This window comes from Pteropus medius, unplaced genomic scaffold, assembly GCF_902729225.1.
Source record: "Pteropus medius unplaced genomic scaffold, Ma_sr-lr_union100, whole genome shotgun sequence".
NCBI lineage: Eukaryota > Metazoa > Chordata > Mammalia > Chiroptera > Pteropodidae > Pteropus > Pteropus medius.
Genome location: NW_024349800.1, coordinates 54,438,841 through 54,583,019, shown reverse-complemented (window position 1 = coordinate 54,583,019; position 144,179 = coordinate 54,438,841). Strand labels below are relative to the sequence as shown.

The 144,179-nt window shown below is 40.8% G+C and overlaps 2 protein-coding genes and 2 pseudogenes across 18 annotated transcripts; 2 read left to right on the top strand and 2 right to left on the bottom strand.

The window, feature by feature from the left end:
• Nucleotides 1-5,517: 5,517 nt before the first annotated feature.
• SDC1 (syndecan 1) lies at nucleotides 5,518-27,480 on the bottom strand. The gene is made up of 5 exons (XM_039887784.1): nucleotides 27,135-27,480; nucleotides 9,911-9,992; nucleotides 8,555-9,030; nucleotides 7,813-7,948; nucleotides 5,518-7,627 (listed from the first exon to the last, which is right to left on the bottom strand). Exons 1-5 carry the CDS (start codon nucleotides 27,198-27,200, stop codon nucleotides 7,458-7,460), a joined length of 930 nt encoding a protein of 309 aa, XP_039743718.1. The 5' UTR covers nucleotides 27,201-27,480; the 3' UTR covers nucleotides 5,518-7,457.
• Nucleotides 27,481-39,258: 11,778 nt separating this feature from the next.
• PUM2 (pumilio RNA binding family member 2) lies at nucleotides 39,259-118,036 on the bottom strand. 17 transcript variants are annotated; one of them, XM_039887780.1, is made up of 21 exons: nucleotides 117,649-117,895; nucleotides 99,519-99,587; nucleotides 98,485-98,609; nucleotides 92,624-92,732; nucleotides 89,191-89,378; nucleotides 88,473-88,642; nucleotides 85,379-85,649; nucleotides 85,049-85,142; nucleotides 81,156-81,281; nucleotides 79,460-79,602; nucleotides 77,775-77,904; nucleotides 71,547-71,690; nucleotides 71,143-71,433; nucleotides 50,956-51,223; nucleotides 49,682-49,811; nucleotides 47,959-48,087; nucleotides 45,659-45,796; nucleotides 44,668-44,793; nucleotides 44,290-44,411; nucleotides 43,561-43,753; nucleotides 39,259-42,240 (listed from the first exon to the last, which is right to left on the bottom strand). In XM_039887780.1, exons 5-21 carry the CDS (start codon nucleotides 89,368-89,370, stop codon nucleotides 42,109-42,111), a joined length of 2,787 nt encoding a protein of 928 aa, XP_039743714.1. In that variant the 5' UTR covers nucleotides 89,371-89,378; nucleotides 92,624-92,732; nucleotides 98,485-98,609; nucleotides 99,519-99,587; nucleotides 117,649-117,895; the 3' UTR covers nucleotides 39,259-42,108. The 17 variants fall into 17 exon arrangements, with proteins under 17 accessions (XP_039743714.1, XP_039743717.1, XP_039743709.1 ...); XM_039887770.1 differs by lacking the exons at nucleotides 98,485-98,609; nucleotides 117,649-117,895 and adding exons at nucleotides 66,750-66,986; nucleotides 117,961-118,035 and having other exon boundaries at nucleotides 39,304-42,240; XM_039887769.1 differs by lacking the exon at nucleotides 98,485-98,609 and adding an exon at nucleotides 66,750-66,986 and having other exon boundaries at nucleotides 39,304-42,240.
• LOC120622426 (uncharacterized) lies at nucleotides 73,295-73,410 on the top strand (annotated as a pseudogene).
• On the top strand, nucleotides 81,878-81,993 carry LOC120622540 (uncharacterized; annotated as a pseudogene).
• Nucleotides 118,037-144,179: the final 26,143 nt, after the last annotated feature.

Genomic DNA, 144,179 nt, shown 5'->3' with positions numbered 1-144,179 from the left:
ACGTTTCCTCCGTTCACTGACAAATTAATAAATATCAAAGCAACCGTGTCATCTCCAACCCCCACCACGGGGGGAAAAAGAAAATGAAACTGTTTAGTGATACCTGAGGTGGCCTTTGCGGCTTCCACACGCAGTCTGAGTGTAGGGACTAGTGTGGCAAATTGGTGAAACTTCTGGAGGGTGATCATGAGGAACGCCCCCCTCTGATCCAGAACCCATTGCTGGAAAGGTGTCCCGGTGTAGACTTGGAAAAGTTTCCCGCGTCTGATTCAGACGATGCTGTGCAATGGCCCTGTGGGAACTTTATTCCAGCAACGCTTAAAATAGCAAAAGCCTGAAAGTGAGATGCCCACCCAGAGGGAAGAGCCGAGTCAGTATCCTTCATCCGCACAACTAAATGCTCTGAAGATATTGAGAAGAACGGGGCGGGACCGACTTCTCGTGTTGAAATGAAACCGGAAAGGAACGGCATATAGAACCGTCCTTTCGGCGAAACGCTTTAAAAGCGTGGGCTTATTCTCCCAAGAATACGCATGGAAAAAATGTCTGCACCCACACGACGAAGGCCTGTGAAGTGGAATGGCCTTTGGCGGGAGAGACAGGTGGGGAGAAGGAGGCCTTTTTTCACTTTCCATCGAGACTTTTCTGTTCCGCTGGGATTTCTCATCGTGTGCCCAGAGTATGGTAATTTTTAAAATGTTATCGGGAAATATCTGGGTGATGGGAATCGACGTCAATTTTGTTTTCTTCTTTATACTTTCCAGTCTCAAAAAGAATCAAAATCAATGTGTTTAAATGTTGCGAAACAAACAAAAACTTTTGCTGCCCGGGGGATGAAGTTCCGGTTCCTGAGCTTGTGCCGAGAGGCTCCATGGGGCAAGGTGCGGGGTGCCCTGCCTCCTGGGTCTCCATCACAGCCGGCCCCACCCACTTTCCACCCCCAGAGCCCGGATCTCTCCTGCCTCAGGGCCTTTGCTCTCCATGTACCTGGAATCCTCTGCCTGCCGCCTCCCACTGCCCCTTAACTCTGCCTCGCTCATCCTTCAGCCCGACGCCAGGTGCCGGCCCAGTCCTGTCCCCAGTGGCCATCCTGCCCAGCCTGGCTGGCTCCCCGGCCCCCTGGCCAGGGCTCCTGGACTCTGTTAACGGCCTTTCCACTGGTCAGCCTCCCTCACAACAGCCTCGAAGGTGAGGCCAGGGCCCTGATTCGCCAGCAGCGTCCAGGGCCCAGCCCTGTGCCTGGCACAGAGTCAGCTCCGTAAATGCTTGCCGACCGAACCGACAGCCGAGTCCCGAACCAAAGGGCAGAAGAGCTGGCCGCAAGCAGGCAGGGTGTGGGGCGGGATTCCCAGGCCGGCCGCAGACAAGGGCGCTCCGCAGGCGCAGACAAAGCAACGCCCGCTCGGCTCCAAGGTGGCGTTTATTTCCTCTTCTGCGGTGCCAAGTCCCTGAACAAATATTTTCCTGGAGTGGAGGAGCGGCTCAGCTCCTCGCCTTAAGTGCTGGAAACACCGCCGAGCTGTGTCGGGCAGGTTCCAGGAAGCAGAGGAGGAGCGGGGTCTGGCGGCGGCTGGGGGAGGGGGTGTCACAGGGGCTGCCCCCTGGGCAGTGCCCACCCACGGGCCCGCGGAGGAGGCGGCCTGCTCCTCCGGCCACTCAGGCCGGGCATAGCCCGCAGCGTGCCAGGCTCTTGCCCTGGGCCTCTCCGCCCATCAGTGAGAAAGAACCCTCTTGGATCCTGAAGAAAACATAGGCCATGTGGACCTCCATCATTTTTCCTAAAAGAGCTACAGTGAGGTTTAAAGGAACTAATTAGAATCTCAGAAGCCCTTTTATAAGCTTCTCCCCCCAACCCCCATGCTCTTTACCTTTCTTATTGCAGAATTACATACACGGAGTACACTCGTCTTAAGTGTATAACTTAACGATTTATTTAGATATACAGACACCCTGCAATCACCACCTACATCAAGCCAGAGGACCTTTGTGTCCTTTCTAGCCCATGCCACACCCCAGCAGAGGTGCCCTGGCTTCTAGGACCATCGGTTAGTTTTGCCTGTTCCTGAACTCTATGTTTGAAGTATGGGTTCTTTCGTGCCTGGCTTCTTGCACTTAATATATATATTGCCTGTGATCTTCATGTGTGTGGTATGTTTAGCAATCATTTATTCTTTTTTATCACCAAGTAATATTCCATGATGCGAATGCACCACAATTTATTTATCCATTCATTCTCCGGCTGATGGACATTTGGGTCATTTCCACATGTGAGCTGTGACGAATGGAGCGGCTGTGAGCATTCTTCCAGCAGATGCGTGCTCTCGTTCCGCTTGGATCAAAGAGTAGGCAGATGCTTAGCTTTCGAAGATAATGCCACATGGGTATCCAAAGTGCTCATGTTGATTGGCATGCTTTCTAAGCACACAGGGGACTTCCCGTTGAGCCACACACCCTCCAACAACTGTCCTTCCCTGATGTCAGCCTTTCTGGTGGGCGTGCGGTGCTGTCCGGTACCGTTAATAAGCTCCTAAAGATCGCTGGACATTCGGAGCAGGACAGCAGCCCCAGGTGGCCACGGTGAGCTCCCCAAAGGCAGAGATTGGATCGTAATACAGCATCTGCCCTCAGAAAGCCCCCAGGGTCTCAGGAAGCCAGTGTGGAACCAAACACCTGCGATGACATGGAGAGAGGTCACGGGGAGTGCCCCAGAAGTTGTGGGGGCACAGAGGACTCAGTGCCTCTCCCTAGAGAAGTTTTGAGCCCAGACTTGAAGCTGAGCAGGTGTGGGGCACAGCACTGCCGGGGGCCTGACTTGGAGGCACAGTCACAATCACTCACACCCATGCACACACCCTGAGTAGGTGCAAAGGTGGTGTACCCCAAAGATAGGCACTGGGTGGGGGTGGGGGTGCAGTGGTGCTGGGGAATAGGAGTTGGGGACAAAGCCAGGCGAGGCCTGTGCCCATGGCTGGGCAGAACCTGCAGAATTCCAAGCGCCTCCGGGCTCCTGGCCAGGGCACTCCCCCAGCTCCCACTCGGGCAGCTCCAGGAACCCAGAACTCACCTGTACCTGCCACTCGCTCCTGCCAGGCTTTGGAGTTGGGGGCGGGACAGGGTTGGCTGGAGAGGTGGATAGGGTGCATCCTCAGCGGGAGCATGGCCCTGGCATTCCTCTCGGTGGGCTAGGCCCCTGCAGACCCATTTAACAGAAGACTTCTCTCCCAACGCTGCTGTGGGTTCCACCTACCTCCAGAGCCCAACGTGGGAGGGAGGCATGAGACATCCCCCTCAAGGGCCAGCTCTGGGACTACTGTCCTTCTGGCCCCATCCTTGACCGCCAGCCCAGAAAATAGCCTCATCGCAGGCACCTCTTCCCTCAGTGAGGCAGGGACATGCCTCACAGGTCCTGCCGGTTTTGCCTCTTCACAAGTTCTCAAACCCAGCCCCTCCCCGCTCCTCACACTGCCAGCCTCTACTGTCACTGGGACTCCTTACTGTCACCGGGCCTCCTTCTCCCATCCTTCTATAATTTCTAATCTCTCCGGCTTGCACCCTGAGGCTCCAGGCCCTCCCTGGGGTCCACTGAGAGGTTACAGGTAGAGTGCCTGTCCACTTTCTCACCATACTCCAGCTTCGTTTCTTCCGACACCTGCCTTCAGTTCCCACCCACTGTGAGGCCTCTTGCGTTCCGATTTTTGCCAAAACTGTACCTTCTGCCAGGAATTCCTTCTCCTCGTTTGAGAGGCAGATTCGAGTTTGTCCTTCAAGACCCAGTTCAAACACCATCTCTGGATATTTCTTTGACACACCAGATGCCAAGCTGGGTGAGATGCCCCCGACCCCCAACAGCCTACACCAAGCACTGCCACTGAAAACCGCTGCCACCTGTCTGTCTCCCCTGGACCACAAATTCCGACAGTGGGACCCCGAATCTTTGTTGTGGTTGTGAAAACGCGGTGCTGCTACCCAGAGCAAAGCCCCAGAGACAAGGCAGAACGTGCAACGTACGGCAGAAGCTGGCTGCGAATTCAGGCAACACGATCACAGAGAAGATGGCTCATGCATGTAGAAAATCACTTGAATGAACTCAGTGGAAAATCCAGTGAGCCCCCCCCATTCCCATACAATGTAGGACACACGCATGCATGCACACACGTGTGTCTTAACCACAAACACACACTGCGCTTTTACACACACCTGCAGCACACCATGATCCAAAGAGGACAATGAAATCCCACTCAACTGCTCCATTCCAGGGTGGGAAGAGTCTTGGAAAGCAAAAAAGAGGGGCGGCAGGCCGAGGCGGGGAGACCTGCGCAGACATTTCCTGAGGCCAGGGTGCCAAAGGGACTTGAAGACCGCGTTTGAACTCCTTCATTCTGCTTCTTCGGTTAGTCTCACTCAGGAAAGCCCCTTTCATGCCGCCACCTGTCTTGGCAGTTCCTGGGGCAAGAGGGAGAATTCGGCAGAGCAAGAAAGTGGTGGGACAGGGGTGCAGTTTAACCTACAGGGATACGACCGGAGCAGGTGGACCAGGAGACTGGGGGCTCGGAAGCTGGCAGGTGGAGGGGCCGCCCTCCTGGTCCTAGCGCCACCCTCAGTGTGTGGACGGCCTGTCGGGGCTCAGGGGCCAGGTTGCCCACGTCCAGTTCCCAGCTCCACTGCTCACTGCCGTGAGATCCCGGGCAAGACCCTTCTGTCCCGCAGCTGTTGTCTGTCAGGCAGGGTCATTAACAGCAGGGCCGTCTCGGCCGATTAGCTCTTGGTGGTGAATGAAATAATCCAGGTGTCAAGTCCAGCAGTGTCTGGCCCTCAATGTGCTCAGTAAAAGCTTTAAATTCCAAGGAATCTCTTCTACAACTGTCCTCACTGTCCAGCCAAGGGACTGGCAGAAAACAGATACCGTGGTTTTCAGTGTTTGTTGAACAAATGATTGAGCTGAGGATTTTGTCTCAGCCTCCAAACCCTTCAAACACAGTGTGTCAGGGAGAGTAACGTTCTCCACTTCCCAAAGCCACCCAGGGCCTGCATTCCCTGCCCCACCAGGAAAGAATGGTCCCTCCTGCTCTGGCGGCCCGCACCCAGGGACAGACTGTGGGTCAGGTGCTAAGGAACCCAGGCAGGGCGACCTGCCATGGAGCAGCTGAGGGGCTGGGTTGGGGGGTCCGCAGGAGGTGGGAGACTAAGGGGAGGACAGCTAGGTGCTGAGAACGCTGGGCTCCTGCAGTGCACCGAGCCTTTCACCCTCCCCCCCAATTTCCACTGTTTTCCCCTAATGTGCAATTTGTGCAGACCTTTGGCACTTGAGACCATTTGCTAGTGAGTTTCTAGGAGTTGCATGAGCAATGGAAGAGCTAGAAACCTGGTCAGTAGGGAGCCTCTGTCCTTGAGCAGGGGATGATCGAGGACAGCGAGGAGGGGCTGGGAAGGAGGGGATGACGAGGGCTCCATCAGCTCTTCTTCATCAAGCCACAGCCCAGCCCAGCCCCAGGTCAAGAAGACTCAACCACCACCATAGCCCGGAACGACAAGTACCATTTATTAAAATTACATGAATGGGATCAGCCAGCCACAGGCTCAGTGCCATCCCGGGGACCAGCAGAGATGAGCATGGTCACAGACCCCTTTTTCCCCACCCGCCGTCACGTCCAGTCATACACTCCAGGCAGAAAGTCCCAGTATTGAACACAGGGCACAGGTTCCCTTTGTTGGGCGATGCGTCTGAGTCACAGATGTCCCCACCTCTCGAGGCAGCCAACAGAGCAGCTGGAACATTGTCAAATTAAATAAGCAAGTATAAGAGTTCCCAGAAGCCCCAGGCTGGCGGCCTCTGATCCTAGCTAAGGTGTGAGAGGAGGCCTGTCCAAGGTGTCTGAGAGGCAGGCCTTGGCTCCAGGCCTCGGTGGGGCCAGTGGCCTCAGGTCAAGCTGTGCTGGGGCTGTCACAGCTTCTTTAACCATTTAGGGGATGGGTGCTTTGAGCTTGGCAACACACAAATTTACATCAGGCCTTATGTAACCTTGGCTGAACCTACTGACCTCCAGAATTTTAGCAAAGACAAAAAACAAACCGACCAGAGGGACTCTGGCCCCAGAATCCCTCCCCACGAGAAAGATGAAGGCACAGAGCTTTTAGTCTCCCAATATCGTTGCTGTTTAGAGAAAAGTCTGGTCACATCCACAGGACCAGCGCAGAGTGAAGCACAGGCGGCAGAGTCCACGTGACTACTTTATATTAAAGTTTATTACATTTGGAAAATCTACTGTACAGGGAAAAACCCATTGGATTAAGTAGAGTTTTGCCAAAAGCAAAAGACTATCACTCTTTGGAACATTCCTGATTCCAGCCCAGGGCAGGGCCACAGGAGCTAAGCAAAGGTGAACCCGGTCCTTCGTGGAGCAGCTCAGTGCCAGGTGTGCCCAGGACCCCTCTCATTATCTTCCAGAAGAAAATGTCCCTGGAGATGGCATCAAAGGAAGGGTGTGATCTGCAGGACATTCTTTGGGCCCATTGCCACCTCTCCCACCCCATAGTTCTCTCTCGTCCCCAGCCTGAGGTGCCAGGATTCAATGCTCACATCGGCGCCTCGACATCACAGCAGCCCGGGCCATGGCCGCGGCCCCAAGTTCATGGACACAGGCGTGACTGCTCAAAAGAAGTGACTGCCCACGGCAGCTGGGATCGGCCGGCCACCGACGGGGCCGCTCAGCACATTCCATACCCTGTTGCACACGTGAGTGTCAAACTCAAGAGACAACACATAAACTAAGGCTTCCAGATTTGGTTCTCATAGTAAAAAAAAAAAAAAAAAAAAAAGTCTCCTTAACCCTGATGCTGTCTCCTGATGGTAGATTAGCAAGATGGGGGATAACCAAATCAACTTAACTTACGTCAAAAGTAATCAAGTCTACTGGGCTATGGAACAAAGGAACTAGAAGAAATATGTGCAAAAACGAGTTGATACCTAAATGAGACCTCCCCACAAAACAAAGTGAATTTGGATGGAGCCCCGGACTCCTCTCCCGGCCACTCGGTGAGTGGTAAACGCCCCCGAGACTGCTGGTCTCTCCCAGTAAGTGCTACAGCTGTGTCAGCCCCATAGCCACAGCATCTTCCAGCTGCAGTGGGCTATCCAAGTCCAAAGCGGTGGGGTCCCTTTTCTCTCCAGACCTGGGCTTGGGGAGGGGCTATTCCAGTTTGGAGAAACTGAGTCAGAACGGTGTGATGCCAGGTGCCGAGGTGGAAAGGTCGGGTGCAGAAAGCCCTTGCGCCCTGGTCTCCAGGCAGAAGTCAGAGAAGCAGAGAACGTCCGTGCCCCAGACCTCCGTGGGGAGTGGGCTGCAGGGTCAGGGAGCACTGGGGAGGTGGCATGGTGGCAGGGGAGGGCCTGCAGTTCTTCACGGAAGAGGCAAGTGGGGGCCTAGCGAGTGGCAGGGGGAGGGGGAGGACTGCTCCCGTCAGGCGTAGAACTCTTCCTGCTTGCTGGGCTTCTGGTAGGCCCCGCCGTTGGCTTGTTTTGGCTCCTCCAAGGAGTAGCTGCCCTCGTCCTTCTTCTTCATCCGGTACAGCATGAAGCCCACCAGGCACACAGCAAAGATGAGCCCCACGAGGCCTCCGGCAATGACCCCTGGATGGGTGGACAGAAGCTGGCTCAGCCTGGCTACTCCTGGGGGTGAGCTGCAGCCCCTGCCCCACTGGGCAGCCCCAGAAGTGGCCTTGGCTATGGTCAGCCCCGCACCGAGGCTAAAGGCAGCCCCCCCACTCCGGAGTAGCAGTTTGCCCCCCTCCTCATCCACCTGAGAAAAAACTCACCTCCCAGCACTTCCTTCCTTTCCAGGAGGCCCTGGGAGGCGCCAGTGGCCCCATGACCATCTCGGGGCTCGTTCTGCTGGTCAAATTCCATAGCAGCCCCAACTGTGCTCTCTCCGGACACATCAAAGGTGAAGTCCTACGGGAAGACAGGGACAGATCAGGCTGGGGCGGGACCTTGCCAGCAGTGGCATCCAGGTCTATTTCCAAACCCCGAAGCAGCTTGGGCCTCCCCAGTGACAGCAGCCACCAGCTCGGATAGAGCCAAACCGGGGCCTCTGGACCCCAAAGCCAGGCCCCTCTCGCTACGTCAGGCTGAGCCCTGGCTGGACTGACTGTGGCAGAGATATGTCAAGTGATATAAAGCACACATTTTTATGTGCAAATTAAAAGGCCCATTCTAGTAGAAAGTGTGAAATTACCAAGTCCCTATAAGATAAACAAAGGACTTAGGAGAACTCTCAGCAGGGGCCTTGCCCAAGTTTGGGAAGCTCTCATCTTGGTGATCTGGAAGGACTCTTGCTCTCTCTCCGGGTCCCACCCTGGGCTCAGTCCTGGGGGCAGGGAAGGTGGGGCCTTGTGATGCTGTCTTTCACAGTGGGGAGTACAACATGCTCACAGGGCACAGGGTGTTGAGTGGGCCAGATGACCAACCTGTGCCCCCACGCCAAGGCACTGTGCTCAACCAGGCATTAAGGGGCCACCCAACGTGCTAGGCACAGAGGACTATACAGTAGGCACTCACCTGCTCCCCAGAGCCCTCTCCTGCTGGGAACTCAGTGACAACTCCATCCTCGGCAGCCCTCTCAGTGGCAGAAGGACCTCTGTCCTCCATGTTGGGAGTGTGAGGGTCGGGATGGCCGGGTCCTACCGGAGGTGAGGTCTCATGGAGGTCAGGCTGAACGGCCCTGTGGGAATGGGAGGTGACAGGTGCCTGGGAGGCGGTGGCTCTTGCTGTTGATGCTCGGTGGGTGGCTGGGTGCAGCGTGGTCTCACTGGGTGGGTGGGTGGTCTCCTTCTCCAGGGTGGTAAAGCCAGGCTCCACCTCTGCCAGTAACACCCCCTCTCCCTCCTCAGGCACCTCTCTAGCCGGCAAGATGGAGGTGGAGGCAGCGATGCCATCAGTGTTGGTGGGCTCTGCAGCTGTGGGCATGACCGTCAGGAGCCCTGTGTCCTTCCAGGTGGAGGTCTGATGTGATAAGGTGATATCTTGCAGACCACCTGGAAGGCCAGAAGCAGAGCTTGTTTGGGTGGGAGAACCTAAGAGCATTGAGACCAGCCAAGCTCAGGCTGCAAGGACGGCCTAGGGGAGGACCCGCGTCTCTGGGCCCCAGGCCAGCGTAACAAACTCTCTTTCCGTCAGAAGCTCTGTCCCCCAAGGTAGATTAGCTGAGGCTAAACTTGACTTTGGAAAGTGGACAGGAGAGATGCTTTTGTCTGCTTCCTGTGCCTGGGAACAGCCTGGTCTCTGGAATCATGGGACACCAAGGCCATCTGGGAAGAAACCTTTCCTGTAGTAGCTGAAGCCCCTTCCCTGGGTGGGGGAGCCTTCAGGAGCCTGAGTGTCTCATCCCCACTGCACATACCGCCCTGGGCCACTCGCTCCCAAGGACAGAGGTCCGAGTCCCACCTCCCAGTTCCTGGGCCCCTGCCTAGGCCACTCGCCCCATAGATAATCTCAGCCCTCTTCCAAGGTTCAGCTCAAAAGCACCTCCCTGACCACCTCTAGCTCAGGGATGTCACTCCCCCCGGGAAGTGGGGACAGGGACATTTATAAAGATACACACCAGGCTCAGTGCTGCCGTACATACAGCTCCCAACAACCTTATGAAGTCAAGATATTATCCCCGTTGATGGAGGAAACAGAAGCTTGAAAGGGTTGCCCAGGAGCAAAGAGAACGGGGCGCCATGTCTGCGGCAGGCAGCCTCTGGGGCCTGCTAGCACGCACTGTGGCCACTCCCTGCCAATTCACGTTTCCTCCTCTGGACGAGGACGCCATCCTATTCCCCAGCATCACCCTTTGGGCCCAGCTAAGAAGCTGCCTGACCACCGTCCCCAGTCCACGGCCTGCGGCCTCATGGGGCCCTCCCGCCAGCTTACCTGCGCCTGAGCCAGAGAAGATGTCGGAGTCATCCCCAGAGCCATCCTGATCTTCAGGGGGCATGTTCGTGGCCACAATTTGCTGGAAAAGGATCAGAGAAGGGTATGAGTGGAGGTTTGGCCAGGGCCCTGCTATCCCAGGGTCCCTGTCCTAGACAGCTCAGTAAATGCCACAAACGCCCTCCCACACACAGACAGCACAAGGAGGAAGCCCTGGTGGGTGGCTCAGGACCCTCAGCTCTGAGTAGCCCTTTGGTCCCCTGCACATCCCCTAATGCTATGACGACATAGCCCTGTGTCAGGTGCTAGGCATGTAGAAACACACGAGAAGGGCCACGGCCTTCGCCCCCTCAGAAAAGTAGACAGAAGATGCCATTACCAGGAACACAAGCCATGGCTCCTATGGGACCCCATTAGCCCACCCTACAGAGAATCAGGTCTTGGGGCCGCTGGCCAGGGAACTTAGGGGTCCAAGATTGGGGCTTTTCCAAGCTCCCAGGAACAATGCCACAACACTCTGGCTCCAGAAAGGCAGCCTCCAGGAACACTGGGCCCCAGGGTGTGGACAACAAGGGCCCCGGGGTGAGGGGCAGGGACAGGCGCAGGCTGAACCGTCCGTACTGAGGCAGGTCCGGCCATGAAGCTCCTTCCCACAGCCGGCCCATTTTCTCATCCATGAGAAAGACGGGTGGGGAAGGAAGGACAGGGATGCCCATTAGGCTGGGGACACATAAGGGTCACCTAGAAGGAGCCCTGCACTAAGGAGGCATCGACAAATGGGCTGTGGGCCTGGGGTGGGCCCTGTGTGCCGACAGCCACCCTGGAAGTGCTACTTGCCTGGCCCAGAGGCTTCAGGCGCCAGAGTCCCCAAGGCAGGGGCTACATAGGCAGCACCAGGGAGTGGTGCCAGCAGGAGGCAGGATACACCACGCAGCCTGTGCAGAAACACGGGCTCTAGGACAGCAGGTGGAGAAGGGAGGACCCAGCATCCAGGTGGCGGGAAGGGTAGCTATGAGTATCCTGTTCAGCAACAAGAATTTGACCCGCCCTGTAATACAGTCCAATTAGAAGGGGCCCCAAGGTTGGGGGTGGGGAACAAAAAACGAAGAGAAGCAGATCAGCATAGTCCAGAGCACACAGGCTCTAGCGATCCCCGATCTCTGCCACTTGCTGCTGAGTGGCCCCGAGACATCATTAACCCTCTCATGGCCTCGGTCTCCCCATCTGTGAAATGGGGCAATAGTGCTATCTATATTCCAAGATTACTGTAAAAATCCAATGAGTTTATGCACATTTAGAACCTAACAGAGCCTGGCCCGCAGTAAGCACCCCACCAGCCGTGGCGGCTGCCAGAACTTGGGGAGCAAGAGCTGCTCAGCATGGGGAGGATTCTGGGGCCTGTTTGGGAGGACGTGGGATAGAGGTGGGTAGGGTTTCATAAGAGAAGCAGGAGGGAGCGGGTTCACAGGAGGCTCTGTTCGGACTTGCTGGAAGGCAGGCCCCGCCCGGAGTCAGGGACCAGGCCTTCTCGGCCCAAAAGGCCTTGCCAAATCCTGGCCACAGGCCACAGGGCCTTACTCTTGAGTGGAGCAAAGCAGGGAAAGACAAGCCCTGGGGCCTCCTGAGGCCTCCTGGGGCAGAGCCAGACCAGGTGGGGGCTTCACGTCCGGGGCCTAGATGAAAAGGAAGCTTCAGACATGTGTAGAAACTGAGAGGCTAGAAATACCACCGAACTTCCTTTGAAAGCGCAAGACCCAAGCCGTACACTCCCCAGTACCGCCCAAGAAAAGGGTTTTGGCCCCAGAAGAGCCCGTGTGAGCTGGCATGGCCCACCTGCAACACACGGTCAAGCCCCCGACCTCCACTTGCACCCCAGGCCACACCCTGTCTCTGCCATCCCCAGTGGCGTTTCAAACACCTGTCCTATGTCCACAGAGCTTCCAGATACCCCAGCCTCCCCAAGTCCGTCACCTTCGGTAACAAAGACTGCTGCCCATCAGGCAGGTGTAGAGTAGGCTCCGCACCCCCAACATCCTCCCATCTGGGCCCACGACAGACTGCTCCCAGGGCAAGCATTCAGGTGCCCCCGCTCACCCACACTCACCAAGACCCTGCTTCACCCTTGTCTAACACCTCTGCCTACCCTCACTGTCCCCAAGAGGCCCTGGGGCTGAGTACTGGTCCTGACACACCGGCCCCCTCCCTTGGAGACAAAGCTGGGCATGCGGCAGGGGTCAGGGCTCCAGCCAGACCAGCCTCCACCGCACTGGAAAGTGTGATGAACCTTCCCGCAGAAGCCAGAGCCGTGGGTCCAGGCTGGGGACCTTGGAGGCACCGTGTACCACCCAAGACCCAAGCAAAGCCCAGGGAGGCCCAGCCTCTCACCCACACAACAGGTTAGCAGTTTCCTAAGAGCAGGGCCTCTCTCCTGAACAGGCAAGACTTCAGATCTGCCAAGTCACTAAAAACAATTTGTTTCCTCAACTCTGCTCAGCTTATCCCTCTTGTGGATCTTGTTTACACAACAAGCTCTTAAGCAAACACTTTCTCCAGTGAAACCAGCTCCCTGGCCTCAGGGCGGCCTCTCCCCTCTCAGGTCTCCACTGACTGGGTGGGCTACGGTGACCTCCTCAAATCCCCTCCACCGGAACCTCCTGGCCTCCGCTCCCTGGGGAGGAAATTAGCAGAAACTGCTGAGTTTGAACTAGGACTGCCAGGTGCCAGCTGACCCTGGAGTTTGGGGTGACATTTCCGGTTTCACTTAGTCCTGCGAGAGTCTGTGGCCAGCTGCCTCTGAGGCCTCGTGTGGGGCTCTCCTCAGGATCGCCTCTGACCCTGGTCCTTCCGAAAGACCACTTGGCCATGGCTCGGGGCTCCTCGGGGACAGGTTGGCCCAGCTCGGAACTCACCTCATGCCTGGGGCGGGTGAGGCAAGACAAACTATACCTTTAACGGGGCCCCTTTAACCTCTCCTAGTCTCAGGAAAATCGGCTTTTCATACAACCAAAACCCTTGTGGTGGACAAAGTCTAAACTTCTACACGTTCAGTCTGTTCAAAGCCAAGGCCAATTTGCGCCTTCCCTCCCCCACAACACGGACCCTGGAAGCCCACCGCCTAAAAGGGCCAGGCCAGGTGTGACTCTGGTGGGGGCCGGGGGTTGTGGGACAGGTGCATGAAGCCTCGGGGACAGGGAGGACAAGAGGAAGACTCAGCCCATCTCTGTCTCAGCCCCCTGGTCTCCTGGCCACACCTGGGCGGCTGCGAGGGAAGAGCCCAGACCTGGGGCCAGGGCTCCAGCCAAGCAGGACGGAGGACATGGAAGGAGTGAGGGCTTCCTTTCCCTCTTCATCCCCTGCCCTTGCAGGTGAGGCGAGCTGGGCTGAGACTGGGTCTCGGACGGGTGCCGGACTTGCCCCAGGCCACCAGGCAGCAGCAGTGTCTGCAGACTCTCCCTCCCCCAGGATGCACTTCCACTTCCTCTCCTCCCCAGCCCCAAGGGGACCACCTTCCCCGGCTGGCCCATCGAGAGCATCACCAAGTAAGAATTCCCCACCCTATCCCAGAGGCAGAGTGGAGGAAGGTGCCAGCTCATACTCCAGAGGCGGAGAGGGGACAGCACAGCCAAGCACAGCATCAGGGCTACCACGGGCTGACTTCATCATGCTGCTGCAGCCATTCCCAAGAGCAGGTCAGGGTCTGTGGGTAGGTAGGTGGCAGAGAAGCTTCAAGAAGGCAGCCTCAAGCCAAGTCTTGCCAGCTTTCACCCTGCACTGGCCACAAGGAAGGCCACCCTCCTTAGGAACCTCCATCTGAGCTGAGCCCTTGCCCCGGCCAGCCGCGGGGACTGGGCTGTGTTTCAGAGTCCCTCCAAACCACCTTGGGCGTGAAAGCTCCTTGGCAGGGTCACAAAGCAGGACACCAAGTGGGCATCTCAGGGACGTTCGAGTAAGGAGCTTCTAACTCCAGGCTGACCACTCCCCTAACTCCACCACCTTACCAGCCACAGCCACTGCAGTCCTGTGGGTTCTGGGCCCGCAGCCCGAGTCCCTAACGTGTCCCTTGCTGCTTGACTGGAGTGATGGATAAAACACAGATCCTTTAAAAACACACTAACTTAACAGAATCGTGTTGCTTTCTCGATACCGTGTAAAAAGGTCACGGACTTTGATATTTAACAGGGTCCTCAACTTTAAAACTTAGGGGACTATCATCCAGGGTCTTTGGGGAGAAGAACAGGTAAAAAGTGGTCTGGTCCGGGCTTCCAGAAGGAGGGGAGCAGCTGTGGAGGCTGGGGCACAGAGAGTCACCCTACGGGGACACTAGGACTAAGCCTTGAAACCCTCAGGCAGGCTGGAGAGGATTAGACCCCACTGAGCCCGGAGTCACTAACATTAGCAATGGTGTGGCAGCCTCTGCAGCATCTGGTGAGAAAGAGGGTTTAGGTGTCTGTTGGTCATGAACGTCCTCACCTTGAAGCTGGAAAGTTCCTGAACTTCCAGAGGCTTTGACCCCTATTCCCAGCAATGGGAGTAGCAGGAAACAAAGGAAAGCAGTATCAGACCTGAGGCCGGGCTGGGCCTGCCCCGCCTGCCTGGGGGCTGAGCACCCCCACCCTTACCTCTTCCTCCCCCTCCTAGGTGTTCCGGGCAGCTGTCTTCCCCTCAGCTGGCCTGATGCAGTGACCTGGCTAAAACCAACAGGAGAGCTAGAAACTGCCAACACTCTTTTCTGGGGTGGGCCCTGTCTGGAGGCAGAGGCAGAGCTGGGATGGGCCAGGGAGGGGAGCTGCGTTTACGGAGTCTCAGGGTGACTTAAAGGCTACCTGCTTGTCCAGGGGTGTTCGGGAAGAGAATGCTGCGAAACATGAACCCCATTCCTGCAGCCCACTGAACACCCTGGAGCCCTGTGGCACTGGGGTTTGTGACTCTGCCTTCCCTCATCTGGGGGGATCACCTGTACTCCCAACTTTAGCCCTGGCCACCACGGCCTAAAGATGGACCCAAGAGGCCAGGAAGGTCAAATCCAAAGCATCTTGAAAAGCAAGGGTCTCAGGGAACGGACCAGAGCCAGATCCAGCTCTTTGCTCCCTTGCTGGGTGACCTGGGAAAACTCTCTGCCTCTCTCTGGACCTGTTTTTCACCTTGGCTGCAGAACCCTAAACTCCCTCAGGACTTTGATGGGCTAGGCTGGGATGTGGGAGCAGTGGCCCCAATTCCTCATCCGTGGGAATGTTGTATGGGATGCTAAGCTAGCAATGGACAGGTACGCCTGCTGGGGTAGGTGAGAAGGACAGAGCCACAGCTCAGGGCCTAGGAAGACACTGGCCTCCCTCTTGCCCCAGATATCATGGTGGTGGCTGATAAATCGCTTCCTCTCCCAAGGCTTTTGTCCTAACTCAGGAGCTGCCAGGGAAGCAAGCTTAGGCCACCGAGGAGGCACAGAAGTCCAACCTTGGCCTCCAGACCCTGAAATCGCCCGCGGGCCTGGCGGGAGGCGGGGTCCCGCCAAGCTGCAGGGCAACATCGGCACCGCCCGGCCTGACAGCACAGTGCTGTCACTACACTGAGAACCGAGTCAAGCTGGGACCTGCAGAGGGGGTAATGGGACTGACCCCGGGTAGGAGGGGCGTGGGGAACAGGGGGAGAGGTAGACAAGAGGGGGCTTCTTCCACTTTCAGTCCGAGAAAGTACACCCGTCAGGGAACCAAAAAGGCCCCCAAGCCCCACCAGCAATTCCACTGGGAGGAGTGCTTTTCCGAGACCTCCTGGGTACCCACCCCACACACACAACCCCACTTCAGCTGTCACCACACTGCCACCAGGAGACAAACCTCACCACTCTGGGGGGATTCCAGGGCAGGGCCAGGGTGCAGGGCGTCACCCGTACTTGGCCTTGGAGACCCCTCCACGGTAGTTACCTCTCATAGCCCCGTATGCCGGGGCTTCACAGATGGGAAACCCAAGGTCAAGGTCACAGAGTCCTTTCCCCTGCCCCATGTTGACTACTTGGGGTACCCCCAGGAGGCCAGGGCTGTGTTGAGAGGGAATCCTGGTAGCCAGTGCCAGCCCCGATGCCCAAACCAGGTCAGAGCCGCCACCAGCACCCCCATACCCACCCCTCCAGAGCGGGCGCCACCTCCCGCTACATGCTGGGACTAGCCTCAGAACAGACCCAGCTGAGGGCTGGGTGTGGGGCCAGGAGCTGGAAGACCAGTTCCTCTGCTTTTCCCCGCCTGCCAGAACCTGGGCCAGGCTGGACAGGACTCCGCTCAGTGTTGAGCAAGGCCTGCGAGCCAGACAAGGAGTGGCCGGGGGACAGGAAAGTGACCAGACCGAGCACTAGGAAAACCCATTTATAGCCTGGGCTCTGTTCCCAGCGGAGTTGGTGATCTTGAAAAAGACCTCGCCTCAGGTTGCCCCTCTGTACAACAGGGGCTTGGTTAATTGGTGGCGAGGGGGCTCCTAGTTGCAAGGCTGTGGCTGGGGAGCCAAGGCTCGCCCTCGAGGGCAGCCAGATGCAGCAGCCACAGCAGGCTGCCACCTGAGGGAGGGCTCACCGTAAACCAGGTACTCGACAGTGGCAAGTTGTGGGGCGGAAAGAGACTTGATCACAGTGACTCGGCGTCATCGCTTTCAGCTTCCCAAAGGGGATTATGGCCTAAGCAAGATGCTGGAGGTGTCCCAAATCAAGGATGGCAACTGGCAACCCACAGGGACAAAGGGAGCAGCCAAGGCCTGCAGAGCCTTGTCTCTCCCCAGTCCTAACAAGACAGGCAAGGCCAGAAGCTCTGTGCAGGATCTCCCAGTCAGCCTCCCACGAGGGCCCCTGGAACTGCTCTCTAGCTGATTAATCCCCAACTCCACCAGGCTTCGGGGCCTGACACCTCTGGCACATGGGCTTGTAGAGGCATCCTCCCCCTGCTCTGGCTAAATAAAGTGTTCTTAAGTTTCAACAGAGGCAGAAACTTGCAGCTTTTGACACACCTGCCACCAGCCGGGGCTCCAGCTGTGCATATGGAGTGGGGAGGGGCACTTTATCTTTCAATCTCTCTCATCAATGTCCCTCTAGTCGGCAGAGTATGCCTTTCTAAGTGTGAAGGCCTCCGAGAAGGTTAAGAGGTGCTAATCATTCACAGTAGATTATAAATCCGCTCTACATGGGGGAGGCACTAATTTTGGAACTGGGGTACTAGGGGTGAATAGGAGCTATGGAAGATGGGCAAGGATTGCAAGAGGGGTGCTGGAGGATGCAAAAGCAGACGTTTCCACCTATGTCAGAATGTGGTTGCCAGCCAACCCCCACACACAAGAAAGAAAGACGAAATTCCCTTTGCTCTAGCTTTGAGCCACAGATAAGCTCAGACAAAGACCCGGGAAGAGCAGAGCGCCCTTCAAGGAGTCCGGGAGGGGCCCCATGGCAGGATGGAGCTGGTACTTTCTGGCCTGAGTAACGGAAGGCAGGATTTTTTGTGCAGGCTGGGTCTGAATAAACTGGGCTTGCTCCCTAGATGACTGGTGGGACCCCAGCCTAAACAGAAGCAAAGGAGCACGGGCCCCCCCCGTTCACCGTCAGCTTGCTCTCCCCTCCAGGGGCCCTCCTGATGGCTGGAAGGTTTGCACAGGCTGAAACGCCCAGCTGAGCTCCCAGACCCTAGCAGCACCTGCACATAGTAGGTGTTAAGTTAAGGTGGTTGAAAGAGGGACTACAGATGCAGCCCCAGTCTTAGAAGCTGAGTTACCCCAGAAAAAGAAGTGGCCCTTAGGCCTTCCCCAGGGCTCAGGGACAGTCATGAGGTGGCAGGAAGAACCTAAGGATCTAACCTGGGCTGAGTTTACCTGAAAAATAGAAATACCTGAATTAGACCTTGGAAAAAATAGCAGTCACAACTAATATTTATTAAGTACCGTGTGCCAGGTACTAGTCTAAGCACTTAACTTGAATTAATTCATTTAATCTTCACGATAACCTTAGCTTCTAGCACCATACCCATCTTACAAATGGGAAAACTGAGGCGAAGGGGACAAGCCATTTATCCCAGGGCACACAGCTACTGAAGTGCTAGAGAGAGGCTTGAGACCAAGCAGCCTTGTTCTGGCAGGCATGCTGTTAGCCACCCCATCACAGCAACACAGGGAAGACCCCAGGGCTGGCTCTCTTATCCCTGGGAAGAAAACTGCCATCATTTCCACTGGAGGTGGCAGGGAAACGTGTAAAAAGGAGGACCCTAGGGGAGGGGCCCCCCTCAGCCTGCAGTTCTGGACACAGGCTCCCTTCCCCCACAGCCAGGGGCTCTGCTCAGTTGGGCTGAGCCCCCTCCCATGGCCTGCCGGCCCAGCCCACACCTCCGTGGGTCAGGAGCCAGCCCTTGGCAGAGGCCAGGCGGAGGTGAGCAAGGTCTGCCTGCCAGGGGAGGCTCATATTTCTGAGAAGGGGCAAAAGCCACGTTTGCAGACCCTGTTACGTCAATACTCTGGGGTAAGCCCAGCCAGCCAGCCACACGCAGTGGCTACATGGCCAGGCCCGATCAGACTGTACCTTCTCCCAGTCCCAGCCATCACGGGCTCTTCTCAGGGACCCCCCAAGCACAGTCAGCCCCAAAGTTCCCCCAGACTTGCTCTTCTGAGCCCAGAGAAAGAAGGGACTCAAAATCATGCCACATGGTATTTCACTGGGTCTTTTCAAAAGCTCTGGGAGGCAGGACATGAAAAATCCCAATTTACAGATAACAAAACTGAGGTTTACAGGCAGATGAAGAAACATGCCCAAGGGTACACAGGGAGGAAGTGATGGAGCCTGCTAATGAGCTGGGTCGGACAGACTCCATGTCCCAGGCTCTTCCCCGGCCCCAGCACCTCACTGTTCCATCCAGTCCTAGGTGGGACTGACCAAGGCAGACTAGCCAGCCAGTCCTGGGGCCTTCCTCATCTGCCCGACAACAAGGCTTCAGGACCCCAGACTGAGCCCCAGTACCTACTCCAAAGGTAAGCAGACCTGACATGGGGGCGTCTAGCAGAATGATCCTGTTCCCCAGAGGGGCAGAACAGGGAGGGGGGATCGAGAGGTCGTGGGTTCTCGGCTCCTCACACAATTCCCAAAGCCCAGGAGGCCTCAGCCACTGCTCCAGACTCACCATGGAGACTTCGGGGCCAGGACTTTGTAACAACCAAGCCTGACCCAAGAAAACTGCCCCTATGCTCAACCCCACCCCCAGGCCCTGTCCCGTCCAGAGTGCCTAGAGTGTGGGAAGGGGAGGCAGGGGTGGAACCTGAAGATCTCACTCAGCCCAGTGGGTCCATTCTCCTAGCCTGGACCACAGCTCAGCAGGTCTCGCTGCCCAGACCCTCCCCACGCCCTGTTCTGGAGATGCGGTCACCAATGACAGCAGCGCCACACCCAGCGCTTCCTTCTGGGAGAAGGTGGAGTGACGTCAGAGGCTCCTGAAACACCCTGCAGCCTGGGGCTCTGCAAGCCCAAACCTGACCTTGTGTCCATCTGGGACACTCCCCAGAGATGGGACACCAGGGCCCGGGATAGTTCCCTGGGCAGCAGGAATGCTGAGAAGCTACTGGAGAGAAAAGCCAATGCTGTCCCTGTGCCCCTGCCATGGGGCTGAAACAGTCAAGTCCCCAACCAGGCCAGGCCAGGCCCTGGGTATCAGAGGCCACCGCAGTGGCATGGAAACAACAGTGCGAGTCCTCCTGAGGACTCCTTGTGCCCAGCACATGCCAGGGGTGGACGAGCTCACCTCCACCTCCCCATGTCCCATCCACCCAAAAGGCATCCAGTGAGAGCCAATGTGGCCACAGGAAGTGCAGGGTAGCCCCAAGTGGGAAAGATGGTGAATTCAACATCATTGTGATGCGACAGTTCCCAACACTTTTAAGAGATCGATGATGGCCGAGAGTGATCCCAGAGCGGGACTGGCAGCCTCTGCTGTTCCTGCTGCTCCCATCACGTGGTACTCCAACCCCCATCTTCCCTAATGCTTCCCATGTCCAGAAAATGCCCTGCCTTACAGCCTGAGCTCTTGATTTGAAACTGTTATATTGTGGAACTCTGGGACAAAGAGCTGAGATGACCTTCAGCTCTTGCTACCCCTCTGGTCTGTCTGCACAGACTGTCCCTTCTGTCTGGTCCCACAAATGGTCACCTGCTCTTACATGCACTCCTGGACCAGGCATGGACCCCTCCCCATCTGCACAGGCTGTGCACAGAGCAGGTGCCCAGGCTCTGGGCTTCAGATCTGATCAAGCCAGGTAGTGCTCACGACCCCCGTGCTTGACGCAGAACTCTCCGGGGCAGCAGGAGCAGAGACAGGCCATGCCCACGAGTCCTGCGTCACAGCCGTAAGACTTCACAAACACCCTAATGCATGACTTTGTCTTGGCTTCTCAGACCCTCCCCGCTTTCAAAGATGAACTCACTGAGGCCAAGAGAGGCCCATACACAAAGTCTCTTCACAGCAAAGAGGGTCAGGGCTGGAAGCCAGGTCCCGAAGCCCTAACCTACCTGGCTGTACTCCCCCTAACCCCATGGCTGGCACACAGTGGGCTCACTGTCAAGGCTGGCTGGGTGAGTCTCAGGGGAGGACCCGTGGGCCTGGCACCATGACTCAGCTGATGAGTGGAGTGATAAATACATCCGCCTTCCCCACTGCCCCAACCTGCCCGACGTGGCTTCCATTCCTGCTGATGAGCAGACTGGGGCAGGCGGCCAGCAGGCCTGGGTGTGTGCAGACAACATCGCCTGGCCCCTACTCCCGGCCTGACCTTGCCCAAGGACCAACATCCACCTCTGGTTCCTACACTGAGCTCCAAGTTCACCTCCTCCAAGCAGCCTGCCCTGACTCTACTCCCACAGACGACCCCTCAGCCAGCTACTGCTCCCTCGAGCTCCTAGAGGAATAATGAAGGACCAGCCTGAGCTTCCCCCAGGACCACCTTTACCTTTCCCGGGACAAGATCCTTCTGCAACCACACGACTGTCAGAGCTAAAGAAGGGAAAGAAGGTCACTTGAACAGGTGGAGAAACTGAAGTGCAGAGGGAGCGAGGACCTGCCACAAAGTCAGAGGCCAAACTGGGACTGGGAAGGCCAGGTGTCTGGCTGCCCTTCTCTGTAGAAATAACTTCCTCTTCCTCAGACTTCTAAAGCCAGGGACCGAGAGAGGAAGACAGCTTCCGGGCTTCTGAGGAGGAAGTTGTAAGGCAGGTGGTGACCACGTTTCCCAAAAAAAAACTCAGACTGCAGCCTAACTAACCAGCAGGAAGCCCAAAGGGACTGTCCAGGCAAAGCTCAGCCTTAGCTGCAACACAAGCTTCGAGGCCCCGTCCCCCATCTACGTGTGCACGCCACCCCCATACACACACGTACGGCCTCCCCATGGGGCTGTAACCCCCAGGTGAGTCACTAGGAAGAGTTTTTCCCAGGGTTGAAGGCCAGAGGAGGAGCAGCCTCTACATATAATTAGGCAGCCCACGGAGCCATAGCTGCCAGGAGATCCTCAAGAGCCTCCAGAGGTAAGAGGGGACACATCTGGAAGCCTGAGTTCGAGTCAACAGGAAAGATGACTGGGCAGACGACAGAGCCCAGGAGTAGGTCCAGCCACCAGCCTCCCCTCTCCCGACTGCATGGTGCCAAAGCACCGAGACTGCCTCCTGTACCCGCTTTCCTATAAGCCTGCCTCCGAAGGCTTTTGGTCCCTAACAGACCCACAGGTTCTCCAAACCTGCACAGCTTGACAGGCAGCAGAACACCTTCCAGAGAAGCTTAAGCCACCCTGCACTGTGGACCCCACGGCACCAAGACAGGGGAACTGATTTAGTGGCCCTGCTTGGGGCTTGGGAATGCAGCTTCTTGGGGACCCGCAGAACTGATAACATCACACAGATAAAGCTAGCTCTTCCTGGGGCTGTGGAAGGGCTTCCCCTGACCACCGGAGCTGGACAGGGCAGCTACTGAAGTGACCCTGAGAGCACAGGGTCTTGCCTCTGTAGTCTACAGCCTGGACCCCAAACAAGACAGATGCATGCCTGCCCTCCCCAGGCACTGTCAGGGTGCTCGTGACCCACCCAGAGAGAGGTTCCAGAACACACACTCCCATCCAAAGCCCAGCCTCTGCTGGAACAGCTGAAGGGGAAATGACACCGTGCTGACTTTGTTCCAGGGTGCTGGATCCTGGCGCCAAAAGCCCTCTTTCCACAGACTCTCTTAATCCCATTCCTCCTCTCTAGACACACTCAGGCAGGCCCTGGGGGTGGGGGGACTTTCAATCTAAGACTCCAAAACTGGTTGTTGAAAAGGAGAAAATCAGGAAATAGTCTGTCCTGTAAAACTCTCATGGTTGAGCTAGAAATCACTTAACGACCAATTTCTCCCGTCGTTGCTCCCGCAGCAGGACCTGGCACTGGACGGGGTCGGGTAGGTGAACCCCGCACGGGAGCCAGATCGTGCCATGGTGCCCGCCTCTCAGGCTTCAAAAAGCATCCACTAATTCTGCAAATGTTGCCCAGTGCCCAAGATGAAAAACAGCACAGGCTGGCTGCTGCCCTCAGGGCAAAACTGCGGGTACCATCCAAACATGGGACAGTATGGCCCCCATCAGGCCTCTCCACACCAGCCCTGATGCACATCCACACCCTGCTGCCTGAACTAGGCTCCTGGGAGGAGCTCTTGCCTGTCCCTAAGTGACCATCAGGTGAACCAAAACCAAGTCCAGGATGCTGCCTAAATCCTGGGTTTGCCTAAATCTGCTGTTTAGGCGAGCTCAGCCCATCCCAACATCCCTCCCACCTCCATCCAAAGCACGCATGTCCATGGTTCTTTAGGATGGAACAGCAAATACCCACCAGGGCCTTGCCAGATCCAGGCAGCCCCGTAAATTGGGCTTCATGGGGGAGACTTGACAGTCCATCAATTTATTCATACCATGCATATCCACACACACACACACACACACACACACACACACACACACACACACACACACATCCTGGTTCTGCCCCTTGGTGGGGCTCAGCTCTACAGGTTTTATCCACAAAGAAGGCAATGACATAGATTGTAAAGATCTGGGGTAAAGATTAAGTAAAGCATGGAGCACTCAATGAAAGGCAACTCTAATCGTTATCAACAGCTAACTTTCCTCTGGCAATTTCATTACCAAACACTTTCACGCATTCATTATGAAATGGATATGCAAATGATAGCATGAGGACAGGGAGAACAGGTATGTTATCTGCTTTATATGGGATATCAAGACTTGGATGTGAAGTGACTCACCCGAGATTACACGGTGAATTAGTGGCAGAGGTGAGACTGGGTCCTGGGGCTCTTCTTAACCTGCAGCTGTTTCGGACCTGCCAAATAGTATGGGTGCACCGAAACAGGTGCGCTACGATCCAAATAAACGCGGTCAACAGATGGGGATGGGACCTGAGCTAGGTTCGAGGCCCTTGCCCATCATGATTTATAGAGTTGGCCTTGCTGGGTCCAGGCTGCCTGTGACTGGCAAGTCACTTACAACTCAAGCCAGGTAGAGGAACATGGAGTCATCAGGAGCTTCCACCCAGAGGTCATTCACATCTGGTCATCATGGAAGGAGCTGTAAGCACCTCCCTTGACAGCCTTTGTTATTCTAGTTATTAGCAGGGGACACTGCAGAAGTCCCAGCTCAGATCCACATGTCACAGATCATGAACATTACTTGCAGGCAGGATCCTTACTCGAGCTGAAAACTCTCTGTCTTAGAAATAATTCTAACATATCTGATTCGTTTCTTAATACTGCTGGAGAAAAGTGCCCATTAGAACTAAACTGAAAAGCCGCTACCCACACTTTGGCATACTCATGTCATTTTTGGCTGCTATCGGACAGGGGTGGAAGAAGGAAAAGAACAAACCAGAATTCAAAATGTAGTCACCTGGGGGCACCGGGCACAGGGGCAAAGTGCTCTTCGGAGCTCAGCAAACCCAGGAGACATACCGTAACCTAATACAGTGACAACAGTGAGGACCCTGGCATCCAGAGTCAATCAATTATGCTTAGTGTTCTTCTGTTAATAAAGGGAAAGAGAAATAAGTATTTCAGAGAGCCCTGCCCAAAGTAAGAATGCTTTTGAGGGTAATATGGATTCTTAGCTCCCTGAAGAAACCTGTATATTTCATTCTAAAGGGATTTCAGAATCTCACATTCTGCAATCGAAAAGACTCCTCTATAAAAATATTCCAAAATCCAAGCTTTTCACTAATTCTTTCCAGGCCCCTTCTCCTTTCTCATCTCTCTCCCCACCAATCTGGGTTAATGAGGTTTTACTGGAACCCACCATGAGCCACAGGTAGAGACTTAAACCAGCTCCACCCTCCCTGTAGAGCTGAAGCCAGGAGTGACATCACTGTTGGAAGGCTCTCTCAGCCCGGGCAGAGGCAGTTAGCGCTTCTCGCTTCTCCCACCCCCACCCCCACCCCGCCGGGCCGTAGGGAAATGTCTCTACTGGCCCCCCTAATTAAGGCAAAAAGAGATTTTATGCCTTTCAAGAAAGAGAAGAGAAACAGAGGAAAATAGCAAATAACAATTCCAGAGCAAGACATTTTTCTTGCATGGCAGAAACAAAAGACCACAGGAAACCACACACGCACACGCACACGCACTTTTAGACAAACCTGTTCTCTTGGGAGTGGTTTTGAGCAGCCTCCAGCCTTACCAGACCTCCCTTATCCATTCAAAGTCAGGCGCCCAGGGATTACACCCTACCTCCTCAGGCCCCAGGGGGATTCTGACCTGCTTCCCACTGGGTCCAAAGCGAACCTTCAGAGAGAGCCAGATCTCTGCAACCCGTGGATACCTTCTCTCACTTTAAGCAAACATCACTGTCTCGTTTCTTTTAGGCAGTGAGTAGAGGAGAGCTCTGGGAAGATATTTTATGCCACTTTATGCCCTCACTTCTAACCAAACCTGGACATTCATTGTAACAGAAAGAGGGCAGGGCAGAAAAAAAAAAAAACACTAAACCTTATATATGAAAAGAGAAAACCTACTCTCCAAGCCTGAGTCTTACTCTTACCCCAAAGCTTAGTGCTTTCAGGCTCAGTGCAACCACCCCCTCCAAGAAGCTCTCCCAGTACCTAAGTTCTAAGGAGCCTTTCCTGCTCCAGACTCAGTATAGGCCCCGGGTCTGGGTCTTCATAATGTGTCAGAGTTTCTAGGCAAGAAATAAAAGCCTCATACTATAGCATCTGCCCCTTACCAGAGCACAGGAGACTCCACAGACAATCTCAAATCTCATCTGCCTTCCCATGTTAACGGTCATATGGGCACTTCAGCCTCACCCAAGGCAGGCAAAGAAAAAACCACCACCACCACCACGGCCGCCCCTCCGGATTCTGGCTGAAAATAGGTAAACTCCACCTCGGCATCGCTGCTGAAGCCCTATCTTGGGCCTGAAGATAGTGGGGCAGCCAGGTAAGGCCAGGTGGGCAACGGAAGTAAGTAGGCCAAGCAGCTCCATTCTTTTCTCCAGAGTATTAACTATGATTCAAGCTACAAGCTGAGTACTACTGAAGCCACAACCCTAAAGGGCAAAGCAGAAGACAGACGCCAACTTCTTAGACCTGAAAGCCTGGATTGCACTGGAGACCCAGCTCAGAAATCCTGTCCCCATGCCTCCTCAGATAGGCACCCCCCACACACTCCAACTCATCAGCAGTTCAAGAGGCATCAGAGACCTTCTCAAGAACAGTCACCTGGAAAGGAGGGAGGGCACTCACAGATCTGCCTGGAAAATACCTCGCCGGTGCCAGACCCTTTAAAATATCCGAAGTTCTCAATAACTGGGAGTTACTATTATTCTAGAGGGGCAGGCTTACAGAGGGTCGGCGTGGCTAAGAGTCTTGTCCCGATGCCACTTTACAAGTGGAGGACCCACCCCCAGCTGGCGCTCCTTCCCTGCCCACGTGCCTCCCAGTGCCAGAGCCCGGGAAGTCGAGCCGTCCAGATGTGGTGGCGAGACCGCCACTTCCGGAAGGGGAAGCGCCCCTCGTTCCGCACCTCCCCTCTCCATCCCAGCGGATGGCCGACCTGGCCCGCGGAGAGGCCCGCGGGATTCTAGAACCCGGTGTGGGGGCTGCGGGGTGGCCGTGGGCACTGCGCGGCCAGCGCTGACACCTGGCGGCGGCCCGGGTCCCAGCCCACGTCAGGGCCGGCGCTGAGGGGCGGCTGCCAGAAATGGGTTACAGGGGCCGAGAACAAAGCGCCCCCATTGGGGAAAGCGGGCTAGCGGCGGCGGCCGGGAAGGGAGAGCACTTTCGGGGGACCCTCGGGATGCTCTTTGTCGGCTAAGTCCTTCTTTAGGGGGAACCCACCCCTCGTCAAAGGTGGATGCTGGAGTCCTAACCAAACCCTCCCCCGGCCTCGGGCTCCACGTTTGTCCCGCTTTCCCCCAGGCTCCACTGGGCGGGCCAAGGGACCCGCCTTCCCTCCGCGCGGCTCCAGCACAAAGCCGGGCCGGGGGAGGGGAAGGGCCCCTCCGGGTCCGCTCGCCCACCCGGGCGTCCCCAGCACGGACACGCGACCCTCCGCAGGCAGCACAACTCCAGCCCAGAAGTTGGGTTCCTGCTGCTCTCTAGTGTTCTGGGGCCAACTTCCCGGAACCTCCCGCTGCCAGCTAGGCCGGCTCCGCTCCGACAGCCAAGGAAAGCACGAGGGCCCCGCCTCCGCCCGCCGCCCGCGCCCCGCGCAGCCCCGGCCCCAGCTTCCTGGCGAACGCGCCCGCTGCACCGCGCCCCACCTTGCAGGCGCCCGCGCTCGGCGGGTCTGCGGGCGGGCGCTGTGGCCGCGGTCACTGCCTCCTCCCAGGTCACCGGCCGGGCTCCCGACCGTCGCGGTGCCCGGGGTGACGGGGTGGGAGCCGCGACCCCGGGCGCTGGCGCTGCCTGGCGGGCTCCGGCGCAAGTGGAGCCGTTTTACATAATTGAGCGCCAGGCCCGGGCGCAGGCTCCGCTCCGCGGGGCGCCCCAGGCCCCCGCCCGGAGCGGCGCGAGCCGCGCGGCCCCCACCGACGGCGGAGGAAACTGGGAAGAGAGCCCGGGTTTCGGGATTCACCGTCCCCGGGGCTAGCGCGGGAAGAAGCGAAGTCCGCGGTTCCCCTCCCCCTCCACGTGCCGCCGCGGGCATCCGCGGGTCTGCAAGCCCCGGCTTCCCGCCGCCTCCCGCCCGGCCACGGCCGCACTCACCGGGAGGGCCGGCTGCAGGCGCAGCGCCAGCGCGCAGAGCCAGAGCCAGAGCGCCGCGCGCCTCATGCTGTCCGGACCGGCGGCGGGGGCGCGGCGGGCTGCGCAGGTCGGGGTTGCGCCGACTGAGCGGGGCTCGGGACCGGCTCCGCCGGGTGCTCTGCGCTCGGCTTCCTCGGGCGATGCCCAGCGCGCGGCTGTCGCGGGCGAGGGCTGTGGGGTCCGCCGGCTGCAGTCCGCTTTCTACCAATGGATTCCTCGCAGCTCAGCTCCCGTCCGCACCTCTCCCGCCGAGCTCCGCCTTATAATAAACCCCACAGGCCCTTAGCCGTTGCAAAAACTAGCCCCCCACCCCCAGCTCGCCAGGTCTCCTGGCCAGCCCCAGTCCCCACCCCCAGGACCCCGCCCCCTGAGCCACCCAGCCCAGCCCCTTGGATCGCCCCACCCCCCAGCGCCCAGCCCCGCCCCCTCCCGCAAAGCCCCGGCAGAGCCTCGCCGGTCTCCGAGCTCTGCGCCCGCAGGCAGTGGCTCCCAGCGTTTCATATCCGCTGCTCCCGGGTGGTGGGGGCCCGGACCTTGAGGCGCTGTCCGCGAGAGGGGCGGGAGGGGAGGTAGCTGGTCCTCGACTGCGGGCGCCAGTCTGCAGCGCCCTCTGGGCGTGGGCACCAAGCGCCTTTCAGGTGCGTTGGACTCCCAGATCCCGGCGGGAACAGTTTCAGCGGCTGGGCGGCACCCCGAGGCGGTGGGGCGCTCGCGTTTTGCCGGCACTCCACAAAGTGCTGGAAACTCTGGGCCTTACTTTAAACAGCTGGACACGCTCTAATAAAAGTTTCTGGAGTCTTTCTATGGAACACAATTCTCTCTTCATCCGCTGAGTTTAAAGGAGAAATAAACGGCTTTGTTTCCAGGTGACCTCTGTCCTGCAGATCTAAGAAGGTCTCCCTTGAGTTCCTGGTCCTTCCTGATTCCATGAGAGGCCCTGGACCTGTGTCTACATCACCGACCAGGCACCATGCAAAAGGCTATGGAAGGACCGCTGGCCTTGGGCAACAGGCCCTAAGGAAGAGGGGGGAAACTACTTGGCCCCGCCTGCAATCTGGTAGGCGGGAGAAATGACCTTCGGACCTAGGCCTGGACACCAAAGATGGCGTTCTCCCCACCCAGCCTCCCCAGGAAGAGGACTGGCCGGCTTCAGTTCGCCTGAACTGGGAACCAAGGTCCCCTAAGGCTTCTTGGCCTCAAACAATCTCCAGTGTTTCTCTTTAAACAGATTAAACATTCCTGGGTCCGGGGTTATGCGGGCAGGGACAATTGGCTGCGGGCTCCTGGATTCAACCCCAGAGCTCAGGAAGGCCAGGCAGGTTAAGCTCTGCTGGTAGAAGGCCGTGAGTGTATGTCCCAGGGGCCCGCCCACTGCCTGAAGTTGGCTCTCTTGTCCTTTCAACCCAACGTGGAGGAAAACTAGGTCAGTTTGGAATCTTGTCTTTCTCTAATGCCCCAAATAATGCCCAATAAAGAAAATAAAGTCAGGGAGGTTTTGATGGAGTCTTTTCATATTATAAAAAGCACCAGTGTACAATTTCTTTCAAACTGAGTCAGTTTGTCCCAGATTGATGTGTGTTTCTTTGCGCAGTTTAGGAAGAGGAGGAGCCCCAAGGGGGACAGTACACAGAGAAGGGAAAGAGAGGATCAGGGCTTGCCTTGACCCAGGTGACCCCTGGCCTACTTGCTACTCTTCCCAGCTGTAATGAAAGTCTCTTGTATGAAAGTCTCTTCCTCCTAGAAGCTTCCTCAGGGTCCCACTCCTCAGATCCCTACAGCCTTTTAGAATGCCACTGTGACATCAACCCATATGCATTAGTATGTCCAGCCCCGTCTGCATTCATCAGCCCCTTCCTTGGGACACCGCGCCCCCCACCCCCCAGATCCTTGTAGATCTAATGAGTTCATGTCTGGCTGAGCAGGGGGCCTCTAGCCTCCCACCTGGGGCACTCAGGCAGGGCCTGCGTTCTGTATTCCTAACACAGGTTATTAAATATTATCAGTATTATCCCTGGTGAATCACTAACTGCCTCGAATGTTGCTTCCTCTTCCGGGAAGGCAGGGCCAGCGTCTCCTCCCCTCATTTCTCTCATTCTTCCCATGGACACACAGCGCTTCACTTGGGGAGAAATGCACACACACCATTGCCACTGGGGCGGGACCTGGAGGAGAGCAGGTAGGAAGGGGCCAGCAGCTGTGTGAGAGGGGGCCTTGGGCAGAGGTTGCCTCTTTGATGCTTTAGGCACCTAAACTCTACAGGCATTCTCTGGGCAAGTCGACATCTATCAAAACTTAAAATGCTCTTATCCTTTAACTCAGAAATTCTGCTTCTGTGAATGTACTCTTCAGAAGTATTTTCACGTGTGTCCAAAGAGGCATGTTTAAATGATCATCAAGAAAGGAAAGGTGAAATAAATGTGAGTTTTCCCACACTGTGGAATACTGTAAAACACTTTTTAAAATAAAGTGGTGGTTAAGTCCTAACATGAAAGGATTTCAAAACCTATTTTTAAGTTTAAAAAAAAAAGAGCAAGTTAAAGACTGATCTATATATAGTATGGCTAAATTTTTCTTAAAACTGTGTGTAATGTACATAGACTCTATATGTATGTAATAAAAAAAGATCTAGGGAAGTTTACCTCTGTATTCTTAGGTGTTTATAATTTTGTTTAATTTTTTAAATTGGAAGTTATTTTCTGAATTGATGAGGACACTTTCAACCTCAACTGATAATTTCACTTCAAAAAGCTTGACTAATAGGACAATTATTGCAGATACCTGTACCTGCATTACCCACTGTACAACCAAAACCTCCACAACTCTGGAACTGAAGCCCTGCTCACTCTCCAGCTCTGCCATCCCTTGTGTGGCTCCATCTTTGGAATGGTGGCAAGATGGTGGCATTGTTTCCCAGCCATCACAGCTACCACAGCCATTCCAGAAACAAGGCCTCCTTCTCCCAGTGTCTTCCTTAGGAGCAAGGAAATAGTTCCCTGAAGACCCCCTTACACACACACACACACACACACACACACACACACACTCACACACACTTTTCCCATCTCACAAGCCCGAAGTGGGTCCTATGCCTTCATAAAGCCATCACTGGCAAGGGGATCTTGAGCACCAGTACGAGCTGTAGATTAAACTTCTAGGTGCCTGGATGTGAGAGAGCCAATGCCACGTCCGCTAAATATTTTGATTTCTTATCAACTATCAGATGCATGTAAGGACATTCTACTTCAAGGTGATACAAAACACACCTTTTTTCATCCAACTTCTTACCATCACAAAACGTTTTAAAAGATAATTAATTCTTTTTACTGTAAACCATTTCGAACATGTAATAAAGAATAATGTTCCTCAAAAAATTAAAAATAGAATTACCATATGATCTAGCAATTCTGCTCCTGTGTATACACCCAAGAGAATTAAAAGCGGGAATTCAACAGGTATTTGTACACCCACGTTCATAGCAGTATTATTCACAATAGCCAAAAGGTGGAAGCAACCCATGTGTCCATTGACAGATCAATCTTATTTCAAATGTGGTACATACACACAATGGGATATTATTCAAACCTAAAAAGGTTGGAACACTACAACACTGATAAACCTTAAAGACGTTATGCTAAGTGAAATAAGCCAGTCACAAAAGAACAAATACTTTATGATTCCACTTATATGAGATCGATACAGTACTCTAACTCGTAGAGGCAGAAAATGGATGGTGGTTGCCCAGGACTGGAAGCCGGTGTGTGTCTGGGGGAGTGATAGGGGGTTAGGAGGTGGAAATGAGGCAATATCATTTAATGGATATGAAATTTTAGTTTGAGAAGATGAAAAAAGTTCTGGACATGGATGGTGGTGATGGTTGCACAACAATGTGAATGTACTTAATGCCACTGAACTGTACACTTAAATGGTTAAAATGGTAAATTTTATGCATATTTTACCCCCTAAAATGCAAAAAAACCCAATTGCAATTCTAAAAAATAATAATATAATGAACACCTGCAGAGTTTATCAAAACTTAGCATGATGTCTTTTTTCTTTACTTTTTAATCTTTTTTTTAGGAAATGAAATATTACAGATATATTGAATCTTCTCAATTTATGTTTTGAGATTTGTCCATGTTGATACATGTGCCTCTGGATCATTTATATTAATTGCTGTATTATAATTCAATGCATGCATATACCACAGTTTATTAATCCTTGGACATTTGGTGGTTTCCAGTTTTTCAATGCTACAGTTAATCCTTGAACCTTTCTCTGCATGTGAGATTTTCTCCAGAAGTGGCTTTAGCTCCTGGGTTACAGGTACAATTAGCTTCAGCTTTCTTAGGCGTAGCTCTACGCAATTTCTCTAAACAAATTGCTATCTAAAGGGCTTACAGCAATTTACGCTCCAAGCAGCAGTTGTGAGAGTTCCCATTTTTCTACATCCTCTATGTGACTTGGCATGTATTGGACTTTTATACTTTGCCAATCTGATGCAGGTAAAATGATATTTAATCATCATTTGATTTTGAGTGGCCCTCTCATTATAAAGCATTTTGCCAAAAGCTTTGTTGCTGACTGCCTGGACAGGTACTACCCGTTGCTTCCCACAGCGGTTTTCCTCCCCCTTTTCAGTAAGAGGATTCCTAAAATTCAGCTGGGCTCATGGCCACTCAAAATAGACTACCTTTTCCAGTATCCCTTACAGCTACATGTAGCCACGTGTTCAGGGTTTTGCCAATGGGACATGAGGAGGAGAAGTGGCGTATGTACCTTCAGGAAAGTGACAAAGGGAGGAGGCATGCCCTTCTCTTTCTCTCTTTCCTCCTGGCTGGAATGCAGATTCAATAGCTGCAGCCGGAGCAGCCATTTTGGACCATGAAATGAACTTGGGAACAGAGGCCATGCATGGCAGGTTAGAAGGAACAGGTTAGAAGGAGCGTGGGTCCCTGGCCCATGAAGCACCATGCTGGCCCTGGACTGCGCACCCAGACATGTACATGGTGGAGAAATAGACTTCTTTTCTTCAGACACCGTCATCCCGGATTTTCTACCGCTTGCCAGCGAAACTAATCCTAACAATACACTGATCAATTCAGTCTTCTGCATGACCAAGAGAGTGCTTGGAGGATGATTTTGCCTGGGGAGGAGAGAAAGAGGAATGTCTCTTAAGATGCCATCAATAAGTGCTTGTAGGAGGTGACCCGGCCAGTTTCCCAGTCCTGAACCGTGTGTTGAATTCTGGATTTGACTCAAGGCACCCAACAACCTCTGTCCCCAAAAGAAGTACAGGCAGACAAGAAGGATCTTATTTGAGAGAGGAGGTGTTTTCAGAGTCTGAAGCCCATACGGGTCCTCTGTTCCTCTCATGCTCTTTGGGTCCACCCTCATGGGGTGCAGGTAGCACGGCTGTCATGCGAGGCTCTGTAGGAAGCTCCTCTCCCAGGCCTGCTACGGGGCTGTGCTTGTGTTCACTGCGAGACGTGAAGAACTAAGGGCCGTGGGAAGTTCTTTCGTTTCTTTTAAGCACCTGATATGTTTTTTCTCATAGATGTTGAAAACTTCATGTGTGTCCTGTTTTCACTTTTGTGCTCAGGTAGCTCTGAAACCACAGGTGATGGGGTTACTGCAAGTGTACTGGCCTTGACATCCTGTTCTCAGTTCCCATCCTCACACCCTGCCTCACCCCTGCACTCTGTCCATTTCTCATGTATGCCTTCTCAGTTGCCTCTAATATTTGCTAGAATGTCAGCAGAGGAGAGAGAATAAATATGGGTTTTTTGTAAATGTCATTGGAATTTACACATCCAAATCAGAGGGTTTTCCTGCCCAAAGAGATCCCCTGGGGAGACTGCGCTTATCACCTGATACTGCCCATCTGATTGCCTTAAGATGCCGTTTATTTTTTTTGGGTGGTCTGTAGTTCATTCTTTTGATAAATGTGTCCAGAGCTGCAGTGTTGCCCAGCTCCAGGAAGCAACACTCCCGTGCCTTCCAGGTCAACTGCGACGCTTGGGACTGTGCTCTGAGAATTGACATCCAGCAGCACCCAGCCTGAACAGTGCCCCTGGAATTGGGCAATGCAGCAGTGTGACAGCTGCGGGAGGATCTTCCGGGACCAGCGCCCCAGCTGGATGCTGGTTCTCAGTTTTGAAGTTTTGAGGAAGTCACACTCTTTGGGGAGAGACAGTTATAAATAATCATTATAAAACGAAGTGTGTGTCACATCGGCCAATTTACCGGCAACTGGAGGGAACAATTGATTTGGAAAGCAAAGAAAAGATTTCGAAAGGTTTCCAGGATGAGGGAGGAGCTGGGGTGGCAGGGGGTGAGGTGAAGTGGGGTGGGGGGGGTGGGGGGTGGGAGCCATTGAACCTGACCCTAGATAAAGAAAGAGGCTTTGGGCAGTGTTTTCCCTTCCTGTTGCTGCTGTAACAAATTATTACAAGTTTGGTGGTTTAAAATAATACAGATTTATTCTTACCGTTATGGAAGTCATTAGTCCTGAATCAGTTTCAGAAATCAAGGTATCAGCAGGGCTACACTCCCTCCAGGGGCTTTAAAGAAGAATCTGTCCCTTACCTCTTCCAACTTCTGGTGGCCGCCAGCATTTCTGGGCTTGTGGCCACATCCCACCAATCTTCAGAGCCGGCATCTTCAAATCTCTGCTCCATCCTCTTGTCACCTTCTCTTCCGTGTAATAAAATCCCCCTCTGCCTCCCTCTTAGAAAGATACGTAGTATAACTGGAGCATTGGGGGCCCACCTGGATAATTATAATTCAGGATAATCTCTCCATCTAAAAACGCTCGACTGGGCTTCCGGTGGCGGGACCTGGGGAAGGGGTGGCAAGAGCCATGTCTGGCCACGAAGGTGGCAAGAAGAAGCCCCTGAAACAGTTCAAGAAGCAGGCCATGGAGATGGAAGAAATGCAGCGTTCAAACAGAGACGAAAAGAGGAGCAGAAGAAACTCGAGGAGTTAAAAGTGAAGGCCATGGGGAAGGGCCCCCGGCCACAAATGGGATTAAGAAATCTGGCAAGAAGTGAGCTGTGTCCTTGTGCCTGGGGCAATAGTGATACTTCATCCCATTCCTGTTTTAACATCTGGATTGGCTGCCAGAACATCTGTTGCCACCTATAGCTAGAATTAAGTGTTATTTTGGAGATTGTTGTACATTTAACTTCTGTAAAAAATAGTAATAATAATAATTGTGCAATGGCTCGTGTCTTTAACTTTTCTTACTCAGCCATTTCAACCTTAGCGGTGAGGTCAGAGAAAACCCAACTCAGAATCCTGCCAAAGTGTGTTCTTTAGTCTTCATTCTATCCCGAATTCTGTACCGCCTGGAATTAAACCAAACTCATTTGAAATGGCAAAAATACGATAAAATACAATAGAATAAAATAAAATGCTTAACTGAATCACATCTGCAAATCTGCAAAGCCCCCTATCCCTCGATATTTTTCTCCAGGGATGGTAACATTCACAAGTTACAGGGGTGTGGGCTTGGCTGTTTTGGGGACCATTCTTCAGCCAACCAAAGGCAGATAGAGAGGCCTTTCCAGGTGGGGAACCCAGCAAAGAACAGGCAGGGAAGCAAAGAAAGAGCTTCAGAAAGTTGAGAAACTGGAAAGAGTCTGCAATGGCCTGGATGGGCCAGAGCACTGGACCTCTGGCGAGAGCTGGGACTCATGGAGACAGCCTGTGTGGTTTTGTGCCACTGACAAGCAAGCCTACGCAAAAGGAGCCACTGGCCTTTCAGAGCAGAGGAGGGACACAATCCGTTGTTTTTTTTTTTGTTAGAAATATCCTCTGGCCCCTTGGGGAGGGAGATTGCAGGTGGGGGACATAGGGAAAGCCCGCAGGGAGAGAGGACCAGGGTTAGCAGTCAAAATGGGGGCGAGGAGCAAGACTGAAAAATACGGAGGAGGTAGAATGCAAAAAGGCTTGAGGGAGAGGAAGGGTGCGATTCTGAAAATCAGTGGTCATATCTTTCCATCTGGTTTACGTTAATAGCTAGCATCAGACGGGGCCAAATCCACGGTGGAGTGGCTGCGGGCAGCGCCGGGCGCTGAAGTCATGCGATGATTCCCCCTGTGGTACCTGACTCAATTCTGGGCCACCTCTGGAGCAGCCTTTGTTTGAGGCTTGGACAGGACGCTCCCCCGCAGGCAGGTGTGACAATGCCAGCCACACCCTACCACGTGTAATCGGGTTGATTCATCCTGAGCTACTTCCTAGGGTGGGGCAGCTAGCGCCAGGCCCACACTAGCGGATCCCTACACTGCGGAGGCCAAAGACCTGGAGTCTGAGAAGCCCCAGGCGCTCTGACTCAGCCCCCTGCTGGGAAGGGGTGCTGATAGGACTAAGGAGAGCTACGGCCAGGTCTCTCACCCACGCCACCCTCTCAGCTAGCAATTGTATGCAATTTCCTCCTGCAAATTCCTAGCTACCGTGACCTCAAGCAAGTAACTTAACCTCTTTGTGCTTTAATTTGTTCCTCTTTGAATTTGGGGAATACTGGTACTTACCTCAGAGAGCTGTCGTGAGGATCATGTGAGATAAGCACTGTGAAGGGCTAACACTGTGCCTGGCATACAGGTAAATGCTACCTGCACGCTAGCGATCCTGAAGGTGTGACAGTGCGGTGCCCTAGCGTGCACACGTATTCCTCACCTCCAGCCCCAGGGTACACATGCAAATTCACTCCACAGCTAGAAGGTGACCCTGCATTCCATTACAGAAACTATTAGGAAGACGTGGCAAATTGATAGTCTCCAGGGCTGCATTTGGTCAGGGGAAATTTGCCATCATGGTGCTTAAAAAAGATTTCCAGAAGGGAATTGATCAGAAAAACCCAGATTTCTGCTTTTCTAGCAGGATCAGAAGAACTAGGAATGCTGGACCCACATCCCTTCATGGCAAGGACTGGCTGAAGCCACAAGTTATGAAGTGCGTGCATTTCTAGCTCATCCACCACCTTCTGGCTGTGTGTGTGTGTGGGGTGGGGGGGTGGGGAGTCTGAGTTCCTAAGCCCCTGTCTAGCCATTAAGTGTGTTGACTCTGGCATCAGACTGGATTTAAATTCTGGTCTTGCCTTCCTGGATAAGTCATACGTCCTAAGCCTGTTTCTTCATCTGTAAAGTGGGCATAAGAACAGTACCTTCCTCATACAGTTGTTAGGGGGGTGAAATGAGATACGTAAGTAAAGCACTTAGCGCCTGGCGCCTAGTAGGCATTTTGTACTTTCCAGCTATTGGTTTATTGCTTCTGGTACCAGCCCATGACTTCGGGATCAAAGCCGACCTCTAGGAGACTGGAAAGAACTGTCCTTAATTTGGACAGTTTTCTCCCCTCAGGTCTCACCCCTGCCAGCTGAAAATGCCTGGACCTGACGTTTCCGCGTGTGTATGTCATGACCAATCTCTTGGTGTACATACTTTTTAGGTCTAATCAGGAAACACACTTACTGTTGACCCAGAACCCCCACGAGGTCTCATGGGTACCGTCACGCCTGGTTATTTTCTCATTCTCCTTTTGGAATGGTGGCACGGAGTGTTGGTGAAGCTGAAAAGGAATTCCTCTAACCAGGACTGAGGGACAAAGCAAACTTCCCCGAGTGGGGGTGGACACCAAGCCCTACAGAGAGAAGAGGGTTCTTGGCAGAGAGGGTAGAAAAAATTCGACGCACACGCCTAAGTTAGAGTCAAAGGAAAAGTTTGTTGAAGAAGGGGTAACACTCCATCGACAGCATGGTCTCCTCTCAGAGAGCGAGGGAGCCTGAGAGACTCAGAGGGACAGAGACAAGAGACTAGGACAGTTGAGAGACAGAGTAGACGCTGAAGGACCCCGACTGTTTGGGGAATTCAGTTAATATACCATTCTTTAGTTCCTGTGAGTTATAGTTTAAAGACTTTGTTTACTCATTTCCTTTGATAGGGACACAGTGAGGAAGGGAAAGCTTATGTAGAGTGAAAAGGTAATATGCAGTGTGAAAGGCCTGCTGGCCGTTCCCAGCCTTTAATCAAGCACTCAGCAATTGATCCGTTGGTCGACCTCTCAGAGCTTTTACAGAAAAAAAGGCTCTCAAACTGCTCAGTGGAAACGATACAAGCACTGGGTGTGAGGAGCGGCAGAAATCACCTTATGGTCCTGAACCAGAGTCTGACTTTCACAAAGCTTCAGCAGCCTCTCATATGCTTTTCTAGTGGTGTGTGTGTCTCCAACCACATGGTCCTCGGTTTCCTTGCCCTGTCTCCATTCTGGCAGCCATACATCTCAAGGCAAAGGTATTGTTATTAGTAGCAAGAAAAAAAAAGTAAAATGCTGTAAAGTTAATTATGTCAATAGTTTTACTGATTTAGTGATTTATCTGCAACTTAAAAGCTCATTTATGGAAACATAAATGAGCTCCATGTGTTCTGAGGCTATTCTTTATGTAGGCAAAGAATTTTTTTGTCAACTATGGCAGAAATCACTGACTATTCACTGCCCCTGCATGTCACATATACTCATTCTTATAATTTTAGGAGGTGGGTGTCATTTCCCTCACCTACACTATGAGGAAACTAAGGCTTAAAGAATAAAATCGTTTGCCTAACAATGTAAAATGAAAGGGTTTGGAACCTGGGCGGTCTAATTCGAGTCCAAGCGATCCATTATACTCCGATGCCCAAGAAAACCTGAGTTAATGGTAATTTGGCCAATTTCTTTTTTAAACTACCAGACAGAATACAGGGCAATTTCATTTGGCTTAAGTTCCTGGCAAATACTTAGAAAAAAAAAAAGTTTTTTTTTTTTTTTTTTTTACTGGAACATGAAAGAAACTGTCTACAGAATTTGGAGGTAATTAAGCTCAATAAAAATTTTATGTAATTTTAAGCTTCCTCACGAGCTTGTAGTTAGGTTCTTAACACCAAGCATCTACTCCTCAGATCTGATGTTAAGTGGGCAGGCAGGGTATTACTCCTACCCTACAGATAGATAACTTGGAGGCCTAGGTTTGCCCAAGATCACACAGCCCACTTCCCCAGGGCCCAATGTAGGCCCCACTCCCTCCCTCCACCCGCTGCTGCAAGGCACACCGAGGCCTCAGACCTCCTACAAGTGAGCACCCAGGCCACAGCACTCCATGCACTTGCCTGTGTTCATGGATGAATTTACTCGAAGTCTGGGGCATCCAAACCCTCTCAAAAATGTCAAGTCCAGTCCCATTAAGTTAGGTAGGTAAGGTAGACAGTGAATATTGCTCCTCAGGGGTTTCTGAGGATATCACTATATTGAGGGCAAACAAAACAACCACTAACCAGGTGACTTTAGGAAGCTGTCCTTAGGCTGGTAAGCGAGTGGAGGAATGAATTATTTCCTTTGGAGGACCTTTTAATGTCATCATGACCAAGTAGCATAGGTCAACAATTCCACAAGGGCTCCTTCAGAGAACCAAATCAAGACAAAATTATAACTGAGCAAAAACAACATATATGATGAAAATTCCTTTCTCCATTTAGTTTTATGTAATTTCCATTTTGGATTCTATCAAATCACATGGCTTTTATTTTAAATAGCTATAAAAGGGACAGGAAGATGGAAACAGTATTAACAATGGTTGTGAATTAGGTTCCAGGTGTCTTTTAACATGTTCTCAATTCTTAAAACCAGTAAGGATTTTAAAACAGTACTATCCTATGGTAAAGCTGAAGTCGGTGCCTTCAGCTTTGCCGTGGATGAACTTAGATGAATTAACACACCGAAGTTCACAAGGTGGTAAACTTGAAATCCATGCCTGAACTCAATCTGTACTTTCCTTTAGCCAACACTGTCTCCTTAGTGCATGTGGAAAGGAAACAAACACCTATGGGTAAAGATAAATGCTTTAATTTAATCCTCAAAACCACCTTGAAGAAATCACTTTATCGATAACAGGCTAAGTTTCATTCTATGAAGTCACTCTATGTAATCAGACAGAGATCCAGAAGTTAAAAGACAGGATTAATACCATCAGTGATCAGTGGCCCCAGACTAGTGTCCATGTGATAAAAAAAATTGTTTTCTTTTAAGTCAGAGTAAACTTGAATGGGCAACCTGAGGTGCAAAGGGGTATTTATCTAGAGAAAAACACAAGACCAGGTTTATTTCATACAATGTTATTCACACATTTTTCATTTTCTAATTTATACATAATATACAAAGTGAAGATAACATTATTTCTTATGAACCAATAAGAGCCAGGACTTAGACAAACTGGTCCAGAAACAATCCATGTCAAAAGGAGACACTCAAGAGTAAAGCCTAAGTGGTTCTGCCCAATTTTTATTCTGAAACACTGTTTTCTGATTTTATCAAAACTCCATGCCAACTTATTAAATGGTGGATTCAGAGGTGGGCACCAAAAATGGTAGGCCATAAAATTTCTACAACATCATCTTTTTTGAGAACAGGTCCTAAAGTACTGGGAAGATTGGGTTGTCAACATCAGGACACACGGGACCTTCAGGACCCAAGAAGATTGTTTCCCAATGTGCTGTTCTCTAGGACTTCCTACATCTGCAGATAATTGCCTATGCCAACAGAGGTAAGGACAAAGGAAGACCAGGAATGCAATTGTGCAAACCCAGGAGAGTCACTACCAATCTCCAACGAGGACAACTTTGATCCTAAAACCATGAGCTGGTAATAGGAAAAAAATTTCCACACGGGGCCAAGACACACTGAGGCTGGCAAAATAAGGTAGGGACGGGTCGGAGAGAGCACTGCATGGGGGAAAAGCACTGCCAACTGTGACTGGGACATGCTGATGAACCAGTGTGACCATGAGAAGCGACAGTGACAAGTGGTTAGATTTAATGGCCTCAACATGGAATGTTGGGTTAGAAAACTAGAATAACTCAATGTCAAATATGAAAACGTATGCCTGGCACCCCAAACTTTATGCCATTATTTTTAGGTTCATGATATGAACGGCTAAGTGATAAAGCCTTTATATTCAATATTGTGCTCAGAAGATCGCTTTTCTTCTGCAGACTTCTAATAAAAAATCCCTTACATGTTCAATCTATAGATAGCATGGTTCGTTAGTTTTCAGCACTAAACATAAGTGGGTCAACATAAATGTTTTATACAAAATACTGACTTCAACAAAATACAAAGCACTTTCTTTATCTTTCAGAAACTGAATATACAAAGCAAGTTTTTTTCCAAAATATTTTCATAGGCAAAGGATTAAAAACGATTTTAATTATACACATATGGTCACAATTTTGCCTTAAAAAGATCGTTGGGAAATGTACATAAGGCCGCTTGTAAATGTACATCATGTCACTGTTATGTCTTATGTCCAGAGGAAAAAAATGTTATCATACAGATTTGCTCTTACTTGGGAGTAGGCTATCCAAAAATACAGTACTCTTCTGTACAAAGAAAAAAGTCACATCACATTTAATAAGATGGAAAAAGCATTGGCCTCCATGGTAACCAAATATCTCAGTCCAATACTTTCTTATTATGCACAATACCCTGACTTCTTGAAAGTGATCCAAATCCTAGCATGTCCATATTGACAGAGTCTACTATGTTATAAAACAAAATGTTTCTCACAATAAAAAGAAAGCTGGTTCATACTTCTGAAACCATATAAAGATAAAAAATTTTTAAAAAATCACTCTCGATTTGGAGAAATAAATTTACATTATACAACACTATATGCCAGGTCAAAGAGGGCAGGGACATAAATGTACACTAAAATGCAAATGTTTCTCAAAGAGATAAAACAAATTCCATTTACAGCATGAAGGTTTACAAATGTACACCTGTACAACCAAGGAAAGCATCACTAAGTTAGCAAGGCTTTTATAATAAACATTGAAACAAGATTTGCTTTCAAAGTGTAAACTTACATCTATAACTACACACACAATGCATATATTTATAGGAAGCAAAAAAAGCTATCTGAATATGTAATCATGCTTAAATGTTGAGCTATCAAATTCACTTTTCAGTGGCCCCTTTTTCACCTCTATCTGGTTCCTACTTTCTGAATCTACTATGAAAAAGCAAAATAAAGCTCAACACTTCCTCAACATGTCCTTGTAATTCTATAAGCAAAACAATATACAAATTTCCACTTTCTCATTGCAAACCAAACTGAAAAGTTAAAGTGGGACTTAACTTTCCGTTCAGTGCACTTAACGGGATGGAAGTGTCACCATGATTGTTTTTTTCTACTTCTTATAACAATTACATATGTAAGTATATACAATACTTCTGTACATTGCCAGAGATGTTTTAGGGCAGTATTTGTCATTAAAACCACAGCCATCGTAAATAATGTAGGTTCTTTACATCTCAAATCATTTAATTCTTGTCTTACTTGCGAAGTTTTATTTGCATGATAGTTTGTGAATTACCAAAATACAACTTAACTTTCTTTTTAAAATATTAATATTTATGTAGTTGATTGGCAATCTGTTATAAAAGGCTTCACACAAAGGACAAAGAAAAATGACTATATTTCTATATACATCTCTATAAACCTGTTGTGCTATGGGGTCCGTAGACCTACCAGACTGCAAGCCAGTTTATTAAAAGAATACTGTACTTTTTCCTTTAAAAACTATTTTTGTGACTTTACAGGTAAAAATTTACAAAATATGTGACAGTATTTTTTTGATACAGTTACATCATATACAGGCATTCTGTGCTTTGCCAGCAATCCAATCTGATAGGTCTCCACTCAGGGTGGAATATAATTTATAATTCACCACCCCCACCCCCCAAATATACACAAGAACCTTAAAAAATTTACAAATGGATGAATAAAGTCAATAAATAGTTTTGCTTTAAAAAAAATTTTGAAGATTCATAGTTGAGTTGTGTTTTGATAATTCACAAAAGAAACATTCTTTTCACATGGTCACATCATCTTTCTCTTTTTCCTTTACAGCATTCCATTTGGTGGTCCTCCAATAGGCCCTAGATCTGGGCTATTTTTCAAATAGTATTTTTCCAACTTGGCCAGTATATGCTTCCCGTATGTGTATTTGCGCAAAGTAGTAATGTGAGGTCGAATCTGAAAAACAAACAATCTGCTTAGAAAATCCTGTTACTTTAAGTTTCTGATTTCTTTAAAAAGCACCCCCGAATCTGAGTGATTTAGAAGAATAGTGAGCTATTAAATTCCTGTAAAGTTTATGAAGGCAAAATTTTATGACTTGAGACAGCTGGACAAAAATTCAATAAAAAATGAAGCAAAAAACATGAACAATCAATCGGATGTGTGATGGTGAATTACATTTATGTTCAATATCTCCTCAATAACTTTAAAAATATAAATGAAAAGAATCACACCATTACCTTCCCATCCAGGCTGGCAAAGATTTTATAAATAATAACTGCTAGTCATGAGATAATGGTAAAACAGGCAATTTTCATATACTAAAGAGATGTACGAACTTGTACAAGGTTTTATAGGAATTTGGCAGTATCTATTAAAATGTACAATATTTATATATTTTGCTCCAGCAATTCCACATTAAATTGTTAATCTACAAAAATAATTATGTAGAGACATTCATATAAAGCACTGTTGGTAAGAGCTAAAAAATTAGAAATAACCCCAATATCATAAATGTGACACTGGCTGAAATAAATAATGTAGTTGTTAAAGACTGAAAATTCTTTATAAGTATATATTTTTAAGCAGAAATATTAAATTCTGAAAAAGGAAAAAGGCAGAAAAGAAATTGAGTTGAAGAATTTAAAAAATCAGAAGGCCAAAAATACTTTAATGATCTTAGATCACTTTCTCTCTATCTAAAGAGAGGTCCAAAAAGGCAATCCAAATGCACTTTTGTCCTGTTTCTTAATAAATTTAGAAAAAGATTGAGTATTTAAATATATTTCCTCCAGTGTTCTTTTTAACAGTAAGTTTTCCACTGGAAACTAATATTTCTTAAAGAATCATTAGATTCTATGAAGAGGAGGAGAGAGAAAAACAGCTTAACGGATTTAAAAAAAAGCCAATCAAATCAACATAAATTCTCTCTTTGGAAAATGTATTAGGTTGGTGAGAAAATCTAATTAGATTTTAAAATCAGTGTTCAATCTATGTAATATATCAAACCAAGTGCATCTAACTAAAATAGGGATGGGAAGAGCATGCTGAAGATAAATGAGAAATGAATGTGACTTTATTGAGCAGATTACCCTTAAGAATTTAATAATAGGGTACACTATACCTACATCTGCCAAAGGTTATTCACTGATTTTAGATCCCCCGCTGCCACGTTATAACATATACAAGGAAATTAAAGCCTAGGGAATTTAAATGTGTAGCCTAAAGTCACACAATTTGAATCACCTATTTAAGTGCTACAAAATGTATCATTACCTTGTGCATGATTATCTTTCTCTGAGCAGGTTCGGCCATATCGATCATCTTCTGAACCACATAATTGGCATACTGGTCCTTCATCATGGTGTATAAGGCACTGTGAGGACCATCATTCTGGCAGCAAACTTCATCAATCAGTAAAGCTCTCTCAGCACGGGATGCATGAGTAACACACTTTTCTACTACATTGCTAAAAATTAAAGTACATATGCAAAAAACACTGTTATTTTTTTTTTCTTTATAGCAAATTTCCTTGGCTTTTTAAAGAACTTACTCAACACACTGGAACACAAAGAATCAAGATGGGATTCTCTTATAATTCTCTTACAATTACTTTTAGGAGAAATTTGTATTATAGGAGAATCCATATTGGACATTTTATAAGTTTAATTACAAACCTTTAAAAATTATAGTTAAAATGATAATTTAAAAAAGGGGAAATAAGGTCATTAATAAGGCCTGAGACTTTCACAAACATGCACTAAATAAGTTAAATTTGCATTTACTTACAGGTCTTGGGGACAAATAATTTTCTAAATACAGATTTCAAAAATAATTTATGGGCAAATCAGTTTGCAATGCAGATTCTTTAAGAATAAAAGCAACGTTCTGTATGTGTTTTTTGAACTCTACCAAAGAAAACATTACATTCCAATGTTATATTCTATATGTATTTTACTAATAAGAGTGAAAAAATTGTCCTTGAATTAGAAAATATTGCAATACCTGGCAAATTTGTGCTGACTCAGGGCTAAGACCTTTCCTCTGATTTCGGAAACAATTTTGCTCTTGTCTTCAGGTCGACCGTGTTCCAGTACATGTTGAATAACGTAATTGCCATACTGGTCCTAAGTACAGATATTTAAAAATTACTTTCCTTAAGTCACTCCTTAAGAATAATGATTTTTCTTTAAAAAGATGTTAATCGTTTTTTTAAAAATCCTGAAGTATACTCAGGAGAATATGTTAGTCTTTTGTTTTACTGTGTGTCTCCGCAATGTGTTAATTTCAGAAAAAAAAATTATTTTCTAAAAAATGGAACAACTCCCCCCCCAGAACCATTTAAAAATATATAAACATTTCAAATTATTAGGGAGTTTATACCTGTACCAACTGCTCTGTATGTTGGTGAAGTTCTTCTAAGATAGGTAAGGTCTGCTCTGCAGTGCAATGCTCTAGGATGCGCTGGATTACTCTGCAGCCGTAAGGATGAGTTGAGAGCACAAACACCTTAAAACAATGGGAAAAATTAAATTTCTGTTCTCTGACATTTCTGGAAAGTTCTATGGGGCAGACAGATTTCTGATGACATGCTACACTAATTTCAAACAGAAGGAGTAGAGATTCACATTTATGATCACCACGTTAGCAAAGACTAAGAAGTGGGGGTGCTCAATTTAGGAGCCAACAGATATTTGATTAAAAGGAATCTATGAGAAGATGGAGGGCATGCAATAATGAGAAGAAATGGACTGTGTGTGGGGTGGTATTTGTACTTACTGTCATTAAGAACTATTAATTACTATGTATTAGTTAATAATTACTGTTTAACTTATTATAGTCTTAAGTCTTCCTCCCTACTCTCCCTGGAAATTTGGAAAATGTTAGGTTCACAATTCTTTTTATTTATTTTTTAAATAACTTTATTACTTCTATTTATTTATTTTTTATTATGGTGACATTGGTTAACGAAATCCAGTAAGTTTCGGGTGTACAATTCAGCAGTCAGGCATAAATATATATATTGCATTGTCTGCTCACCGCCCATAGTTAAATTTCTTCGTCACCACATATTTGACCCCTTTTACCCCATCTATTTCCTCCCTCCCCCAGAATTTACAATTCTAATAGAAGTTATCTTTACTTCTTAAAGTAACATAATTAAACTCATATTTCTACAATTTTCAGGTTGAAAAAAAATGAAGCTATCTATTGATTCACTCTATAAAAAGGCAGAAATTAATGCACATTCGCTATTTTGCCTATTTTCGTATGAATATACTGGGTATTATTTTGGGACATTAAAAAATGTATTAACAATCAAATTCTACTAAAATGCTCTGCTAACTGATTAGAAGTCAAAAAACAATCTTACTTGTGCTTTGAAAGCATCAATGATGAACTGTAGAGACTGTGGTTGAACACATTCAATACACTTTTGTACAACATGGTTCCCATTCTGATCTTTGACACATTTGAGTACATGACCATCCAGCTCCTTTACCATTTCACTCTGCAAAAGAGAAGATGACATTTAAATAATTGTCTCATTAATGTAACATGATTAAAAATACTGAGCTAGGAACAAAAGTATAATCAAAATTTTGTTTGCAATTTTTTATATATCAGTTTCAAATCTGCCCCCAAAGTACAATTAACTAAGAAGCCACTGAAGATGAGAATTACTAGAACATTTTGCAATCTAATATAAATTATATTTGCTGGAATATAATCTAGTGATAAATTTGCCATATTTAAACTACTATTTTCACTGTGTATATCTTCTGCTCATCTTTCTCAGCTGACAACTAATATAACTCATTCAGAACTTTTTCTCTACTTAGCACCCACTCCCCTCAAATAATTATTTTTAATGACTGATGAGTCTATCAAGTGCATGAAAAAGGGTAAAGAGTTGTGCAATTACAGGATATGATATTTTCACATATTTTCTCAATTATAGGAAGAAATTATTGAACATTTTTCTTCTTTTTAAATGATCTTATAATAAATAATTTGTTTCATATAGCTTTTATTTATCATCTGATACCTTTCAGGAACAGATTTTCAGGAGATTTTAGATTTGTTTATTTAATAGGCAAAAACGACCCCTCTCCATTTATATTTCTTTGATTACTAATAAGGCTAAACCTATTTAAAGTTTATTTACAAATTAATTTTTTTTACTAATGCTCTTAATATTTTTTTCTCACAAATTTCTAAGAATTTGTTAAAGCCTTAATCCTTTGGGATAAATATAGGTCGTCACACAATAATCTGTGTGCCTTGCCTTATCAGTGCGACAGGAAATAGTATTATGAAGAAAGGAGTATACAATGCTGTAAAGGTATTCACATTTAAAATCTCTACCCAAAGAACTCTCAACTATATTCTGACATAATTGTGGAAAAATCCTGTTAAGTCAAGATATAATAGATGTTTATAATTATCAACCAAATTAGAAAATAAAAATGTACTCAAGAATCCATACAAAGAGTATAATATCATTATTCATTAACTGGTTCATCTAAGTCTCACTCCCAGTGCTTTATATTTTCAATTAAAGACATTAAAAATATCTTTAAAGTATCTATGTAAATTTGAGGCTTACAGCAGAGAAGTTCTAAGATTCTACATTATCTATTTTGTTATTTCTCGATTGTAATATATTTTCAATTACTCTAAAACTCAGGATTTCCTCTATAGAAATGCTATTTTCTCAGATTTTCAATGCTTTGATTAATGCATACATGCACACATCCATCCATCTATATATTACTGTTTTTAACTTTGCAATTTACTTTATTGTATGTATGTGGTTTGGAGTCAAAGCTCATTGCTTTCCAAACTTATTAAGACTACCTTTTAAGAAGTAATTACTTCCTTATTATTTTCATTATAATACTTAAACCAATTATATAGAAAACTGTATCTTGGGTTATAAATTTCTTTTTAAGAGTTTAATTTCACATGAGTGCTACTTCAATTTATTTAAAAAATTCAGATCAGCATTTATCCTCATCCCAGGACTACTCGCCTTAATATTCTTGTCTACCTCAAATAATTTTTAAAATTATTTTGACCAATTACAGGAAAAATTCCCATGAGTATGTGATTTGAATTGCATTAATTCTGTTTTAACTTAAAATATTTAGACTTTTCTCTCTCTCTCAAACTGTAAATCTCATTAAGAGGATTCTTAGGTTACTTTTCCTGTTGAGTGAGATTTTTAAAAACTTTATATATATATATATATTTTTAACTGGCATACAGAAATGTAACTGATCTTTAAAATTTCATTCTTATAATAAAAGTATAAGTATAATCCAAATAAACACTGCTAATAGTAAAATGTATTCCTGATACGATAGAAAATGAAATAAGCAAGAGCAAAAACATTGTCTAGCATTCTGCTTGCCACATAGTCGGTACTCAAATATCTTCATTCAGAGATGAAAAGATGTTACAGAGAATGAACAGAGGATGAAGATCTGTTGCATAACTTTTAATTAATAATTTACCTTTTGAGACTGATTAAAAAAAAATCTTTTAGATTTTTTAAAAATCTAACTGTGGAAACATTTAATATTTACTTCAAGCTTATTATAAGATATAAGAATAAAGTAATTTAAAAATTAAATAAAATACAAAAATTTTGTCTTAACTTACAATTACCTGCTGGTCAGATGAAATAGACTCTAATGCTTTCTGAATAACACGGCAGCCATACATCTGCAAGGCTAATGGTAGAACATGACCACGAATACGGGTAGCCAGGGCTAATTTTTGATCCAAACTCCCGAACTGACAGAGAAGAAAAATAATATTAATAGAAAGTGACCATAATGTTATTTTGCTAAATTGAATAACCCACTGTTTGCAGCCTATTGAATACATTTTTAAAATATCACATTAGGTATTTATGCAGGGAGAAGGCATTTAGGTAAAAGCTAATTAAGATAAAGCCAGAGATGCTTAAAATGTTAACTGTTATTACTTTATTGGGAATTAAGTCATACTACCAAAAATTTCGTTGTGACTAACATATTAACTATTATTCTTTTAACAGAAACATCCTTACTCTTCAATTCAAAGAAGCAAAAAAAACCTCTCATCTTTAATATAATAAACTTCTTAGCCATTCCTTCAGACTAGATAATTCTCAACTATATTTTGACATAACAAGGTACAATACAGATGTTTAATTACAAACTAAAAATCAGGTAAATTATAAAATTAATGACACCTAACTAATCTAAATAGAGACTATAATATTATTCATTGCTTCACCTAAAACTTAACTCAATGCTTTATATTTTCAGACATTAATCATGGTTAATATTAAGCTTCCTATTTAAAGTAGGTCCACATATTTTAAAAATATTTTTGTGACTCATAAGCTATATAAACATCAAATCACTGCTGTATGTCTGAAACTAACATTGTATGTCAACTACATTTTAAAAACATTTTGTGATAATATACCATAAAATATGTCATTTCGACCATTTCTAAATGTATAAAACTCAGTGGCATTAATTATATTCACATTACTGTGCAACCATCAAACAAAATCTGCTTCTGAATCTTTTCCATTGCCCTAAAGGACCATTAAGCAGTAACTCCTCAGTCCCTGGTAAACCCTAACCTACTTTGTCTCCATGAATTTGCCTATTCTGGTATTTCGTGTAAGTGGAGACTGATATTTGTCCTTTTGTATCAGGCTTAGTTCACTTAAGCTTCATGCATGTTGCAGCATGTATGAGAACTTCTTTCTTTTTTGTGGCTGAATAATATTCTACTGAATGTACAGACCACATTTTGTTTATTCATTCATCTACTGGACATCTAGGTTGTTTTCTTCTGGCTATTCTGCATAAGGCTGAAATAAACTCTTGTTGTTTGAGTCCTTGTTTTCAATTCTTTTGGGTATATACCTAGGAGCGGAATTACTGGATTATATGGCAATTTTACATTTAGTTTTTTGAGAAACTGCTAAACTATTCTCCACAGTGGCTGCACCATTTTATACTCCCACCAACAATGTATGAGTGTTCCAATTTCTTCACATTTCTACCAACATTTGTAATTTTCCATTTTTGATTAAAGTCATCCTAGTAGATGTAAAGTGGAACCTCATTGTGGTTTTGATTTGCGTTTCCCTAAAAACTAAGGATGTTGAGCTTCTTTTCATGTGCTTATTGGCCATTCGTATGTCTTCTATGGAAAAATGTCTATTCAAGCCCTTTGTCTACTTTTGTTGTCTTCTGTCGAGTTTCAATTGATCTTTAAATATTGTGGATATGAAATCTTTATCAGATAAATGATTTGCAAATATTTTCTCTCGAGCTCACATATTTTCATGTGGTTGGATAAACAAACATGTATGGGTGCTTACCTCAAAAAACTTCTGTATAACATAGTTGCCAAAAACATCTGTCATTAATTGATATGCTGCTTGTAGAATTTCATTAAATACCATCTGTCGCTCAGCTGGAGTAGCTCTCTCTAGCTTTTGTTGTATGAATCTACGTGGAAAAATGTTTAAATGCCACAAACAGTACATTGGAAAGCAGCTCCTGCAAAATCTGTATCTGATTTGAGTCCTGCACACCTCCAATTCCATATATACACACATGAATAAAACTATTTCCAGAAACAGTACTAACACATTTTATACTATGGACAGCCAATGTAAAACAAAAAGAACAAAAGGCATGAAGCATTTCTTTTTTTTAACATCTTAACTTAAAATAACTCCTAGTTAGACTGAGAACAAAAAGATGTTTAATCCTCTTAAATCAGTTCTGGTTGAATTATCATCAATGAAAAAAATTAAAAACAGTTTACTGATTATTCATGTATCTTTCATAATATACATACAATATTACTAAATCTTCTTAGAACATAATAAAAGAAATATTAATAAATAAAATTCATCAAGTACAACTGAATACCTAATAAGCTAGCCCCTGTGATGCGAGGTTCATTGCTAGGAGATAAAATTTGTATGCAACTATCTAATCGAAAACTATTTTTTAAAATTTCAGGTTTACCGTTAAACTATAAAAAGAAGAAACATCTCAAATTTGATAAATGTGTAAGAATTTTACTACTACTTTCCTTTCTGTGCTGTATCTTGAGAATACGAATTAACGTGCCTCAAGCATTACAGTACATGTTCAGTATTAAATGTACAGAGGCATCAAAATTTTCTACAACAAAAGTGAATGTTTTAATTTAAGCTAAGTTATATTGAATATAAATCTATAAAGCAACACAAAAGCATTTAAACTTTTATTTTTTTTTTTAAAAAGACAAGTAGGGATGCTTAAAGTCCACAAATGTAATCTGGAGTATTTTCAAAGGAAAAATTAAAGTTAAATGTATTCTGAGCCAGTGTAAAAAACATAATCCAATAAAAAAGCACTGCTATATTTTCATTATAAAAATTCTCATCACAGAAAACTAGAAAATCTTAAATTTAAATCTGTATTTTAATAATTTATCCTAATATGAAAGAAAAAAAACACAAGCCGGATTGGGTGTTTATTTTTTAACTTCCAACTTTTATGCAGATCAAATGATTAAAAAAAAAATTTAGGGTCTTACAAGGCAGCAATTTTCAAAACAAAAAGGCAGCAGAAAGTATCAAAAATCATAATCACTTACCTAGAACCATGCTGGTCTTGAGAGAACTCAACTATGTGTCCAATCAAGTCTCTAAGTTGCAGGTTTGGAAAGCGGTTGTTTCTGAAATCTTCCAATAATCTACTTCGGCCAGAAGGCATAATATCAGACCTATTATACCGAAGCCGAGAAGGAGGAAAGAGCTGGCTGCTGGAGCTAAATAGACTGGAAGTGCTTGAAGCACTTCGATATTTTGCTTCTGCTCCAGGTGCTGCAGAGATATATCGACCACTACCATTTGTCAGTCCTCCTACAACAAAGCAGTTGTGGTCAGCAAATATTTTTGACTAAGTCATTGCTAAAATAAAAGTTACTTAAGCTAAAAATTCAATCAACAAAGAAATAAATATTCACCCATTACTTCCTATAAGTTATGACAAGAAATTAAAATTGGAGGGAAAAATCTCACACATTTACTTAATGTGTGTGGCTACAGGATATGGGAGAAAAAAGAGACTAGAAAAAAATGAGAAAAATAAAACTGTATTTGTTCTCAGCAGTTTAATTTACAACATAATTATAATATCTAATATCATACACAAAACCTGTATTTAGTGTTGGAAGCTTAGTTTACAACATAATTATAACTAATGCCAAGCATAGTAGTATCAATACCAGAATACTGAAATCACCAACAAAACTTTCAGTTACATTAACAAGCAAGTTACAAATAGGTAGCAAACTCATATTTTAAGCCACTGAAATACAGTTTGACTAATATTTACTCGCAGTGTTAATGGAACACTGGGGCTAAATCTGTACTTTTTTTGGAATATATAAAAAATTCATTAAGTTGTATACATGTCTATGTATAAAAGAATCATTTCTTAGTTAACACACTGATTATTTTTTGAAGTTAAAAAACCCACAATATTAGATAATACAAACTACTTTTAAAATGTTTTATTTAAAAAATACTCTCCATGAAATACTATTATTTTACAGATAAAAAATAGTAACAAATAGCATTTATTAGTCCTAGAGCTTTAATACTGATCATCTAAGACAAATTAATAAAAATCCTCTTTAACTTATATCCCATTCCAAACAAAAATAACTACAAGTGGAAATTGTTCTCACTATAAATAACTACTTTAAAATACTTGACAGTGTCCTTTTAAAAAAGAAATTGTATAGAAAATTGCAAAATGAAGATTGAGTAGTTCAGATAAACAAAATCCACTATCATCTTTATGCTACTGTACACCATCTCTATACAGAGCAGTGCGATATATACAAGCCAGGCCACAGTATACATGATGTCAAGGACACACTGTCAGTGCGAAGTTATACAGAAGTGTTAAAGGCCAAAAAGAATTATAAGGACTCAGAGCAGTAAAAGTATTATAATCCTGGAGAGTGAACTGGTTAGAACGTTCCTATGTTACTTTCAGTCCCCACTGCCCTAATTTTTCTTCACTGAATTTCCAATCATCCACCATTTATCATACATATTATTTGAATTCTCAGCCCCCTTTCCAATATAAGTGACATAAAATTACATTCACCTACATAGTAGGAACTTTGTACCTAACACAATGTCTGACTGTAAGTATACAATAAATACTCGTGAATATTTTATGCAACTGCCTAAGGGCTAGTCCTGTAATAATTGTTCCTTCAGTGTAATTCAGCAAGCCATTTTATATACCAAAATCACTAAAACATCCAATTCTCATGTTTGGTCCAGTTTTAGATAACCAAGTCCTCATGTATGAAATATCTAAAAAGTGAAAAAATTCCGTGTTTCAATATTGTCTCGATTTTCTCACTATTAACCCTTTAATCTCGTTTTTTATTTATGTAGCTCTACTAACTATTTACAACAACTGAGCACTAGCTGATTTGAGTCTAATTTTTCAACCTTTTTATAGGATACAGGTGCTTTGCTTATCACTGCAATGTTTTTTTTTAAAAGATATTTTATGATTAGTTTCAAGAATACAGTATATTGGTTAGACATTTATATAGTTTATGAAATAATCCCCCTGGTTGCTTTCTCTCCTCTGGCTCTCCACCCAGCCATTACATTAATGCTGACTGCATTCCCTGTGCCGCGCCCCATTCCAGTGATCATCTATCAACTAGTGATTTGTACTTCTTTAATCCTTCACCCCTTTCTCTCAACCACCCCCCCGCCCCCCCGCTCTGGCCATCACCAGACTGTCCTCTATATTTGCGAGTCTGCTTTTGATTAGTTTGTTCTTTTTGTTCCTTAGATTCTGCATGTAAGTGAAATCATATGGTATTTATCTTTCTCTGACTTGTTTCACTCAGCATAATAATTTCTAGGTCCATCCATGTCATTGCGAATGGTAGGATTTCATTTTTTCTTAATGGTTTTCACCGCCATTTTTTATGTGAATCTGTTTTTACACATTTTCTCAATGTGTAATCTGTTTTTAAACATTTTCTCAAAAGCCACTTTGATGGTGTCACTTTACACTAAAATCCTGCTGGAATACATTCTCTAAATTCTTCTGCCGAGTTTTCGTGTCACTATTCCAAATCTCCTTCTGCTAACAGTACCCTAACTAGTAGTCCTAGTAGTCCCCTAATTGTTCACTTTCCCCCCTCTTACTCATTACTAGCTCTGTACTGTTGCTTACAGAACCTCAAACATTAAGGCCTAATTCTACCTCTTTACCCTTAAGGCACTAAAGATTTTCAACACCAAATTCAAAATACATACTTACCCCAGGAAATGACCATGGCAATTTTATTTGGTACCTTCTAAGTCGTCCTATCATTACCCAACAGAAATTTCTCCCATGTCTAGATATTCTTTAATTATATCCTATTAGCTCCTAACACCAAACTCCTGATGTACTCTGACAACTTAAAATGTCTAATAATGTTCAACTGCCTTGAGTTTTAAAAAATCATGAAATTTCAGTTCTTGAAGACTAATTAGTATTTTTATTTATAAAATTAAATAAATTACACTCAGGACAGGATAACTTCTTTTTCATACAAATTAAGCAGCATTCAAACCCCAATTTATAATATACACATTATGCATTTTAAATTTCATTGTCTAAACACTGGAAACATGTCATCCGAAACCTGTTTGGGGATTGAGGGACATTGTACAAAACAAATGGCCTATAATCTTCAAAAATGTTGAGGTCATTTAATAACAGTATTATAATATTATCGTTAATTTCCTGACTTTGATAAACAGTGGTTATACAAAAGAATGTCTTCATTTTCAGGAAACATACACTGATGTATTTATGACTAAGGGGCATTATGTCTGCAACTTCCTTTCAAAAGTATCAGGAAAAAATATGTGAGGGGAGAAGGAAAGAGAAGGGGTGGGGAAGATGGTAAAGCAAATGTGGCAAAATAACATTTGGGGTATCTGGGTGAAAAGGACGCTGGAATTTTTTTGTTATTAGTGTTACAACTTTCCCATAAGTCTGAAATTATTCCACAATGTGTTAAAAACTAACATACAAATGGTAATCTATATTCATACCACTGCTACGGATTGATAGTCTAAAAGCAGATGTGTTCTGAACCAAATGTGCTAAAGGGATAACAGTCCTTTCTGTACATCAGTGATATCCCCCTATCATTCTTAATCACTATCTGAGTAAGAGTGTATGGAACATGAAGATCTATACGACAGTTTCACAGTGAAGTCACTATGGTCCAAAAGTGATGTGACATGCAGCTAGCTAGTCAGTCAGGAATCTTAGGCCAGAGATGATCACACTATAATAGACTGCTGTTATTTATATGCTTTTTACATAGGTTCATTCACAAAACTGAAGGAAGGCAGACAGGTTACAATTATCCTAGTAGAAATAATATGATTTTATAAGTTTTCATTAATTTTCTTGAGAAGGCTATTGTTTTAGAATCTTTCTTTACTAAATATCAGAAATCAAAAAGACTTAAAAATACTGGGAAAAACACGGGGTAGAAAAACATTGTAACAACTGAAACAACCACAAAATAAAGAAACCTGGCTAGTTTTTATTTTCATTATTCTCCACCACCCTAGGATATAGAATGGTAGCTCATCAACATGTCTATCAGATCTGTGTATTCCTTTAAAAATACAAGATTACTGGATCTTATTCAAGACCTACTGACTTAACTTCAATGTGTTTTTATTAAAAAGTAAAATCTGAAGGGTTTTTTTTGTGAGTGTGTGCACTAATTTGGTTTAGAGGCTTATGAATTAAAATCGAGATAATTTAAGGTTTCATTTTATAGCAGGCTGTCAACTACTAAATTCAAATAAATATCGTAATCCAAGTAGATCTGGGGTCTTGAAAAGAGCACAACTACATATAGGCTACTAGGCAGAGTCCACTCCAGAAGGCAAGGCTCTGGAAAGGTCAAGAAATGTAATATGATAATGGAAGATGACTAGTTAGTTGGAGTAGGCAAAGAATGATACAGAATGGAAGAGAGTCAAAAAAGTCTAAAACAAGGAAAGTTTTTTATGGCATTAACTTTAGTTACTTCTAGCCCATAAACAGATCCATGTGGTACTTTTTAGTATTTTTTTCTCTGATCAGTTTTCAAAAGAAGTATATGGAACATTCAGGACAGACACTTAACAGCTTTGAATAATCTGACTTCTCACTGTGCCCATGAATCGCTTTGGGATATTGATTTCGCATTTCTTATATTAAAAGCTATAATTTTTCAAAGGACAATGCTGGTCAGATCACTGTCTTGAGTTCTTTCACTTCATTTTAAATAGATTTTATGTCTTCAACATAACCAGTTTATCTACTTTACAAAGTCCATTTAATGACCCAATACTCAGAGCTGATACTAAAAGATAGACCCTGAAGATCCATAAAATGTATTCTTCTGTTAAGAAACAAAAAAGCAACTATCTGAAAGCCTGAGTCAACCTAATACCTGCACATTAATATGGTGTTGGTGCCCTCCTGCACACAATAAGCGTTTTTAAAAGGCAACTACCATTTATTGAGCATTCTTTGGACAATGAAAAGCAAACTCTGCATAAAATGCTATACTGTGCTGAACTGTCTCCCCCTGAAAGTCTGGCTTTTGTTTTAAACCATCCAGCTGTGGTAATATGCCACAGCAGTCCTAGGAAACTAATACAAATTTTGCTGCTGAGAGGGGAGAGTTAATATAACAAACACCTAAAAATGTGGAAGTGACTTGAAACTAGGTAAAATGGGTAGAGGTTAGAAGAATTCTGAGATGCATAATAGAAAACTCCTAGATTGCCTTGAAAGAGATATTTGGTAGAAACATAGATAGTAAAAGTAGTTCTGGTGAGGGCTGAGAGAGATATGAGAAGCATGATAAAGAAAGCTTCTATGGTCTTAGAGAATACATAGACCGTCATGAACAACATTGATAGAAATATGGATGCTAAAGATACCCCAAGTGAGGTCTCAGAAGGAAATAAGAAACATGTTATTGCAAACTGGAGGAAAGGCAATCCTTGCTATGAAGTGATGAACACTTGGCTGCAATGTGTTATGCTGGGTGGAAAGCAGAACTTGTACGGGATAAATTTGGATATTCGGCCGAGGAAATTTCAAGCAAAGTGTTCAAAGTATGGCCCGGTTTCTCCTAGTTGCTTATGGTAAAATAAGAGAGAAAAGAATTTGGAGAGAGAACTGTTTAGCAAAAGGAAACCAGCACTTGAAGATTTGAAAAAGTCTGGGCTTTATCCAGAGAGTGCTGAGAAAACAGAGCCAGTGAAAGTGGCTGGACACCCCTGACATTAATGGAAGGCCAACGATGTTTTTGACAATTTCATATCAACAGAAACACTGCCAGCCTAGACTGAAAGGGACGGAGATGGGACAAAATGAAAAGGTATGACTCCGAGGGTAGAGCCACACATGCAGAGGCCAGAGGGTGGGGCTGCTGCCCCAGCAGATCCAGAGGACAGAGTATCTATCTAGGCACAGATGATTACTCTCAGGCTTGAAACCAAACAAAACTTCCCCGCTGGGTTTCAGATTTGCTTGGGACTGTTAATTCCTTGATTCTTTCCAATTTCTCCCTTTTGGAATGAGAATGTCTATCTTACGGCTGTCCTACAACTGCACATGGAGAAAAATTTTGACCCAGGACAAACCATATACAGAGTCTCGAATGAGACTAATTTCAAAAGAGATGTGAGGCTTTGAGTTGATGCCAGAATGGGTTAAGACTGTTGGGGGGATGCTGGGATGGGGTGAATGTATTTTGCATGTGGGCCAAACATGAATTTTGGGAGACCAGAGGGAAGAGTATACTGGGTTGAACTGTGTTTCCACAAAAGATATGTACAAGTTTTAACTCTTGGTCCCTGTAAATTTGGATATAGGGTCTTTGCAGATGTAATCAAGTTAAATCGAGGTCGCACTGGATCAGGCTGGGCTCTTATCCAATGGGTATCCTTTAAGAGGAGAAAAATCAGGACAGAGACACATAGGAAGGATGCCATGTAATAGTGGAGGCGGCGCCTGGAGCACAATGCGTCTACCAGCTGACAAAGGCCAGGACTGCCCTCTACAGCCTTCAAAGGGAGCATGGCCCTGGCTGACACCTAGTTTTGACTTCTAGCCTTCAGAACTGTGAGCCAATAAATTTGTTTTAAACCATCTACTTGTAATAATTTATTACAGCAGCCGCAGAAAACTAATACATATGTTATCCTCTTAACTCTATGAGACAAAGATATTATTTTCATTTTACTTATGCCACTATAGGCTTAGAGAAGCTAAAAACCTTATTTGAGAATGCATAGCTAATAATTAGACAGAGATTTTACTATTATGTCTGAATAATTCACTTAAAGCTTTCAGTTATACTGTTATACTTCATGAAGAGCATTTAATGCCATATGTATTCTTAATTCTAGGATACATGGGGTTACATGGGGGAGTAAATCACATAAAAATTACCTGTTGTTAACTACATATTTGCCTTATAAAGACACAAAAATTTTATTGGGGAAAATGAGTTCAAAAACCAACATGATTCTAATTAAAAGTATAATCTTGCACGTGATTTTAATATTCTAATATAAAAAGCAAAAACATGTCAAGTGTGCTGTGCTACCTTGAATTTGTCCATTTTATGACAATATGTAAACAAATATTAGATGCAAACTATAAACCAGAATAAAAATCTGTTGTTTCCATTTCTATTGCTTTAATTTTTTTCTAAAAGCAATTAGTAATCTTACCTTTTAGCCCTTTTTAAAACTATAAAGGGAAGGAGACCATCTGCAAAGATATTTAATGATCTTCCCTTATTCATCAAAGAGCATTTAAACAGATGAACTACAGTCCTCAACTATTACTATGAATCATTTCTATAACTGACTGCACTTTGCCAATTTCCATTAATTCTATCTAAAAGGCTAGTTTATGCTTTGTTTCAAAAACTGCCAGAATCTTTTTATCTTTAGTGAAAACTAACTTCTTACTCTGAACAGGAGGACACTTTAAAACTACCACTCCCACCCCCTTCCAGAGGAGTAAGTAGTGGGCTGAACTTTACTGGCTGCCTTACATGGGCAAAGGTATTTTCCTGCATATATCAAATCATCTCAGTTGACCTAAATCCCCTTCTTTGGTTAATACTTTTGGTGACAGTCAATAAATCAGGCTATATCTGCATTTCCTTGTGAATATTTCTTCTGAGATTTCATGTCCAGCTGCCTTTCCTGATTGAAGTGAAAGAAAACTGTAGGAGCTAGGATTTCTCTCTTAAATCATGTCTACTAAGGATCTGTACTATCTTAAGGATTGCTTCATAAATTATGACTATTGAGCATAATTCTGATCCTAGACAAACGTTATAAGCACATGTATCTTCTCTCTTGATGGGGTTATGATGGTGGAAAGTGGGCTGACCTGGGAAAGTACTGTGAAAGCAGCATTTAATCCAGAAAAACCCCCTCCCAAAGAAAAGAAGACCCCACAAAGCACACACATGCAAAAACAAAAACTCCACAACTGACTGTCACGGAACTTTTCAAAGTGAAATAAGCTAAAGAGTATGATTCTAACACACTGATCAAGAACACACTAATTGGGAACAGTCAAATAAGCTTTAATGTAGAAATCTATGTAGGATATAAAATAATTTTTTAAAATAAGTAGTCAGTGTCCAAAAACAGATTCATCAACAAAACATAAAGCAACAAAGCCACTCAAATTCATTTACAAAAACATCTGTTGAGAGCTGAACACTCTTAAAGTTGTAGAGAAAGGTCTGAGCTTTCTTGCTTTAATCTAGTGGGGACAATAAACTCAGAAGCAACTCTTAGGAAATCTAGTCTGTGGACAATTTCATACAAAAAAAAATAAGGAAAGATGACAATTCTAAAGGAAAGAATCACTATGTTTTTAGAAAATGGAATTATTAAATAAAGTGCAATAAGGCAATAGCATTACAATCAATGTACTGTAACTGCTGGTTTACTTGTCTGTATTCACCACAAAACTACAAACTTGAAGGTGGGTAAGGAAGGCGGTTTTTTCCCCACACTGTATCTCCTGTCAAGCAGCAGACAGCCTGGCATGTAGGTATTTAGTATTTGCTGAATGAATATATAAGCAAAAATTCTATTCAGACACAAAAATTCTAAAACGGAGGCCAATAAAACTACACAGAAAGGATAAACCTAAAATAGGGACTGGTCTAAATATATAGTAACGTTATCACTATTCTATTTAAAATATTTTAAAATAACACTTAAAGAAGATCCTTATCTTATGTTTTAATTTAAAAATTAATAATAAAATATTTAAAAAGACCCTTGAGGTAAAAAGTATTTAATTTGGAGTAAAGGTCAATTGTTAGCAAGTGAAAAGCCATGAAGAGGCCAATATATTGCCATTCGAATTAACTTTTCTCACCAACTCACAATAGGCTAAATTATATTTTACCACAATTTTATTAAAAGTTCACAAAAAATCTAGATGTAGGGAACAGGAAAAGATTCTTTATATATATTCACTGATAGATTATTAGACAGAAATAAAAACATCCCTTGAAAAGTGGCATGGTATCTTAGAATTTACTAACTTTATGACTATAACTAAAGTTACTTAATTTCTTTAAGAATGAAAATTGTGTGTGCGTGTGGGGTCTAGGAGTCAAAGTTCATTTCTCCCATTTGGATATTCGATTGGTCTAGTCCAGCTTACTAAAAAGACCATCCTTTCCAAACATACCAGAGTGGTACCTTGGCCACTTATCAAATAACTAAAAGAGTAGGTCTACTTCTGGATGCTCTATTCTATTCCACTAGTCCATTTATCTATCCTTGTGCCCATACCACAATTTTAATTACTGTAGCTTTATAATAAGTTTTGATATGTGGCAAAGTTGTTAAGCTCTCTAAGTTCTTCAAGAGTACTTTGACTATTACTTGCCTCTATTTTCCTACTTACATTGTTCGGCTTGTCAATTTTTAAAAAGAATCTAAAAAAATTCTCATTGAGATTGTGCTAAATTTATACATCAACTAGAAGAAAGTTGGTATCTTTATAATACCTAGTCTTTCAACCCACAAACGAGATATGTCCTCCTGTTTGTCTTCTTTAACTTCTGTCAGTTTTATAGTTCACAGTACAAAAGATCTTGCCCTTCCTCCACTGGACTTATTCCTGGGTACACTACAAAACCACAGCCTCATATGTTGAAAATATTCTCAACAAGATACAGGTCAATTTTGAACACTGTTCCATGAGACACGTGCTGCTTTCATTTTTAATGGTTATTTGGCTAAAGCTGCAGATCTCTCATGAAGCACATTTGCTTATATTTTAAAAGCTATTTTTTTTTGATTCTGTGTTTATTTAATGTACACTACTCAGTGCATAAACACAGTGCAATGATGTAAATTCTAGGTGAGTTCTTGGTAGATTAAAATAATTTTTAAGGCATATAAGACATCTGATATCTCAGTAAGAAGAAAAAGGTAGAAAAACAACTAAGTGAAGAGTTGAAATGTATGTGAAGGAAAAGTAGATACAATGAATAAAAGAGAAAATGACAGTAAATAATAATACAAAATTACCGTCAGAAAAATTAAAGAAAAAACTTCCATTTACAAAATATGTTATCAAGGGGGAAAAAAGTGCTTTGAAACATATACAAAAAGAGATCAGACTTTTCTATTTTCTATCTCTCATCCTGTAAGTTTTCCTCAAAAATTTAAAATATTTGATGGCAAGCAGAGTTCATGTTAATGGAAGGAAAGTAGGTAAGAAGAAAAAAATGCATCAGGGAAATGATAAGGGAGACAAGGTCAAAGGCTCCTCTGAACACACAAGTGATCCAAGAATTTATGAGTTAAAAGGGAAGGGTGAACTAAAGTTGTATGCAAATTATGAATTATTTCTACTCCTGAGATTATTTTAACTAAATCAATGGTGAAAACTTTCTCAGATATTAGAACCACTAAATCACAGATAGTATTAAAAGATAATGAGTAAAACATAAGGGCAAAATTAATCACTATGGCCCCAAATTAGAATTAAGATCAATAAATCTGTGCAGAGAAATGAAACATAAAATAAATTTCTCCATACAAGTAATAATTTAGAATTTCTTAACATTTCATGTTTATCAACACATCGATGACTTTTAGACACACAAAGGCTTGAAGCAATGCTTAAATCTACACCACCATGAGACCTGGAAATCACATTCTGCTGAGGGCTGGATATGCTATACTGTAGCCAGTCCCTGAGACGCCTGCCTTTTGATTAATACATTCTTATTTCATGGAGTAGACAATATATTTGGACCTTAAAAATGTCTAGACAAGAACTTTTCTATAAATCTCAAGAATAACTAAATTGAGAACGGGATTTGGAAGTCTAGTAATTTTATATACAACTTTAAAAAAACATAACCTACGCCACTGAGAGATAAACAGTTTCTGAAAGGTTGATTGGAATATTATTTTACACTTTGTAAAACTGTTCAGTTCATTATAGAATAGCATAACAGAAAAAGCAAGGATAGTACCAAGAATTAGAACTGTGTCTATCTAGCCTCAGTTCTGTCACTTACTGGTCTGGGCAAGTCTCTTGGGTTCATATGACCTAAAACTTTCTCATCTTTAATGGGCCTATCACTCAGCTAGTCTATGTTAACAATTAGGATGAAATGAAATAATGAACATGAAGGTGCTTTAGAAAACTATCAAATGCTAGTTGGTTATATGGAGCTTACTACTTAAAGAATAGTACTTTCAACGAAAGTTTCAAAAAATTATGTTTTCTGCTTTAAAGGCCATATATGAAACTCAGAAAAACTGGACATAGCCTTACAATCAATTTGATCATACTTGTTTTAATTCTTAAACATTTCTAAGAGAAGCAAGTGACTCAATCTGCCAAAAGCTAGCAATTTTAACAGATGTAATTACTACTTAACAGGAAAAATAATCCTAAAAATTAATATTATTCTGCCTATACTTAATATAAAATTTGCTGTGATTAGAAGACAGGTTATAAAATTTTCCAATTTGTAGCAAACTAAAGTATCATTTGATTACAGAATACATGACATTAATGACTCTTCAGAACCGATAGCCACTTTTCAATAAACTAATTTCACTAACTTCAAAGCTTGCATTACTTTCTAGTACCCTTTTCTTAGGAAAAAAAAAAGCTGGTTCAAAAATGAAAAGGTACAAGAGAAAAATCTGTTGGTTTGTCATGGTCTAAGTTAAATGAAAATACAGAATACTGCTTTATACACAAGAAGTTTCATATCAATCTAATTACTACGAGCATAAAGATCAGAATAAATCAGAAATCAACAACATTTTAAAAGTTTACTAAAAGAAGAAAAAGGAAAGGAACAGGAAGGAAAGAACTAGTTAGTTCCCTCCAGGTAGAAGAATAAAATAATATTGGAACTATTTAATGTTCTTTCATGGGGAGTAAAGTATCTCAAAACAAGATACTGACTTCTATCAGACAGAATGATTCAAGAAACAACTACAGGCAGAAGATTTTTCTTCCATCTCTACAGATCAATATAACATGAGAAAATAATTCACTTACTATTCAGTGCTGAACCTGAGGCCCAGAATATGACACTGCTCTTTGCATTTCAAGATAAAAAACCATTAGTTGTAAAGTTTCTTCTCTTTCCCTGTTCTTTTCACACCTCGGTTCTCCAACCCTGAGTAATTTAAGCGCTGCTTTTAAAGAGTTGGAAGTCAATATGGGAGCCAATCCTCTGAAAGGGCTCCAAATGTCCAAAGATGGTAAAATTTTAAGACCAAAGAAAGGTATCAAATTGATGTCTCTCAGACTGCAACAGATTGAAACAGAGCAAGTGTCCTAAAAATCCATCAATTTACAGGTAACAATGATGATTTTATAAATATGAGTCACCTTTAGAAGTTGCTAGGGTATCAACTCATTCTCAAAGTTAGAAAATAAAGGAAAGAAATCAAGCATTACCTTGACTCCTATATGAATATTTCAGGGTAACCTCACAACTGATGAGGAAAAGTTCTTTTTTATAAAAAAGGTAATAAATGCAGAAAGAATGATAGAATTAAAAGCATCACCATTTTGCAATCTCTGAATATGAGACTGATATTCAGGCAATGATCAGTCTGACCACCTTACAATGGATACAAGCAGACATGTGCCTCCTAATATGGTGCAACGGAAAATACAGAACCACATCTTGCTGAAAATAACAAACCAAACACAAGCCTCTAGATTTAATTCCATTTTACAGAAAATAGAGAATAGAGGAACATGTTAAGTACTACCATGTGGAAACAATAACTAAAGTCAAAAATGGGAGATTCAAGAAGACAAAGTTTCAACAAATACATGAAAATAAAAGAAAAATAAAAAAAATGGGGGGAGGAGTTCCCTATTAAAAGACATATCAAACAAATGCAATGTACAGACCTTATTTGGACCCTGATTCAAACAACACAACTATAAAATGACATTTAAGTAAAATAGGGTCATGAGAATGAGAAATTATTTTAACAGGTATGACAATCATATTGTGATTATAACTGTTTTTAAAAAAGAAATCTCTATCTTTGAGAAAATTCATACAAGAAAATTATTTTTTCAGGTTTCTGACTTATTAAAAAAGAAGATTGCAAATCCTAACAAAAAATTTTAGTTTACAAAAAATGAACAATCAGAACTTGTCAATTGAAATGCTTAATTAAAAAGTGACTACTAGTCATTCTGCTAAAAATACTTATGTTAATCAAATAACAATTTTTAAAAAGGGACATCTTTTTTGGAAAGCCAGAAGCACACAGTGTTGCTATTTTTCTGTGACTCAAATAACTAGCAAGAGCAATGGGAGAACCGGTTTAAAAAAAAAAAAAAAGTTAATGTTTTATCCAATACAGATATCAAGACGTACTAATAACTATAATGATCACGTCTTAAAATCTTACAAGAAAATAACCTGGAACGAATTCCAACCAATTCTAATGAAACTGACAACTTATCTCTATCTAATGATACTAATGTGTGAGCTTAGTAAAATTATTTTTTAAATGGATATGCAAATTCATTTCCACAAGTATTTTATGTCATAAACCTTAATAACTTGATTCATAAAGAAATCCACTTCAAGTATATACAATTTAAAGAATTGTTTTTTTTAGAGATAATATGTAAGTCTTCCATCATGTCTGAATCACAGGAAAGCAAAAAGATCAATTATCTCCACGAACACTGTGCAAAGAGCAAACTGATGAAATTTACTAAATTATTTTCAACCGGGCGGGGTCTATTTTTTGATAACAACATTGTCAGTTATATTACAGCTAAAGCTAAAGGAAACCAGAGATCACAAAAGAAAATAATCTACAGATAATTCCAACTAGGTATAGTGAAATATCAGATTTCAAGCTGAAGCTAAACTGACGAGTTTAACTATGGGTACAAAAGCATCAGGATAATGTAGAACTGCTGGCTCAGGTGATGATTATTCCTTATAATTGACTAGAGTTCCTTCCCTAAGCATCTACATTGCTAAATTCTTTACAGTCTAAAATATATAGATATATATACATATATATATATATATATATATATATATATATAGTTTAATGATAGAGACATCTAAAAAGTAATTTATAATCCAATTTCTAAGTAATCTATGTAGAATAATGTCATTTATACAGGCTCTAAAGCACAACATAAGCAATAACAGTTGACAAGAATCTGATCTGAAACTTACCTATGAATGACAGGACATGACAAATATAATCTTAACAAATAAAACATAAAATTATTATGAAAGGTCTATTTTTAGGTTTGTTATGTTTCAAATTTTTATGTCCATTTCAAAGTTTCAAATGCATGTCTTATGGGAGGGTGGGGGTGGTGGTAGAAGTAGGTCTGAACAGAAATAACATAATTAGGAACTGATTAGCTTCTGCACTAAGATGATAAATGAAGGAAGGTGTTAGATTAAAAAAACTGATGAGTTTACACAAATAGTGCTGCAAAGCAGAGCACAGGACCCCACCAAATAAATATCCTCAAGAGAGCAAAGGCCCAAAACTTAGGGCCGAGGACCAGTCTTTTAAAAAAGGAATCCAGTCCACTTTGCAATGACATAATTCCAAATGAATATTATTGCAAAACACACCTTTGTTACATCAACATTTACTGTATAATGAACTTTAGGAAAAAAAAGATATACCCTTACGATGGGGTGGTGGTGGTATCAAACAACCACTTTTATCTACTTACGATAGCAACATTCCTTCTTAAATAGCAAGCTGATTTAAATATTTCCAATGACGTAAAAATCAGCAATAGAATCCCTCACTTTTAGTTTTAGTTGAGGTAACTAGGATTACAAAAATCCAAAATCTAATTTTAATGAAATGCTTTCTTTGCGGAAATAGGGATTCATACACAGCCTCCGATATCCAAAAACCCTTCAAAATATACTATTTACTACATGGGTAATTTCTGGAGGGAAAAAAGAGGGAAAAAAGTAACTATTAATTCAATAATCTTAGAGTGGGGGCAATTTTCATATTCAGATATAAACAAAAAAGAGGGAAAAAAGTAACTATTAATTCAATAATCTTAGAGTGGGCAATTTTCATATTCAGATATAAACAAAAAAGAGGGAAAAAAGTAACTATTAATTCAATAATCTTAGAGTGGGGGCAATTTTCACATTCAGATATAAACAAAAGTTCTAAATGCTCCAACTTCAAGGGTACAACAAGCTTAAACCATTTTTTCCCCTTAAACAACATATTTAAAAGTAAGAGAAATATATGGACCAAACCCTTAGGATTCTCTAACTCACAAACACACTAAATTCATATACCCTGATATAATCATTTGGTCAAATGATCAGGCATTCAAAGGCCAAAGCAAAAACCATTGTACGAAACTAAATTATGTAAAGTTAGATAACTATGTGACTAAGGTTTTTTTTTGGTGTGCAAAAACTTTTGATAGTGCAATTTCTCTTTCACTACCATGTATAGTTGAATTTTCAAATGATCTAAAACACACACAAATCAAAAGCACAGACAAGAAAACACACTACTGTATTTCATAAAAGGAACATAAGATACAATAGGGGTCTTTACCTTACAGTACATTAGACCCTTGCTTTAAATTTTCATGACAGAACTTTTTCAAAAGGCTAATATCTAAAAGCAAAAGCAATTTGGCATGTTTTATCCAACATTAAATATTTTACATATATTATAAACACACACAAACACACTTACATGTATACATACAAATAAAAAGGGTTTTGGTTTTTTTTTTTACCTAAATGCAAACTGGATGAGGATCCATGTGATGAAAGTGATGGCGGTGGCGTAAGTGAATGTCCTGGAGTTTGGCTTGGCAGAGGCATGCCTATTGGACTTGGAGAGGAGGAAAATCCCAGACTATTGTAAAATGGTTGCCCTATGGGTGCTAGGCTGCTACTAGATCTTTTGTACAAGTCAGAGCTAGTAGATAGAGACTCTCTCCTTGTGGCACTACTACTTGCAGAACTGCCAACTGAAGAAGAAATAAAAAAAACCCTAATTACATACAGTGTTAACTGAATAAAACCTATCCCCAACTCTTGCTGGGAAATAACAGAAGTGATCACAATAATTATTTCTAGAAACATTATGGAGAGGATAATTACTGTGATAACTATACATACACTACCTTAATAATCATAAAAGGGTATAAATGCACCCCAATAGAGTAACCAAATACTTAACAGAGCAGCCATATGTTCATTATTTCACACATTATTTACCAGTGACATATGATTACTGTGCTTTAATACCCTGGTATGATTTATAAACCCTGGAATTTAAGCTGTCTGCTTTATGATATGCTGAGAGTAAATTCCAACAATTTTGGTAGTGTCCTAATCTCCAGAACCAGTTTCTTAGACTTCGACTCAATGCCAAGTAAAGTTTATATTGATAAATAGGATATTAATACATTTCCCTTACCATTCACATTTAATTTGGCTTCTATCTTGTGTTCAAACCATAGTACTTTAAGTCCATATTGGCCCGAATATTAGTCAGTTGTCAAATATATGGCAGCTTATTCCTCAGTACTTTTCACACTACACATTCTCCTTATTCTTCAACGACTAAATTACAAAATACATGTGAAAAAACTCAACTTTTAGAAAATTAATAGCTCTCATTACTGTTATCACACCAAAAACATGCTTTCACTTACCCTCAGGATCTTCCATTCCTAAGATTTTATTACTGTCCTCATTAGCCTCTTACTCAAAGTGAAGACTGCTCAGCCTTTTTTTCCTCTTAGATGATATATAATTAATTTTACACCACATCTCTTATTGTACTACATACTTTTTTTTACATAATTCCAAATTAAACTATTAACCTTCTAGTCTCTTTTTCCTTTTATACTCTACAAAACCATAAGAGAATGGCAGAATCACATGAACGTGTAGCTATGTATGTGTGTATGCTCAGAAGAACAATCCAAGATCGGGCTGTTAACATGTATCTAGATAATCTCATCCTTTACCAAGTATTTAAAAGGGCTGTCCAAAACTCCCAGTTCTTAAGCCTCTTTTAGAGTTCACATTTTCGAGTATGCTTCTTTCCTATTTCTAAGCACTGGTCTTTTAAACCAATGCCTTTTACATCTAAGGGAATTTCATATTACGAATTTCGTATTACTTTCCTTAACCTTCAAGTTTTTTAAAGATATGCTCTATATTCGGACCAATATGGTAATTTGTTTCAAGAGAATTTTAAAGTTTCTATTAGGTCTTGGTTTTATAATAGCAAGTCAATTACAAGTAGGTCATAAGGGTATAGATTAAAGAGAAAAATTAAGCAGAGCACATGATGGGTAGAACAAGTTAAGCTGATAATACACATAGGAAACTTTATTACATTGGTTTTTGCCAAATTCAAAATTCTATAAAAGAAAAATACCGGGCTCACGCTACTGTATTAAGCAAAATATTATACCATTCAACCTTTTATACCAGCCAGCGTAGTTTCTGAAAGACTAATCATATCTTTTATTGAAAATTTTACATCTTAAAATACCATTTAATGGGAAATACTAAGTAACTATATGCATTTTAATAGCAAAAACAAATATAAACACTAATGTGGTAAATTGCTTCTTGAGTTGGTTTTGGAAAAATTGTCAACGTATGCTACATTAACTATATTAATTTAAAAGGACACTGTCAAAGTGATTTTTCTAAGATATGGCTATATTTTAAAGTCCTATTTATTGAAAATACAATTTAACTGACAAAGAAAAAGACAAAAGCTCTGTAGTAAGAGCAGTAGCATTATCATTCTCCTGGCAAATAATCAAATAAACCAGAGTTTTGACACATGCAGTATTATTTTCCTCCAAAAAGGAAAAAGCCAAGCCAAACATTTAAAAGTAATTCAGAAACAGCTTTACTTTCAACATAAACAATCTGGCTCTTTAAGTTTTACTATATGCTTAAATTCTCAGCAGCAGTATGACTATGAAATATGAAACAAAGTCTAGCTAAAATATCTAAGAAGCCAGACAATGGAGTCACTAATCATTTATCAACTGTGCATAAAATCTTCAATTACAAACTTTCAATTGTAACAGCACTTTCTAAATAATGGGTTCTCAAAAAAGAAGATTTAATTACTGTATTACAATGGCTAAGCTTCCTAGTCAACTGTTATAAATTAGGGTATTTAACACTGTCAAGCATTAATAATTTCATCATATAGGTACGAGGATGACTGTGTGTTACTGTGTATGTAAGTGTGCACATAACCACACTACACTTTAGATTTTGTATAGGCATGGAACTGCCATAATGAGAAATGGCAATGGTAGATTTGTTTTAAGAGTAAGTACGCATGTGTAGCACTTGAACGAATTTTCACAAATGTCCAAGAGAAGGGAGAAGATGACTGACTATTTACCAGCATTCAGGACTGGCAATTGTTAATATCCTCTGAAGCAAGACGAAACAGAGGTAACCAGAATGGAAATCGAGTTGAGTAATAAGCAATGCTTATAAATAAGGAAGGCATGAAGAAGATGAGTTTTTGGGAAAGAGGTATCTGCAAGGGACATTTGTAGGAAACAAAATGTTCATGCCAACCAGTTCCTGCAGATGGGAAAAGTTTTTAAAACTAAGAGACAAATGGGATTTTGGAAGAATTGGGTAAGGGGGCCTACAAATTTATACTAGACCACCAGTGACATATTTTATTAGAAAAGTGGAATACAAGGTTCAAGGCTCCTCTCTATTTTCCCTGGATTATTTAGGGTCTATCATCTAGTTGAGAAACTAGTTATTTAAAAAGTTTATTTTTTTAAGTTATATGTTTTTTGAGTTTCTTCGGCAGATTTAGGGTTACGTGGGGAGAATGCTTGTCAATTGTATTAAAAACAAAACATGAGTCCTATAGGAATGGTTGAGCTGGAGATAAAAATACTAAACTCTAAAAGGAATGAAAAAACTCAAGTTAGGAAAATTAAATAAAAAGACTGAACAGTCTCCATGTTCCCAAGACTTCCCCCTTATAAGTTCCTGTGCCCATTCTTTATGTAATTTTGTTAGGCAATTATGATTATTTCCCTATTGTATTTCATTGTAACAAAAAACATTCTGCATCTAAAAGTTTTAAGCTATTCTAGACCATTCCACCCTTAAATATTAAAAGCTTAGAAGACACTTCCTTAGATAGCTGACAAGGATATTGATAACTGACATGTGCTAGTTTTGCCATTTTCCACACCAGGAAAGAATATAACTTAATGTGGTGGGAAAACAGATGAGAAGTAGATATTAAAGATTCTAGGATGTTACAGAAAGAGAAAATCTCTTGAGGTCCGAATACATAGCCCGGCCCCTCCTGAAGAAAAGGCTGCCAACTGTACTGAAGAGTGAGTGTTAAGTGTAAATAAGTCTTTTATCCCCATCTAATGTTTCCTGAATACTCTGGAAACCTCAGAGAACGAGACTGTAAGGTGTGGTCAACAGTGGGCCTTGGTTCTTCCTCAGATACAAAATCAGTTCGGGTGGGTAAATTATTTTATGAAGCTATTTAACATTTGGATTTCTTAAGTATTCTATATCAAACTAGAAAACATCCTTTTAAATGAATTTTTGTTGATGAAGACTAAATTATGTAATATAAAATATAGATAGGCATAATGGTAGTTTCTAAGCTGTTATATTTTATTTTTATATATTATGCCAGATAAAGAAAACCATAATGAAACATTAGCATTTAATAAGCATAAATCATCCAATAAGCACATGGACGATTATTTTAAAACACTACTTTAAGATGGCAAAAATATTTACTTCCTCAAACGCTAATATTATGTAGAGAATAAAGAAGAGCTAATGATTAGCATAAAATGTACTGCTCCAAACAAACCTTATTAAAACAAAAATGACAATAATCTGATTCCTAAAGCTAGGGGGAAATGTATATTTGAGAAAAGGATGGGCTGCTTGAAATGAGTTATACATTTATAAAGGTTTAAAGATTTGCAGGAGGTAGTTTCTCTTCTAAACCAGTAAACCAGTTATTTTAATCTTATCTTTTCTATACTACAAACTATTATTGCTTATCTTAATGTTAAAAACATACATATACCTCATATCCATTCAGCAGAGTACTCATCTTAAAAAGAAACGTACCTGATGAACCAAATCCACTGAGGGCTGAGCCTATAGCAGCGCCCAAAGAGCTGCTGCTTCCAAAGCCAAGAGATGTACTTCCAGGCTGGCCAGGTCCATGAGAAAATAAAGAGCTGCTCTGGGAGCTATTAGTCAGAGAAGTGCTCCCATAAAACGAATTCGACTGCAGATTAGTGCTTGGCTGCTGCTGCTGCTGCTGCTGCTGCGGTGGCTGAGTGCCAATTGGCCGAAATAGACCATTTGTGCTGCCTGTAAGACTATTTGCAGTTCCTCCAGCTGCTGCTGCCGCTGCTGAAAAATAAATTTTAGATACTCCTTAGAACTTCTGAGATGATTCTCTATTTTTAAAATATCTCAAACGACACCAGAAAAATATTATCCCTGAAAATGTCCGGTACACTTACCAGCTTGTGCTGCTGCTGAACTAATTAAAACCGGGGTTGGAGCCATTAATCGAACTGGAGCTCCAAGGCCAGTTCTTGCTCCAGGGCCAACCACTAAGGCACCAGTCTGATCATAATAGGCAGTTGGGGTTAGTACTTGATAGCCTAGATAATATTAAAATAAATGTTTACTAGTGAAAACATTTATTACAGAAAACACATGTTTACTTTCCCCTGCATTTGTGTTATCAATCAGAAAACATAGCTATTGTATACTATTAATATAAAACCCGTTCATAATTACCATGTGAAAAGCAAAAACATTTGGGAAGATATTACTACTCATATGAAAATGTTACTTTCCTTGATATAGAAATTATAGGCTATCGATGGCCGATATTAAAACTCATTTCCATTTAGTCAGTTCTGAGAGAATGTATTATAGTAAGACTAAGGGAAGTAAGGCAGAACATTATAAAGAAATGTTTATTATGCAATTTTAGTTATGTTCTAAATCAAGAACTTCATTATTGGCATTCCCTTAGATTTTCATTTGCAAGCATCCCTTTAAAAATTTAAATGATACATATACCTTAAAATCGTAAGGTAGCAGTCTATTTGTAAAGGTTCTCAAGTTAGAGTTTGAATAAAAATCATGCAGGCATTAATTTATAGCCTTGAACACAAGGCAGGTGACAATTTGCATTATTCTGAACTATAGGAGAGTTCACCTCTCAGCAGTCTTTTCCCAGCAGGGATTCCTCATCTGAACCACAGAATAGAAAATGACTATTTTGAAAAGAAAAGTGACTATTTTGCCAATTCTCTTAAGAATGGCACACAACAAGTACCACTGTAGATGCATAGAAGAGAAGTAAACTATATATAGTGGATAGTTTAAGGCAACAGGACTTAGTTCTCTCCCAGAACTCAGGTTAAGAAAGGCTCCCTTATACAGTAACAAGGACTTAGGCTCGACAGTCTGACAACCATTTGCAAAAATGTACTGGCAACCTCTGATACTTTTGGTTTAAACACTAAGATCACTAAGACAAACACTTTCATATGTAAAAGCTGTTTTTTAACTTAAATACAGCAATTCTGTTTTACAATTACAGTTTTATTTTAATGGACATAAATTAGGAGGATCTGCCAAATGAAGAGACACATAGGGCAAAATCTAGGAGGGAATGCTGAGCTTCAAAGCACTCTCCTCAAGGAGGCAACTCATGGAGTGACAAATTTGAGATTATTAGATATCTAACTAGATATGGTAAATGGGATATACAACTCTGAAGTTCAGGAGAGGTCCAGGCTGGAGTTATAAATCTGGGAGTTATTACCATAAAGATGTTACTTAAAGCCATGATAGGATGAAATCACCAAGAAAATACAAAAAGGGGCCTATGAACTGAAGAGTACATCACATTAAGAGGTTAGAGAGAGGAGGAACCAGAGAAGAGACTGAGAAGGAATAGCCAGTAAAGAAAGAAAACTGGAACAATATGGTCTCTTGAAAGCCAAACAAGAATCTCAATGAAGACTGAGTGAACAAAAATGTCAAATGCTGCTAAAAGCCATTAGGAGTTGAGAACTGACCAATGGAGTTAACAACATAGAAAGTCATTCTGGTAAGGGATAAAAGCAAAACTGGCAAGTTCAGTAAAGAATGGAAGCACCACGATGTTGTTCCACAGTGTAGTGGTTGGCACGTCTGCTTTACACGCAGAAGGTCCTGGGTTCGTGTCCCAGTAGAGCCGCGGTCCATGGTCTACGGCCATGCCACCCTGAATAAGCCCGATGTCTGATCTTGGAAGCTAAGTAGGGTTGGGCCTGGTTAGTACTTAGATGGGAGACCACCTAGGAAGACCAGGTGCTGTAGGCATAAATAATAATTAAAAAAAAAAAAAGGAAGCACCACAAAGTACAGAAAATGCTTTTGAGGAGTTTTGCTGTAAAAAGAACTAGAGGGGAGCTAGAGAAAAAGGGAGTATAGAGAATACTTTTTTCTTAACCAGAAAGAAAGCTTATCAAGAACACAAAACAATATAATGACTATGTACAAAAAAGTTAACCATCGCCCAAATCAAGAAAATTGCCCAGGATCCCCTCTCCCCCATGTCCCTGCTCTACCAGTCTTCTCTTTCCCTTAGAGTTACACACTACTTTACTATCCATAAATGCCTCCCTCTAAATATCATTTGGTTTGGATTATTTAAAAATTTTTATATATGATTTACCCATGTGATTGTATATAGATCCTTCCTAGTTTCCATTTCCATTACTGTATAAGCACCTTATTGGATGGACACCAAAACGCACTTATTCATTCAACACTTGCACTGTTCCCAGTTTCAGGCCACTACCAACAGTACTGCTATGAACATTTTTGTGCATGCATCCTGGAGTGTTATGTGTACATACTACTCTAATCTACATATCTATACTGGCTGACACCCTGAGTCACAGGTTATGCAGATTACTTTCAACTTTGGTAAATAATGCCAAACTGCTTCCAAAATGATTGTGCAAATTTACACTCTTACCATCTTGCTATTAGAGTTCCTAATGCTCCATGACTTTAATAATACATGATGATGTCACTTTTAAAATCTGGCCAATCTGGAAGATGTGTTTAAGTGTTTTGTTGTGGTTTTCATTTTCTTTCTCCAAAACTAAGGAGGATGAGCATCTTTTCCTATGTTAATTGGGCATTTGGATTTCCTCTTAAGAAAGGCCTGTTCAAATCTTTTTCACCCATTTTCCTATTGGGCTACCTTTTATTATAGATTTTTAATTCTTTATGTATGCTGGATCCAAGTCCTTCAGTGTTTTAATGTATTGCAAGTATCTTCTTTTATTCTTAGCCTTCAATCTTCTTTATGGAGACTTCTAAGGTAATGGGGTCAAGTTTATTATTTCCTTTATTTTCACTAACAAAACTTCCTTATATTATCTTCTAATAGCTTCTTTATAATTCCGCTTTTCACATTTAGGTCTAAAATCCAAATGGAGTTGGATTATTGAACACAGGGTAGGGCAGGGGTTCGATTTCACTTTGTTTCCCAATAACCAACGTTTTTTTAGTATTTTCATCTGGATGGGTGACTGTGTCCCTAACCTTGTGTTGTTCAAGAGTCAACTATTTTATTTAATTTATAAAACAAGTCATTCTTCCCTACTGCTTTGTAATATTTTGCTATTAATTAAGTGTCCCTTCCTCTTGGACCTAACTTTTGGGGGACTCTATTCCATTGCATTGGTCTTATTTGTGTCTCCATGCAACAATTTAGCCTCAGCTTTAGAGTAAATCTTACTCTCAAGTAAGTCAGAACAGAGCAAGTCCTTCTACTTATTTAAGAGTGTTTTAGCTAATTTCGACCCTTTGAGTTTTCATTAAATTTTAGTATGAGCTGTAAAAATATCACAGAAAGAACCTGTTAGGACTTTTGATCTGGAATGCATTGAAACTACAAGTTAATATGGGGAGAACTGACATGTTCAAAATAATGAGTTGTCCAATGGTATATGTTCCTTAGGTATCCCCTTTACTTTAATCACAATAAAACTATTTCCCATAGAAATCATACATACTTTTAGTTAAGATTTATTTCCAGGTATTTGCTACTACTGTAAATAATCTTTAAAATTTTTCATTTTCAACTATTATGCCGTTGGTTGAAAAAAGATTTTCATATTGATTTTTATATTCAAAAACTTTAATACGAACACATTAATTTTAATATTTATTTAGAGATTCACTGATAAAAAGCAATGAGAAAGGTGAGAAAACCAGGAAAATAAAATATCACAGAAGTGAAAGTTGCAGGGAGCTGGACATGGTCAACATGGTGAAATACAACACAGAATTGAGAAAAATAAGGATAGAGAAGAGGAGCTCATACTTTACAATTGTCACTGAGTTAACAGTAGAGCCTCTGTAAGTCATGGAGGCAGGGCTTAAAACAGAATGTGAATTTTGGCAAGTAGTCCAAGAGGGAAGCACATAGAGGGAAAGATTTTTTGGATGAGGAGGCAGATTAGCACAGTGGTTGTAGGGACGGAGATGGCAGAGGGAAAAAACTAAAGAGACAAGACTGAAAAACAACAGATAGCACATAGGATCAAACAGGAGGATTAAAAGTCCACAATCAATACCAGGGATTTGATGGATGAGAGCTAAAGAAAACTAAAAGGTGGAAAAGTTAAGGACTATATGAGGCTTGAAACATCATTTTCTCAAGTTAGCTCTTTTATTAGCACATCGAAGTTTTATAACTATGTAACAATTTAAAGAAAGGAGAATTATCTCATCATAGTCTTAGGTAGAACAAAGTAAGGAAGGCATCAAGAGAAAGTTTTTGAGTGAGAGAACCATGTGAACAGTCAACTAGTCAGTCACTTAGGCATACAAATACTAATTTTAGCAAGGCCTCTTTCATGAGAATAGTTTTTACATTTATATTTGTAAAGAGACTAAATGTTGTGGCTCAGGCTAGGCAAAATGATGCCCGCCCCCCAAAAGTTGCACCTGCTTTTAATTTTACCATCGTTTTAAACATACAGTCAATTGTTTTTAGACAAATAAAGTATAAAAGTGGCTTTAAGGTTACCAACATAAGAGTTCACTGTTGAAAAACAACAACAGAAAAAAAAACAAAGCAATAAAGAGCTCTCTCATAGAATGGGAAAAAGTGAATACAAAAATAAATTTTGAGAACACCAAAGCTGATAAAACAGCAAAATACCTTGATATTTTTAATAAAAATGAGCTGAATATGAAGAAAGGAAGCAAAGACGTATATAAGAAATGAATAATAGGACCAGCACCAAGAGCCTAAAAAAATTAGCAATAGTTACAGACAGCACCGAATATACAAAGGCCAAGAACACTCTCTTAAATCAAGGTCCTACTTAGAATCTACTAAGGCAGGACTGCTGTACTCCCATGACTCTTCTTCCCTTTGTACCTGCAGGTAAAACCCAGCAGGAACAGAGTAGTTTTATATTAGCATTGGCTTTCAGAAACTCCTAGCTCAGTTCTTTTTAGCCCTGCCTCCATGTCTCTCCGTTTGCCTACAACGTAAGCTTCAAAGTCGATTTCTCAAAGGGCTGCTTCTGCCAGCATTTCTAATCCACAATGGCTTCAGGGACAGCAGTATTAAAATCTTCTCTTTATCTAGTGGGTAAGACAAGATGATAAACTCAGACCTTAAAATTTCAGAGCAAAAAGAATGAATGCAACTGGTGTGGAAATCCTCAAAAATAACAGAGAAGTATTTAGCAGCACTTAACACATAAAAGAAACCCTAGATCACCTAAGTAAGGATCTTTTCCAATACATTCAACACATTTCCTAAATGATCTGAATAGAAAATTTAACTACACTACAATGAAACTGGAACTCACATTTCCTTAACAGGTAATGTTATAGTTATAGGAGTTGCTGTTTCATATACTAAAAATGAAAAACTAAGATGCTTAAGAGTCTTCAGGAGTGAAATGAAGGAGCAGAACAGAAAGTGATACATTATCTACTGATAATTCAAATGTAGTCTTTAAATCTCACTTTATAAACATAACTGCTGCTTTATTGGTTTAAGAAAAATACCTTCCTCTTTCCATTATTGTCAATTTTGTATCTAGCTTCATGAAAATCTGCTTCACAAAAAAAAGTATTTTGTTGATTATTTCTAAAGTTGTACTGGGGTAATGGGCAGAAGATTTTTAAATTTTCTCTGTATCAGGCTTTCATAGGCATATTGTATTAGACACTGTTGTTATAAATACCAACTTTAAAATACTATGAACAGGCTAAACAAGACTGAACAATGTTCAAAGTGGAAAATGTTAGATACGAACCTCTCGATATTAACTAACTATTCTTATAAGGCAGTAATGGCAAATAGATTTTGTCTAACATGCCAACTCTAACCCATTGGTTTTATTTCTTGAAGGATGGCAATGAGAATTCTGGGCCATGTTAGGGTGGAAAGATGCTATAGTTTATGCCATAAAGAGAGAAAAAATGGCTGTGTTTAAAATTCTAATACATATTTTCTATCCCTGTCATTAAGTCTCACCAGCAACATTAATTTCAACTCTTGGCATCTGAATTCTAAATAATTTATTGCAAGGTAGACAAGATTTTAAGAGTTTTTCTCTTGATTTTTTTTCACTCTTCAGTGTGACAGTCTACATTTAACATTTTAAATCTATTCAAATTTCCATAATTAACCAACTATATACCTGGCATGCCAGTAGCAAGACCCTGACCAAAAGCCAAAGTTGGATTTGCTGCCGCAAGTGATTCTGCTTGTTGCCCTTGCTGGCCCTGATTAGGAGTAAGAGGGCGCTGACCTGTTCCAGCACGGAGAACCTACAAAGGACAAATGATTTCCTTAAAAATGAAATTATAAAATGACAGATAAATTTACCAGGGACAACTTTGTATATACCACAAGTAGCCTTTAGATATTCTTTGAACATATTTACATTCAATGAAATGTTGATTTAGCATGAAAAAAATACATGATACTTAACATCAAAAACCACAATCAATCACTGACTCGTGACAACTAGAACAATTAAGCAACATGGAGCTTCTAGAAGGCCTTTGGGAAAAAATTATTTCTAGTATTCATATTTTTTACCAAAGTAGTATTTAAAAGAGAGATTTTACTGAGGAGTGGGGAGAGATGGCAAAATCTTAGATGAAGACAAAAAAAATTAATTTAGGTTTTATTATTTTCTAAGGCTGAAAACAAACACGTGAAGCTTAAGGAAATAAATTAAGTATGATTATTCAGTGAGTCTGTTAGAAGATTGTGGTATGAATAAAAACTTCAAACTGAACCAAGTTTTCAGAATTCAGAAGCTTTAATAAAAATAAGTAAAAGCTGCTTTTTAGGACAAAACCTTAAGGCGAAAAAAGAACACAAGATCATATTAAAACAAGGTGGAAAGTCTTAAGGATGGTCAAGTTTTATTACTTTGTAATACACAGCTGTTGCAGTGATTATATACAAGCATAATACACATTAATTTCACAAAGGTAAATTTTTAAGTAATTCAGGACAAGGGGGATTCATTTTAAGACCATCCTATATGTAAGTATTAAGAAGGTATATTATTCATGTAATGTGATATTTGGAAAATAAAAAATTTAGATTAAAAAAATAATTTATTAAATGATACTGTGGTATAATCTATAAGGACTGAGCCAAAGGACAGCTTCAATAGAACATCAAAATGTTATTAAACTATACTAAAGGAAATTTAGAATAAAATTTAACTGCCAAATAACAATATGCTTGTCATTAAGTTGCTTCTGTGGTATAAATATGTAGAAGTGACAACCAGAATTCTGGTATTTATCAATAATTTTTACATTTATCAAAATAGTTCTAGTAAAGTGGCTGAAATTTTTTTAAAAAATCTTTATGATAAACATTTTAAGAAGTTAAATCTAACTTCTTAACCTTTAGTGAAAATATTTCACCTTTTTGTGCTTAAAAATATAAAGTACCTAGTAATCTTGTTTTTCTGGTCAGAAATATATTAAGTTAATATTTAAAACAGTAATTTAAATGTCCAGAAGAAATCTGAAAATTCAAGTAACAATTACTTTGACAGAAATGTTATGAGTACACGTTAAGGAATGATGAAAATTAAAAGCTTCTAGAGATTTCAAGGCAGTTTCAATAACAGAAATGTAGAAATGGAATATAACTAAATCTTTAAATTCATATACTACCAATTAGGGAAAAAAAACCCAGCCATGTAATCAATACCTGTGTACCAACTATATATGCTAAGTACTGTATTACACATTGAAGAGAATAAAAAGAGAGAAGACACAGATCTTGTATCAAGGAGCTCATACAAATTTCAGAAACGCTTCAGGTATTAACTGAATGAAGGTGGGGCTATACCTGCTGCTGTCCAGGCTGAGCTTGTGACGCAGCTTGCTGATTTGCTGTGTTGTTTGCCGCAGCCGCAGCTTGTTGCTGAAATAAATTGGCTGGATACACCCCCCACGGAACACCATAATACTGAGGTGGAACCACTGCCGGACCTAAACCCCGCGCCCCACCCAAAAAAAAAAAAAAAAAAAAAGTCACTACATTTTATAGATGAACGAGGCCAGTTACCACTAGATCATAGAAAGGGATAGTGCATAAGACTTAGATAGGACAGGTCCTTACACATACCATACTTTCTATTTTTTTTCCTATTCTACTACAGAGAAAATCTCATTCAAGTTTGATTATTAAAAGAGTGAGGGAGGTAAATGGGGTAAAGGTGGTCAAATACGTGGTGACAGAAAGAAATTTAATTATGGGAGGTGAACACATAGTGTACAGCTGAAACTTATTGAATTTCGTTGACCAATGTCACCATAAAACAAACAAACAAATAAAAGAGTGAATGTTCAAGAGTGACAGCAGTGGCCTTAATGGAGGGATGCGGAACTAAACTCAAAAGAGGACCAATGAACTGACAGGACACTTAACTAATCTAGTCAACATTTACTGAATGCCAGCTAGTCACATAAATGTGACAGATCAGTTGCAGTCTGCTATCAGACAAGAATCTGAAATTAAGTTTTTCACTCCTTAAACTCTTAAGTATTATAAAAAAAAAAAGTCCCCAAACTCTTAGAAAAAGACTGTTCTATAGCTATGATAATAAGTAACTACTAGAAGTAGACCTAAAATTGTCTAATTGATGAGTGACAATTCACTTTGGTGAACTTATCTCTGAAAGTAAAAAATCAGTGACAGCCGATCAGCAGACTCACTCCAGTGAACACACTTCCATGGCTGACATCACCCTGTTTCTGACTCAGTAAAACAACATGATCCATGCCCAAGACCAACTCATGTCTGTGTAACCTACTCAAAACAACCTTCCCCTTAAAACCCTACAGAAGATTAGCAAATTGCTCCGCTCAGTAAGAATGTGCCTGCTGACCAGCACACAACTCTCCCTTACTGTAAGCAATAAATATAGCTTTGGTTTGAAGAAAATCTTTTTTCCCAGCTTTACTGTGATATAACTGACATATAACACTGTACCATTTTGGTGTTTTTCAGTTTTCCAGTAGTGTTTTCAGGATGTGACAGTTTTTAGTAATTTCTTTCTAACGCCATCCCCTCTTTTTGTCCCTCAGCCTGCTTGCACATTTTAACGCTGCTAACTAAACTTTACTTTTACATGCTCATTCTCTCAAGACTACCTTACTCTCTCCTTGACCTAAGTATTTACAATACTTATCTCTAGTTTATTTCATTGAGAAGTAACTTTGCATTGTCTCTGTGGGTAATGGGATTGGTCACAAGAATGAAGATTTATATTTGGCAATGTAAGATTTCTGAAACTAAAAAACTAAAATGTAAAACCAATCATGTATAGGAGGAAGAGTTATCAGACTTAGGCTTCTCTTGTAACATTATAGTTGAAAAATTAACTCTCTGGGAACTTCAGCTCATTCTGGATAAATGTTATAGTTATTCCTAGGAACTTCAAATTCCCTGAACTTCAAACTGCCCAAACAGACAAAAACAAAGTTTATACCAAAAGCGAAACTAAAGCCATAATAAGCAATGAAGATGAACAGTAAGTTACCTGCTAATGTTGCTGCTGCAGCCAATCCTGCTGCAGTATACGGATCAGTCCCTGGAGGAGCAGCACTAATAATATATGGATTTGGCACAAATGCAGCTGGAGCAAGGCCTGCTGAGAATACACCAGCTGTGTTTTAAAAGGGGAGAAATAATGAATGAAAATATAAAGTAGGATTTTCTTCATTAGGTAAAAAACATTTCTACTCTGAATTTGGGGTGGAGAAGAGTACGCTTAATGGTTTAAATTCTTAAGTGCTAAGGGCACAGAGGGGGGCATCTAATGAGCTTTGGAAAAGGGTAGGTAGGATGGAGTGGGGTTGTGGTATATGATAAGATAAAACTGGAACTATAATCAGAACAAAGAGCCATAAAGAGCTTCCTGGTCATTACTCTGAAAGCAGGAGGAAAGCAATGAAGTTTTAGGCAGAGGAGTGAATTTAAGCCCAGTTCTGAGTCTAACATATGCTAGTAAGGATTCAGGAAAGGCTAAGAAAGATTTTTAAAATATTCATTTGCATTACTTATCAGAGAGGCAACAAACTGCTGGTATGGAGAAATCGCTGTGTATACCTTTAACCATAAGATACTAAAGAATTACTTTGAAAACGTGCTGCTAGAGTTGCCTTTTCTGGAAAGTAACTCCAATAGGTACAAGGTAAAGAAATAATGAAAAAGAACATGTTTAAAGGAACTCAAAAAAGTTCAAGTTTAAAAGATGCTTAGGTCCATGGCCATGTCACCCTGAACAAGCCCGATGTCGGATCTCGGAAGCTAAGCAGGGTCGGGCCTGGTTAGTACTTGGATGGGAGACCACCTAGGAAGACCAGGTGCTGTAGGTATAAAGAACAATTAAAAAAAAAAAAAAAAAAAAAAAAAGAATATGCTTAAGGGGGGGATATGAGTATAAAAGCCGGTGAACATATACTTTTAAAGAAGTATTCAAAAGGCGCATTTAACTTTAAGTCAATATTCAGAAACTTAATTCTAACTATATTATAGTGGCTTTCAAATATTCTGACTGTGACCCACAATATGAAATATATCTCACACTGACCTAGTGTTCACATACATATGTACATACCACAAAAATCTTGAAAAGATATTTAGCCTTACAAAGTTCCAATGCAATCAATTTTCTATTTAATTTTTCTCTTTATTAATTTCTGTAATCTATTTAATTTTAAAAAATACTGGCTATACTCCACAACCCTGATTTCATGCCCAGGTATAACACGGACATTTGAAAAATGTGTTCTTAATAAAGGAAATAATTAAATAAGAACTAAATAAAAATTAAACATTTTACTGAACCGATAAAATCCTTGTACTATTTAAAATATCATTTCCTCAGAGTCACATTCTTAAACTATTTCCTAGGTCAAAAGCTTCACAACTTCCCTCCCATGCCTCACTCATGAATTACCTTTATCACAATAGCAGCAAATTATGTATTGGTGTTCATGTTCTATTCATATAACTACAAAATCTAAACGCCGGGACATATTTTTTTAATAATTTATATTTTTATGATTAAAAAATATTGCTTTAAAAAAAGTCAACTACAATTGGAGTATTATAAAATGTAAAGCCAAAGTCTTCATGTAACCATTATTGAGTTGTTTTATATCTAAGTTTTTTTTTTTCGATTTTAGAAATGGTTTTAATATAGCTCTCTCCATACTTATATTATAAAGCAGATATGAAGTAAGATTTCAAATATTTGAAAAACAAGGAATTAGTTTGACCTAATGGATATATATTGAAACTTCTGCCGAAAAAAATGGAGAAATGCGTATTTTAAGTTCACGATTCACTTAGAAATATTAACATAGTAGACGCCCAATGTTTGCATGCATAGATACATGTGTTTGTATGTGTTTATATATGCACATATGTAGAAATATATATATCTCCTAAAATCTTAAGTACATACACACTCTCTCATACATTTTATATTCTAGGCTATAATGGTTTTAATATGCTTTTTTCACTTGCCAACCATAGTTCCCTATGTCAACAGTTACCTATCTAGCCTATTCTAATGGCGACATGGTATGTATTCTATTGCATAGAAGTAACATGATTTTAACCAGTCTACTATAGATACATATTTAGATGGTTCATAATCTTTTGCTGTAAATAAAGCGTGCTACTAATATTCTTTAAGTGTATGGGTCTCTGCATTATCATTATATACTTATGAAAATTCACTTTTAAATGGGCAAATATCTTTAAATTCTTTATCCATGTTATGAAAATTCACTTTTAAATGGGCAAATATCTTTAAATTCTTTATCTGCATTTCTATATTATCCTCCAGGAAAGTTGTATCAATTTACATTCTTGTCAAGAACATGAGAATACTACTCACACTCCCACACAAGTGTAACATTAATGAAATTTTTTAAACAATTGTCAATCTGAGAGATAAAATCAAATCTTTTGTATTCCAAGAACACAAGAATACTTCAATTATTAGAAAATATCATTCATAAAATTTAATATATACTAATCCAGAGCTTTCATAGATGCCAATTTAAAGATATAATGAAAAATAGGCCATTTACAATTACAGCAAAAGATAAAATATCTACAAACTAAGAAATATGCAAACTTACGTGGGAAGAATTTAAGCACTCATAAACAACAAAAAGCAAATTTGAACAAAAATATAAACATGTTCTTGATAAGAGTATTTAATGTCATAAAGATATCAATTTTTCCCTAAGTGAATTTAAAATTTTAACCTGATCTTCTGGAGATAAAATAAGCAGATTCTAAAACTCATAAGCAAGAAAAGAAAATTTAAAACTCCAAAAGGAAGAGAAATAGTAAGTGTACTAGCCTGCCACATATTAAAACATACCACAAAGCCTCAAGAAATAAAAAGTTTTGCACTGGCCCATGAACAGACAGGAACCAGTACATTTCTAAGAATGAGAAGGAAGAAGTACAGGGATAGAGGCGGCTGGGAGAGAAGGGGAAAGAAACAAGTCCAGAGTGCATGCTGTTGTTAGAAATGTGTGGTCATCATTAATTGAAACCAAAAATAAAATTTGGGACCTAGGAAGCCTCCTGGGTCGAAACGGAACAATCAAAGAGAAAAGAACCAACTTAGCATATCTCCCCTTCCATAGATTATGTTGAAAGTATTCACATCTTTTCCAATCAGGAAATAAATCAAGGTTAGCCAAAATCAGATAGGCATAAAAATGGTTATATGAATCGACACATGGTAAAATTACAAAACTATACATACACATTTATCAATGTCATATTCCTGGTTTTGGTATTGTACTATCATTATATAAGATGTAGCCATTTAGGGACAACTGGGTGGGAAACCTTTGTACTCTCTTTGCAACTTCATGTGGATCTATAATTATTTCAAAATAAAAAGTTAAAAAACAAACAAAACACCCCAACATAGACAACATACAAACGCTTGAACTCTGGCAGTAACAAATTGTAATAATTCACATTAAGGACTAAAGGTCAAAGACCAAAGAAATGAAGTAATGAAATATTTTAAGAAATTTTCTTGGGATTTCTATTTTTAAACAATTTTTAAAATAAACTTTCTAATTTGATAATAGACACAAATAAACTACATTCGAATTTCTAAGTGTTTTGACTCTTGACTTCACATTGTTAAAAAAAATGTGCTGACAGCTTACATCAATTTACATTTTTATTTAACCAAGGATACAATAATCAGAAATAGTTCTTCTCTAGTAAATCTTTACTCTTGCCATGTAATCTATTTTTGATCTCAATGAGATATTTCAAAAAGTAATGAAATGATACCATTCAGTAAAAGAAAAACAAAACATCTAACCACTTTAACAAGATTTTCTAACAGTCTAATCAAAATGGTAACTTGCAAAGACTCACCTATATGTGGCTGCTGAGCTGCGGCTAATGCATATTGCTGCTGTTGAGCTGCAGTTAACTGCTGAACTGTTAGTGCATTAGTCCTCTGAAAGAGCTATTAGGAAACATATTTAATACAAAGATTAGTCTCGAAGCATTTCATTTCTATTTAGAAAACTGGGAATAGAATATTTTAAACCTATGTGGATCACTTTCTCAACTACAAGGACATTTTAGTCAATAAAACATTAAATGTTAACACCCCTATTATTCATGTCAATGTCTCACAGCACTTCAGCCTACACCAGGGCACAGTTAAGAGGAGCTTCTTTAAAGGAAGATATGCTTTACCTGCTGCTGGGAACTGTAGTCAAAAAGGCCTACAGTAGCTCCTGAAGAGTCCATTGGTACCTGATTACCAGGATAGTCAAACTGTAAGGAATCCAGACCAACTTGTTCCATGGCATCCAGATTCTGAGTTTCAGGATTTGAAAATTCTTCAACAAGTGGTTTATTTGTTGTAGGATTAGGAAGAGGCCCCAATCCTTCTGGGGGATTAGTATTGGGGCCCAGGCGCTCAACTACTTCAGTTGGAGAGGCTTGACGACTTCCAGGAGTACGACTATATAAAGAAAAGAGAAAGGCATTATGAATAAAAGTAACAAGTCAAAAGTTGAAATGGGAAATAGTAGGTAAATCAAGAAAATCAAATGCTTGTAAAATATAAAGAGCAAATTAGGCATCCCAGGCCACTAACCATTTTACTTCGTAACTTTTTTTTGGTCTAAATTGTCTTAATTGACATGGTTTTATTTTTAAAAAGTATTATTAATGTTCTCCCCAATTTGAATAGCATTAATATATAATGCTATTATATCTTCATTTAACACATAAGAAAATTGGTCAGTACCACAACTTACACTTAGATTACCTGAAACTTTTTCATATAGACAAAATGAACAGTAGGTATGAATAGCACACTGTGAGTGACAAATATGGAAAGACTCAAAACCAAAAACCACCTAATCACACTCCTGTCCTGCCCGCCGGCACATCACTTTGCCATAACAATCTACTTAAAAATATTTCAGGGCAAAATTCAGGACTTAAGGATGTAAAAGGTAAGATACATCAGAAAAAGGCAGTGAACTAAGACAAGAGAATGACTTCTGACTCTGCTTAAATTTTGAGCAAATCATTTCATTTTCCAGGCCTCAGATTCCTTATTGAAGACTGAAAAGATGACCTGTGGTTCCAATTAACAAGAACAGAAAAACTATTTGTAAAACTCTCTTTGACAGCTCTCCAAAAACCATCTTTATGATATCAAACCATCAGAAAATGAAAATGTATAACTTATCAAAAATTAAGTATGCACATAAATGAAAAGTATAATTCTACATATTAAAAAGCCAACATTTTATACTCACTAGCCTCCTCAACTTTCCCAAGAAATTTATTAATATTGGACTACATTTTAAGCATTGGCTCTTCTTTTTTTAATCAATATCGCTCATGGTCTAAACTTTATTTTCACTTTATTTCTAGACATAATCAATCTTCATTTATTGTCTCTTTTCAGCTACAAAAATATTTTATATAAGATCCTTTCCCTCACAAGAAAGAAGTTTCTGAGGAACCATGAGTTCATAGTATATTCACACATAAGTGCATTAAATAAATAGCAGCAACTATTTTACCTGGCTTTCAATGCCAGTTGTTACACTCATGTAACTCTGCCCCCAACTTCATGTACTTCACATGGGGAGAAATTTGCTAACACATACAAAGCATTTTACTAAGCAATTAATTATAAAAATTGTTTCCCAGATATTTATGTAAACTTAGATTTTATGTAAAAATCAACCATTGTCCTTTCGACATTAAAAAATACTTTAAATTCCTTTCTCCTTTAACCATACCTAATTTTTCATGTGACTATTTTAAAGGTTTGTTTCCCATTCAGAATATACGGGAAGAAAAAATAAAACTGAAAGGATGTTCTTTAAAATCAGTCAATTGAAAAAAAAGGCAGCGTGCTATAGTTCTTTCACTCCTTTCCCTTCTACTCCACTAATGTACTTCTACGATTTATCTGTTAATGTACATATTAATGATGTGCTAGTATAGTGACCATATGGTCAAAGCTATTAGTTTGAAATGTTTTTACACTGTCAAATACAATATTGTATCAAAAATAATTCATAAACAATTTAAAGCCATACTTCAAACTTAAAATGAGAATGCTAATCAATGTGACATTCATATTAAATGGAGAAGTACAGCTTTTCATACAAAACAACTCTAATATAGCAAAAAGCAGAGAATACAGTAAAAAAAAAAGTCATTGTGCTATCAGTGGTGCTCTTTTCTTGCTATAGTTAATGGTGTATTAACACTTCAATTATAAATGTATACACTGAAGGGTTTACATATAACCGTTTTAAATACATGCCCTTGACTAAAACTTTAATAGAAGAGCATTTAAAAAAACTGACTAGCATTAAATTTGTCAAGAGGTTTACTGGTTTTGGATGCTTTTTTGCACTTAGAACAGATACAAATGACACTTTAAGAGGCACTGTTACTCTGCTTTTGATAATTAAAGGCAAATAATATAAAAGTATACCATCCCATGTATCTACACTCAGTTAAGTGAGATTCCACAGTTTACAAGATCTCAAAGAAACAGCTCATTTTCAGGTACAGGCCCCAAAGCCATTTGACTATTTAAAGTACAAGAAATCAGTATGAAGAAACAACTCACTAATATTTAGACAAATGTGCACTGCCTAATCTAAGACCAAAGGCTAGAAGAAAATATATATTTCTTTAATTGCCATAAAGAGACAACTAAAGAGCTACAACTTACAGAATTCTGAGCTTAAGGCTAACTTTTTGAAGTCTCTAATATGTTCTCTACTTCCTAATTTCAGGAATGTTAAGTATTAGCACAACTCATATAAAGGTCACAGATCCTGAGAGCTAATTATGTTTCCTCATTTCTAAGATTAAGAGTTAAATGGGGGTGGGGATACAATACAGGGATAGAAAGAAGAGGAGACTCCATAGAAAGGTGCTCAAGAGCAACCCAAAGGAAGTTTGCCAAGAAAAATCACAGATTAAACCTAAAATTCACTGAATTTTAGCAGGGAGGAAAAAGTTAAAATTTAGACTACCATATTAGTAGAAAAGTAACAGCAGCTTCTAACATTACTCCTTCAATGGAATGTACTGTTTGAATGTTTTAAAGAACTATTTTGTTTTTAATGGTTCATAATCATTAATATTCCTTATGAAAAAAATTAAACCTTCTTCCATGTTAACACAAGGTACAAAGGGAAATAAAACAAAATTGGAAAAAATGTCTAAATCAGTCACATCAGCTAGCAGTAATAATTCCTAAAGAGATATGCTTTTCTTCTTGAGAAAGTTAAAATCTTACTTAAAATCTTTGCAATCGGCATCCATTCCATTTGGCAAACCTCTGCCATTTATTTTAGAATCATCATCATCTCCTTGTTTAAGATCTCTGTTTTGGTCCTCCTCAAATGGAGAAGCCTTGCCTTTTTGATCTCCTTTCTCAGGTCCATCTGTTTCAGCATCTCTAGTGCCCTGAGGAAAAAGAATCTGTTTGATTCTGAATATTTAATAGAACACAAAAAAAGGCACCACAAGGTGACCTAAAACTACACTACAGTGCATGTAAACAATAAAAGCATTGACTCTTATTTTAATTTCATAGTCAACTAATTTATTAAATTGAGTACAAACCAGTGATTTATAACAGAAGGGCTAAGGCAACCTTAACTATAGCGGGGCTGGAAAAGCAGTAACACCACAAACATGATTAAAATCCCACTTAACGCATAGATGATATTGTTTAGTTACTTTTATATCAACTACCACAAACAAGCAATTTTAGTCTTGTAAATTATATATTTTAATTAATACGGTTTGACTTATGTAACATGGTTAAGAGCATAATTATTCCCAGTGGCTCTACTATTTTATGTACTTCGAGATGTGGCCAAGAGAATATGACAACAGCACCAACAGCTACACAATTTCCTTTAGCTCTAGGAAGGGCCAGAAATGTAAACTGACAAAAGATAACCAAATGACCATGGAGTATTAAATATTTCTTTATTCAAAATACTTACAAAAGTTCCCTTCCTAAATCGAGAGTCCAATTTATCAGCAGGAGAAGAACTTAGCACATATTCTACCATGCTCACACCAAGGCCTCCACTTTCTGATCGCGGAGACAGTATTGCATTTACTTCACTGTTTCCATGAAAACCCTGTCCAGATCTTCTCTGTACCATAATAGGTTGGGACATTGAATGGTCTGTTTGGAACAAAGAACACAAATTACATATACATACTTTAAAACTAAACGAATATACTTATGCAAATATAGTAAAGTAAAAAAAAAGCCATTATATTGTTTTATTTTGAATACTGTTGTAATCTTTATCACAAGCTCTTAATTCTGTTGAGACTCAGTGGCCTGGGCACATTTCTTGAGAATATAGATAGAACAAGCCATTCAGTGAAAAACAGGTTAAAAGTCTATGTGAAGGTGGTTGTTTTTTTTTAATAACAACCAAAAAAAGTCAATGGAGAAACATTAATTAACCCAAAGGCTCAGTTGCCTATAAACATCTATTATTAAGAAGTTAAAGTTCTTCAAATTGATGGTTGCCAGATGGGAGGGTTATTGGAAGGGATGAGTGAAAAAGGGGAAGGGATTAAGATGTACAAATTGCCAGTTATAAAAACACTCATGGGGATGTAAAGTACAGAATAGGGAATATAGTCAATAATACTGTAGTAATTACTTATGGCGTCAGATGGGTACTAGACTTATTGGGGTGATCACTTCATAAGTTATATAAATGTCTAATCACTGTGTTGTACAACTGAAACTAGTACTGTATTAACTGTAATTGAGAAATTTTAAACAATTAGGTTCTTTTGGCAATTCATTAACAATTCAAAACAAAAACCTTTGGTGATAAAATCTAGAATAAAGGTGACTCCTAACTTGGCAGAGGCACTTCTCAAGCTCACAGTTATGTACTGGACAAATGCAGAACACATGGCTTTACTGCTATAAAAACAAACAAATAAGTTTGGAAAAACCAGTAATATCACTGAGTTTTTTCTATTCTCAGTGTAGAAGTATCATCTAAAGAATATTTTTTAAAATGCTGTGAAGTTTAAACATTTTCCATTTATTCTTGTTTAACAAAAAATTATTCGTCTCGTACAAACACCTTTTCTACATATTTTTGCAACAAAAAGGCAGAATTTAAGATCAAATGGAATACAAATATAATAGAAGATACAAATAGAAGCAATATTCATAGTTGCCAAAAAATACTTTTTTTTTAAAGGAACCAATAAGCTGTCAGCTACCTCTGTACAATACTCAGTATTAGGTTTAAACTATCACAAAGGCAGTCATTGTTTCATTAAGTGTAAAAATTTTAAGTGATTGCTACCTCTTCTAAACCATATTAAAACATATCTATTTTAGAACCTTTATCCATGATAATCAGTTTTTTATTCAATCACATACCCATTCATTCACCCAGTTCAAATATTGATTTTACTGTCTCTTATAGGCAATCACAAACAAGACAGTCCCTGCCTTCAAAGAGATTATAATAAGAAGGCAATCATAATAGGGTATAATAAAAAGAATCCAGTATACTGTGAGAACAGAACAATGGGGTAGCAATGCTTCCCATCCTTAGAGTGAATCCCAAAGGGATGGGTAAGATTTAAAGTGAGCAAAAAAATAGGTGGAGGTGGAAAGAGCATTTCAGTTAAGAGAAACCACCATGTTCCTGCTAGGAGAGCATAATGAAATTAACAATCAGCAGTAGCTCAGCTGAGAAGGAAATATGTGGAAAGCAGTCTCCGACACTGATAGAAACAATCTTTCTTAGAAGGACAGTTCCTTTAGAACAAGAATGTGTTATCCATATTTGTACATGCCTGGCATTCAATAAATGTTTAGTAAACAAAATAATTCCATTCATTTATCATGTCTCCTAGTAAAAACTAATACTCGTCTTCAAAATTTTATTCGTACAACTAAAAAAGTTAAGTTACGAAAATTTTATTCGTACAACTAAAAAAGTTAAGTTGGGAGGAGTACAAGAAATTAACTAAAATTATAAATTTTAATTTTATAATTAAAAAAAAAATACCAGGGATATATAAAAATGTTGCTTAAATATTTTATTGCTGGAATTAGTTGTTTTCCAAATATAACATACTAAAAATAATTTCCCTACCACCCATCTTGAAAATAATCTCCATTACCATGTTGTGTTCAAGATGTTTTGCTTTGGAATGCTTTAAAAAATATCTGGTTCTGGTAAGTAAAGTAATTAACCATTCGACCTCTAAAACAAAAAAATCACAGCATGTCTATCAACCAAGTTTTCAAGCACATGTGATTTTTAGCAAAGAAAGTGCCTTTTGTGAGAAAAATGTATCCCAAATAACTGAATAATTTACAATATTATGAGTCTGATCTAACATAGGTTATAATTAACACCCAGGAAAAAAAATTCCTTGAGGGCAAAATATCTCATTTATCTTTGGAGAATACTTTACTATATTGGTTGAACGCAAAGAAAATGCCCACTGTTTTGAGGAAATTTTAGTTGAAATTAGTAGTTACGAAGCTTTTGATCTTTTTCAATTCTGAATGTAGAGTATTAATCATTAAAATTTTCTAGCATTTCCTAACTTTTTGGCAATTATTTTAAATAACAAAATTTAAAACTATTAAAGGACTTGAATAAGGAAATTTATACTCAAAATATAAGGTATATTTGCTTATCATCCCGAAATTTGTTTTTATGTAACTTTGGTCATTTTGTATAGCTTTAGCAAATGGCATGAAACTCACTTATAAAAGGAAAAAAATTATTTGTAAAATATATGTTGATAGAAATGTGAAAATTTTACCAATCAGAAACATTTGAAAATATAATCAGTGCTATTTTAGGGATGTAACTATGCTCTTTAATTTACTAATAAATACTGTCACTCCTGTGAGTTATATTCCTTACATACCAGTTCCTTTTCTCTTAAAAGTTTCTTGAACCTACGTCTCTCTCCACTACTTATTTGAAAGTCTGCTCCATTTTTGGAAATTCTACCTTACAAAGGGAGTTTACTTCCTTTCTGGGTATAGCTAATGCCTAAACTAGTAAAGCTAGACTGAGCTGCAATTAAAAAAAGTTAGTCACTGTCCTCTAATACAATTTAAAACTGAAAATTCCTAACGTTAATGTATATTCCATTTTAATGGAAATTCAGAATTTTATCATCAGAGTTTTAACTTAAAAAAAAAAAACTTCTTAAAAAATCTTATTGTGACAACAACTTCTAATCAGTACGTGGACCATTAGATAAGGGTTAATTTACATCCCAAAATGTGCCTTATAATGATTGAGAAAATCTTCAGCAAAGACATCACAAATTTTCTCCAACTCCTGTCTGAAAGTAGGCGACGCTTTAAAAAAAATGCAAGTAAATTCACGATTCTCACATACAACAAAAACTTACGAGAAGGTCCCCATGCAGTCTCTCTCCATTCATCGTCCCCAAGAAATATGCCTTTTTGTCCATCTTTTGTTGAATCATCAGGTTCCCAAAACTTTTTGGTAGGCAAAAGCTATTTGGGAGGGAAAAAATATTACTTTTATATTTTATTCTAATTACAAAGAACTAGTATGTAGAGGAAAGCAAACTTACCACCAATATGAACAAGTTAGTTATCAATGCTAATGAAAATTCAGAGTGACCTATTTCCTAATTTTTTCTCATTAATAAAAAATAACTCCCTATTTATGTTTGAGTACTGGCTTTAATAATTCTAGACCTAAACATTAAATCAAAGTCTACTTCTGACTTTTTTACATTTTTCAAAATACATAATAGTTGAATATCATGTGAATTTCTTTATAAAATCTTCAAAATACTTACTAAATTTCTAACTCAATACAGATAATACAATAAAATTATACACTGATAAAATTTTCCTTTACTTCCAAGTACTGCCCTTGGATCACCTCTTATCTATCCTTACAGCTTCCTTGGTGGAAAATGTATTTTCATTCTTACTTCACTTAATCAACAGAAGTGAACTTCACAACTTTTCCTAGGTACTAAGTACTAGTAATCTATCAGTAAGCTACAGATGGAGGACGAGACATAAAAAAGGCCCTCAAATACTTCTGAAATAATCTCAAAGCCCTGTGCTCTATCCTATATTGCAACATACACAGCACATAAAAATTGTGTTGTTACAATCATTCACTAATTACTCAAAGTATACATTTGGCCAATTTCAACTGATACTCATCCAGGTCCTCTCCCTTCTACCTACCTTTCTTAACAGTCAGTGCAGGTGGACCTAGGGATATATTTATTTGACAAAAATAGACTGGTTTTCTGAGATGTGCATTTGGCATTTAAATAAGCATTTGTAAGGTATCTATCCCTCTTAGCCCAGTCTTTTGGTGCTCATAATTAAACCTATATATACTTCTATTACTACACACTATCTGTGTTTGCCTCCTTAAAGGCACTGTGACCTTATTTTCAGAGAGCTCAGAAAAAAACTGACCAAAATAAAATAAACAGTAAAACCTGAATTGGGTCTGAGAGGTAAGATTCTGTGTGTTGGGGGTTGAAAGTGTGAGTGGAAAGCACAACATGAGAAAATGCAGGGTGTAGAACAGGGTGTAAGGTGGAGGAACAGACATAGGAAGGTCAATGCCGATGCTGGTAAAGCTCTCTAGGTCAGATTATGAGGAACCTTAAAGACATGCTAAAGAAAATGCATATTACACTGAAGCAAAAGAGAAAGGAGGGGTTGGCAAGTGATTTGTTTTAGAAAACAACTCAAGTTGTAAGAATAACTGCAAGGAGATCAATTTAGGAAAATTAAAACAACAGGGCGAAGGTGATGAGAATTAAAACAGTACTGGCACAAAAACTGAAAAAACAAAATGGATTTGAGAGACATTCAGGAACGTCAACAGAAAATAAATACAAATTAGGGAGTTGATAAAAAAGATAAAATTTTAAATTTGGGGTAACAAGGTAAATGGTAATACTTTTGACTAAAACAGGAAAAAAACCAGAAGCAGTAGCTTTGAGGGGGGAATTCAATTTGGGCGTGTTCCTATCTTTTTTTATTTTTTAATTTTAAAGGAAACTAACTTCTGCTATTTTTTTTAAAAAGAGAAGTTTTTGCATATTCCAATCTTCCTGGGCCGCAAATAATGTGTATTTAAATTATAAACATTTTAAACAAAACTCTGCTCTAACGAAGATCCCCATAAAACACAATCTCTTTTCCTTCCATTTAAATAATCTCACTATAAAAGTTTCATATAAATATAGAAACACAAAATAAAGCTGATAACACAATACTAAAATACTGTACTTGATATATTTAAGTAACTGAACATTTATTCACAGTAAAATCCAAGTTAATTCCTTAAAAATATTATATATATAAGCCACTTCAGAAAGAAAATGACAAATGGTCAGAGAATTAAGAATGCTTTTATCCTATACCTTATAAAGACAAATGTTTCAATACTAAAATAAGAAAACAAGGAAAGAAAATAATTTAAGAATTTAACAGAGGCATTTATATAGAAGTGGCTAATCTTATGAAATATCAGAAATAACAGAATCTCTTTAAGGAGACTATCCCAAAGTCTTTTGGGATAATGTTCCGTGTAGTGATTTAGCTATAGATCACTGCTTTAAAACACGAACTGCACAACTGGGGTGGGTTGGGGTGGGGGAGGGCTATGTCAAGCACAATCTTACTTTCTGCCAAGCACTGTGCTATGAATAGCTCTTCATTTTGAAAACATTTTTAAGTTATCATGCACAGGAAAACAATTTAGTAGTTAATAAAATTAACACTTCTAACAAAGGCCTTTACCAACATTCTAGGAATAGCTTTCTACAATAACAGTTTAGACACTGATTTCAAATACTTTTAGAGAAACTACTGGCTTGTGACCAAGAATAAGTTAAAACAACTAAATAACAAAAGACAACAATTCAGGATACAATAGTTAAAAAAAAAAAAAAAAAAAGATTAAATGGTACACTGGAACTGCAATAAAAATAGACATTTGCCCCTGGAGACTCTTTTACTATAGCAGAAATGGTGAAGCATATTACAGAAAACAAGGGCTAGGAGATCTTGAAGATCTGTAGAATACATTATTCGATACCATTTATTAGTTTCCTAATTCACAAAAGCTCTAAACCAAGGTCAGGCAACTCTATTTATTGTTAATCGGTTCCTCTGTCATCCTTTCCAATTAAGAAATGATTGGGTGGACATACAAATCCATCCTCCAATGATCCACTATTAGATTTAAAGGCTATGTGTTTACATTATCGTGTTTTAAATGAAAGTGTTAATATAATATCCAAACTGAGACAGTTCTAAGAAAGGAGGTGCTATTAATAATTATGCCATGAAAATAAACGTGTATCTCAACTGTCTGGGCAAATTAGAATGTAAGGTAACTCTCTATAATGAAAGTTCATAAAAGATAGGCATAGATGTTAATAACTATAGAGAATAAAAGAAACAAGGTAGTTCTCTAGAACCACAGAATGGTACCTTTCCAGACTTTAATCTTTTGTTAATAAAGCATATCAATACTTCTTAATTTTTTTCAAATCATACTACTTCCCCAAATCATCTTCATTCCCAATATCCCGTAATATCACCAGCAAACATTATTAAATGTTGTCACTTCCAATGGGAAGCAGTATTGTAAAAGGTCAAGGCACTCACGAATTTAAACTGTTGTTCAAATACTATTATATAGTCTTGGACCAGTTAATTAACTTGAAATAACATAAGTAAACTGCTTAGAACAGCATCCAGCACAAAGTAAACACATAAATATTAGGTATCTTCACTACCAAAAATATGAATCTTTTAAATACAAGTAACACACTGGCCAGTACATTTAACTGGCTGATTATTTTAGAGTACCATAATGTTATTCATTACAAAATTCCTGTGTATAGCTGTTTGCTTGTTTTTTTTGAGTCTGAGTATCCTAAGGGGATGATGAGAGACCCCACTACTTATAAAGAACAGCTAGCCAATACATTCACATTTTGTGCAGTCAGAGGTTAAATAAATTGTCCAAGGTTACAAATATAGCTAGTAAATAGCAGCATTAAGATTTGAACTCATATCTCTTTAAATCTAAGGCCTATTCTCTTTACATTTAACTACTATAAGATGGTTCTTTTCAATTATAGTGTAATTCATCAATATTTCTGAAAATTTCCAGTCCTAGGCCACCATTAGACATAACAAAAATAAAACAGTTTAAGATATTATTATGATATTTGGATCATATAATGTAGGTATTCATTATAGTAGACAAAGTTTAAGACAGAATTAAGATAGGGATTTATACAGACAGTACTCTTTGAACACTATTTGAAACAGCTGGTTTCCATTCTACTTTTAATCAGAGGTTAGAGCACTGGATAGATGTGTCATTCATACAAAAGGTTATTCTTATTACAATTTTCAAAGAAGTCAATCTTACTACTGATAAACTTAAGAGAGAAAATGGAAATCTTACTCCCCTACCCAATGTTTTCCACTTCACACTACCTGGGATCTTAGTACATAAATTTTCTTTAAATATTATTGTATCAGAAAAAAAAAAGGAAGGAGCATTATTTATAATACTAAGCTATGGAAATTCTCTCAAAATAAAAGACTCTGTGATTTAAAGTTAAATTCTGCATTCTCTAAAGAATTTCAGGTAGGAGCCTCTTTCCCCTTACTTGAAAACTAAATAGTAACTTAGTTTTCTCTCTATATATTTATATATCTACATAAGATACATAATAAAACATGTATATAAAATAAAACATGTATATATATAAAATAAAAGCCTCAGCAGTGTAGTTTAAAAACACTGCTAATGTAGTTGCGTTAAACCTATAGATTAGCTTTGTCCTTTTTGAGCCACATGACAGACATAATGCAGATCGGTAGGTCTTTTTGACAAAAATGTATTATGGAAAAAAATGGAAAGGGTGAATTTATGAATGGATGAATACGAATCTGTTTCTATTTCTGGATGAACTAGAAGAGACCTGCCCTTATGATGATGGGTCAGTAAAGCTATCATAATCTACAAAAACCAGTACATATGAAAATAGTTCTATATGTAATGCAGTGCTTTGTACATTACAGATTTACGACAACTTGAGACATAAGGAAAACTTTATTTTTAAAGAAAAAGTCAAGAATAGGCCAATCCATTAAAAAAAGATGTTGCATTAAAAAAATAAACACGGCAATTTTAGAAACTCAAGAGCCAAAAACTCAAGGCTGCTTTAATTTTTAAAGTGAATGAATTCTGGGATAAAACAAAAACAAAAAAACCTCACCTGTCAGGAAAGGAGGAGAAGACTGGTGAGAGAGAGACAGGCAAAGAAGGAAATCCCAGAAGGTTCCCTGCTGCCTGTGAGATGAGGAAAGATAGAAAGGCTTGTGGGAGAGAGAACCCAGAGACAGAAACCTAAGCTGGTTTCTTAGCTATCTCTTAAAGGTAACAGAATTAGTTGGTACACTGTTAAGAAAAAAACTTAATTAGTGAGTAACAGATTATTTAAAAATACATTTTTACTAGATGAAGGTCACAGAAGCACTGACCTGCTGCTATATGCCAAAAAGGCAGGCAGTCTAAACTCTACCCACTTTTACTCTGCATTTGACATTTCCATTATCCTAGGTTAGATCATTTAGCATACTATTCATTCCAGTTTCTCTTTTTTCTAAAAACCTCAAATATCCCTCTCCTCCACCCCCAAGTAACTAACTAAACTCTCAACTACTTTGGCTGATCATGATATTTAACTGCACAGATGTCTTTGGATTTATCAAATACTATTTAGAACAGGAGGAAAACAGAGCCAATCTGTAAATATGTACACAATGTAGACTTGGGAAGTAAAGTGCTGGGGTGGGGAAGGGGGGAGTCTAAATAGAATTAAAGTAAGGGTATGACTCTACTGCTCTTTAAAAAAAAAATCATGAAGTTCAAGTTTGTCGCAGATTAGGCTGAAATACAGTTCAAATCTGCTTTTTAAGATATGTTATTCTGCTTTCTAAAGACCAGAGAAAATGAGCAACAGGAGAAAAACAAAAGCCTTTTTCAACTGCTCCTTTTTGTTCACTCACAGGATAAATAATGCCTAAGCAGCCACTGCATTGCAGTGAACCTGTAGCTTTGTTTAAATAAATGATTCTCTCTCAAATTTTTCTTAGGGCCCAGAATTTTACCTTATGCACTGAACTAACATGTTTACTTTGGCAATACTTATGCTTAAGCACCTTAACTCACCCTTAAATCAGTCCTCTGAAAATGACAAACTCTTTGAAAAACGCTGTTCTGGAGAAGGGGAGGGTTAGCTAGCTGCAGGGTGCCCTCTTGTGGCCCAGAGGAGTGACTGGACTCTTTTTCTGCATCTGAAGAGCACAGCATTGGATGGAGTGAGTCTCAGAAAGGTCTCTATCTACCAAAGTAAAATAATCTCCAGGAGCAAGCAATTAATTACATATCTTAGGTTTGTTCATCATTATTTTCTTTTATCAAAGTTCACATTATGTTAGTATTACAGAACATGACGAAATAAAGATGCTACCACAAGGATTTTTACAATCAATTAAAACTGTCTCTTCATTAGGTATATGGAAAACTAAGTATTTTTGATGCCTTAAAATATATAATTGAGGTCAATGAGATGCCCCAATAAGTCATAGATTAATAGGACTGATAAAATGCATTAAAACATTTAGAGTGCCCACAGTGTCCTAGTTATTCAAAGCAACTGACCTACTGAGACTAACATAAAACAACGAACTGTAACCAGTAATATGATAAAGTATATATAAAGATCTATAAGAAGTCAGATGAGGAAGTATAATTCTACCGCAAACAGCAATGGGACAATAGATAAGCATCTTTTCCAGTAGAGTCTTGCAGCAGATTAGAAGTTTTTAAGCAATGAGCAAGAAGAGATTTTTGGGAGAGAATAGTGAACAATTAAGTGTGGCTAAAGCAAACATAGCATAAATATATAAAACAAGAAAACAAGAACCTAGAAAAGCTCTTTTCTGAGCAAAGCAATTATGATTCATTACCAAAATATAACACATTACCTAACCAAGTCAATCAAATCAACTAGGCACAAATAATTTCACTTAAAATATAAAAAAAAAAAGTTGAAAATCACAACTGCATAATTGCATAATCTGAGATTTTAAAAACCCACATCATTTGGAGGACATAACCAATATTTTCAAGATTTATGGTTAAAGTCTCTGGCTCCAATAATCAAAGTGAGGGATCTATTCTTAGTATTCATAAATATTTACCTCTCCCATTCCCCGAGATTCTAATGCAAGAGCTTGAAAATCATGATTCATTTCATCCACAGATCAAACCTGTTGAATAACAAAAACAAAAATTAGAAGAAAAATTTAAACAATAGATCATATCGACTATTTTTATACTATACTTCATACTATACTATGAAGCTATTACTGCTGTTAGCATGAGATGAGATGGGCAAGAATAGATTTCTCTATGAAGACAGGTTTTCCTAAATAAAACACATAACAGCAGTCTACATTAAAATCTGTGAAAAAGTGTATCTCCAAGGGTCCAAGGGTTCTTGGGTTACTTTGTGTGCCAAAAGATAACTCTACTAGTTTCTTGAGCAAAGGAATAGATGGAAAGTAAGAAGAACAAAGAAGTAAGTGCAAGTACTAAAATGTAGTTACCATTAAAAAAAAAAAAAATGTAATTCCTACTACAAGCTTATTATTTTGCATTACTTCTTTCAGTTAAGATTTTTCAAATTTCTCAGCATTTCATTATTGGTAGATCTTATACCAATGATAAAAATTTTCAATGAAAACATTCAAGTGGTTATCCAGGGCCACCTCAAAGCAACATATAAATTAATCAGCTGTAATTATATTGAGGTTTAAGAATAATTCTTTTCTCTTCTCCTCAAACTAAAACTAAAGCATATACTTCTATTTTTCCATTTCTAACAGTTTAAATTGCTTTTTATCTTCCATGTGACAATGTGTTCTGGAGTCAGAAGGCCCTTTGCCTCCTAGTGTTAAGTATTGCTGGAGAAAACTATTCAAGCCGGAAGCAAATTCACAGCCTTCTAAGTCTTGTGCCTTACAATAATCCTATTATTTTCCCCCGTCAGTTTTCTCTAAAACTCCATAATATTTTGACATTACAAAGCACTTCTCCCTTCCTGACACACTGTTCTCTGTTGCTACTTTGTCCCTTATGATAATTCTTCTTTTCTACTTTCCTATGTGTCTAAGTTGTTTCTTCTCAGGCTTCTTCACGGACTCTTCATTGTCTCAACTCTTAAATGTTAGTGTTCCCTTAGTATTCTTCTATTCGAGGTTCTCTCTTCTCTACCCTTTGTCCTGAGCCATCATCCACTTGCATTGCTTTGAGAAGTATATGTATATACTTAGGGCCCTCAGCCCCATATTTGTATTTATAAACCAAATCTCTCACCTCTTCAAAATATCCAATTATCTTCTTCCTCCCATCTCTGGAGGTACCACAGGAAATTGTGACATTACCTCTTTCTTCCCCACTTCTAACTTAATTCTTTCCTTTCTTACACTAATATCCAATCAATAAAATCAACCTTCTACCTCATTTAAATATATCCATTTTCCAGCTATCTGGCTGTTCAGACCGTCATTATCCCTTCCTAAAATACTGTAATCCTCTCCAGTCTTCCCATGCTAATCTCCAAATTGTTAGTCACCTTTTAGAATTGTAGTCTGATTATGTGACTGCCATATTTAATCCTTGACTTAAAGATAAAGCTCCAAATTCTAAATGTGGTTTACAAGGGGACGGTATGGGATCCAAATTATATAGTTCTAGCAGCTAGTAGTTCTGTAACGGGCTAAGTAACCTCATGGGAATATAATGGCAGCAGCTGCCTCATGACTTGTAAAAATTAAATTAGATAACATAAAACACACTGTACTGGGTACATAAGAATTCAAAAGTTAGATATTAAGAAAAGTTCTTCAATCTTTTTATCAAATAGTACTTGAACAACTGGATGTCCATATGCAAAAAAATGAATCTAAACACATACTTTATACCTTAATATAAAAATGAAATAAAAATGGATTATATACCTAAATGTAACACCTAACACACAAAACTTCTAGAAAAACTGAGCTGAATGACTGTGAGTCCATAAAAAAAACAACTGATGTCTAAACATTTGACTTCAATAAAATCATGCTCTACAAAACAAAACAAACAAAAAAACACGCTAATAAGAGAATGAAAAGACAAAACACAGATTAGGAGAAAAATATCTACAAGCTACATATCCAATACAACACTTGTATCTCAAATATATTAAAAACTCTTAAAAAAAAAAAAAAAGAACCCAATTAAAAATTGAGCAAAATAGCTGAACATATACCATGTCAAAGATATATGAAGAGCAAATAAGCTATTCTTTTCTCCTAACTTGCTAGAAAAGCAGGATTAACAGTTCTCAGAGTGAACTTTCATTCATCCTTTCATTAATTCAGTAAGCTTTTACTGGGCATCTTCAATGTGTAAGATTTTGTAGAGAAAAAAATTGAAGTAAAATATAGTCACTGTTTTCAAAGAGTTTAAATGAGTCTGATATACTTCCCGGAAATTGGACTAGCTGCTATCAGACCAAACTCTCAGCAGATAATGATAAACTGGACAAAACAAACAGAAATAAAACGAATAAACAAAAATCTGAAGGCAATGGAAAACTAAAAAACAAATGAGTATAGTCTACACTTAAAGGAAAAGACTGCCACAGAGTGAGATTTTTTAATGAGTTTTTTGGCTAAAGACAAGCCTGGGGGTGAATGTGAGGTGCCAAAATTCCTATAGAGAAAGCTTTAAGAACCAAAAGACAAGAATTTGGTACAGGCAGAGCTGCTGGAAACTGAGCAGGAAGGCTCAAAAAGTAGGCAACCAAATTCTGCTCAGATTTTTAGACAATCCCTTAACTATACATGTGTGGGAGACTCCAAGCAGCCCAAATGAAGGCTACAAGAACTAGGCAAAATGTTAGCTGCTGACCCACCACAGAAGTCACAGGAATTTAGAGTTTGAGTCCTATGAATACAAACAAACAAACAAATGAACAAATGAACAAACAAACCAAAACCCCAATATTCTCCATGGGAATATTACAGAAGAGTATCTGCAATGTAAAGTCTAGAACACAATCCAAAATTATTAGACATATATAGAAACAGGAAAACTCAACTAATAAAGACTAATCCCAAAACAACCGAGAAGTCAGAATTAACAAAGACCTTAAAACAGCTACTATCATTGCTCAAAGATGGAAGAAAACACGTGCTCCAAATGAATGAAAAAATACAAAATTTCAGCAAAGTAAAACTATAAAAATAACAATGAAATTCTAAAACAGAAAAATATATTTAAAAAATTTTCACTGGATGCACTTAGCAGATTGGTGATAAAAGATCAGTGAATGTGAAGACAGATTGAGATTTCCAATCTGAAGAAAAAAAAAAAGGAGAGAGAATGGGATGGAAAAATTTGAAGAAACAACAACCAGAAATCTCTCAAATTTGATGAAAGCAAAATTTACAGATTCAAAACAATTAGTGAACCCCAGGCAAGCTAAACAGGAAAAAAAAAAAAAAAAAAAAAAGCTCATACCCACACACATCATAAAAAAATGCTGAAAACCAAAGTTAAAAAGAAAATCATGAAAATAGCCAGAGGAAAACCAACATTACATAAAGGGGGGGAAATCGTATGAATGGCCACTGACTTCTCACTAGAAACAACAGAAACCAGAATATAAGGAACCAGAGTACTAAAAAGAAAAATGCCAAACTAGAATATCATCTGGTGGAAATATCCTTCAAGAATAAAGGCTGAAAGACATTTTTAGATAAAAAGAAAATTCATTACAACAGACTTCCACCTCAAGAAATGCTTTAAAAAAATTCTTCAGGCTAAAGGGAAATGATACCAGATGGAAACGCAGATCATCAGGAAGGAATGAAGAGCACCAAAAATGGAAGTATGTGCATAAGTACAAAGGACTATTTTTTCCTCCTAATTTCTTCAAAATACGTATGCCCATTTAAAGCAAAAATTTCAACACTATCTTGGGTTTTGTAACAAATGTAGATGAACCACTTTACATGCATATTCACTTTACATACCTACTATAATAAATATCTTTAGCCATACCATCACGACACTTTGGATTTTAAAGCAAAACCCAGTTTGAGACCAAAATATTTTTTTTCATCACACAACACATACATATAATTCTTTTATATACATATATTTTGAAAATTTATATACCCCCCTTCCAATAATAAAGATTAAAAAAGGAATCTTGGTCCAAATGTGTCCTACCACTTTGTAGTCACACACAGTTCTCCACCTTAATATGGCAAAATTCATAATAACGTCTTGGTACAGTCTGTTTTAACCATCTTCGATTTCTAAATGATTCTTTTAAAATCTCTAAATTTGGACAAAATCCATTCATTATTCTATAAGCACTTCATAGGATTTCATGTTGCCCTAGACTCTATGCCCTTCACATTCTTTTCTTAAATTTCCATTTCCGACCTCACTGTCTCTTAAACTTTATATTTTATAGCCCTTTTATTTTCTAGACCTCCCACTCCATTACAGCCTCAATTTCTTCCAAGCACTGTTTCCCAAGTCTAATGGCCAACCATCTGCAAGCTTCAAGATATTGCTAACCTGTTACTGGAAATCATCTAATATTTATACAACTTTCTAATTTCTTAAGAATGCTACAAATTTAAATCCTACCAGCTTGACAATATATCCACATAATTTTGACTTCTTAATTCAATTTGTAAACATACATTAAATGATATTAACCCCTAAAGTTTGGGCTCAGCGTACCAGTTAGTCTTTTAAAAAAGTAATCTTCCATGGAACATCTTATCTGTATCCCAAGAACAGACTGTCCTTATTAAATGTTCTATTAAAGCCAAAATTACAATGGTTTTATTATTTAGGATGAAAATGGCTCAAAAAATTGATTATTACTCTGCTATCCTAAAGAAAGCATAATGGACAGATTTTACATATGACAATGAGGTAGAGTAGAAATAGTATGTGATTTAGATTCAGAATATAAGTTGACAGTTTGACTTTTGCAAGTTGTCTATCCCCTAAATCTTAATTTACTTATCTCTTGTCGATGAGACAATGTATCCAAAAGTGCTTTGTGAGCTATTAATTAAAAGTACTCACCCAAAACCAGTTATCATTAAGAGCATCATTACAGACTACTCCTGAAAGAACGGATACTTTTGGAAGCTCTTGTGGGACTCAGTGTTTCTCTCTCATGTCTGCTTTTGTTAGTATTTCAGTTCCCAGCCTTGCTGTCAGGTTAAATATCATCTGGCTGGATCATCATGGTACCACTTCTAACCTTTATAATTTGATTGCTTTTAATGTGCAGTAATCTATAGTCTCAGATATCCAAGTATGGTAGACTTGTAAGAGTAAACAGTCTCTAAGACAGAAACTAACTACCTTTAACAAAAACAAAAACATATTCTAAAGTTAGAATCCTTTCTTAGGAAAGCAATTTGGCATCATATATATAGATGCACATATCTCTTGAACCAGTCTCACCAACTTTGGGAATCAATCCTAAGATTAAAACCTAAATATAAAAAAAGCTTTATGTACAAAGATGTTTGTATTAGCATTGTTTGCAAATCCTGAAATTAGAAACTGCTTAATGGTCGGTCCCACAAGAGTTAAATGATACAACCTGTTTATAAAATGGAGTACCATATAGCTATTAAAGTGGATTACAGGGAAATATCTGAGTTTGTAATAAGAAAAAGTTTATACAGCAATGTTAAGAAAGATTGAAAGGAAATAAACCAAAGTCCTTAAGTGATCAGAGTACACCAATTTTTCCCATCTATTTATCTGTATCTTATTACCTTTCTACAACAAATCTGTATAATCTATGAGTAAGAGGAAGATTTTTATTAAGAAAGAAAAAAAACAGTATAGACAAGAAATTTTCTCAAGAATAAAGCACTGGAACTTTACCGAAGCCTTCTGCTTACTTCCAGGTTTTTATCTGTTGTCCAAATAGATGAGGTCCTAAGTTAAAGAACCTCCGGATAAATGCAAAGTCTCTTAGCTCTGTGGATCAATTCTTATGTTTGTGGTGATCATGCCCCAGTGCAGGGGTCAACAAACTCTTTCTGTAAAGAGGCAGACGGTAAACGTTTTCATTTTCAGCTTTGAGAATCTTTGTTGCAGCTTACCAACCATGCCTTTTGAGCACAAAGGCAGCCACAGACGATAGTGAAATGAATGAGTGCAGATGTGTCCTAATAAAACTCTATTTATCAACAGCAAAATTTGAACTGCATATATTTTTCATGTGTCACGAAATTATTATTCCTCTTTTGATTCCACCCCACCCCCCTCCAATCATTTAAAAATCCAAAAACCAATCCTAGACAGTGGGCCAAAAAATACGTCCCGTCAAAAGGGGAAAAGCAAAAACAAAACGAGTGGTGGGCCAGGTCCGGCCTGTAGGCCAGTTTGCTGACCTCTGCTCTAGTGCATTTGCACTTTTGACTGCTCCGCCAAACGAACAAACGAACAAACTCACTCAAATGCAGATAAACCACTTTTTCGAATACGAGCAAATCAAAAGCATCAGGGCTTTGCTTTCAATTTTTTTTTAAATACTATTTACATGTGTATTTTTAAAATCATGACTAGGGATTTCAGATTTATATTCAAATGGAGGTGATTTTATTATTTTCTTTAAATAACCAAGTAGGTTACAGGGAAAAGACTTTAAAACAAAAAAAAAATATCTGACACAAGATTCAAACTCAGCCTCCTAGTTTAGGGTATTACCATTTATTTCAAACATAATAAGGAAGAGAATGGAGGAAAAGTGGGCAAGACAATGGGACAGAAAGTAAATAAACACTGTTTCGACTCTCTTGCAATAACCTCCATATTAGCAATAATAAAGCCAAAGGGGCAGGGTCAGCACATATGCCACCAAGTGGGACTATAAAATTTACGTGAAATGCCAATTTGCTGTATCTTACACCGCTACAAATATTGGTATCTGATGGCGAGGGAAATATAAGAATCTGGATGTGAATTTAGCAACTTTACCTTAACAACTATAGATCTTAGGGAAGGAAAACAACAATCTTTTAACAAGCAACAGAATACCTAGCAACCAGTTATATAATATTGAATTGACTATGTTTACTTGAAAAAAACGTATCCAGGAATTATAGTACATAGTACTGCTTGAGGTGTAGAGCCTATCTTCAATTTTTTTGTCTATGTTACTGAGCCAAAATCTCCAATATTATTCTTTAAAAAAGCAATTAGAATTTGCTAATATAGAAGATACACCATAACCTCAAAAACTAACTTTTTAATTCAATTTTACATCAAGATTACACGGGATCTTGGCCATAGATCCCGTGTAATCTTGATGTAAAATTGAATTAAAAAGTTAGTTTTTGAGGTTATGATTGTTTCCTAGCAAAAGAACAGTATTATATTAAGTCTAAATCTAACAGTACAGTAGATGGGGGGAAAATTAAATCATTTCTTCAATTAAAAAAAATCTAACAGTACAGGCATACTTCATTTTTTTTTTGCACTTCTCTTTATCACGTTTCACAGATGTTGTATTTTTTATTTTTTATTTTTTTAGCAAACTAAAGGCAAATCCCTGTACCAACAAAATGATTACTACTCGCTTTATGCGGTATTTGCTTCATTGTGGTGGTCTGGAAATAAACCCAAAATATCTCTAAAGTATGCTTGAAGTAGCTAATTTTCCTGTAAACAGCATTATTACTTTATTATGTGAGAAAAATATAAAGCACATCAAATAACAACTTGGTTAAGTTCTGTGAGTTTTCATATATACTAATGTATAATACAAAAGGTTTCTGTTTGTATGAAGAACCAAGAATATGCATTAAGAAGTATATTTATATCATTAAGAATACTAATTTTTCTCAGCATCCGATCCAATTCCCCCCTCACCATATGCCTATCATGAAAAATAAGGGGGAATCTCATTTAGAGGTACAATAAATGGTATCGAAGCACTTTCTACCACCATATGACACTAATCACATTTTCGTATTATAATTAGTTTTATTTTAAGGCCATAGTAGAAATTAAACTCAGGGGTCTAGGGGGCTAGGAATTGTCTCAGCCACCTAAATGCTAAATACTGAATGAGAAAAAAAATTATATTTTATGAAATGTAACTTCGGATCATGAAATCAACCAATACCTGGAGAATAACTATAAATGCCTTCATATATATTAAAATGTGATGCTCATTTTAATAGAAAGACAATGAATATGACTTTTAGACTTTTTGTACTGCTAGACACTTATCAATATAAAATGACTTAGAGCAACTTTCCATTGGCACTACTTCTACCAATTAGTCCTCTAATATCATGGGGCTGTTACTATCTTCTGCATCAATTACAGAAACAAAATTACATGAAAATTTAATTCACATAAGTCAGTACTCACGAAGAGTAACTTAAGTTGCTTACAAAATATTTCTGGTAGTCATCCTCCTTGTACTGTTTTTAAGAAACATAATCACATTGAGCATTAGTGGTATCCATTGCAAACAAAAAGACGCTAAAGTCCTTAGGAATACCTCAGTCTCCTCAGCATACTAAATCACTTTTGCAAATCTGCCACCGAAATATATTTGTTTAGCAATGCCTTTTCTTATTCATATGACAAAGGTAAAGCTAAACTCAGATTTAAGTTATATTAGAAGTTTCTACTAATCACCATCAACACCTACTAATTTGTTATTTTTCTGGGGGCACAAATTGAATCATATACTTTTTCCAGTCGTGTTAGACAAGTCAATTAGCTAATGGTTGAGCCAAAATCCACATTAATTTTTGATATGTGCTACTTGTTTATCCATGTACTTCACAGGGGAATTATGTATGTTTGGTTTTACTAGCATAAAGAACAGTATTACTGATTTGACTATGTTTAGGAAACGTCAAGTTTGAAGTTTTGAATGAAATTTGGCAAAAATAAGTGTTGTCTGTATAAAGACTCCCAGAAACTGAAAATCTTCAAAGACTCTAGCTCAAATCTTCTAAGGTTAGAAATTAGATTATTTCAGTACCAGCACTTAGATATTAAATAAAAACTTACCAAACATTTCTGTGCAAGAATGCTTTAGCTTTGAGGATAAATCTCACAGAAATATTCTCGAGTAAGCAAAATAGGATAAATACACATATACTTACACATATACAAATCTAATGTAAGATTTTTTCCTTAAAATTCTCTGAAAGGAGAATCACCATATATATTTGAGTCATTACAACGTCTCTTGTATTACAAGTCATTTTCTCAATTGATTTTTTTGAGAAATAAAACACCGCTTAGGAAAATTCCTTATTTTGAAAAACAAAATACTGCTTAGAGACTATCTGCACACTAAACAACCTCAATCAATGCCAGTTTTGTATGCTTTTGGATATTACCTGAGAGAGGCAGATGAAATAACTTTAGGTGGTAATGACGATGACATGCTTTTATAAACTTAGATAACGCAAAGTGGCTCTGCTCTGATGAGTCAAAGACACATGTGAAATGTCAAAGATATATTACAAAATGAGCCCCCCAAAAGCAGTATTTCCAAATTAGTGTGATTTTGTTACTTGCTATGCCATCATCCTAAAAGTGGACTAAGCAGACATTATCTGCTACATGATGTAATGTAACATTAAATAGATGCTCACTTATGAAGAATTATTGACTAAACAAAACACCACACTAAACTTCAATCTACCTAATAAAGCTGTTAGAACTAAATAATACTGGTTAATCAGAAATATGAGAGAGAGAAGATCAATATGAACAGATGACAAAAGAAAGTAACTGTCTAATCCAGAATATGGAGAAAAAGAAAAACATAATCATCTGGTTTCACTAAGGCATCTATGGCACGAAATTTTCAGAGAGCAGAGGAGGAAGACTATTATTATATAAACTAAGAGGCTTAAATGTCAAAATACTGTGTAAACCTAGCTTGAATCCTCGTTCTAAGAAACCAACTTTAAAAATGACATTTTTTGAGAAAATCAGGGAAATCTAAATACAGAATGGGTATCAGATAATATTAAGGAATTTTATTAGCTGTGATAATAGCAAAAGGATTGTATTTTCTAATAAGTCCTATCAGTAAGAGAATGTATGCTTCAACTAGCATGTTGTCTGGGATTTGCTTTGAAATACTACTTTAAAAAGTAAAATATAGTCTACAGCAATGCTACCCTCCACATGCCTGATCTTGGAAACTAAGCAGGGTCGGGCCTGGTTAGTACTTGGATGGGAGACCACCTAGGAATACCAGGTGCTGTAGGTAGTTAAAAAAAAAAAAAGTAAAATATGGGTATAAACATTTCTTACAAACAATATAACAGAAGACCATGTGAAGCCACAGTTATTTAAGTTGGGCCTTGAAGGAGAGGTAGAATTTGGACAAATATTTAAAAAACAAGCAAACAAAAAACAACAAAATATTTATAAACTGCAGATTGTAGAGGATCCGGATTACTCTCAAGTTTAACTGACTTAGGGTCCAAGCTATTGTATAAACTTAATGTCACTTATTACCTAATCATTATTTTTGATAAGTAGTATACGAAAATTTTTCCCTAGAAACTGTTTTCCGAGTGAACCCAAACTTCTTTGAACTATTTTTATTAGGTAACACTCCCCAAAGAGAACAAGAGAATTTATTGAACACTCAATTTTATGCCTGAGATCATACTAGGTACATAATATTTAAGTCAATACAATCGAGCAAAGTAGGTATTGTATTCTCACTTTACAGATAAAGAAACTGTGGCCAATTTCCCTACCCTAATAGCCAAAGCTATTGAAATGGCAGAGGATTCAATACTATCCATACTTGCAAGACTGAAAAAGCTTCAAGCTATTTTCCATACCGACCAAGCATAAACTAGCAACTCAGTTGGTATGTTAATTATACAACTCTCTAAAAGCTCTTCTCTAGCTTTTACCATTTATCTCTTCATGTGCAAATCCTACAATCCCACCAAGTTTAGCTCAAAGGCCACTTTCTTCACTGAAACCTACCCCAAGTAATCTCTTTCTTAATTCCATGGCATTTAATTGACATTTCTCAATGCATTAATAACACTATGACATGACCATTAGACTTTAAAATTTCTGTAAATCAGAATAAGGATAGAAAAAACATTTAACACAACTCAGCAAACTGTTCTAGTTATGCTACTGTTCAATAAAATATTAATGGTAATGAGGGAGGGGACCAAAAAGAAAGATACTGTAAGAGAAAAACTGATAAAATTATCAGCTATGCACCCATTAAAAAACATGAGGTGGAAGTAGTTATGCATATAGGAAGTAAAATGGCAAGGTGAGAGACAGTCTGTTTCTATCATCCCATTTTTGAAAAAACAGGATACGAACATACTGGTATACGCATATATGGAAAAAATCAAGAGTGACACTTAAGTGTTAATAGTGGTCGCATCTGGGGGAAAAAGCATGCATGACTTTTATTTTACATTTTATAGTGCTTTATTCTGAATATTTTTTAAATATTTAAAATGTTAAATGAATGGGTAAAGGTGTGATAGATATATACACACTAGAACATTATTCAGCAATAAAAAAGAATGAAATCTGCTGTACAACTGAAACTAATATAATATTGTACATCAACTGTAAGTGGAAAAAAAGAACGAAATCTTGCCATTTGAGACAATATGGATGGACCTAGAGGGTATTATGCTAAGTGAAATAAGTCAGAGAAAGACAAATACCATATTATTTCACCTGCATGTGAAATCTAAAAAGCCAAAATAAATTAATAAAAGGAAACAAAACAGAAAACAGACCCATAGATAGAGAGGACAAGGTGATGGTTGCCAAAGTGGAGGGGGTGGGGAATGGGAATTAAAAAAACAAAATATGTGTTAAAAATCACTAAACACATTTATATAGTTTTAGAGTCAAATTAGATTGGAAATCAATGGCCTTATGTATGGCATAATGCAAATATTTTACAAATATACCTATATATAAGCTATATATCATGACTTATAACCTAGGCATCATTTTAAAGAGAAATATTCACTTTTGTGAACTTCTAAGGGTTTTTAAGGCAATATAAAGGCATCTACACGTATACCCAATATCTACTATAGTAAATATCTCTAGCGACACCTTCATGACACTTTGGGTCTTAAAAAAGATAATTTGTAGATCTAAATATTCTCTCATTACCTGATTTAAAGGAACTGCACTGTGCCAATATCACTTAGTTTTCTAACCATTTCATCTAAGTTCTGCCCTACTCTTTGATATATTCATCAAAGTGTAAAAAAAATATGGAGCCAACCAAATCATTTAAGATCCTTAACATTTGACAGTATGCTGTGACAAAACATGACTTACATCATTTCTAGCTTTCACAGTATTTCACAAAATTCTTCTCTGATTTCTAAGTATTCTCTGACAAGTTAGGAAAAAAAGGTGAACTGGTTTAAAAAAAATTGCCATTCGTTACTTCTACCACCCAAGACTACTGCTGATATGAATTCAGAAAATCCCAACAGAAGCCACCCTACTCCAGTTCTATGCTGTTTCATTCCTAACAGCAATGTGAATAAAAAAGATGAATTACTAAAGGAAGCCAACTCTGGTGCCCAGAAGGTTTAACCACCAGGGATAAAATACATTAAGATTTTGGGGCGAGGGGAGTTAGATAAGGGTAAAAGGGGTCAAATATCTGGAGATGGAAGGAAATTTACCTTGGGTGGTGAACACACAATGCAATATATATATGATGTGTTGTTGAATTGTACACTTAAGACTTACTTGATTTTATTAACCGATAATATCATCCCAATAATTTTAATTAAAAAAATAAGAAAGGAGTAGAGTTATATACCCCAAAAAGAGTCTGTGGTATATTCTTGAGTACAATTTAAATGAAATTTACTCTTAATTTAAGTAAAAAATTTTGGAAGAAGGCACACTATCTCATAGGGAATACACACAATAAACAAAACTAATCTTTGGAAAATAATGAAGCAAATATTGAACAACAAAAATAGTAAGTATACTCTCAGTTTAATTTCTGACGATACAAAGATAAAAGGTATACAGTAAATTACATAAAATTCTCATTATCCATAGAAAAGTATCATACCAATTCCTTGGAAGCAACCTCATTTCTAGTACTAAGCTTTAAAAGAAATTTCTTAATATGGAGTATTACAGAGGACACAGAGTTATAAGAAAATATCTTCAATGACATTCTCTTAACAGATGCAAGGTTTCATAATCTCATTTTTTATAGTCAGTCTTTCAAGGAAAGTCAGGGAAAACAATTCCACAGTAATTCTATAAAGGTTCCAGGATAATATTGTCTAAATCTTCCTAAATCATAATCTTGGATTTCCAAAGTTTTTCAGGATTGTCCAAATTAGATAAAGCCCTTCAATCTGGTGGCGCGCCCACCTATCTCTCCAGTCTTATCTCTTCTATTCTCCCTACCTCCACTTTAAGCTCTGCCATTCTCCCCATCAGTCACTACACATACTAATCCCTCTGGCTGAATGCCTTTCCACCCATCTCTTGTCTAAATTAACTTCTCTAAGTCTTTTTAGACTCGACTTTACCTCTTCTGGAAAGCTTTTCCTGACCCCTGCAGTGTCCACCTATGTGAATCCACGCAGCACCATGCAGCACCACGGTGGCACTTAGTGTACTGCACTTTAATCACAAGTTTAATCATTTCCTCTCCACTTGACTATAAACTCCCTAAAAACAAGGGATAACTTAGCACCAACATCTTTGGACAGTCTGGCCTGCAAACCTCAAAAAAATGTGCAAGTTTCTGGTAGTTCAGCTTGCTGAAAGGATACAATTTAAATATCCACAGCAACAAATAGATTGAATGTTCATCAAATATTAACTCCATAAATACCTTCTCAATCAAACATAAATATTAGCAAACAATTTTATCTTTGGCAAGAGCCTAGAGTTCTCCTATTTTTGCTAGTGTGGGAGCCACATAATTTAGAGAGGCTTTACTTTGGATGAAAACTTCAACTGCAACATGATCCAAGAAAACATCTGTAGGCAAAACTTGGAGCTATCATCCTCTCTAAACCTCAAAGCTTAATTCTGTTTATGTTGAATTGGGTTTTAAATATCCAGGCTTTACGATTTAAAAAAAACTTAATGTTTTGCATTTAATCATGCTGAAAGTGCTGATAAAATACGACGTAGATGTTAATAAATGACCTAGTCACTGAAATGGAAGACATGAGTAGCTCTTTATATATAATTCCTTTTGGTATTAAACAAAATCACACAATACATTCCATATTTTTCCCTACAATTTGCCTCATTTGACTGCCTAGCAAAGCCTATACTTAGGGTCAAGTCATCCTGCCTCTACCACTCATTTACCTTCTTTAATGTCTGAATGAATAAAACCAGTTACATCTTTCATAGTTAAGACTATCTCCCACCAATCACTGAGAAGTCTTTCGGAAAGTGCCTAAAATCAGAGACCACCACAAGATCTAGAACTTGCTACTCTTGACATAAGATGTCCACTACAATAGAAATCACAAAGATCTATCCTCGAACTAGGTTCTCAACATATTTGTTTTTTTTTATGGAATAAGAAAAAAATATCCCCCCACCCTCACCCCCCAAACACACACACCATTTTTGTACTTTTGGCAGCCACTAGCGGTTTTATTCTAGATAGGTGTTGGGTAAGTGGTTTTGTAGTGCCATTTTATAGTCAATTTCACCAAATCCCTTCCAGGAAACAGATTTTTAGAGGTTTTTGTAGTTCAAATATACATTTTGCCCTGGGTAGGTGATGACCTTTTTTTTTTTTTGGTCCCGTTTGCATTCAATCAAAGTATTCTGACACTCCAACTACCACTCCTCCCTTCTTCCACACTTCTTCCCCATTTTTTTCTACTTGGCAGCCACAGTGAAATCCTGGGATATGCACAGAAGGTATACAGATTTGGATGTTTTCCAATACTCTAAAATCCTTTCTCTCTCCATGAGGATAGTAAGATAATAAGAAGTTAGATGAAAATCTGTTATATGTGGACTGAAAACAGATGAGATTACAGTGGGTAAATTTGCCGAGGTGGAATATATTAAAGAAACTAACTTTGCCAACATGCTTGACTAACCTACTCTTTTTAATCCTTTAAAGTACTTAATATAAAAAGCCAGGTAAGGGTCAAATAACACTTTTCATTTAAAAAAAAAAAAAAGGTCCTCAAAAGACAAAAATTTCCAATTTCATTAAAAATTAAAATGACTCTCTGGTAGGTGACACTTGTGTTTAATTAGGCAAGTCTTCAATTTTTCATTTATAAAGAAGTTAGATCTTTTGAATTACTGGAAGAAAAACGTCACCTTAAGGAAAAAATATATTAACCTTATGTCTCTCAACATACCGCTACTGAAACTGAGAAAAGCATTTATCGTGCACCCATCTATGTTTAAATGCTACAGTGTTTCACTGGAAAAGCTTCAGAATATTTCTCAGTAAATTCACTTTCTCCACTACGAAAGCAATAAATAAATTTTAAATGAAATTTCGTTTAAATTTTCTGTTTATATTGCTAAACAAAATTCACTATTAAAATATGAGCATCTAAGTGATAGGGTTTAAGGAAACTCTTTTCCCACATCAGCATTTAGAAGTGAGAGACACAGGAACTAGACTGATGGCAATACAAACACCTTTATTACTGATAAAGCTACGCTGGAAAGCATAATTTAGACCTAGGCTAACTGAGCTTCCTAATACCACACCCCATAATTATCCTAACCCAGTCACAGGTAGCACCAGACAACTACAGTTCTCCTCCAGAAAGGAGTATAGTCTCTGGTGGCCTCATGAAGAAGCAGAACAAAGTGCTTTCTGCAGGGCGCAGACTCCCAAAGAGAAAAAGAAGAAAGGGGCTAAGCCACACTTGATCAGTTCCTCTTAGAAATTCATCAAAAGGAAGAGTAAGGAGGTAGGAAAATAATAGCAAGTAAGACTATTTTTATGCCTTCTTAAAAGCAGCAAGAAATCTAGCTAACATGTCACAAACCAATTTACCCAGTTAGAAGTACAATTTTTATCTTAATTATATCTGTCAGTAAAACGGCCTCAAACTGTGAAGGCCAGCTAGGTAAAGTCATGAGATACAAACGTGCAAATGTTTAAAATATCCACATCTTAAGATAAAAACTAAAAAATACAGAAAACTTTACTATCTTTACTATCTAAACCCAGCAAGTTTAAAGCTCTTTGAATTAAGGAGTATGTAGACTTCAGTTCAGGAGACAGGAACCAAACTAAAAATTATTAAGAGCCTGTCAGTATCTATAAAAAGGAGAGTCTGGTCATTGAGAAGATTGGCTTTGGATTCATACCTGGCCCAAATCTCTGATCATAATTACTTCTGCCAGCTAGGATAAGTACCTACACAGGAAGACAAATTCTCTTTGAAAGATTTATAAACAAGTATAGAAGATTTAAGAGACCCCAAATCCTAATATTAGTAAGTGTTAAGACTACATTATTTGGTTTATATACTTGTAATGCATTAAAAAACGTGGCTTATTAAAAATGACAACCTTGTAAGTCCAACTTAAATATGGCAGTAATTAATTTAGACTTATTTTAAAAAGTTGAAACCTTACTAAACATTGGAACATTTAAGAGAACTCTGGACTCAGACAAATTAAAAAAACCGTGTATTAAAATTAAACATAGTTCTTGTTTGAAAATGTTTAAGAGCAAACCAAACTCGAAAATAAAATAGCTAGACTTGTACAAATAAGAAAACTGAGCTTAAAAAATACTAAACTTGAAAGCTTAAAAACCAGGATTCTGATATATAACTTTTAAAATTAAAAGTAAACTTTTTCTGAGCACAAAAACCGCCCTCAAGGACACCAAGACAGTTCTAAATAACTTAACTTCGTCAAAAATTAGACTTTTAAAGACATTCCTGCAGTAGGAAAAATGCCCAAGAACTACTTATGATGACCATGCAGATAAAGCGAATAATTTTTTAAAGGCAGGATCTCGAAAAACTAAAAACAGAAACTCAGCCAATTAAAAATATTTCTTTATTTTTAACAGCATTCCTATCTAGATTTCCTTAAACCATCTTCGAATACTCCAGGGTCACATGGTGTGGTCATCCATTAAACACGAATCTTAGCGGTAAACAAGCTTTTTAAGCAGTAAACAAGCTTTGAAATGCTTAGGTAACTCCCTTTATTAAAACTGTCTTCTTGAAATGCAATATCGTTACAGACATTACTTTTCTCTTAAACATTTAAAAGCATTTTTCTAAATAAAGCTTTCCTAAAAACCTTAGTTAAAAAAAAAAACCTCTCGCCAGTTTTAAAAATCTTACAAAGTACTAATTCCTGATTTTAACTAACAGGATTATCTTATTACACCTAATATGTCCGCAATACTACCCCCCCGCCCCCGAAAGTTTAAATATGTTAGATTGAAAAACTAAGTTAAGAATGTGGGTTTTCCCTAGCTATGTTCTCAGAAGTAGCACTAACTTTTACAAGCGTGTTTGGGCAGTAAACTTTAAACAATGTTTCCCCCAAATGTGGCCCAATCCAGACACCGAATTTTGGCGAAAATGTGTGCAGCCTCTACTCTTTTCTACGGCTTTAATTTACATATTTTTAAGAAGCGAAACTGTTCCAATAACAAAAACACAACATTCTTCACTAATGGCACCTAACAAGTCGAACCCAAGTCGCTGTTTGTTTCATACCCACACCTGTCTACCGCAAGCTTGTCCTGGACACACTCGGGCCCTCGACAATTCCCACGCTTGTTTTCATAAACCCACTCCTTCCTCTTCGCCCACTTCCAACTCGCACGCGTCTCTGGACCCACCCAGCCTCTCCCCCCTTTCCGAATCCAAGAGCCAGGCGGACCGACAGCTCGGTCTCTAACCCCAAGCGCGCCGAAACCAAAGAGCGCGGTGGTCCCCTCGCTGCCCCCAGCGCCGCGAGGCTGCGGTGTGGGGGGAAGGAAGGAAGCGCGAAAGCCGAGATCCCCCTGCGCCCGGCGCACACCCCCTTCCGGCACCCCTCCCCCTGCATTGTGCGAGCGGGCCCCAGGCCGCAGCCATCCCAGGCACCCCGCGGGCCCCGTCCGCCTCCCACCCGCGGGCTGCTCCAGCCGAGGCCGACACACAAAGCCCGGGGAGCCAGCCCCTGCGCCGCCAGAGCACGGGGAGAGGGAGCAAGCGCGGACTGACTTACGGGGCTGCTGCGGCCGCGCTGCCTCAGCCGGGGACACCGACCGTTGGGCACACGGCGGCGTCGCTCGTGGACGTCCTCCCCTCCTCCGCCTTCGGTGGCGGCAATGTCTTCTTTCTCCACCTACCTCCCTCCCCCCCACCCCACCTCCTCCTTCTCCTCCCCCTCCTCCTCCGAACCACCGAAGTACCGAGGGTGAGACACAGAGACTCAACAACAACATGGCTGCCGCCGCTGCCTCCCCTCCCCTCCCCCCGCCCACCGGGCGCGCGCAATGCACTCCGGGAGAAGGGGGAGGGTAGGGGGAACACTCACCGAGGTGCGGCTCCTCTCAGTGGCTTCCGACGCTTCTCCCGCGCTGCCGGCGCCGGCCGGCAGAAGCTCTGCGCGTGCGTACGCTCTCTGCGCTCGCGCGTCTCGTTCGTGCCTGCGGCGTGCGCTCCCCCGCCCTCACCTTGCGGGCTCGCCCCTGGTTCTGGGCTTGGCGGCCGCCACCGACGGGAACGCGCGCCGGACTTGGGCGGCGCAGGCGTGGTGCTTCTGAATGCTGGGCTCAGCTGTCTTCCCGCGTGGGGCCTCGACTTCCGAATTAGCTTCCTCTCCTCTTCCTCCCGGGTAGCTCATTGTTTGCCCCCAGCGCGATGTACTACTGCTCGTCTTCTGCTTCCGGGGTGCTGGCAGTAATCCAGGCCTTTAGGTTTCCCCCTTACCCTCTCCCCGCAGCAAGACGATGGAGACGCATCTTGGGTAGAAATGTGAACCCCTCAACTGTCATTCTAGTCGTTGCCTCCTGGGCAAGTGGAGCCAGCTCAGCAAATTGCTGGCTGCAGTAGGTGGCCTGGATTAATACAAAGGAAGCTGAGGTCGTTAGTGGCTGATTCTCATCACTCACAGCCCACCCTCGCCAGGCACACTCCCCTTAGCAGTTGAAGACTCCAAGCCTTGCTGCAGGCCTGGCCAGGCTCAGTGGCTTTGGTGGTGGCAATTCCAGGCTTGAGACTCAACTTAAGGTGGCCTCTCCCTGACCCCCAACTGTAAAGCGGCACTGTATCCAACTTGTTTTCCATGGTTTGCACAGCTCCTGGCTCTCCTGACATTCTGTATTTGGGAACATAAAGCGTGTCTTGTAATACCTTTGCTTCATCTTCCTGGGTGACTGTAACCTCCGTGAGGGCCTACAGGGACCACTTCCGTTTTGCCCATACCGTGTTTTCTGGTACCTGGGCTATAGTATAGTGTTTAATAATCACATGTTGAATGCATGAGTTCTTCCGTTTTTAATAATTACCAAAAAACATATGACATTGGAATCTACCTCAAGCTTTTACCTCTAGCCTTAATTTCGAATTATTAGATATTTCCACTTGAATGTTCTTCCTGGCACCAAACATGTTAAAAACTGAACCTGTTCCTCACCCCGAACTTTCGCATTATTTCAATAGTTTGTAGCGCCGCCACTTTTTCAATTTCCCCAAAGTAGACTTTGAACTATCCTTGTCTCTTTTCTCTTATAATTCTCTCCCTATATAGGCAACTTGCAGATTTTTCTTTCCTGAATATTTCCAAAGACATTCTTTTACTCTGCTTCCCAGGTCTGGATTTCTGTAGCAGGCTCTTACTTGGCCTTCCTGTATTCAGTCTTACTCCCTCAGGTTAGTTCTGATCACTGCCATCTAAAATGGAAATCTGATTCCTGGCACTCATGCCTTTTCTTCAACCATTCCATTGCTTCCTGTTACGCACACCTGCATTTCCTAAGTGTGTTCTGCTCAATGCTAATAGATATTACTTTAAGAAATGTCCCACGATCAAGTAAATATGGGAGACGCTGGGATGGACATATTTTACATGCTTTCTCCTCCCATTGGGCTGAGAATAGCAGAATTTATATACAGTTGTTTAATCCAGGTGAAAATAGGTAGAGCTATCAGAGACCCTCCCTCAGAATTCAGAATTGGGACTGAGAGACCCCAGCCTCCCCCTGGGAAGTCTCTTGAACCTGGGATCTCTGGGCCAACTTGTCCCACCAAGTGGACAGGGAACCTATAGAGAAGAGTGGAAGTTGAGAAAGAGAAAGAGAGTCCTGACGACGTTTCTCTTCTGGTTTCTTCCGCACCTTGCTGGCTGCCTCTACCCTTGGATTCTGTAACACATGCCTGGATCCTTATAATAAATTCTGCTTTTTGCTTAAGCTAGATGAAGTGAGTTTCTGTTACAACTAAGAGTCCTAACTAAAAGTCATGTTTATAACATAGTGATTATTTATTTAGTGCTTACAGTATGCAAGCACTAAAGCACTTTCCATACATTGTCTCATTTAATGCTCCCGATATCCCCATGAGCAGGGTAGTTTCATGGGCATGTGACCTGTTCAATGACACAAGGCCTCAAGCTTTAGAAGGATTCTACCATTGGTTTAATGCTCTATTGTCACCATCCAGAAAGTCTTAGTTTTTGGAAAAGAGGGCTTTCATTTTCATTTTACACTAGGCTCTACATATATAGCCCATTCTGTCTATGAGGTATTATCTCTATGTGACAAAAGGCTTTACCATCAGACTTCCTTAGCACCTTTAAAATCAAAATATGCATTATAAATATAAATATCCAAGTGAGAGACATAGTATGCAACATTTCCCAAATTTGATTCTAGAAGATTTTTTTTCATGAAAAAATGTTGTGCTCTGCAGAACACAGATTAAAGCCTGACTAGTGATCTGACTCCACCTGTCTCCGGCTCCTGATTCCCTTAGTATGGTGAGCAGTTTCTTGCCTCTGTGCTTTCACATATGCTTTGCAATCTGGCCTTGCGCATTTAGCACCTTCTCATTATAATTGGCTTCTTTTGTAGATTTACCTACGAAGAAAGAATGCACTCCTCAGCTACTATAAATATTATTAGCTACTATATTATTAGCTACTATAAACATTGTCATTGACTGCCTGACAGCAATTCTGATCATTTAGGAGAGCTAGTTAGAAATGCAGAATCTTGGCCCCGCTCCAGAACTATTGATTCAGAATCTGCATTTTAACAAGGTTCTTGGCCAGTTCTATACAATAAAGTTTAAGAAGCATTGGTAAACCATTCATAGTAATTCCACCTGACTTGATAGGAACTGGTTCAGTAATGGGTGTGTCATCCATTTTGGGCCAGTGAGACACAAAGAGATACCAACACAAAGCATCTGAGAGAAAAAAAGCCAGCGTCCTTCTTTTTCCAGATATAAACAAGAAAGCATATTGCCCTAGTTCCTGCTGACAGGCCTCTTGTGATCACAGGGAACCCAGACTGTTGCCAAGACTGCTAGTAGCCTACCTAGGGTATTAGTTCTCCCCTTCTTTAGTAACAGGTCCTGTGGATTTTCCTGTGGGCTGGAGGAGGCATAGGATGAAATGAGTGTCCTGACTTTCCAGCAATGCACATTGCATCTTAGAAATGTGTCTCCATGGCCTATTGAGATAAGTGGTTCTCAACCAGAGGTGCATATCAGAATCCCTTGGGGAACAGTTAAAATGCATCAACTCTCAGGCCCCTCCCCAGAGATTTTGATTTCATGGATGTAAGCTGAAGCCCAGATATTGATATTTTTATAAAGCTCCTCGGAGATTTACAATATGTCATTATTGAGAACCACCAGTTTAGACAGATCACATCTTTGAGCATGATGCCATTTTAATATTCCCTATGTGAATGTCCCCTTTCCACTGGGACTGCTTATGAAATTTCTTATAAACTGTTTTTATAACTTTTTTTTATAAGAAATACAGAAAAGTTCACGTTATCCCAATTTTAATATCACTGATATACTAATATCCACATTTGGTGAACATCATTATTACGTGCATAGATACAAATAGAGGATAGATGAGAGCTATCATAGAGTGATGATAACAGGAAAAGGCTCAATCTGCACATGCTATTTTAAAAATACAGTGTTGAATTTAGTCTCACTTGAATTTAACGAAAAGTAACTGAAGGAACTGCTTAGATGCATATTTCTTCATTGCAAGAGAGATTGATTTATAAAAGGTTTCCCAAAGGTTAAACAAAATTATAGAAATCATTAATAGGACGGTAACTTTTTCAAACTATATTTATCGATATTGGTCAACATGGAGTTTCTCTGTTCTTATGGAAAAGTCTAAAAAGCATGAAAGATCAGCACACTTTCACTTCCTTCTACCTCTTCCCTGTACTTCCTAATTTTTTCGCTTATATTATTTTTCACTTTGTCAGGGTTTATACCATTCACATTCTATTTTTAGCCATCATTTACCTATTGATTTGTCTTCATTTCAGTATTTATTCTCTATCTTTTGTGTGATGTGCTCCTTATTTTATTCCTTTGTAATTTGCTTGCTTAATGGAAAGACCCCTTTTTTTTATCTGGCTACTCAAGGGTACCATGGGCAGACCTGGCACTTTCTTTTTGCTTTGACCTCATGAGGGTGAAATTCTTTTGATAGTTTTCTCTCTCATCTGGGACCAAAGTGTCTTCCCTTCAGAGCTATAGTCTGCATATTGGATATAGTTTTAAAGCACTTTCCTGTAGCCTGAGGAGAGATTTAGTCAGCACTAAGTTGAATTCTTGCCCGAAGGCCTAGATTCTCTTGAGATTCTCTTGAACATTTTTAGCCAAGGCCATGCCATCCAGGCGAGGGTCTCTTTTACTCAGTGGCCATGGGCTTCACCTTGTTCTGTTAACTATGAGTGTCCGGGAAGATGGCAAACTATGGTGACGTCCACTTTGCTTCCTGGCTTGTCCTGTCATAGCAATCTGGTCCATTAAAGCCCTATCTCAGTCCTAAAGCAAAGCAAGAGCCCCGACCAACTTGGGCATAGCTACCAGGAGCCCCCTGACTCTTCCCAGACTGAGCCCAATTTCTTAAGGAATTATGTATTTGTGGAGGCTTGGTTTACATCAGTTTCCCATTTTAGAAATTATAAGGAAATTTTCTTAGCTGTTCTTAGTCTGATGACTCTGCATAACACGGAATACCCCTGATCTGCAAGTAAAATGTTCAGTCTCAAGTAGACCACTTCTCTAAAGCTTTTCTTTTTAATCTCAAAGTCATTTCCACAACTTCCTTCTGTCATTCTGGTAGTTTTCTCGGGAGCAACATGGCATGTGCAGGCTTGAATTCCCCTCCTTTGCCCTAAAACCTTTGCAAAATAAAGACCCCACTGTTAGCTGAACATGGAGTACTTATTGTTCTCCCATGACAAGCAATAAAACAATGGGGATCTGGACTGTAGTATGATTTGGGTTCTGGGAACAGTTGTTTTAGCTTGGATAAGCTATGGTGGCTGTGGGTTTGTTTGCTTGTATTCTCTGAACGTTCGCGTGGGAGTCCAGGGCTTTCGTGATCTTACGCGTTCCACTGACCCCTCAAGGAGAAGCTAAGCGAATATTAGAGGGAGAGCCAGAGGCATTTCGCTGCGTATGAACATGCCTGGACAGGGTGGGGCTCTCCCAGCTTGTTATGGTTTCTCAGGAGGAAAGTCCTGGCTGTTCCTCGCACTTGGGCACGGTGAAGAGTAGGGCTTCTCTTGGCCTACAATAAGGAAGTTGAGGTTCTAGAGACAGGAAGATCCATGACTGTTCAATGTCTCTGGCTAAGGCAAAGGCAAAACTGGACCAGGAGACTGCACTCTCTCAGACATGCCACATTTCCATAATTCCCAGAGGATGACTTGCATACCATTGGGGTGATTCTGAGACTGTGAGTAGGTGAATCAGGAAGTCAAATTATGTTTACAAATTCAAAGACAAATCACCATTAGTCCATGATGTCAAGGAAACTACTGGTATCTTGTACTTTATAGGCTTCCAGGAATGGAGATTTTGAAAGTAGATTATATTTTCCCATTTGGTCATTAAACTAAAGATGCATTCCCACAGGAAAAATATATATAAAATGTTAGAGAAAATTCCCCAGGACACAGTAGGCTTATTGTGATATTTTGATTGACAATGTGGACAAAAAAGAGGAGCTGTAATAAATCTAACCAAAAGTAACCTCACTGGGTGACCTGATCATAAATTCCTAACCGGACAGGTCACAGTGGGTAGTCACGCCCCAAGCACACAACTTCTTTAGCAAAAGGTTTAAGCAAGCTTTGTCCATTGTTCTTGTGCATCTAGGTTAACTCACCTTTGAAATGCCAGAAATAGTATTCTTTTCCAGACCCATCAAATATATAACTACCCTCAAGGGAGCACATAATCTTGTTCACTGTCTTATACTTTGCTTTCTCCCACCCTCGTGTCCTCTTCCCTATGGTCCCTTCTTAGTTCCAGAAACCATTAATCCATGGTAATTTCATAAAACAGACTGCAAAACTGTCATTCTTCAGAGCATTTAGGATCTTGCTTCCAGTGTTGTTGTCAATTAGGCTCAAATATAATCTTATAAAAATTCCCTATAGTTTGTATCCTAAAACGTGATCCTAAGACCATTGGTAAATGTTAACAAAAGTAAGAGACAAAAAGGACCACATGTCTGTTAGTCTGAGAATTGACCCCCTAAGTGAAACCATTAATCCATGGTAATTTCATGTTCTCTTAGGTCACCATGGTAATGGAAATGATTCATCTTTTTGTGAGACAAAACATGTATGTCAAAAATGTAATTTATATAGGGAATAATTTTTTTTTGGTTTTCATATTTAGTTTGACAAAATGAATGCTCTCCTGATTTTCACCCCTTTTCTGCAGCGTTAGTACTGTCTTTTCTGGGAATGGTGATTTATTTAATTATGTGCAATAAATAGTGGATCAAGTAAAAAAGATTATCTACAGGTTTGGATGTTTCTTACGTCGACAACAATAAGAAATATATATTTGGTTTTCATTGTCATTCCTGGCAAAGAGCTCCCAAAACCCTTGGAATTTCTTGAATGAAAAGAGAGATAAAGGTGTCTTTTGTTATCCCGAACAAGTCTTTTTTTCAACCATACCTGAGTTTATGTTAATATGGTGACTTTTGGAAAGCCCCTAAGTATAGGGGCTGGTTGCCAGAGGAACCAACCAGGTAATTACAGGATTGGAATTGTCAGCCCTTTCCCCGACCTCTGGAGAGGGGTTGGAGGTTCAATTAATCACTAATGGCCAATGATTTAATTAATCATGCCTACATAATGAAACTCTTTAAAAGCCCTAAACGATGGGGTTCAGAGAGCGTCTGGATTGGTGAACAGGTGGGGTGCCGGGAGGGTGACACATCTGGAGAGGGCAAGGAAACTCCTCCACATCACTCCCATACCGTGCCTGTTGCATCTCTTGCATCTGGCTGTTCTGAGTTGTAACCTTTTATAATAAATCCATAATCCAGTAGGTAAACTATTTTTCTGGACTCTGTGAGCCTCTTCAGCAAATGGTTGAACCTGAGGAGGTCGTTATGGGAACCTGGCAACTTGCAACTCATAGCCAAGCAGTCAGAAGCACAGGTAACAATTTGGGCTCGTGCTGGCTTCTGAAGTCTGTGTGTGTGTGTATTGAGGGGAGGACAGGTCTTGTGGGACTAGCCCTTAACCCATAGGGTCTGGAATAACCCCTGGGAGATAGTGTCAGAACTGAATTGAATCAAACTGAATTGAATTGAATCAAAATTGAATTGAATTGAAATTGAATGGAATGGAATTGAATTGTAGGGCACTCAGTTGATGTCCACAGAGAATTGGAGAATTTCTTGGTGTGGGTGCCTCTACATTTGGTGAACAGAAATGGTGTACTGAGAATAGTAGAGGGAGAAACAGAGTGTTTTCCTTTAGTCGTAGAAGAGAAACAAAGAACAAACTATACCATGCGGAGCTATCTCGGCATGATTCCCACGAAAGTGGACACGGAAAAATCCTCGGAATGAGGAAAACTGGGCAGAAGAGACTATTCTCTTGGTCACATTAATTAATGAATTTTCACCAGCTTCGTACCGAGGAGAAGCTGAAGGCCCGAGATCAGAACCTTCTGTCCAGTGTTTAGAATTTATTGTCTGTGAGAATTTAGAGTAACCGATTGTGGGTCTCATTCCAGGGTTATGTGCTTCTCATTCTCAATGAATCCTTTTGATGTTTACACAAAGTCCCAAATAAAACCTCAAGGTTTTGCTATAGATACTATTAGAGTTGGATGAATCTTATTGGACTATTCAGGTCAAAGCTCTAGCGTGTACATTAGTCAAAATGAAGTGAATAGCTGCCCTTCCAGGCTGCCACTTTAATAATATTCTGTCTGGGTGTACTTTATGGTGCCTGCATACCCTAATGCACACCTGTAGTGGCACCCTCCGCATATGTCATGGGCTCACTTGCACTTGCATCCACATGCCCACCAGCAATGGCATATCCTTATGTGCTCCTTATGTTACATGCCCATTAGCATACACATTTGCAGGGTCACCCTCTTCAGTGGACTGTGGTTACTCTGTCCAGGTCCTTGGCATGTCCCTTTCTTGATTCCTTATTTTCATTTTCTCTTCAGAGAAATACAAGATCTCAGGACTGAAAGCGTTTCCTCGTGGTAGCTTCATTCTTCCTGTTTGCTCAGATCAAGATTTTGAGTCATCCCTGGTGTTATCTATGACTTTTATCTTTTATTATGTTGGCTCTATCTCTAAAATAAATATATCCAGATTCTATCCACTTTATACCACTTCTATCGCTGCCGCCCTCAGCTGGATTATTACAAAGCCTTGTCTCTCTGCCCCCACCCTTGCCCAGCTCTAGCCTATTCTGCACCCAGCAGCCAGTGTGTTCCTTTTATTACTTAAGTCAGATCATGTCTCTTCTCTACTCAGAGCCTTTTAATGCCTTCTCATGTCACTTGGAATAAATCTAGATTCGTTGCCATGACATTTGTGATCTGACTCTGCTGCCTCTCAAATCTAAACCTCTCATCCTCACCTAAGCCACACTGGACACTTGGCTGTTCCTCAAAGACACCAGGCACTCTTGCTTCAGGGTCTTTGTGATTTTAAGTCCTCTGCCTGAACCATTTCTCCCAGAATTGCTCAACACATTGCTCAACTCCCTCGCTTCCTCCAGGTCTCTGCTCACTTTCACTTTACGGGGAAGACCTTCTCTGAAGGCTCTTCCTCGGATAACAGACACTCATGTCCTTCCCGGCCATTCTGTATCTCCTTACTCTGATTGATTTTTCTTCTTGGCACTTAGCAGTGTCCAGAGTACTGTTTGTTTATTGTTTGTCTTCCCACACTAGAATGCAAGCTCCATGAGGGCAGGGACTTCATTGTGTCCACTGCTGGATCCCAGCCCCTAGAACAGTGCCTGACATGAGGAAAGCACATAAGAAATACGTGTGGAAGGAGAGAATGACGCCTCATGGGAGTTCATTCAAGTGGCTATTCGCACTTGCCTAAGTATTCCTGGGACAAAACTTTTATAGGGATTCCCTCCAGACCCTCTGAGGAAACGTGAAGGAGGGTGCCGTCTGGCTATGCTTCTATCCTCACCAAAGCGGACAGCTGCCCCGGGAAAGTAAGGTTGAACTGGGGGAGAGATGACACTGTGAGGCGTTTATGTTTTTAGAAGTGCAAGCCCGGTGAAATGGAGCCGTCCAAACCAGTCTGACAGGAGTGAGGGCAGGATTCTGCCCAGACTGGTAAAAATGAGAGACTCGTAGGGGGCCTCCCAATCCCTGATTCTGCACATAGCGAGTGAGACTAGCAAAGGGGACACTGTGGCAGTGAGGGGAATGGGGCATTGTCTGAATACACAAAGGGTACAGACGTTGCAACCTGTTTTGCCATGAAACCAGCAGCTACAGGTAAGCAGACCTTACTCGTAGAGTCATCCATTCATACGGAGAATATCTACTGAATCCGTGCCAAGCATGATTTTACGCCTTAGAGGACTGTTCTAGAAGCTGGAGTTGCCTGCAGTATGGACTGTAGGGCCACAGGGAGAGGCTGAGGTCGGCTCAGGAGAGTGCCCAAACCCCCATCAGTTCAGAGTCCTCCTTTTTTCTCTATGGGGAGGCAGCTGAGAGGTGGCTGGGCTGCCTCTCTACCAGCAGCAGGGAACAACACTACCTGCATCACTATCACCGAGGCTGCTGGTGGCTCAAGGAGGCGCCGGGCAGCCTTTGAAGGTTTGCACCACTGCTCTTCACTTTAAGGAACCCTCAGCACCTCCTCTTAACTGCTGCTAACTCCCCGAGGGACAGAGGGATGTCTCTATCACCTGCTGCCTGGTGCTCTGGACCCAGGGCTCCACCTGCTGACAGACTCTCCCTTCGCCACCCTGGAGTCTCCCTGGGCAGTGGCTTTGTGGCATGCTGGGGCCAAAGAAAATGACTGTGCCTAGTGGGGAAGCAGAAACTGGAAAAAGACGTTTCTTTAGGGCAGGATATTTGAGCAAGGAGATATCTGGCAGAGATAGAAGGGAGCCAAGTTATAAGCCACTCATTTTGAGAATTTTAAATGGAGCTCAGTCCTCGCACTGGAGCCCAGGCAGGGAGCCCAGGGCCAGTCTGACACCGGAGAGGTCCCCTGGGTGCCGAGGCCTGGAGGCCAATGGGAGAGCCACAGAGTCTCAGCGGGTTGTGACAATCCTGAGGTCTTATGGGTTGGCCTAACCCATTTGCTCTTAGGTACAGGGGCCACAGGCCCAGCTCAGACTTCCTATAGGCCTCTGGGAGTGGCAGAATTCAGTCTGTGATGACTCTCTTCTCCCTGGCAGCTGGAGAGGGTGAAGTCACCTATAAACACTTGAGTGTACATCTGAGACAGCTGGGTGAGGCTAAGAACACGCAAAGGCAGATGTGATCTGGTTTTCAGAATTTGGCGCTCTCTGCCTGGCCGTGCAACCTGGTTAACGACCAGCCCAGTGGGGCTGGCGCTGTCCTAGCCAGTGAAACAATGGCATTACTTTGGGTCACTCTGGGGGGTGCTTCCAGCACTGCCGTTCCCTGACTCAGGGGAGGAGAGGTGTATCTTACGGGCTTGTAGACTTCTTCGTTTCTGTATAAGAACACTCTGAGCTCTGAGTACAACACTTTGTCTTTTTCAGGGCATGTGTGTACGTGGAACTCTGGAGAGAACCCAGACCTGCTGCAGGGCTGGCCAGAGGTTGTAGTTTACGGAGTCTGGGCACCAGGGATGTTCTCCAGGCAAGGGAAGCTAGTGAGTGACAAGGAAGGGTAAGTCACGTGAACAGCATAAAAATTCCTGAGGGTCTCAAAATACCTGCAGGGAGATGCTGTCAACTGGGCCCCCACCTCAGAAAGAGGGAGGTGGGAGGTAGAGGAAGATTTCGTGATCATTGAAAATTAGGCTTAAAATTTTTTTTTTTTTTTAAATGACCTTATTTGGCAGCCTCAAGTTTCTGAAAAAAGAAGGGATGCTCTGGTGGTCGGCACGTCAGTCAGCAGCTTTGGAAATGTGGAGAGAGCATTCTTGGCACAGATGTTGTGTGTTTTTGTGGGGGGCACTTGTGATGAGGCAGAGATGAGGTGTCCTTGCTGCAGGATTATGAACAGAGGACATCGGCAGAGAGCAGGGCGGGAGGGACAGTGGGTGAAGATGGCTGACGCTAACTGTAGCCGACAGACTGGTTTGTGAGTGACATGAGGCGCTTCCTGAGAACACGCCAAAATGCTTGAGGGAGATTTGCAGGGCCCTGGAGCCTAGAGTGGGCAAGTAGGAACAAGAGCAGGACATCTGACTTAGTTAATCTGCATCCACAGGCTGACAGGAAGTGGGGTTTTTGGGTTATGCTCACAGGGTTCCTGCAAGGTATTCAGGATTTGTGGTTTACAGACGGGGCAGCAGCCAGTGAGGCTTATAGTAAAACATACCGTCTAAAAGCAAATTCTTGGTCCTGGGATGCTCTTCTTCATCCCCTGCACCCGCTGCTTAGAGGAGATGAGGCCACAGGCAGGATCTGCCCCCTTGCACGAGTGACTGGGTGACGGGCAGTGGCCTCACAGGGACCCCCACTGGAGCTGCAGAACACTTAGGTCTGATAAGTGGGAGATGGCTCTGGAAGGACTGGTTTAGCCAATGGACCTCAGCCTCCCCAGTCCTCTTAGACCAAGGAAACCGCGAGCTGGCTCCTCCCCTTCCCCATCATTTACTTGACAGTTCTAAGCTCTAACCTTACTTTCTACCTGCCTCTTTAGGGCAGAGACCCCACTGATCTATGGGGTCAATACTTATCTTCCCACAGGTATACAGATTCTAGAAGGCTACTGAGGCTTTGGAGTTGAAAGGGGATCATATTGTTTATACATTAATAAATCCTCACCAGAGGGGCCTTAGAGATTGCTGGTTTCTTACCTCGGACACCAAATAATTTCCCTTTCCTGTTGACCCCATTCTGTCCCCTCCTTTCCTCTCTATTGTCTCATTCCCCATCTTTGCTCCCCTTGCTCTGTTACTCCCCATGCATAGGAAATCCCATGGGTGTTGGTCTGAAGTCATGCGTGGCCAAGTTAAGTGAACTCAGCCGCTAATTGTGGTCCAGATGGTGGTGTCCAGAGTGGGCAAAGCAAAGGAGAAACCACTCCCAGATAGGCACTGTCGGAGCACAAGAATGACCAGTTTTGATTTGGGTATATTTTCCTGGTGTCATAAAGGAGCTTTGGGAATGGGTATTTGACCTACGTGAAGAAGATTCTTTAACTAAGAATTTTATTTACACAAAAATGATTTTTTTGATTATCCAAGACAATTGGAAACTACCAAAATAACTCATAATATACCAGCACTCAATCTGATTGTACAATGACCACAAATAGAGCTGCACTATCTGGTATGGTAGCCACTAGCCACATGTGCCTATTTAAATATTTTCATTAATGCAAATTAAGTAAAATTAAAAATGCAGTCCCTCAGGGGTATTAACTGCATTTCAAGTGCTCCGTAGCCACATATAGCTAGTGCTACTGTATTAGACAGCACAGATAGGAAACATATTCACTGTCGCAGAAAATTTTACTACAACTTTGTCCTAGAGTGTCATTCTGGCATTAAATCCACTCTCTTCACAGTATGGAATTGGCGAAACCCTTATTCAGGGGTGACTGATGAAAACATCTCTGTCCTGGTCCTGTTCGTATCTTCCTTGTCTTTAATTCTGAGGATTTCTCAGCTGTGTCCCTCATCCCATGCTGTCTGGCCTGGAAGGAGTGCCTCTGATATCTTTGCTGATGTGCTCATGATGTCACGTCGTTGTCTTTCCATCTACAATGGCTTGGAGTTTACAATTTAAGAGCAGAATCCTCTTCAGTTCCATACCAACTGCTTGAAGGAGTGAGTCCTAGGAGTTTGCGTGAAGACCTCTCCTTTTTGGAACTGGCCTGAGTTGTCCTGCATTTACACAGGTCTGATTCCATGAGGTGCCAGACACAGCTGGGGCCAGAACCAAGGTCTGGCGGGACACTGGAGAGGGAGGGAGATTGAACAGCAATGCACTACGTGCCCTGTCATAACTCTGCAGTTGTTTTAGTCCCTGTGGACAGCCCTGGGGCCAGCCTCATGGTCTGCGCAGCTTGTGGCCTCCTGGTCATGCTGGTCATGCTATGCTGAGCTGGGCACACTTCATGCTGGACTGCCTCCCATCTTGTGCCGAGGCCGTTTTCACATTGCTTGGGGTCTAACACCCTGTGCCGAGCTGCTGCATCGTGCAGAAGCCCTCCTCACCCATCAGGCTCCACCACCCCATGCCAGGCTACCCTCCTGCAGGGGCACACTCTCCTCATCCCACTTGGGCTGTGACACTCTGCACTCGCCAGCTGTTTCCCATGTGGCACCTGCCTTATCCCACTTAGTCTCCGACATCCCAGAACAGGTCACTCTTTGCTTTGGTCAGTTCTGGCTGTTATAACAAAGTCGCATAGATGGAGTGGCTTATAAACAACAGAAATCTATTTCTCTCAGTCCTGGAGACTGGAAGACTGAGATCAGGGTGTCAGAATGGTTGGGTTCTGGTGAGGACCCAATATCTCTTCCAGGTTGCAGACTGCCAACTTCTTGTGTCCTCACAGAGGACGACGGAGCTCTCCGAGGTCCTTTTTATAAGGACCCTAATCCCGTTCATGAAGCCTTCACTTTCATAACCTAATCACCTCCCGAAGGCCCCATATCCTTATACTGCCATGTTGGAGATTAGGATTTTGACATATGAAGTTGGGGTGGGACACAAACACTCAGTCCATCGCACCCTTCTCCCCAGATGTCCTCCTTACTGTACGCAGGCTCCGACACTGTGACCCTCCCTGCCCACTCCCTACACGCATGCCTGTTTTAGTTGGTGCCACCAAATGACTTTTGGACTGAACCGATGAGAAGGGAAAGGGAAAAGAAAGAGGAAGAGAAAGAGGAAGCGAGGTTGTTTGTTATTAACATCTGGTAAGTCTTGGCAGTAACCATTTTGTGCCAATTCCTCCTGGCACACAGTATTTCAAGTTGCCTTTTCCCACAGGAACATTCTCTTGCTCTCTTGTTCAGTTTCATTGTCTTGTTTTTCTTCTTTGGAGATTCCACTTAAGGGCTTGTTGCCTCTCTACCGACTGACTTCTCCGTGTGGCCACGTCTTTATGAGTCGTTTACGAGCTGTCTTCTGTTTCGTTTTCCACGCTTGTTTCGTTCCTATTCTCAAACTCTTTGTGACTCCTATTTCCTCTACTACTCCTCACGCCGAATGTGAAGGTTTTCCACCGGAAGCAGTTCTCCAATTACCAGTGGACGCCAGCTAGGTGTCCTGCCATTTAACTCACTTCTGACACTAACTGCCTGGAGTTACTGCAGACCTCACAGGTTAAGCACTCAATCCCACAGGACTGCCCTCATTTCAGATGCTAATTGCCCATCTCAGGTTGTCATCTGTACTTCTGGCCAACTGGCTATAAATTGGGGGTTCCCATGACCCTCTCCTCATGTTTGATAATTTACTAGAATAGCTCACAAAATGCAGGGAACACTTATGTTTACTGGTTTACAATAAAAGGTATAGTAAAAGATACTGATGAACAGCCAGATAATGAGGTACACAGTGCAAAATCTGGGAGGGTCCCCAGTGCAGGAGCTTCTGTCCTGCAGAGTTAGGATAAATCACCCTACACCAACCCAGAAGCTTTCTGAAGCCCATATGTCAGGGATTTTTATGGAGTCTTCATCACATAGGCTTCATGGATTAGTAAATCAATCTCTTGCCTCTATTCCCTCCCTGAAGGATAGTGGTTGGGGCTGAAAGTTCTAAGCTTCTAGTCATGTTAGTCTTTCTGGCTCCATCTAGGAGCCCACCAAGAGTCATCTAATTAGAACAAAGGATGCTCTTATCACTCAGGAAATTCCAAGGAATTTAGCTCTGCGTAAGAGGGTCTTATCATTATCACCATTCAGGAAAGTACAAGGGTTTTAGAAGCTCTGTGTCAGGAATGGGATCAAAAACCAAATATTGGAAGAAACTGGGGGCATAGACCAATATACATATTTCTTATTATTTCACATGTACCACTCTTCTTATGCCCTTTCAGCGGTTTTATGTAGGCGACAAATCTTTACGTTGCCTTTTTCCCTTTAATAAAATTGCTGTGTGGTTTCTGTTACCTGATTGGACTTTGACAGATACATATGGCTTCTGGGTTTTGTGATATAAAAATAAAAATGTCCATATCTTCTTGTAGTCCCTTTAGGACTTTTGCTTTTACATTTAAATCCTTGATTCATTTGTTAATTATCTTGGTAAAAGTCATTAAATATAGATATACCTTAATATTTTTTCCCAGGTGGCTACCTAGATGTTTCAACAGCATTTATTGGAGAATCTATCTTTCTTCCATTGATCCGAAATGTCATTTTTATTATTAACTATGTTTTCATCTATTGTGAGTCTGTTTCTGGATGTTTAATTTTGTCACATTTTCCACTTGTCTGTCCTTGTGCTAGTATTGTACTTTTAATTACTTTAGCTTTATAATACATTTTCATACCCTGTAAGGCTAATCTTCTTTCATATGCTTTTATTTCAGAATTTCTCTCTTATTTGTTTGATTGTTTTCCATTAGAACTTTAGAATCAGTGTATCTGATTAAGTAATGAAAAATTAATTAATCTCCTAACCTAGGTCATGGTTCGAGTTTCCATTTGTTCTAGTTTCTTTTTCTGTTTTCATCAAGAAAGTTTAAAAACTTTAAAGATGAATCTTGTACATTAAGTTTTAATTTGCATTCCTATAATTATTATCAAGGTAGAACATCTTTTTATATTTTAATTGGCTATTCATTTTTTTCTCCCTTATTTTGTGAATAGCCTGTTTATAACTTACTGCCAGAGTTTTACTGAGGCTATTTTTTTCTTATTCATTTATAAATGTTGATTTATACATCTTACATAGCACAGATACTAATTTCTTATATCGATTGGAAATATCTTCTCTCAGTCTGTGGCTTATTCTTCAACAGTGCCATTTGTTTTTTAAAAGTTTAATTTTAAAATGTAATAATATTTATCGGTCTTTTCTTTTATGGTTAATGCTTTCTGGATCCTGTTTAAAAAAGCAATACTTTCCTAAAGTAAGATCAGAAATATATTTTTCTATGCTTTTTTATTAACAATTTAAAGTTTTTCATATTTAGTGCTTAAGTCCATGTAGAAATGATGTCTGGTATGGTGTGAAGTAGAATTAAATTTTATTTCACTTCTCAACATGGTTAAGCTATTTACCAGCACCAGTTGTTGAAAATGTACTGCTGGTGGATATTAAATTTCCACAGTGAATGTCCAGCTCTGGGCTCTGAGGTCTACTCCTTTGTGGTCTTTCTTACCCTACACCAACATCACGTTGTTTTTAATTACTATACATCTTGCTGTTCAGGCCAAGACATCTCACTTTCTTCTTTTTTCTCCCCCAAGTTTTTTTGGATTGAAATTGCATTCGGTTATAGATTAGTTAGGGGGAAATTGGACACCTTTACACCTTTGGGTCTTTCTATGTAATAATAGAGTATATTTCTCCATTTATGTAGGTTCTAAAATACTTTCAATAAACTTGCAAAAATATCTCTGTAAAGATCAGGAAAATATCTTTTATTAGAGTAATTCCTAGGTATTTTTTTTTAAATCGCTGTTCTAAAATGATGTGGTAGGGGACGTTATTATTTCTGACTCTTTATCCTTGCCTGTCTCTGAACCTTTTGCTATGTGTCTTCGCAGTTCTTCCCAGAGAAGGAGTAAAATCCACCCTCAATATTGATGTCGAACTGACTCTGGACTGTGCAATTTGGGTGGAAGTGATAATGTGCCAGATGGTTTTGAGACTGTTTCATTTATACCTATAGGATTTTAATTTATTGAGGTGACTATGTACCAACACAGAGAGGCCAATGCCATTGAAAGGAGAATTTATTACTTATAATTCCCAAGAGATAAGGGACTGCTAACTCGACAGGGCCACAGGAGAAAGGACCAGACAGGGTCAAGAGACAGAAAAAAGCAAGAAGATGTAGGCTACAGCCTCTACTGGGGTTTCTATGGGGAAGACAAAACAGTGCAGGGTAAATAGTGTAGGATTGGCTAGATGGGATAATGCTGGCAGGCTTTGGGCTATTGGAGTGGTCTCTAGTTGCCTGGTACCTGAGAGCAAATTGTTAAATTTCTAGGAATTTAGCAAGCCACTTGATTAAACTGCTTGTAGCTTGAAATTGGCCATGATGGGATATTCACATCACAGAAATTGGCAAACATTACAAACCAGGGTTTTCTCCCACCTCTTTCCAGAGAACCCGTTTATCTGTATGTCACTAGGATTATCTGAGGATGTGGGTACACAGAGAGGAATGATTACAGCTATATTTGAAACAATCTATCATAGTGAATGTAGTCTTTTTTTTTTTTGTATTTGAGAATAGTTTTTAAGGATAACCATCATTTTTAAGTGTAATCATAATTGCATAGATGAATAGATGATGGATGGATGGATAGATAGATAGATAGATAGACAGACAGGCAGGTTGTATATGTAGTGGCCATTTATGTTTTTTAAAGCACCCTTTAGTCTTTTCCAGTAACAGACCCTGCTTGAACCAAGCTAAGTCACTCTCAGTAACACAGTGATTTATCCAAAGGACAAGCCCATGAACCAAACTAGTTCAGTCAGAATTATTCTCTAGGTTTTATTGTTTTTTTCCAAACTGAAGTTGGGGGAAGAAAGTCGGGCTTACGAATTGTGATGATATAAGCCAAGAGCTGCCAGCAGTCATAATTATACTTCTGTGGGGGACAACCTAAGAGAGAAAAGCTAACATATAAAGATTTGCATGAAAGAGAGGTAGGAACAAAGAAAGAGAGGGAGAGAGAGTTAAAGGAGAGAGAGGAGAAAAGATGGATCCATCCCAGCCCTTCTTGCTGTTTGGTTTTTCTGATACTACGTATTTATTGAGTTAACAGTTTCCGTCACTTGCAACCAAACAGTCCTAACACAGGAACACACATGTCTTGTTGGAGAGGTGGAGAAACTAGGAAAAGGAAGGAATCGGCATTGTGCAAAAGACAGGATTTGGGTCAGGGCATTGTGTTGGCTCTGGTGGGTAAATTAAGCAAAGGAAGGTATTGCTAATACATGAAAAGTTCCTCTGAGATTTGTAATTCCCCATCCTCTGTGTCAGCTCCAGGTATGGTTGAAGATAATGAAAAATGAAAGAGACTCACTTACTCCAGGGAATTAGGTGAACAATCTATGTAAACGATGAAAGAATATGACTGTGTTTCTTAAATGGATCACTCAGATCCCTAATTTTAGTATGGAATCAGAGTTCTTGGCAATAAATCTACAATATTTAAGAACAACATTAAGAATTAAATAAATAATGGAAAAGGCACATAACTCTTTGCAAATCACTTCTAAATGAAGCGTTCTTTTGAAAGGAAAGTTAGGATTTGTGTATACACATCGTTTTTTTTTTCATTTAAAAACAAAAGCCTTTATAATTTATGAAGGTGAAAATGTATATTAATTTTTCGAAGGGCGGAATTTTATAGTTTTGTTTAAATGCTTTTTCAAAACTTACAAAGCAAAGGGCAAGCACATTGCTCTTTTAAAAATACAGAGTAAATGGCAAAATAAAAACAAAATTAAAAAACCTCCAAATGCTAGAAACTAAAAAAAAAGAAAAAAACACCTAAAAATATAAAAAGGAAGAAAAATTTCCGAGTCTAAGAGTAAATGGCATTTATGGGCTTGATTTCACATAAGAGATAATCAGATCAATGTATTACCTAGTCAATGCCACTGAATCAGACTCTGTATAGTTCAGTGATGTAAGACAAGGAAAAAACAAGGAAGACACTTGGCAGAGCAGAGCACCCGGCCTCACGTTCACTTCTCACTGGCGCAGGCTGTCCCACGGGCCCTGGGGGTTGTGTGAGGGGCAGGCGAGGCTGGACAATCCTGAGTTACTGCCTTTCTGCGGTGACCCAGCTCCAGGAGCCCATCTCTGTCTGTGATTCATTGATCCTGGCGCCACTCACCCCTGCTAGTCATCACGGCCCTGAGAGTGGCCTCTTGCGTGTGAGCCTCACACAGGGAGAGATGCCATCCCGTCTCCACGGACAACCAGTCTGCTCTAAAGGTGGTGTCACCAGCTTCGCTCTCTAACACTAGGGACGTCCCCCTGGCTGGCCTGCTCTGGGAGTGTGGTGGGGCCTGGCTGGGCGTCCCAGGGAGGATGGAGGGGGTCAAGTGAGCATCTTTTGGCTCAGATCCTGGGGGGCCCTGAGTGAGGCGTTCGGGCTTGAGTTCCACTGCAGCTTTGGAGAGGAGAGTGATGCTCTGGCAGGTGACCGTGGCTCCGTGCACTGAAGCAACTGAGGATGAGAACTGAGGATGAGGAAGGTGGTAGCAGCAGGTCTGAGGGGCGTGGATGGATCTGTGACCCACAGCAAGGGAGGACTAGGTCCTCCTGGTTGTGGGCGCGGAGAGATGTCAGCCATGACTCGGAGTTTGATCTCTGGTGACCAAGAGTTGCAGATTGCATTCTCTGGAAATGGGTCTCTGAGACAGAGATTCACATTCCAAAGGTTGATTAGGCAATTCTCTTGGGATCCCTGTGGGAGGGAAGGGAAGGAAGCAGGATTTGAAATATGGAGTTGAGGCACAAGGCAGCCTCAGCAGAGAGCTCGGCTGCCCCTAGGGGGATGGCCCTGCAGAGCTGTGACAACTTGGGCAATGGGGTTGTTCCCACACTGATTGGTCTTTGGATGCGAACCCTGAGACAGGAGTGGTCTCAGGGGAGGTGGCTCCCTGCAGATGAGGAAATCCCCGAGGGAGACTGACAGCAGAGGGCTGTCTGCTGGCAACACCACAGCAGTTGTGGGGATAAAGCCATCATTCTCAGGTGGCCCTTGAGACACTTGGTGGCCCTCCAAAGTGTCCATCACAGTAAGGAAACATGGTAGGGCCCACAGGAAGAATGGATTTGGGGAAGGTGATGAGTTTTGTTTAGGATGGGTTGAGATTGAGATGTTGAAGGGACAGGTGTATGGGGCATCCAGTGGACAGCTGGGTGTATAGGTCTGAAGCTCTGGAGGAAGGTGAAGGACAGAAACACAGATTTAGCAAAAACATAAAAGTGGAATGGAAGTCAGAGGAATCGACAGGCCAGAGAGAGATGACGCCTGAGCTGGCCCATCTGGTGGCTGGTCCTCAGAGGGGCTTTGCAAGAGGAAGCATCTGGGTAAGATCAGCCAAAATCAGTGGGTTCAGGAATTCCCATCTTCTGTGGAGCTCCTGGAGTGGAGTGAGAGCTCCGGTCACACACAACCTGATAGAGCTCTCAGTGGCCGATGTACAAATCAGGTGGAAACACTGAGTGCGAGATGAGAAACAGCACTGCCCGGGGAAGGCGGTGCTCGCACGTGGAGGCCTCTCTTCTTCAGCTCACCTCAACCTCCTCCACCCATTTTACTTTCAGGCCTTTCTCCCTCCCCGCTCCCTCTGCCTCCTCTTTCTCCTCTCTGTCTAGTTCTCTCTACTTCCCTCCTTCTGGGCCCACTAGAGGGCAGTAGCTCACAGGGCAGGCTCCAGGTCCACTCTGAGCCTTTGCCTGCGCTCTGCCCTCTAGTGGCGGGTGGAGGTGTGGTCGGGGGGCGGCGGTGGGGGATCAGTACCAAGAGACCCTCAGGCCCTTGGGCCTCCTTGCCTCTGCTCTTATGTCTCCCGTGTGTGTTCAGTAGGGAGGGCAGGAGTTGCTTCTTCTTTACCCTGATTCCTTGAAGCATAGAGACACAGTGGCCAGTTGTACCCATTTTGGACACATGGGGATGTCAAGACCCAGAGAAGAGCCAGGACCTCCTTGAAATCTGTGAACTGACAGTCCCTCTCACCTGCTGTCTCATGGGCCTATAGGGACATAGAGCCTTAAGAAATTGAGGCTGGATCTTGTTCCCACCGTTCGTGTCCTAGGGTGTTCTTGAAAGGATTGTTCTAGGATAAAACAGGCTCCAATATTGTGCAGGTGTCAAAAGACCAGTGCTGGTCCCTGGGCTGCCCCATTTCACTTCACCTGGAAGCCTCACCTGGTTGTGGGCACATGAGGCCCCAGTGATTCCTGAAAGGCTCCTTGTGACCACAGACAGGAAGGGCTGCCTCTGAGCAGTATGTTTGGGCTCGCATTCCTGAAGGCATGGTCAGGCCAGGGAAGACTAAGTTTTTCCAAGTGAGGGAAAGAAAAATGGAATAACCTGGGTGGGGAGGGGGCGTGCTGGGAGAAAATGCCTACAACAGCAGGCCGGGGACCAGGAGTGCGTGCCTGGAGTCAGGCTCCGGCTGAAACCCTTGCCTTCTTCACGTCCCCCTATCCCCGCCCCCCATACATACACAGGCCAGCTTTGTAGCTGCAGGCACTTAGGGGACAGCCTTGCTCCTTTGGTCTCAGAGAGTAGCCCTGGTCAAAGGGAGGTTTGAGGAGCCAGGCCTAGGAAGCAGGGGCTTCAGTAGTAAGTCACTGCCCCTGCCTAGTGTCCTGCAGACATCTGGATATTGCAATTATTTTCCCTGAGCTCAGCCATACTAGTTCTTAGAACTAGTCCATCCCATCTGCTTTTGCTGAGCTGACACAGCAGGCTCTGTGGCCCATGTCCCTTCCAAAAGGAGGCGGAAACCCAGTAAGCAGTGAGGCCTGGAGAGTGCTGAGAAACACCACTAAAGCATGGCTCTGGCAGCAGCCTGGGAAGGCCAGGAACGGAGCTTCAGGTGGCTGGCACCACCAGTCTGTGACCGCAGACGTGGGCCAGTTCCAGCCCAGCCTCTCTCTCATCCCCGATGGTCTGGTTTTAGGGACTGCCATGATGCCCCAGTGGAGAGTTAGACACAGAGGTTTTGCGGACATGTGTTTTAACCAAATTCACCTCTGTTTACTTTTTATTTCGGTTTCATTTTGGTTTTTCCTCTTTCTTTAAATTTACCAAAACAGAAGAAGTGTTATTATTCTAGTAGGTAGCCTATCCTTCATCAGACTCACTGCCATTTTCCTCTCAAAGCAGCACAAAATGGGGACCCCTGGCCTGTCGATAATCTCGTTGGTTTGTGGGAGCTGAGAGTAGTGTTTGGGGATCTTAAAGCAATGCCTTTGGTAACCTCTGCTTTTTGGATGTCCTTGGCTCTCATTTCAAGGGTAAAGCCATATGGACGCACCCCAGAGCTTCTCCTGTACAGAAGTAGGGCTTTCATTCCGTCCATGGCAGCCCCCGTCAAGGCTTCCTGCCCTAGTGAAGGAGGGGGACATGATATAAGAGGGGTTTCACCCAGATCGGAAGTAGAAAGCTGACCTCTTTGGCCCGGTGGGATGTAAGAAGAGTAACAGATGAATAGAAGAAACAAGAGGTGTGTTTGGATTTCCTTTTCCTGTCTCACGTCAGGTGGGGTGCGCATAGATAAGTAGACTGAGGGGCAAATCGAAAGCAGAGGAGGTTTCTACCTTACTCCTTGTTTGGAACTGTGGGAAGAGACTGGTGTGCAGGGTTACCTTGATACATAGGGACAGAACCTACAAATGTCCACGTGGTATAGTTGTTTAGAGGCAGGACCTGAGCTGGGGCTCCCCGGGTCTCCATGTTCAATGGAAAAGATCTAGATGTTCTTGCAAGCTTCACAGCAGGATGTGCTTGGTAGTTGCAGGGGCAAGGGGGAAGGGTGGTAGAATCACAGGCCACCGTTGGTGTCGCCGCAGTGGCTGGGGGATGGCCAACCTAAGCTGTTGGCCAGATGGAAGCTGTGGCTGATATTCTGCAGGTTCTACAGCAGAGTTCATGAGGCGGGCGTGAATCAGTGAGAGGAGGCCGGCTAGGACCTGCCTGAGCCAGAGCAGGCTGGAAAGTCACCGGAGTAGGGCATTGTGCTGCATCCAGAGGACCCAGAGGCAGAACAATGTCCTTTATCACACTTCTAAGGCCCTTTGCTCTCATTGCTATGCAGTCACCTAAGACCCCACGTGGACACAGATGCCATTTTGGGGAAGAGTAGAGTTAGAGAGGAAATGTGAACAACTTGGTGTTTACCTGAAGAGACCGAATTATTTAAAGAGATTGTTTTGTTTAGAAGAGATGGCTGTACCTTTAGGATGTGAGTTTAAATTTTCCCACCCAGAGGGCTGGAGTTATCTGATCTCAGTTAAAGAAAATAAAGAAGCTACATTTCCTTTGCACAACTAACAGCCTGTGAATTTGTGACCTGCCACACACCGTGGGCCGAATGTTCTAGTCTACAGGGGCAATCTGCATTTTTCCACTGGGCTGCTTTCCTCTACCTTTGTTCAGGTTGGGGTTGCAAATTAGATTTTATAGAATACATCTCTCAGCATGTCTGCTCATCTCTGGAATACTGACTTCAAAGTCTTTTTCTTTTTTTCTATAGATGGTTCTTTCCCAAGTATGTATTATACATTGAATTCTCTGTATTCAGATTTTAGTGGGGTTTATTCATATATTTTCTTACTAATACTTGTACTCATTTATTCACTTATCTCTAATCTATTTATTTGCTCACTCGTTCATTTATTCACCCACTCTCTCATTCACTCATTCATTCTTTCACCCCTCCAGAAAACATTCACTGATCATTCTTGCTGAGCTCAACTGTAAAAGGTGTCGAAGCAAACGAGAATTGTTTCCATCTTCCAGGAGCTCACCTGGAGAGAGGGAACGCTGAAAAAGGAAGCGAGTCATTAGATGACGAAAGAGAAGGTGCCACACAGGGTACAGAAGCTCAGAAGAGGAAAGAGTCTCTGGAAGGGCCACCGGATGTGGATACTTTGGTCTTGACCTGCTCTGTTGGGAGTTGAGTTCACTAATGATGGGCACGGGGGCCACAGTCGCCACTCAGCGGGTGGGAGTCAGTGACTGGCTCGGTGGCCTGGCCCCTGCCTTGATTTACTTTGTGCTTCAGCGTTATCACCAGTAAGCAGGATGGTATTGGACCAGCTCATCGCTAGGGCTCTGCCAGCACTGTGCCTTCAGTGGAGATAAGTTAATGTTCAGGGGGTACCTCTGTGCCTCATTGGGGATAAGTTAATATTTAGCTAGTTTTAGATAAAAAATTTGTGTTTATAAACAATCTCTCACATATCCACAGCATGATATTTTCTGGGTCCTTGGTGCTCATTATGTGATGAAGGAAGCTAAGGCCAGCAGATGGGGCTCTTTAGAAGCTAGCAATTGCTGGGTTTGGCCTACGGGGGCATGTCTGCATCTCTCTTCTCCTAGCAGAGTAGCAAATGGCCAGGAAGACAGGCTCACAGAGCAGTGTAAACACGCAGGGAACTTAGAGATATTGCAGGAGGAGAAACACAGGGAAAGACAGGACTTCTTGCTTCCTCGGTGTTGTGGGGATAGAGGCAGATTTACCTTAACGATGATAGAACTCAGGCTTTGGGACCCCTTCACTTGCACAGACCCCTTCTGAAGCCTTGCAGCTAATCTTTTTTAATTAAAAAAATTTAGATAAAATTTACATAACATTCACCATTTTAACTATTTTAAAGGTACAATTCAGTGGTTTTTGGTTATCTGTAATATTGTGCAACCATCAGTACTATCTAATTGAAGAATATTTTCATTGTTCCCTGAAGAAACGCCATTCTCATTAAGCATTCACCCCTCAATTCCTCTTCCTCTCGGCCCTGGCAACCACAAATCTACTTTCTGTCTCCATGGATTGACCTATAGACATTTTATATGAATGCAATCACACAATATGCGTTTGACTTCTTTTACTTAGCTTCATGATTTCAAGGTTCATCTGCGTAGTAGCATGTATCGGTACTTCATTCTTTTTTATGGTTGAATAATATTCCATTGTATGGATATACCACATTTATCCGTTCACCAGTTGATGGACATTTGGGTTGTTTTCACCTTTTGGCTATTTGCTGGTACGAAAATTCGTGTACAAGTTTTTGGATGCATGTATGTTTTCAATTCTTGTGGGTATATACCTGGGAGTGGAATTTCTGGGTCATGTGGTCACTTTATGTTTAAATTTTTGAGGAACTGCAAACTGTTTCCACAGTGGCTACACCATTTTATATCCATAACAGCAATGTACGAGGGTTTAAATTTCACCACATTCTCACCAACATTTATTATTTTCTGTTTTTCAGTTATAGCCATCCTAGTGGATATGAAGAAATAACTCATTGTGGTTTTGATTTGCATTTACCTTAATGACGAATGATGTTGGACATCTTTTCATGTGCTTGATGGCTATTTAACTACTTTCTTTGGAGAAATGTGTATTCAAATCCTTTGCCCATTAAAAATTTGGATTGGTTTTCTTTTTGTTGTTGAGTTGTAACAGTTTTTATATCTTTTGAATACTAGACTCTTATCAGGCATAAGATATGCAACTATTTTCTCTAGCTCTGTGGGTTGTCTTTCACTTTCCTGATAGTGTCCTTTGATGCATGGAAGTTTTGATGGAGTCCAATGTATCTCTCTTTTCTTTCGTGCTTATGTTTTTGGTGTCATATTTAAGAAGCCATTGCCTAATTCAACTTCATAAAGATTTACGACTACGTTTTCTTCTAGGAGTTCTATAGTTTTAGCTCTTACATTTAGGTCTTTAATCCACTCTAAGTTAATTTTTGTACATGGTGTGAGCTAGAGGTCCAAATTTATTATTTTACATTTAGATACCTCGCGCCCCAGAACTGTTTGCGGTTTCCTTTTAAATTAGGAAAAAAAGAGGAGGTAAAAACAAAAGATACATGAATATTGTCTTTTATATTTATCCATGTTGATACTTTTACCTGTGTGCTTTATTTATTTATGTGGATTTGAGTTACTGTTTAAAGTCCTTTCATTTTAGCCTGAACGACTCCCTTTAGAGTTTCTTGAAGGACAGGTCTGCTAGAGATGAATTATCTCCGCTTTTGCTTACCTGGGGATATCTTAGTTTCTTTTTTATTTTGAAGGATAGTTATGCTGGATATAAAATCCTTGGCTGACATCCCCTACTCCTAGCACTTAGAATATGTCATCTCACTGCCTTCTGCCTTCCATGGTTTCTGATGAGAAAT

Bases quoted from the DNA above. Each gene is read 5' to 3' on its own strand.
- SDC1 (XM_039887784.1), bottom strand. From the start codon at position 27,200: ATGAGGCGCGCGGCGCTCTGGCTCTGGCTCTGCGCGCTGGCGCTGCGC. The intron at 9,993-27,134 runs GTGAGTGCGGCC...ATCCTTTTCCAG, and splicing joins GCCTGCAGCCGGCCCTCCCG to CAAATTGTGGCCACGAACAT. The intron at 7,628-7,812 runs GTGAGTTTTTTC...CCACCCATCCAG, and splicing joins AAGGAAGGAAGTGCTGGGAG to GGGTCATTGCCGGAGGCCTC.
- PUM2 (XM_039887767.1), bottom strand. From the start codon at position 99,569: ATGAATCATGATTTTCAAGCTCTTGCATTAGAATCTCGGGGAATGGGA. The intron at 92,733-99,518 runs GTAAATATTTAT...CCTCCCAAATAG, and splicing joins AATCTCGGGGAATGGGAGAG to CTTTTGCCTACCAAAAAGTT. The intron at 89,379-92,623 runs GTAAGTTTTTGT...TGTTCCAAACAG, and splicing joins GACTGCATGGGGACCTTCTC to ACCATTCAATGTCCCAACCT.